We start from the raw sequence: 114213 nt of genomic DNA on the forward strand, positions 1-114213 counted from the left end.
TGTCCCTCCATCAGGTCCTAATGGCCTGGTACTCAGGGCTCTATTGTCCCTCCATCAGGTCCTAATGGTCTAGTACTCAAGGCTCTATTGTCCCTCCATCAGGTCTTAATGGTCTAGTACTCAGGGCTCTACTGTCCCTCTATCTGGTCCTAATGGCCTGGTACCGAGGGCTCTATTGTCCCTTCATCAGGTCCTAATGGCCTGGTACTCGTGGCTCTATTGTCCCTTCATCAGGTCCTAATGGCCTGGTACTCGTGGCTCTACTGTCCCTCCATCAGGTCCTAATGGCCTGGTACTCGTGGCTCTATTGTCCCTTCATCAGGTCCTAATGGCCTGGTACTCGTGGCTCTATTGTCCCTTCATCAGGTCCTAATGGCCTGGTACTCGTGGCTCTACTGTCCCTCCGTCAGGTCCTAATGGTCAGGTACTCAGGGCCCTCCTGTCCCTCCAAAAGGTCCTAATGGTCTAGTACTCAGGGCTCTACCCTGACCCACACACACACACACACACACACACACACACACACACACACACACACACACACACACACACACACACACACACACACACACACACACACACACACACACACACACACACACACACACACACACACACACACACACACCATGCTAACGAATCACAGGGCTTCCGTGGGATCGTCACCACTGAGTCACAGGCCAGGACGTCTCCTCTTATTTGTAGCGCTGCTACGTAATAATGGGTAAACTACCTTTTCTATTTTATTCAGCTCAGTTCAACTAATACTATTCTTACTATATAATCATATAAAACAAAATAATAATAAAATAATTCCACTGGGCTTAAATCTTGTTAGCAGCTAAATGAACAAACCGACAGACTATGGCATGCAGCATAGCCAGATAACATAGGCTAATAACATTATTGCTATTCTGTTCTTCTGAAATACATTTTCTTTGTATCACAATGTTTCTATAGACCTGACTAAAATAAATCATGTATGTATTGATATGGTGTAAATTAAATTGATTTTATTAGACTTTTTAAAAATGTAGATGTTCCAAAGGGGCTCATCAGCGGCTTGTATGATTGGAGGGTTGGAGATGATGAACATGTTGATGTTAGTTAACGGTCAATTACCGTGAGGCCGGGAATCTTTTGCGTGACAATAACTATCTGACAAAATGTTATGACCTCCACAGCCGTACCTGGGGCTCAAATATTTGACATCTTACCGATACTTTAGCAATGCTTGATTGGTACAATGACCCCCCCCCCACACACACACACACACCATGCTAACGAATCACAGGGCCTCCGTGGGATCGTCACCACTGAGCCACAGGCCAGGACGTCTCCTCTTATTTGTAGCTCAAATTCACAGGCTGAGTTGGAGGGGCAGAAATGAAAAGCGAAAGCCTCCTAATTGTACATTTCTCTCCCACTGACTCTGACCCCAATGAGGGGTTACAATACAAACAGGAATGCAGCATCAAGTTTTAGCTTAATTGAATTGGATCCAAGTATAAAGCTAGCTGGTCTTTATGTGATGGTACGGTGGATGTTTTTAGTGGATGGGGAATTTCAAGGCTGCAGTACAATTTGACAATGCTGATATTCCACACAGCTAATAGTCAACGTTGAGTTGACCTACAGTAATTGCTGGTCCAGAGTTAGGAATGGACTTGGCCGAGGTACCACTGCACTGAGTGAGCTCTTACTGTAGGAAGGACTTACAGGCCTGCGTCCCAAATGGCTCCCTATATTCCCTACACAGTGCACTAAATAGGGGAATAGGGTGCTATTTGGGGTGAAGCCACTAAAGGGATGAAGAAAACATTCCACGGATTGAATTCACAGCTGTGAGAGGAGCTTCTACTGTGGAAGGAGGAGGCAAGGGTCTGCACTAAGTTAAATGAGAGACTGCAGGTCTGAGGTTTTGGTTCAAAAATACAGTCCAGAAGGAGAAAACACAACTGCGTGGACTAAAACATTGATGACGATGCAAGGAGACGCCGGCCACAGACTTAACTCCAGTCCAGTTGGTGCACTGCAGCGGACAGGAGACTAATTATTATCTTGCTGACGAAGATGACAAGGAAATGTGATCCCAGAAACCACATCTATGGTTGACTACAAAATAACATTTTGCGAGGGTGGTCCTTGCAGGAGTGCAACCCTTAGCAACCCACAAGAGTACTAACACACAGCACAGTATTTTTGGTTTATATTTTGCTGAGGGTTCTAAATCTCACCAGACAGAGTTTTCACCAAGGCAACTCTTCTAACGTCTTATCTATTGTAGACCAACCAAGGCTCTCTGCACAGCATATCTCAATGGTTTCCATCTATGCTTGCAACCAGACCTGGGTTCAAATACCAATGTAAATCATTTAAAATACTTTATCTCTGCTTGATTGAGTTTGCGTGGGTTAATTAACTAATAGAATAGTCCCAAAATGGCAAACACCGCCCATCTGGCACTCCAGGCAGGCTAGAGAAAACGATCAAGTATTTTAAAGATTTGAAGGAGTACTTGAACCCTGGTCTGCTTGCAACAACATGTGCTAACTAAAATCTTGACTCAAGCCTTGATTGCTCCCAGAATGGGGCTGACTACAGATAAACGGTTGGGCATTTTCCTCTGAAAAGAGAGATATTTTCCCATTGCTGCCTGGCACAGTGAGCACACAGTGACCTCCAGGTCCAGGAAATAGCAAATAGCTTTGATTGCAACCGTAACAAAGAGAGTGGAGCCTGACCAGACCTCACCATTAACTAGCTAGGATCCAGATGATAGCAGTTGGCAAGACAGTAAAGCCAGATCTGTAACCAGGCTACACCACTACTACTCAATCACGGAACACATTACAAAGCATTCCTTACAGTTAATAACCATACCACACACAAGCAGATTAAAACGTTATTGGCCAATGTGATTGACCCACACTTCCTTAAATGGGGATATTGAAAGGAAGAATTTTGTGGCAATATTTATTACAAATGTTTAGGCTGCATAATTGTTGCCCATTATTTATGTGTTGTTGTTTGGTGTAAATCTGCATACTTTGCTTTTTAAGAGCATCTATGTTTAGATGACGCTACAAAACCTGCATTTTAGTAAAGTTACTATTGTATCATTCCATGTTGATGAAACCACCAGTCTGTTCCCAAAGGTGCCGTGGAGTGCCTCGAGTCTGGCAAGCGAGAGGATCTTTTCACTAAACCAGGCAATACTTCAGCTCAGAGGCTCTCACACAGTAATAAACATCCCGTGTGTTCCCTCTCTACATCACCATGTTGCCTGCCCTTCCCATCCTTCCTGTAGCCGGCTGGTCAGCTCCTCAAAGCCAGGAGGTTTACAGGGCTGGTACGCTGTTGCTGCTGGACGCTGTAGTCCGCATTCACAAAGCCTCTCAGGGTAGGAGTGCTGATCTAGGATCAGGCCCTTCCCCCTTTTAATTCATTATGATTTAAGAACCAAAACTGATTTTGCCATGGGGTTTAGAGCAAGTGTTGTAGTTTAAAAGCATGTTGACTCAATTCTTCTCATTTTGTCATGGGGTGGAGAGAAATGTTAGCTGTTTTTAATATATCTGAGTGAGACTGACTAACAAAATCAATAGGGGCCCTCCGGCTGGTAATTCGACCATGATAACAAGTTAATATAGAAGACCGCAAAACTATCTTAACAATCTAAAAATGTTAGCTGACATGGGCTAATTGACTGACTATCAGTGACTGACATGACAAGAGTAAAACTACTGATGCACAACCACATTCAAAAATTGCACCTTGTGTAGTCTACTATTCTAACGCTCAACAGAGTGAATGAGTTAAAAAAATATATATACACTACTGTTAAAAAGTTTGGAGTGACTGAGAAATGTCCTTGTTTTTGAAAGAAAAGCACATTTTTTTGTCCATTAAAATAACATCAAATTGAACATAGATACAGTGTAGACATTGTTAATGTTGTAAATGACTATTGTAGCTGGAAACGGCAGATTTGTAATGGAATATCTACATAGGCGTACAGAGGCCCATCATCAGCAACCATCACTCCTGTGTTCCAATGGCACGTTGTGTTAGCTAATCCAAGTTAATAATTTTAAAAGGCTAATTGATCATTAGAAAACCCTTTTGCAATTATGTTAGCACAGCTGAAAACTATTGTCCTGAATAAAGTAGCATTAAAACTGGCCTTCTTTAGACTAGTTGAGTATCTGGAGCATCAGCATTTGTGGGCTTGTTTACAGGAACAAATAACTTTCTTCTGAAACTCGTCAGTCTATTCTTGTTCTGAGAAATGAAGGCTATTCCATGCGAGAAATTACCAAGAAACTGAAGATTTCGTACAACGCTCTGTACTCTTCCCTTCACACAACAGGGCAAACAGGCCCTAACCGGAATAGAAAGATGATTGGGAGGCCCCGGTGCACAACTGAGCAAGAAGACAAGTACATTACAGTGTCTAGTTTGAGAAACAGACGCCTCACAAGTCCTCAACTGGCAGCTTCATTAAATAGTACCCGCGAAACACCAGTCTCAACGTCAAAAGTGAATAGGCGACTCCGGGATGCTGGTCTTCTGATTTATCTCTAGAGAAACTGTGGTAATGTGCTCATTGAGCTCAACGGGAAAAAATGAAAGAAAGGGAATTAAAATAATTGAACTGCCATCAGTTAATTAGTTGTTTAAAAACGCTAATCGCTCAGCACTAGCGATGGCTTGATGTGGTGTGCAGCATAGATTGCATAGTTCTATATTCTCTATGGGCCAGAAGGCTGGTTGGTGAGGGAGGAAGCTTTTCAGGTGACGGGAGGTTTTGCTTATGAGTGATCTGAACAGCCTGCCAGAGGGGAATTTTTGGAGGAAGGTGTGACCGGGGTGGGAGGGGTTGGCGATGATCTTTCCTTAACTCTTCCTTGTCCTGAAGTCGTGCAGGACCTTGATGCAGGGCAGGTGGCGGAAGCTGACCCTCTCGGCAGACCGGACACTGTGTTGCAGTTTTCTCTTGCAGTGGGCAGACGCAGAACCAGACCCGACACTGGTGGAGGAGGTGAGGAGGGACTCAACAATTTAAGGTGTAAAACCGGATCAGGAATGACATCTTTAGTACATTTTCTTTAGTACATCACTGGTGTGCTTTCTTGGTGACCGCTGTGATGTTGTCCTCCCACTAGAGGCTGTGATGTTGTCCTCCCACTAGAGGCTGTGATGTTGTCCTCCCACTAGAGGCTGTGATGTTGTCCTCCCACTTGAGGCTGTGATGTTGTCCTCCCACTAGAGGCTGTGATGTTGTCCTCCCACTAGAGGCTGTGATGTTGTCCTCCCACTAGAGGCTGTGTTGTTGTCCTCCCACTAGAGGCTGTGATGTTGTCCTCCCACTAGAGGCTGTGATGTTTTCCTCCCACTAGAGTCTGTGTTGTTGTCCTCCCACTAGAGGCTGTGATGTTGTCCTCCCACTAGAGGCTGTGATGTTGTCCTCCCACTAGAGTCTGTGTTGTTGTCCTCCCACTAGAGACTGTGATGTTGTCCTCCCACTAGAGTCTGTGATGTTGTCCTCCCACTAGAGTCTGTGTTGTTGTCCTCCCACTAGAGGCTGTGTTGTTGTCCTCCCACTAGAGACTGCGATGTTGTCCTCCCACTAGAGGCTGCGATGTTGTCTTCCCACTACACTAGAGGCTGTGATGTTGTCCTTCCACTAGAGGCTGTGAAGTTGTCCTCCCACTAGAGGCTGTGATGTTGTCCTCCCACTAGAGACTGTGATGTTGTCCTTCCACTAGAGACTGTGATGTTGTCCTCCCACTAGAGGCTGTGATGTTGTCCTCCCACTAGAGACTGTGATGTTGTCCTCCCACTAGAGGCTGTGATGTTGTCCTCCCACTAGAGGCTGTGATGTTGTCCTCCCACTAGAGGCTGTGATGTTGTCCTCCCACTAGAGGCTGTGATGTTGTCCTCCCACTAGAGTCTGTGTTGTTGTCCTCCCACTAGAGGCTGTGATGTTGTCCTCCCACTTGAGGCTGTGATGTTGTCCTCCCACTTGAGGCTGTGATGTTGTCCTCCCACTAGAGGCTGTGATGTTGTCCTCCCACTAGAGGCTGTGATGTTGTCCTCCCACTAGAGGCTGTGTTGTTGTCCTCCCACTAGAGGCTGTGATGTTGTCCTCCCACTTGAGGCTGTGATGTTGTCCTCCCACTTGAGGCTGTGATGTTGTCCTCCCACTAGAGGCTGTGATGTTGTCCTCCCACTAGAGGCTGTGATGTTGTCCTCCCACTAGAGGCTGTGATGTTGTCCTCCCACTAGAGGCTGTGATGTTGTCCTCCCACTAGAGACTGTGATGTTGTCCTCCCACTAGAGACTGTGATGTTGTCCTCCCACTAGAGGCTGTGATGTTGTCCTCCCACTTGAGGCTGTGATGTTGTCCTCCCACTTGAGGCTGTGATGTTGTCCTTCCTCCCACTAGAGGCTGTGATGTTGTCCTCCCACTAGAGGCTGTGATGTTGTCCTCCCACTAGAGGCTGGGATGTTGTCCTCCCACTTGAGGCTGTGATGTTGTCCTCCCACTTGAGGCTGTGATGTTGTCCTCCCACTAGAGGCTGTGATGTTGTCCTCCCACTAGAGGCTGTGTTTACCATTTACACGGTTTTGTCTGTTTTGAGTTCCAGGTTATTGCAACTGCACCAGGCCACTGGCTGGTCGATCTCTGCACGGTAATTGGACTCATCGCCGTTGGTGACAAGACCAACCAGTCTGGTGTCATCTGCAAACCTGAGTAGTTTGACAAACAGTAAAAGACAGGCTATATACAGTAGCGAGACTATAAAAGTAGCGAGGCTACATACATATGTACATACTTCCTCAATCAGCCTTACTAACCAGTGTCTGTATGTAGCCTCGCTACTTTTATAGCCTCGCTACTGTATATAGCCTGTCTTTGAACTTTTTACTGTTCATCTCATCCCTTTTTTGCACTGTTGGTTAGAGCCTGTAAGAAAGCATTTCACTGTAAGGTCTACTACACCTGTTGTATTCAGCATTTCACTGTAAGGTCTACTACACCTGTTGTATTCAGCATTTCACTGTAAGGTCTACTACACCTGTTGTATTCGACGCATGTGACAAATAAACTTTGATTTGATTTTAGATACGTTGTTGGAGGTGCAGTCATTGGTGTAGAGTGAGTAGTGTAGAGGTGAGAGCACGCATCCTTGTTGCGCTCCGGTGCTGAAAAGTATTTTCCCAGCTTCACATGTTGCGTCCTGTTGGTCAGGAAGTCAGTGATCATTTACATTTACATTGATCCACTGACAGATGGAGCTGGGCACATTCAGCTGGGAAAGTTTGTCTTGCAGCAGTTCTGGGATGATGGTATTGAACATAAAGCTACAGTCCACAAACATTATCCTTGCATATGTCTCTGTGTTGTCCAGGTGTTTGAGGATGCAGTATAGGCCCATGTTGACAGCATTGCCCACAGACCTGTTGGCTCTGTAGGCAAACTGCAGTGGGTCAAGGGAGGCATCAGGGATGGTTTTGAGATGGGACAGTACCTGTTAGCTATGTAGGTGAACTGCAGGGGAAGGGGAGGGCAGCCTGGGACAGGCTGGGGGAGGGGGGTTCCTGGGATTGCAGAAGGTTAGAGGAGAGAGTAGCCTGGAGAGGACTGGCAAAGGAAGGGGTGGATTCCTGCTGCAAAATCATCTACACTATGGACTGTGTTAACTGCTGTGCTTAGGGAGCGATCACTGTAGGTAACGTTTCAGTTCATCAATGAGAGGAAGCAGCAAATGTCACCAAACTTTCGGCCAGACTCTTCCTCTCTCTCTCTCTCTCTCTCTCTCTCTCTCTCTCTCTCTCTCTCTCTCTCTCTCTCTCTCTCTCTCTCTCTCTCTCTCTCTCTCTCTCGTCTCTCTCTCTCTCTCTCTCTCTCTCTCTCTCTCTCTCTCTCTTTCTCTCTCTCTCTCTCGCTTTCTCTCTCTCACGCTCTCTCTCTTTCTCTCTCTTTCTCTCTCTTTCTCTTTCTTTCTCTCTCTCGCTATCTCTCTCTCTCGGTCTCTCTCTTTCTCTCTCTCTCGCCCTCTCTCTCTTTCTCTCTCTCTCTGCTCTCTCTCTCTCTCTCTCTCTCTCTCTCTCTCTCTCTCTCTCTCTCTCTCTCTCTCTCTCTCTCTCTCAATTCAATTCAAGGGGCTTTATTGGCATGGGAAACATGTGTTAACATTGCCAAAGCAAGTGAGGTAGATAATATACAAAAGTGAAATAAACAATAAAAATGAACAGTAAACATTAAACATACAAAAGTTTCAAAACAATAAAGACATTACAAATGTCATATATATATATATATATATATATATATATATACAGTGATTTAACAATGTACAAATGGTTAAAGTACACAAGATAAAATATATAAGCATAAATTTGGTGTTTGTTCTTCATTGGTTGCTCTTTTCTCGTGGCAACAGGTCACAAATCTTGCTGCTGTGATTGTCACACTGTGGAATTTCACCCAGTAGATATGGGAGTTTATCAAAATTGGATTTGTTTTCGAATTCTTTGTGGATCTGTGTAATCTGAGGGAAATATGTCTCTCTAATATGGTCATACATTGGGCAGGAGGTTAGGAAGTGCAGCTCAGTTTCCACCTCATTTTGTGGGCAGTGAGCACATAGCCTGTCTTCTCTTGAGAGCCATGTCTGCCTACGGCAGCCTTTCTCATTAGCAAGGCTATGCTCACTGAGTCTGTACATAGTCAAAGCTTTCCTTAAGTTTGGGTCAGTCACAGTGGTCAGGTATTCTGCTGCTGTGTAGTCTCTGTTTAGGGCCAAATAGCATTCTAGTTTGCTCTGTTTTTTTGTTAATTCTTTCCAATGTGTCAAGTAATTATCTTTTTGTTTTCTCGTGATTTGGTTGGGTCTTATTGTGCTGCTGTCCTGGGGCTCTGTGGGGTGTGTTTGTGTTTGTGAACAGAGCCCCAGGACCAGCTTGCGTAGGGGACTCTTCTCCAGGTTCATCTCTCTGTAGGTGATGGCTTTGTTATTGAAGGTTTGGGAATCGCTTCCTTTTAGGTGGTTGTAGAATTTAACGGCACTTTTCTGGATTTTGATAATTAGTGGGTATCGGCCTAATTCTGCTCTTCATTATTTGGTGTTCTACGTTGTACATGGAGGATATTTTGCAGAATTCTGCATGCAGTGTCTCAATTTGGAGTTTGTCCCATTTTGTGAAGTCTTGGTTGGTGAGCAGACCTCGCAACCATAAAGGGCAATGGGCTCTATCTCTCTCTCTCTCTCTCTGCTCTCCCTCGCTCTCAATTCAATTCAAAGGGGCTTTATTGGCATGGGAAACATATGTTTGCATTGCCAAAGCGAATGGAATAGACAATAAACAAAAGGGAAATAAATAAGTGAAACTTTACTAAACATTACACTCTCAAAAGCTTTAAAAGAATATATACATATCAAATGTTATATTCTTGGCTATGTACAGGTGCTGCAACAATGTGCAAATAGTTGGAGTATGAAAGGGAAAATAAATAAACAGATAAATATAGGTTGCATTTACAATGTTGTTTGTTCTCCACTGGTTGCCCTTTTCTCATGGCAACGGGCCACACATCTTGCTGCTATTACTGCACACCGCAGTATTTTGCCTAACAGATATCTCTCTCTCTCTCTGTATCCCTCAATTTCTTTCTTTGCTTCTTTCTTTCTTTCTTTCTTTCTTTCTTTCTTTCTTTCTTTCTTTCTTTCTTTCTTTCTTTCTTTCTTTCTTTCTTTCTCTCTCTCTCTCTCTCTCTCTCTCTCTCTCTCTCTCTCTCTCTCTCTCTCTCTCTCTCTCTCTCTCTCTCTCTCTCTCTCTCTCTCTCTCTTATCTGCCTGTCTCCCCCCTCTCTTAGCATGCCATAGCCCTCCCCTTTGCCAAAGGTACACGCCTTTACCACAAGGCAGAGCAGAACCTGCTGTTGCAGCACAGTGAGAGGGCTATTTTAAAGTCACACCATATGATGTTTATAACATTGGTTTGGTGTAGAAGTCTTTAGAACAGGCCTTTGTTGGTCTTCTCTAGTTTTCTATGTTTGGTAAAACAGTTGCAGCTGTTCAGGGTTCAGGTACATTAATTATAAAACAGTTATAACATGGTTATAAGTTATCAAATGGTTTAAAGTGAGTAGGTAATCTAAGAGTCATGTAAGACATTATTTTCAATTGAAATTTTGGAGAGTTTATAATCAGTTATGATTCTGGAGAGTTTATAATCAGTTATGATTCTGGAGAGTTTATAATCAGTTATGATTCTGGAGAGTTTATAATCTGGCTGAGGTGGCTAACACTACTGTTAGGGGTTATGGTTCGGGGTTAAGGTTATGGTTAGGAGTTAGGTTAAAGGTTTAAGGTTTGGGTTAGCTAACATACTAAGTAGTTGCAAAGTTGCTAATTAACGTATCATACTAATTTGAGTTTCCCGAATTGACATTTACTATGTTACGTCTAGTCTATGAGACCAGGCTGTGAAAAGTGGTGCTTGGTCACCTATATTGTAGTCTACTGTCACGGATTCCCGCTCTAGGCGTCACTGAACTGTCTCGTTACCCACACCTGATTCCAATTCCTCTGATTAGTCATTTTCTATATGTGTCCACTGTTCATCACTGTCTTGTTGGTTGTTGTTCCCTTGTCCGTTGTAGGCAAGTCAGTTAAGAACTAATTCTTATTTACAAAGACGCCTAAATTGTATCATGGTATCTGTATCCTAGCATGATCAAAATACTGGACTCAATATTGATCCAAATTACTTTGAGTAATGCATGTCTTTAATACTGTCCGCAGTCTTCTTGTCAATACAGCCCTCCCACCTTTTCCCGTCAGTCTCTCTCTGGAAGGGAGGGGTGTGCCTTCAGCCATTAGTCCGAAATGGGAGACAGATGGATAGGCTACTTCATTACACATGTAGAGAAATGTGTCAAGAAAAATACTGAAACTTCTGCAAGAAGAACTTGGGGGTGAAGGAATAACGTTGCAGACTCGTTTTATTACTAAATGAAGAGGATTTATCACCACCACTTGAAGAAATGTATAACTATGAAATTATATAAAAGAAGCTTGGATGAAGTCGAGTAACTGTCGCGCGCCGCTGGAAAGGATCTCTGAAATCGGCTCTAGACTAGAGTATCTGACGGCGAGTCTTTACTATTTACATCTATAGCTGTACGGGATTCTAATTCGTTTCAAAAGGCTATATTAAAAACTATGATTAAAAATATATTTTGTTGGCTGTAGTCGCCAGTATAAACTATAGATAATCTTAAAATCACATTTTATTTTTATCTTTATTTGAGATGTAACGTAATTATGTGAAATTACATTAATTAGATTAATTGTATTTTTTCTGGTTGTAAGTTATTTTGTGGTTAAACACAGCTTTTGAATTGACACTAAGATTTAAATTACAGTATACTTCAATGATAGACGAAATCAAATATTTTTCTAGGGCAGCAACTCTGGATAATAAACGTCTCAATTCCGGATAGATGCTACCCAGATGCACTCATTAATTTTCGGTCAAGAGAGGGGGATAAAAAAACAACTAAAGTGTTAATAATCAACTTTTTTTTAAATCGAGCTGGTCCATCACTTTCAACTCAGCTGTAAAGGGTGGGATATTCGTCGATCTCACTCTAAACAGGACTTTTAATACGCCTCTTTACTGATCTCTGCTGGACATTTGTGGAATAACATCTTGACAAACAGAGACGATGAACAAGCAGATATATATCCACTATAACTACACAGGGAAGCTGGAAAACCGTCAGAATGGAAAGATCACAGGTGGTGGCGTTACCTTGGATGCTAAAACCATCGTGTTCCTCATCATCTGTTGCTTCATAATCCTGGAGAACCTGATTGTTCTCGTGGCAATATGGAAAAATCATAAGTTCCACAACCGCATGTACTTCTTCATAGCCAACCTGGCGTTGTGTGACCTTCTGGCTGGGGTGGCTTATATCGTCAACCTCCTCATGTCAGGGGAGAAGACCCTTCACCTGTCCCCAGTGTTGTGGTTTGTAAGGGAAGGGAGCATGTTTGTAGCTCTGGGGGCTTCCACATTCAGTCTCCTGGCTATAGCTATAGAGAGACATCTGACCATGATTAAAATGAGGCCCTACGACGCCAATAAGAATTACAGGGTGTTCTTGCTCATAGGGACCTGCTGGCTCATAGCGATATCCCTGGGAGCATTGCCCATCCTGGGGTGGAACTGCTTGGACAACCTCCCTGACTGCTCCACAGTCCTACCGCTCTATACCAAGAAGTACGTGGCCTTCTGCATCATCATCTTCATGGCCTTGCTGCTGGCCATGTCCGTCCTGTACATACGCATCTACATGTTGGTGAGGACCAGGTATGCATTGATGCTATCTTATGGTGATCGATCGAGTCTGGTCTGGTCTGGTCTGGTCTGGTCTGGTCTGTCTGTCTGTCTGTCTGTCTGTCTGTCTGTCTGTCTGTCTGTCTGTCTGTCTGTCTGTCTGTCTGTCTGTCTGTCTGTCTGTCTACGTATCTACAGTGGCTTGCGAAAGTATTCACCCCATTTCACAATCATTTGATTTACACAACATGCCTACCACTTTGAAGTTGCAAAATATTTTTTATTGTGAAACATACAAGACATAAGACAAAAAAAACTGAACTTGAGCGTGCATAACTATTCACCTCCCAAAAGTCAATACTTTGTAGAGCCACCCTTTGCAGTAATTACAGCTGCAAGTCTCTTGGGGTATGTCTCTATAAGCTTGGTAGATCTAGCCACTGGGATTTTTGCCCATTCTTCAAGGCAAAACTGCTCCAGCTCCTTCAAGTTGGATTGGTTCCGCTGGTGTACAGCAATCTATAAGTCATACCACAGATTCTCAATTGGATTGAGGTCTGGGCTTCGACTAGGCCATTCCAAGACATTTAAATGTTTCCCCTTAAACCACTCGTGTGTTGCTTTAGCAGTATGCTTAGGGTCATTGTCCTGCTGGAAGGTGAACCTCCGTCCCAGTCTCAAATCTCTGGAAGACTGAAACAGGTTTCCCGCAAGAATTTCCCTGTATTTAGCACCATTCATCATTCCTTCAATTCTGACCAGTTTCCCGGTCCCTGCCAGTGAAAACATCCCCACAGCATGATGCTGCCACCACCATGCTTCACTGTGGGGATTTTGTTCTCGGGTGATGAGAGCGTTTTCCTTGATGGCCAAAAAGCTCAATTTTAGTCTCATCTGACCAGAGTAGCTTCTACCATATGTTTGGGAAGTCTCCCACATGCCTTTTGGCAAACAACAAACATGTTTGGTTATTTTTCCCTTTAAGCAATGGCTTTTTTCTGGCCACTCTTCTGTAAAGCCCAGCTCTGTGGAGTGTACAGCTTAAAGTGGTCCTATGGACAGATACTCCAATCTCCGCTTTGCAGCTACTTCAGGGTTATCTTTGGTCTCTTTGTTGCCTCTCTGGTTAATGCCTTCCTTGCCTGGTCTGTGAATTTTGGTGGGTGGCCCTCTCTTGGCAGGATTGTTGTGGTGCCATATTCTTTCCATTTTTTAAATAATGGATTTAATTGTGCTCCGTGGGATGTTCAAAGTTTCTGATATTTTTTTATAACCCAACCCTGATCTATACTCCTCCACAGGTTGTCCCTGACCTGTTTGGTGGCTTGCATGGTGTTGTCCCTGACCTGTTTGGTGGCTTGCATGGTGGTGTCCCTTGCTTAGTGGTGTTGCAGGTTCAGAACAGGTGTATATATACTGAGATCATGTGACAGATCATGTGATTGCAAACAGCTGGACTTTATTTAACTAATTATGTGACTTCTGAAGGTAATTGGTTGCACCAGATCTTATTTTGGGGCTTCATAACAAAGGGGGTGAATACATAAGCACACACCACTTTTGAGGTTTTTTTTTCTTCCAATTTTTTTAAACAAGTTATTTTTAAAATTTCACTTCACCAATTTGGACTATTTTGTCTATGTCCATTACATGAAATCCAAATTAAAATCTATTTAAATTACAGGTTGTATTGCAACAAAATAGGAAAAATGCCAAAGGGGATGAATACTTTTGCAAGGCACTGTACATGTTGGTGAGGACCAGGTGTGTATTGATGCTATCTATATGTTGGTGAGGACCAGGTGTGTATTGATGCTATCTATATGTTGGTGAGGACCAGGTGTGTATTGATGCTATCTATATGTTGGTGAGGACCAGGTGTGTATTGATGCTATCTATATGTTGGTGAGGACCAGGTGTGTATTGATGCTATCTATATGTTGGTGAGGACCAGGTATGTATTGATGCTATCTATATGATGGTGAGGACCAGGTGTGTATTGATGCTATCTATATGTTGGTGAGGACCAGGTGTGTATTGATGCTGTCTATATGTTGGTGAGGACCAGGTGTGTATTGATGCTATCTATATGTTGGTGAGGACCAGGTGTGTATTGATGCTATCTACATGTTGGTGAGGACCAGGTGTGTATTGATGCTATCTATATGTTGGTGAGGACCAGGTGTGTATTGATGCTATCTATATGTTGGTGAGGACCAGGTGTGTATTGATGCTATCTATATGTTGGTGAGGACCAGGTGTGTATTGATGCTATCTATATGTTGGTGAGGACCAGGTGTGTATTGATGCTATCTATATGATGGTGAGGACCAGGTGTGTATTGATGCTATCTATATGTTGGTGAGGACCAGGTGTGTATTGATGCTATCTATATGTTGGTGAGGACCAGGTGTGTATTGATGCTATCTATATGTTGGTGAGGACCAGGTGTGTATTGATGCTATCTATATGTTGGTGAGGACCAGGTGTGTATTGATGCTATCTACATGTTGGTGAGGACCAGGTGTGTATTGATGCTATCTATATGTTGGTGAGGACCAGGTGTGTATTGATGCTATCTATATGTTGGTGAGGACCAGGTGTGTATTGATGCTGTCTATATGTTGGTGAGGACCAGGTGTGTATTGATGCTATCTATATGTTGGTGAGGACCAGGTGTGTATTGATGCTGTCTATATGTTGGTGAGGACCAGGTGTGTATTGATGCTATCTATATGTTGGTGAGGACCAGGTGTGTATTGATGCTATCTACATGTTGGTGAGGACCAGGTGTGTATTGATGCTATCTATATGTTGGTGAGGACCAGGTGTGTATTGATGCTATCTATATGATGGTGAGGACCAGGTGTGTATTGATGCTATCTACATGTTGGTGAGGACCAGGTGTGTATTGATGCTATCTACATGTTGGTGAGGACCAGGTGTGTATTGATGCTATCTACATGTTGGTGAGGACCAGGTGTGTATTGATGCTATCTATATGTTGGTGAGGACCAGGTGTGTATTGATGCTGTCTATATGTTGGTGAGGACCAGGTGTGTATTGATGCTATCTATATGATGGTGAGGACCAGGTGTGTATTGATGCTATCTATATGTTGGTGAGGACCAGGTGTGTATTGATGCTATCTATATGATGGTGAGGACCAGGTGTGTATTGATGCTATCTATATGTTGGTGAGGACCAGGTGTGTATTGATGCTATCTATATGTTGGTGAGGACCAGGTGTGTATTGATGCTATCTACATGTTGGTGAGGACCAGGTGTGTATTGATGCTATCTATATGTTGGTGAGGACCAGGTGTGTATTGATGCTATCTACATGTTGGTGAGGACCAGGTGTGTATTGATGCTATCTACATGTTGGTGAGGACCAGGTGTGTATTGATGCTGTCTATATGTTGGTGAGGACCAGGTGTGTATTGATGCTATCTATATGTTGGTGAGGACCAGGTGTGTATTGATGCTATCTACATGTTGGTGAGGACCAGGTGTGTATTGATGCTATCTATATGTTGGTGAGGTCCAGGTGTGTATTGATGCTATCTATATGTTGGTGAGGACCAGGTGTGTATTGATGCTATCTATATGTTGGTGAGGACCAGGTGTGTATTGATGCTATCTATATGTTGGTGAGGACCAGGTGTGTATTGATGCTATCTACATGTTGGTGAGGACCAGGTGTGTATTGATGCTATCTATATGATGGTGAGGACCAGGTGTGTATTGATGCTATCTATATGTTGGTGAGGACCAGGTGTGTATTGATGCTATCTATATGTTGGTGAGGACCAGGTGTGTATTGATGCTATCTATATGTTGGTGAGGACCAGGTGTGTATTGATGCTATCTACATGTTGGTGAGGACCAGGTGTGTATTGATGCTATCTACATGTTGGTGAGGACCAGGTGTGTATTGATGCTATCTACATGTTGGTGAGGACCAGGTGTGTATTGATGCTATCTACATGTTGGTGAGGACCAGGTGTGTATTGATGCTATCTACATGTTGGTGAGGACCAGATGTGTATTGATGCTATCTATATGTTGGTGAGGACCAGGTGTGTATTGATGCTATCTATATGTTGGTGAGGACCAGGTGTGTATTGATGCTATCTATATGTTGGTGAGGACCAGGTGTGTATTGATGCTATCTATATGATGGTGAGGACCAGGTGTGTATTGATGCTATCTATATGTTGGTGAGGACCAGGTGTGTATTGATGCTATCTACATGTTGGTGAGGACCAGGTGTGTATTGATGCTATCTATATGTTGGTGAGGACCAGGTGTGTATTGATGCTATCTACATGTTGGTGAGGACCAGGTGTGTATTGATGCTATCTATATGTTGGTGAGGACCAGGTGTGTATTGATGCTATCTATATGTTGGTGAGGACCAGGTGTGTATTGATGCTATCTATATGTTGGTGAGGACCAGGTGTGTATTGATGCTATCTATATGTTGGTGAGGACCAGGTGTGTATTGATGCTATCTATATGTTGGTGAGGACCAGGTGTGTATTGATGCTATCTACATGTTGGTGAGGACCAGGTGTGTATGGTGTGTATTGATGCTATCTACATGTTGGTGAGGACCAGGTGTGTATTGATGCTATCTCTATGTTGGTGAGGACCAGGTGTGTATTGATGCTATCTACATGTTGGTGAGGAACAGCTGTGTATTGATGCTATCTATATGTTGGTGAGGACCAGGTGTGTATTGATGCTATCTACATGTTGGTGAGGACCAGGTGTGTATTGATGCTATCTATATGTTGGTGAGGACCAGGTGTGTATTGATGCTATCTATATGTTGGTGAGGACCAGGTGTGTATTGATGCTATCTATATGTTGGTGAGGACCAGGTTTGTATTGATGCTATCTATATGTTGGTGAGGACCAGGTGTGTATTGATGCTATCTACATGTTGGTGAGGACCAGGTGTGTATTGATGCTATCTACATGTTGGTGAGGACCAGGTGTGTATTGATGCTATCTATATGTTGGTGAGGACCAGGTGTGTATTGATGCTATCTACATGTTGGTGAGGACCAGGTGTGTATGGTGTGTATTGATGCTATCTACATGTTGGTGAGGACCAGGTGTGTATTGATGCTATCTCTATGTCGGTGAGGACCAGGTGTGTATTGATGCTATCTACATGTTGGTGAGGAACAGCTGTGTATTGATGCTATCTATATGTTGGTGAGGACCAGGTGTGTATTGATGCTATCTACATGTTGGTGAGGACCAGGTGTGTATTGATGCTATCTATATGTTGGTGAGGACCAGGTGTGTATTGATGCTATCTATATGTTGGTGAGGACCAGGTGTGTATTGATGCTATCTATATGTTGGTGAGGACCAGGTGTGTATTGATGCTATCTATATGTTGGTGAGGACCAGGTGTGTATTGATGCTATCTATATGTTGGTGAGGACCAGGTGTGTATTGATGCTATCTACATGTTGGTGAGGACCAGGTGTGTATTGATGCTATCTACATGTTGGTGAGGACCAGGTGTGTATTGATGCTATCTACATGTTGGTGAGGACCAGGTGTGTATTGATGCTATCTACATGTTGGTGAGGACCAGGTGTGTATTGATGCTATCTATATGTTGGTGAGGACCAGGTGTGTATTGATGCTATCTATATGTTGGTGAGGACCAGGTGTGTATGGTGTGTATTGATGCTATCTACATGTTGGTGAGGACCAGGTGTGTATTGATGCTATCTATATGTTGGTGAGGACCAGGTGTGTATTGATGCTATCTATATGTTGGTGAGGACCAGGTGTGTATTGATGCTATCTATATGTTGGTGAGGACCAGGTGTGTATTGATGCTATCTATATGTTGGTGAGGACCAGGTTTGTATTGATGCTATCTATATGTTGGTGAGGACCAGGTGTGTATTGATGCTATCTACATGTTGGTGAGGACCAGGTGTGTATTGATGCTATCTACATGTTGGTGAGGACCAGGTGTGTATTGATGCTATCTATATGTTGGTGAGGACCAGGTGTGTATTGATGCTATCTACATGTTGGTGAGGACCAGGTGTGTATGGTGTGTATTGATGCTATCTATATGTTGGTGAGGACCAGGTGTGTATTGATGCTATCTATATGTTGGTGAGGACCAGGTGTGTATTGATGCTATCTATATGTTGGTGAGGACCAGGTGTGTATTGATGCTATCTATATGTTGGTGAGGACCAGGTGTGTATTGATGCTATCTACATGTTGGTGAGGACCAGGTGTGTATTGATGCTATCTACATGTTGGTGAGGACCAGGTGTGTATTGATGCTATCTACATGTTGGTGAGGACCAGGTGTGTATTGATGCTATCTACATGTTGGTGAGGACCAGGTGTGTATTGATGCTATCTATATGTTGGTGAGGACCAGGTGTGTATTGATGCTATCTATATGTTGGTGAGGACCAGGTGTGTATTGATGCTATCTATATGTTGGTGAGGACCAGGTGTGTATTGATGCTATCTATATGTTGGTGAGGACCAGGTGTGTATTGATGCTATCTATATGTTGGTGAGGACCAGGTGTGTATTGATGCTATCTACATGTTGGTGAGGACCAGGTGTGTATTGATGCTATCTACATGTTGGTGAGGACCAGGTGTGTATTGATGCTATCTACATGTTGGTGAGGACCAGGTGTGTATTGATGCTATCTATATGTTGGTGAGGACCAGGTGTGTATTTATATATATTTTTGTATTCTGTCTTGGATGGATGGGTGGCCGGTGTCTATGTGGTTCTATTTATCACTCTGTCGTTCTATCTATCCAGCAGTCGGAAGGTGACGAAACATTCCAACTCAGAGCACTCCATGACCCTCCTCCGTACTGTCATCATCGTGGTCGGCGTCTTCATTGCATGCTGGATGCCCATCTTCGTGCTCCTCCTCATCGATGTGGCCTGCGAGCACCGCTGCTGCCCCATTCTCTACAAGGCCGACTACTTCATAGCCCTGGCCGTGCTCAACTCTGCCATGAACCCTGTTATCTACACCTTGGCCAGCAGGGAGATGAGGAGAGCCTTCTTTAGCTTGGTCTGTGGCTGTCTGATAAAGGGGAATGTCTCCAGCAGTGGTGAGCCAAATAAGCCCAACAACCTGGAGCACAGCAGGAGCACAGCAGGAGCACAGCAGGAGCACAGCCCATAATAATCCTAACAACCACAGCGGGAGCACAGCAGGAGCACAGCAGGAGCACAGCAGGAGCACAGCCCATAATAATCCTAACAACCACAGCAGGAGCACAGCCCATAATAATCCTAACAACCACAGCAGGAGCACAGCCCATAACAATCCTAACAACCACAGCAGGAGCATAGCCCATAATAATCCTAACAACCACAGCAGGAGCACAGCCCATAATAATCCTAACAACCACAGCGGGAGCACAGCAGGAGCACAGCCCATAATAATCCTAACAACCACAGCAGGAGCACAGCCCATAATAATCCTAACAACCACAGCAGGAGCACAGCCCATAATAATCCTAACAACCACAGAGGGAGCACAGCAGGAGCACAGCCCATAATAATCCTAACAACCACAGCAGGAGCACAGCCCATAATAATCATAACAACCACAGCAGGAGCACAGCCCATAATAATCCTAACAACCACAGCAGGAGCACAGCCCATAATAATCCTAACAACCACAGCAGGAGCACAGCCCATAATAATCCTAACAACCACAGCAGGAGCACAGCCCATAATAATCCTAACAACCACAGCAGGAGCACAGCCCATAATAATCCTAACAACCACAGCAGGAGCACAGCCCATAATAATCCTAACAACCACAGCAGGGCAGATGAGCAGCTGAAGGACATGGACAGTAGTCTGAATATTATAGTGGCACAGACCTTGATAAAGAGTCCAACATCATTGTGCGCCAATGTGGCCAATGGGTTGAGGTTTTCTGCTGGGCCCTGAACCTCCATATCTAAATCCCTCTGAGTGAACACAAGAGACTATGAAGTGTGGCAACGCGGGACATTGTAGCCCTATGCTGTGCATAGGATGGAGAGACATTGAAGGCCTATAATGTAACTATACTGAAAAAATATATAAACGCAACATGTATAGTGTTGACCCCATGTTTCATGAGCTGAAATAAGAGGCCTAAAATTTTCCATGCGCACAAAAAGCTTATTTCTCTCAAATTTTGCACACCAATGTGTTTACATCCCTGTTAGTGAACATTTATCCTTTGCCAAGATAAACCATCCACTTGACAGGTGTGGCATATCAAGAAGCTGATTAAACAGCATGATCATTACACAGGTGCACCTTGTGCTGGGGACACTAAAAGGCCACTCTAAAATGTGCAGTTTTGTCACACAACACAATGCCACAGATGTCTCAACTTTTGAGGGTTGTGTGCAATTGGCATGCTGACTGCAGGAATGTCCACCAGAGTTGTTGCCAGACAATTTAATGTTAATTTCTCTACCATAAGCCGCCTCCAACGTCATCATAGAGAATATGGCAGTATGTATGATGCGTTTCTATTTTTGTTCAGTATATTTAGCCGAATTACTTCATAACCACAAACAAGCACTTGGCTCTCCCTCTCTGTGAGGGTAGAGGGTCCAGAAACTGTCCAGACCAGATAAAGACTGTGCCATCGAGATATAGGGCTAGATTAAATTTGGCACCTTTTAAAGGTAAAGTTTTCTGCATTCACATAGACTGCATTCATGGTAAACGCTGCATAGGTTTAATTACCTTTAAATGTCAAATCGCTCTATAACGCAGATATTACGCGGTCCGAATTGAATCTAGGCCATAAACTACAGTGGAGACGTAGACTGCCACTATACTGTAGGCCCTGTAAAGCACGCATGGTGGGCTGGGATGGTAAACAAATGGCTATATTTACATGAATTGTAAATGTAACTCTTGAAAAAATCTATTTATTATTTTTTAGTTTGTCCTACTTTGACATATGTGTACAGTTTTTCTAAATACTGTTACTCTACATTATAAACTGTGTGGTTCGAGCTCTGAATGCTGATTGGTCCGACAGCCGTGGTATATCAGACCGTATACCACGGGTATGACAAAACATTTATTTTTACTGCTCTAATTAAATTGGTAACCAGTTTATAATAGCAATAAGGCACCTTGGGAGTTTGTGGTATATGGTCAATATACCACGACTAAGGGCTGTGTCCAGGCACTCATCGTGCCTAAGATCAGCCCTTAGCCGTGGTATATTGACCATGTACCACACCCCCTCGGGCCTTATTGCTTAAGTATACAATGGTAGCATGCTATTTGTTTTATTTGGTAAAACGATTGTATTTAACCAGATGATTTGCTCAACATTATGCTACTACCTGTACTGTAGCATCATTTAACTGTTAATGTCTATGAGCTCATGGAAGCTTCCCTGTATCAGGGCTAAACCAGGTTGAAGTGAAGCTTCCCTGTAGCAGTGCTAAATCAAGTTGAAGTGAAGCTTCCCTGTAGCAGTGCTAAATCAAGTTGAAGTGAAGCTTCCCTGTAGCAGGGCTAAACCCGGTTGAAGTGAAGCTTCCCTGTAGCAGTGCTAAATCAAGTTGAAGTGAAGCTTCGCTGTAGCAGTGCTAAACCAGGTTGAAGTGAAGCTTCCCTGTAGCAGTGCTAAACCCTCTGCTGCTATGTACTAACGCAGTGGTCAAAAAGGAAAAGGAAACTGCTCAGATTTTTTATTTACATGACTTAAAAAATGTAAGCCTATGCAACATTAACCAATTAAAAACAGTCATGTAGTAATGAGGTTTGTGCAGTAAGCTATAGGCCCAATACACTATCACTGTATATTGGCTAGGCTTGAATTGCCCTGCCAATGTTGTTTTTCAACAGGACATTCTAAAATTACATTTAAACATTTTAGGTATTATGATCAGACTGGTAATAGATAATTTGATGTGTTACTTGTGAGGCACAGCTGAGTGACATAAGAATTATATATACTTTTTTTACTGTACTGATGTCCTGCATCTGATGGTCAGTCTGAGGGGAGGGAGCAGCAGTGAGGCTGGCTCTCACCTAACACACCATCCCTCTGCTAAGATAAGGGGACATAGTCTTCCATTTGATGGTCAGTCTGAGGGGAGGGAGGGAGCAGCAGTGAGGCTGGCTCTCACCTAACACACCATCCCTCTGCTAAGATAAGGGGACATAGTCTTCCATTTGATGGTCAGTCTGAGGGGAGGGAGGGAGCAGCAGTGAGGCTGGCTCTCACCTAACACATCATCCCTCTGCTAAGATAAGGGGACATAGTCTTCCATTTGATGGTCAGTCTGAAGGGAGGGAGCAGCAGTGAGGCTGGCTCTCACCTAACACATCATCCCTCCGCTAAGATAAGGGGACATAGTCTTCCATTTGATGGTCAGTCTGAGGGGAGGGAGCAGCAGTGAGGCTGGCTCTCACCTAACACACCATCCCTCTGCTAAGATAAGGGGATGTAGACATAGACATTTCTGCCTCATGCACCAATTCATGTTGTTACTCCCATGACCAGAGAAAGTGAAATATTCCTTGATATTGAAAAAGACACAAGCTGCTAAAAATAACAACTCAAGCTTATTAAAACACTTTGCTACTCATTCATTGCAACTGCAGTGCTGGTTGTAGCATGAGTGGAAGTAGGGAGAACGCGCATTTTATGCTTTATAAAAGTGTTGAACAAAGTGTTGACGTTGCTGAATAACAACTTAAACATGAACTTAGTAAAAACAGCAGCTCTTTGCTGTGTTCGTCGAGTCTCTCCAGTCATGGTTTTAAGTGTTTTGAATTCTCACAGTATCGACATTGCGTGTTCGAGGCTTCTTTTTACAGCCTATGGCTCGAAGGAACTGCAGACACGGTTAGCTGAGCCGTCTGATTGGCCAGCGGTAGGCCTATAGGGGCACTTGATTTGGTCTCTGGGGCTGCCGGGTACGTGGAGTTCCACCTTCAGATACATGAAACGGTTCAAAATTGAACCATTTTTCCTTTCCGGCGCTTCATGTGCACCTACCACCAACAGCGCTAAACAAACAGATGAAATAGGAACGAAGACTTTATCATTGTTTTTAACAGAAATGTTTGGTGAACGACTATGAATGCCTTGGAGATCGACCACTGAACTACAGAGACTTTCAGTTCATCTGTCTTCAACTGACAAACATAAACTTCTCAAATAAGACAAATACAGTCAATTTTACACATTAAGTGGTTCAGTTGGAATGCAATTAATCAGAATGTATGTATGTAGAAAACAGCATTTGATATAAAACAATCAATTGATGTTATCACTGATGTTATACCTGATGTTATCACTGATGTTATACCTGATGTTATACCTGATGTTATCACTGATGTTATCACTGATGTTATACCTGATGTTATCACTGATGTTATCACTGATGTTATCACTGATGTTATCACTGATGTTATACCTGATGTTATCACTGATGTTATCACTGATGTTATACCTGATGTTATCCCTGATGTTATCACTGATGTTATACCTGATGTTATCACTGATGTTATCACTGATGTTATACCTGATGTTATAACCTGATGTTATACCTGATGTTATCACTGATGTTATCCCTGATGTTATCACTGATGTTATATCACTGATGTTATCACTGATGTTATCCCTGATGTTATCCCTGATGTTATCACTGATGTTATACCTGATGTTATCCCTGATGTTATCACTGATGTTATCACTGATGTTATCACTGATGTTATCACTGATGTTATCACTGATGTTATACCTGATGTTATCCCTGATGTTATCCCTGATGTTATCACCTGATGTTATCACTGATGTTATCACTACATATGTTTGCTGTGCATTGAGGCACATATACAGCTGCTTAAAGGGAGTCAGTGGAACTGCATGGAGAATAGTATGACTGTTAATCAAACAAAAAAAAGGACATTCACGGTTTTATTGCCAACAGTCATACAGAATGATGATAACTCATACAACCAAAGACTAAATCTGTAAACATTGTTTGGACTCATTTCTTTGTTTTTATTATTTTTTTTACTTGTTCCAAAATGTGTTTTTGTGGTCCTTCTGACAAAAAGACTCATCATATTCAGAATTTGGAAACTAGAGAGAGAGAGAGAGAGAGAGAGGGAGGGAGACAGAGAGAGAGAGAGAAGAAAAAAAAACGTTGAATCTCAAGCAGCAACACTCAAGCAGTACTGCGAAACACAACTCTTAGAATGTGTCCCAAATGGCACCCTATTCTCTATAGTGCACTACTTTTAACTAGGGCCCCCTGGTCAAAAGTAGTGCTTTATATAAGGATTAGGGTGCCAATGGGACGCACACTAATGAACGGCAGGGCATGCCCATGAAGAAGTTCCAGCTATTGCACTTTGAAGAAGAAAAACACCATTGGTACAAAGAAAAGGCACATTTTCATCAACAGAAATGTGAAAAGGCCATGTTGTAGTGTGACTCCCTACTGTATACATGAGGCTGTTGAGTTGACTCACAGTTCTTTGTTGAGCTAACGGAACATTATTTATGCCAAGCTAGTACTGTAATGGTGTAAGATTGATTCATGTAAGATTATTTGATTATTTGATTAAACGTTTGAATAGCATGCGTGAACCTCCAGTCAGGATTTGTCCCTAGGAGTTTTGGGAATCTATTCTTCAATTTGGTCCTTTCCAAAAAAGTCACTGTACAGATCTGCCAAACCAAATGTATTACCGTTCTATTGTGTCTGTTCATAAACTGCCACAAAAGCAGTGGGCTGTCTGGAAATGTACACAATCTAGACTAAAATTACATGAAGCTGCTTTAGGCTAGACAGCAACTGTATCATATTTTGATGGGGAGGTTATCATAACATTGCTATGAACCCCTTTAAAAATCAGAGTAAGACTTATTTAAAAGACAGTTGTGGGAATAGATCCACATACACTTCCTCTTGCTGAAAAATACAGGTAGCCTACAGTATCGTAAATAACTGTCTTCCTGTCAAATAAATTAACTGGAAACACAGGTTCTGTTTTGGTTCAAAATACAGGTAGCCTACAGAATCGTAAATAACTTGCGAGTTCAAACCCCCGAGCTGACAAGGTACAAATCTGTCGTTCTGCCCCTGAACAGGCAGTTAACCCACTGTTCCCAGGCCGTCATTGAAAATAATAATATTTTCTTAACTGACTTGCCTGGTTAAATAAAGGTTTTAAAAAAAACTGTCTTCTTGTCAAACAAATGAACTGGAAACACAGGTTCTGTTTTGGTTCAATCCTAAATACACATCATTATCTAACAGTCAAATGCATCAGTGTCCTGTTTGTGTCACAGGTTTTTGTTAATGGTCATAATATTTCGTTTCTGTACTTATGCATGAACGTGAGGCTAAAACATGTTTTCAGCTTCTCCTCCCAATGGCTGTTTTACCTATGCAATTACTATTTAAAAAAAAATATTTTTAAAAGTTCTAAATATGAATTGTAAATGATTTAATGTATAGATTTCAAGTGGTTGAATTTAAACACGTTGTACCATACAACTCCAATATTCATTATTTAAATTTTATTACAATGTTATTTCAATAGTTATAACAAATATGTAACATATGCTATATAACATGATAAATATGATTGAACTATTCCTAGTTATGTAAATTCAGTCTAAATGCATATGTAAATGGCCAATTTAAATGTTCTATCAGTCAGTTCTTCTGACCATTCTGTGATGTCAATAGACCTATCGAAATCCATACATTGAGAAATGAGAATTAATTTATAATCAATGTTGTTACACAAGAGAAAGTGATGTAATATCCTTATTATCTAATTAGGAGTGCGCTCGGTGAAATCGAGAGGATTTTTCTAAACCTCCCGCCGGTATAGTGATTTACGTTAAAACACGTTGGTGAATTGTTCTCAATACAATTAACACAGATAATCTTTTAAACTTCTGATTGTGCTGTACATTTGTGATAATCATTTGTCAAATAATACACTTTTAAAAGTCCACTATAAAGCCATAAACGCTAGAAATGATGTGAAGAATATTCATTTGCATGATCGAAGCTCCAAACTAGTTGACTTACTACACACCCAGTTTAAAGAAGGATCCAGAAACCAATTATGAAATAATATTTTGAAAAGCAATAAATATATTTTTTTTCTTTTTTCTTTTTTAACAGTGTTAGCATTACACAAGTAACTCCCAAGGAGGTTCAAGGTCTATGAACAATGTCCACAGGAACAGTTAGATTTGTCAAGTCATGCGACTGCAGTGACACAAGAAGAGTACTTCATTATGAAAAACAGTGTCAGTGGGTCAATCTCAATAGTAATAACTTGATTCCTCATGCCCCTCCCTCCTTGTTTCCTTCTCAAAGCACATTGGAGGAGAAGATGTGAGGGTCCTCCCCTCGGATCTACATAGCCTCATGAAACCAGATTGACCGCTGAGCTTACATTTCCTGAAGTGAAACAGAATGTGACATTGTCACATTTTGACATTTACATTTGAGTCATTTAGCAGACGGTCTTATCCAGAGAGACTTTAAAAGTTAGATCAGTCTGGTTTCATGAGGCTATTGGAAGGTTTTTTGGGGGCAAGGAGAGAGGATGCAAGGAATCAAGGGAGTACAACTGAGATTCACCCTGTATCTTTAAAGCCATGTTGACAGCACTATGAGGGGCCAAAGGTTGCGACCCCTGACCCCAACACACTGTGACTACTGTAAAGCAAAACACATTCACGTCTTTAGTTCTTATAAAGCAGATTCATTTTAGCCTGGTCACAGACCCATTTGTGCTGTCTTACCAACTTCTATGGGCTATGGTCATTGTCCCACCCTCTGGTGTTGGCAAGACATCACAAACAGGTCGGGGACCAGGATAGATTCATTAGTAACCCCAAGGGAAGATGTCGTCGCGCTATAGCTGCGATAAAGGACAAATAATCCTACAATATAGTTTCAATATAAACAACAGCATTTTCAAATAGTTGTTCTCCTCTATGTAAATCCTACTTACCAATGACTGTGTAAATCTGGTTGTGCTTGATAGACAAAACTAAAATTCAGGGTTTTATTCGAAAATACTATTTTCTTTCCCCTCTGATGTCGATTTGCGCTTCGTCATCTAAACTACTAACAGTTGTTTTTCTTTGTTTTTAAAACACCAAATCAACATATATGTCCCAAATGCACCTATATGTCTTCTCAAAAATATAGCATTTCAATCATCACAAGAAAATAATAACAGTTCTATAAATATTTTTTATATCAGCAAACCTTCTTCTTTCTCATCCTCCTTTTTTGTGGCTCGGGAGTTTGCTCAGCCACAGACCGCTTCCAAGACACTGTCATCATCGTTAAGTAACCTTTTTTCAACAATAATATATTCTCTATTTTCATCTTCAAGTTTCAGGTTTTCAGGAGGGATTGGAGGTTTAAGTTTCAGAACTCCCATCTCCCACCTGGTTTAGTGAGTGGATCGTCACTATTTCCTGTTGCCCACAGGCTGCTTCAGACAAAGTTCACTTCCTGCAGACACTATGGGCAAGCTGTTGTCACGGTGATGGCCTATCAGGTGACTGATGCTGTCAAATATGTGATCTTTTGTCCGCACCTTTTCAAAAGATACAAAGATGTAAAAAATAATAGTAATAATGTTTTAAAGTGAGTGACATGGGAGATATATGAATATTATTATTATTACAGGTAAACATATTTCTCTCTAGTATACTGTATCTCTCTCTCTCTCTCTCTCTAGTATACTGTATCTCTCTCTCTCTCTAGCATACTATATCTCTCTCTCTCTCTAGCATACTGTATCTCTCTCTCTCTCTCTAGTATACTGTATCTCTCTCTCTCTCTCTAGCATACTGTATCTCTCTCTCTCTCTAGCATACTGTATCTCTCTCTCTCTAGCATACTGTATCTCTCTCTCTCTAGCATACTGTATCTCTCTCTCTCTAGCTCTGTATCTCTCTCTCTCTAGCATACTGTATCTCTCTCTCTCTAGTATACTGTATCTCTCTCTCTCTCTAGTATACTGTATCTCTCTCTCTAGTATACTGTATCTCTCTCTCTCTAGTATACTGTATATCTCTCTCTCTCTAGCATACTGTATCTCTCTCTCTCTCTAGTATACTGTATATCTCTCTCTCTCTCTCTTTCTCTCTCTCTAGCATACTGTATCTCTCTCTCTCTAGCATACTGTATCTCTCTCTCTCTAGCATACTGTATCTCTCTCTCTCTAGCATACTATATCTCTCTCTCTCTCTAGTATACTGTATCTCTCTCTCTCTAGTATACTGTATCTCTCTCTCTCTCTCTCTCTCTCTCTCTCTCTCTCTCTAGCATACTGTATCTATCTCTCTCTAGCATACTGTATCTCTCTCTCTCTCTCTAGTGTACTGTATCTCTCTCTCTAGTATACTGTATATCTCTCTCTCTCTAGCATACTGTATCTCTCTCTCTCTAGTATACTGTATATCTCTCTCTCTCTTTCTCTCTCTCTAGCATACTGTATCTCTCTCTCTAGCATAATGTATCTCTTTCTCTCCCTCTCTCTAGCATACTGTATCGCTCTCTCTCTCTCTCTCTCTCTCTCTCTCTAGCATACTGTATCTCTCTCTCTCTCTAGCATACGGTATCTCTCTCTCTCTCTAGTATACTGTATCTCTCTCTCTCTCTAGTATACTGTATCTCTCTCTCTCTAGTATACTGTATATAATATAATAATATAATAATAAGAGATTCTCTAGCATACTGTATCTCTCTCTCTCTCTAGTATACTGTATATCTCTCTCTCTCTCTTTCTCTCTCTCTAGCATACTGTATCTCTCTCTCTCTAGCATACTGTATCTCTCTCTCTCTAGTATACTGTATCTCTCTCTCTCTCTCTCTCTCTCTCTCTCTCTCTCTCTCTCTCTCTCTCTAGCATACTGTATCTATCTCTCTCTAGCATACTGTATCTCTCTCTCTCTCTCTCTAGTGTACTGTATCTCTCTCTCTAGTATACTGTATATCTCTCTCTCTCTAGCATACTGTCTCTCTCTCTCTCTCTAGTATACTGTATATCTCTCTCTCTCTTTCTCTCTCTCTAGCATACTGTATCTCTCTCTCTCTAGCATACTGTATCTCTCTCTCTAGCATACTGTATCTCTTTCTCTCCCTCTCTCTAGCATACTGTATCGCTCTCTCTCTCTCTCTCTCTCTCTCTCTCTAGCATACTGTATCTCTCTCTCGCTAGCATACGGTATCTCTCTCTCTAGCATACTGTATCTCTTTCTCTCACTCTCTCTCTCTCTAGCATACTGTATCTCTCTCTCTCTCTCTCTCTCTCTAGCATACTGTATCTCTCTCTCTCTAGCATAATGTATCTCTCTCTCTCTAGCATACTGTATCTCTCTCTCTCTAGCATACTATATATCTCTCTCTAGCATACTGTATCTCTCCCTCTCTCTAGCAGACTGTATCTCTCTCTCTCTAGCAGACTGTATCTCTCTCTCTCTCTCTAGCATACTGTATCTCTCTCTCTCTCTAGCATACTGTCTCTCTCTCTCTCTCTCTAGCATACTGTATCTATCTCTCTCTAGCATACTGTATCTCTCTCTCTCTCTAGTATACTGTATCTCTCTCTAGCATACTGTATCTCTCTCTCTCTAGCATACTGTATCTCTCTCTCTCTAGCATACTGTATCCTCTCGCTCTCTAGCAGACTGTATCTCTCTCTCTCTAGCATACTGTATCTCTCTCTCTCTAGCATACTGTATCTCTCTCTCTCTCTAGTATACTGTATCTCTCTCTCTCTAGCATACTGTATCTCTCTCTCTCTCTCTAGCATACTGTATATCTCTCTCTCTAGCATACTGTATCTCTCCCTCTCTCTAGCATACTGTATCGCTCTCTCTCTAGTATACTGTATCTCTCCCTCTCTCTAGCATACTGTATCTCTCTCTCTCTCTCTCTCTCTCTCTCTCTCTCTCTCTCTCTCTCTCTCTCTCTCTCTCTCTCTCTCTCTCTCTCTCTCTCTCTAGCATACTGTATCTCTCCCTCTCTCTAGCATACTGTATCGCTCTCTCTCTCTTTCTCTCTCTCTAGCATACTGTATCTCTCTCTCTAGCATACTGTATCTCTCTCTCTCTAGCATACTGTATCTATTTCTCTCCCTCTCTCTAGCATACTGTAACTCTCTCTCTCTCTAGCATACTGTATCTCTCTTTCTCTAGCATACGGTATCTCTCTCTCTAGCATACTGTATCTCTCTCTCTCTAGCATACTGTATCTCTCTCTCTCTAGCATACTGTATCTCTCTCTCTCTCTAGCATACTGTATCTCTCTCTCTCTAGCATACTGTATCGCTCTCTCTCTCTCTCTCTCTCTCTGTAGCATACTGTATCTCTCTCTCTAGCAAACTGTATCTCTCCCTCTCTCTAGCATACTTTATCGCTCTCTCTCTCTCTCTCTCTTTCTCTCTCTCTAGCATACTGTATCTCTCTCTCTCTAGCATACTGTATCTCTTTCTCTCCCTCTCTCTAGCATACTGTATCGCTCTCTCTCTCTCTCTCTCTCTCTCTCTAGCATACTGTATATCTCTCTCTCTAGCATACGGTATCTCTCTCTCTCTCTAGCATACTGTATCTCTCTCTCTCTCTAGCATACTGTATCTCTCTCTCTCTAGCATACTGTATCTCTCCCTCTCTCTAGCATACTGTATCGCTCTCTCTCTCTTTCTCTCTCTCTAGCATACTGTATCTCTCTCTCTAGCATACTGTATCTATTTCTCTCCCTCTCTCTAGCATACTGTAACTCTCTCTCTCTCTCTCTAGCATACTGTATCTCTCTTTCTCTAGCATACGGTATCTCTCTCTCTAGCATACTCTATCTCTCTCTCTCTAGCATACTCTATCTCTCTCTCTCTAGCATACTGTATCTCTCTCTCTCTCTAGCATACTGTATCTCTCTCTCTCTAGCATACTGTATCGCTCTCTCTCTCTCTCTAGCATACTGTATCTCTCTCTCTCTAGCAAACTGTATCTCTCCCTCTCTCTAGCATACTTTATCGCTCTCTCTCTCTCTCTCTCTCTTTCTCTCTCTCTAGCATACTGTATCTCTCTCTCTCTAGCATACTGTATCTCTTTCTCTCCCTCTCTCTAGCATACTGTATCGCTCTCTCTCTCTCTCTCTCTCTCTCTCTCTCTCTCTCTCTCTCTCTAGCATACTGTATATCTCTCTCTCTAGCATACGGTATCTCTCTCCCTAGCATACTGTATCTCTTTCTCTCTCTCTCTCTCTCTAGCATACTGTATCTCTCTCTCTCTCTCTAGCATACTGTATCTCTCTCTCTCTAGCATACTGTATCTCTCTCTCTCTAGCAAACTGTATCTCTCCCTCTCTCTAGCATACTTTATCGCTCTCTCTCTCTCTCTCTCTTTCTCTCTCTCTAGCATACTGTATCTCTCTCTCTCTAGCATACTGTATCTCTTTCTCTCCCTCTCTCTAGCATACTGTATCGCTCTCTCTCTCTCTCTCTCTCTCTCTCTCTCTCTCTCTCTCTCTAGCATACTGTATATCTCTCTCTCTAGCATACGGTATCTCTCTCCCTAGCATACTGTATCTCTTTCTCTCTCTCTTCTCTCTAGCATACTGTATCTCTCTCTCTCTCTCTAGCATACTGTATCTCTCTCTCTCTAGCATACTGTATCTCTCTCTCTAGCATACTGTATCTCTCTCTCTCTAGCATACTGTATCTCTCTCTCTCCCTCTCTCTAGCATACTGTATCTCTTTCTCTCCCTCTCTCAAGCATACTGTAATCTCTCTCCCCCTCTCTCTAGCATACTGTATCGCGCACTCTCTCAATTCAATTCAATTCAAGGGCTTTATTGGCATGGGAAACATGTGTTAACATTGCCAAAGCAAGTGAGGTAGATAATATATAAAGTGAAATAAACAATCAAAATTAACAGTAGACATCTCTCTCTCTCTCTCTCTCTCTCTCTCTCTCTCTCTCTCTCTCTCTCTCTCTCTCTCTCTCTCTCTCTCTCTCTCTCTCTCTCTCTCTCTCTCTCTCTCTCTCTCTCTCTCTCTCTCTCTCTCTCTCTCTCTCTCTCTCTCTCTCTCTCTCTCTCTCTCTCTCTCTCTCTCTCTCTCTCTCTCTCTCTCTCTCTCTCTCTCTCTCTCTCTCTCTCTCTCTCTCTCTCTCTCTCTCTCTCTCTCTCACCCACTGGGCACACACTAGTTGAATCAACATTGTTTCCACGTCATTTCAACTAAATTACATTGAGCCAATGAGGAATAGACGTTGAATTGACCTCTGTTCCCAGTGGGTATTCACTCAATCACTCACCCTTTCTCTTATTCGCCTTTTCACACTAGTGTAACTCACTCCCCCCTGCTTCTCCCTCCCTGCTCACCGTGCCCTCAGGATTCACCAGCAGTAGGTGTTTGGCCAGTCCACTGTGCATGCCCGTCAGAACGTACGACCCAGGGTTGGTGGTGCTCTTCCTAACCAGGAAGTCTCCGTCATCTACCAGTAGTTTCTCTGCGTCTCGTCGGCTCATCTCGCCGTGGTACCAGGCCTGGCCTTCCAGCTCCTCCTGGGCCTTGAAGGCAGCAGAGCGCACCAACAAGGGGCTGGAGTTATCCACAGATCCAGCCTTGTGAAGGGCAGGGACCGCTGACTGGGTCAGGATGGCATCCTCAAAAGGCTCTGTGGTGGTGGGATAAAGAATATATGTAAGCAGGGAACACAATGTGGTGAAAATAGGCCTATGCAGGTACAAAGGGGAGCATGGACAATGTAAGTTGTGTATTGTATGTTACACCATTGCATTGTTGAATACTAGTTTCTGATTGGCTTGAAAAGCATTCTATAGCATGCATTATTTAAGTGAAGAAGAAGCCCGGTGTTTGGAGGATATATTGGCATGGGTGTTGTTAGGCCCGAGACGAGGTTCAAGTAACAGACACATCTAAACATCAACTGTTCAGAGGAGTCTGCGTGAATCAGGCCTTCATGGTCGAATTGCTGCAAAGACAAATCGCTACTAAAGGACACCAACGCGTCGTGGAACCCACCTTCCACATCGTTTCTACATTTTGTTTTAGAACACATAGCCCCTGGTTGATTAAAACTTCCATAATGGATGTGTTACTATGCTATATGTCTGTGTAGTCATACATTAATGCTTCCCAAGTTTTATTCCTGGAAATAATTACACTATGTGTAGGCACTCGGTAGTAATTTAAATATTATTCAGTAAATTGTTCACATACTGTAAAGGAGGAGGAAGAACCTGTATGAAGGAACCTATTATAACCAAGATGTCACCTCATTCCCCGCCTCCATTAAGACACACGTGGTTCTTCATTCACCTCTACACTATATTCATAAGGAGCAACGTGGCATACATGTCATTTGTTTGACAGATATATCACCTATATCTGAATAACGTGCAGTTTACATGTTACCCTCAAGTTGTGGGGAGGTTGTGGGAAGCCACGACAATCATAGTGTCTACAGCACAGGAGGCTGCTGAGGGGAGGACGGCTCATAATTATGGCAAGAGCAGTTAATGGAATGGCATCAAATACATGGAAACCATGGAAACCATGGAAACCCTGTGTTTGTTAACACTCCACTTATTCCAGCCATTACCACGAGCCCATCCTCCCAAATCAAGGTTCCGCCAGCCTCCTGTGGTCTACAGTGATATCTCCCTTTTGTTTTGGACCTGACACAATGTGATTATAGCACAAAGCCAACCCCTTGGAAACAATAGCCAGATCACCTCTATAATTATAATCTTGTCTCGTGGTTGGACTAGTGTTATTACTGTTAACAATTAGCGATTAGTGGTAAGGTTATTATATCATATATATATAAGGTTATTCATATACAGGTTCAATAGGAATTATACTAGTGTTATTAGCATAAACATTTTAGCAGTGAGGTTCTTCTTTTTATAAGTATGTTCAGCCGGTCCTAAATCACTGCCTATCCATCCCCCTTGTTCCCCTACACCTCTATGTTAATATGTCTAAGGATAAGTATAAGCAGAGTAGTGGTAAAGCTACAGATCTGTAAACATTGAAGGGCCAAGGGGAGGGGTAGAAATCGTAATAGGACCGGATCATTGGATAGGATTATGCTAGTGTTAACAGCAATTAGCGTTTAGCAGTTAGTTTCTTCTTCTTGTCTATGTTGAATGGGAAAATTCTAGTGTAATTAGCGATCCGCGGTTAGTTCCTTCTTCTCATAGATGTTGAATAGGAATATGCTATTAGTTATTAGCATTGGCCATGTCAGCGTTGGGTTAGTTCTTCTTACTCATGTCAAACAGGTCTTTCCTGGGACTGTCTTTTGCTACGCCTGCTGCCCCCTCTGCCATGCTGTACAATAATGTGAACATTGCTTACAGGCAAACATATCTCTCTCTCTCTCTCTCTCTCTCTCTCTCTCTCTCTCTCTCTCTCTCTCTCTCTCTCTCTCTCGTTACTGTTAGCAATAAGCAGTTAGAGGTAGATATTCTTACTCATGTCGAACAGGTCTTTCCTTGGACTATCTTTGGCTGCTGTTCCCGCTGCCCCTTCTGCTGCCATGCTGTCCTGTTCAGCCTGCAGGGCTGCCAGCACCTGGGCGTCGATCTGCTGGGTGTTCACGTACGTAGGCACATCCCCTGTTTTTGGTACCGTACTCTTCCCCTCGGGCAGACTGTAGATGTCACATGATCCTAGACATCAAAGCAAGAGTTAAAAACAAGAAAGACTCATTTATATTTTCTGTCATCTGAAAGTAAAATAGACAATAAAGAGTCTCTCTCTTCTTACCTGGGGGGTGGGGGGAGGGGGGAGTTATGAGTTAATAGAAACGAGGGATGCATATCTTTCACTTTCAAGATACATATCTATGGGCTCTAATACAATACAGGAACTATACGTATCTAGATACATGGGCTCTAATACAATACAGGAACTATACATATCTAGATACATGGGCTCTAATACAATACAGGAACTATACATATCTAGACACATGGGCTCTAATACAATACAGGAACAATACGTATCTAGACACACAATACAATACAGGAACTATACGTATCTAGATACATGGGCTCTAATACAATACAGGAACGATACGTATCTAGACACACGGGCTCTAATACAATACAGGAACTATACGTATCTAGATACATGGGCTCTAATACAATACAGGAACAATACGTATCTGAACTCATCAAAAAAAAGAAACGTCCCTTTTCAGGACCCTGTCTTTTAAAAATCCAAATAACTTCACAGATCTTCATTGTAAAGGGTTTAAACACTGTTTCCCATGCTTGTTCAATGAAATAAAGAATGAATTAACATGCATCTGTGGAACGGTCATTAAGACATTAACAGCTTACAGATGGTAGGAAATTAAGGTCACAATTATGAAAACTTAGGACACTAAAGAGGCCTTTCTACTGACTCTGAAAAACACCAAATGAAAGATGCCCTGCTCATCTGCGTGAACGTGCCTTAGGCATGCTGCAAGGAGGCATGAGGACTGCAGATGTGGCCAGGGCAATAAATTGCAATGTCCGTACTGTGAGACGCCTAAGACAGCGCTACAGGGAGACAGGACGGACAGCTGATCGTCCTCGCAGTGGCAGACCGCATGTAACAACACCTGCACAGGAACGGTACATCCGAACATCACACCTGCGGGACAGGTACAGGATGGCAAAAACAACTGCCCGGGTTACACCAGGAATGCACAGTCCCTCAATCATGCTCAGACTGTCCGCAATAGAATGAGAGAGGCCGGACTGAAGGCTTGTAGGCCTGTTGTAAGGCGGGTCCTCACCAGACATCACCGGCAGCAACGTTGCCTATGGGCACAAACCCACCATCGCTGAACCAGACAGGACTGGCAGACAGGACTAGTCTTCACTGACGAGTCTTGGTTTTGTCTCACATGGGGAGATGGTCAGATTTGTGTTTATCATTCAAGGAATGAGCCTTACACCGAGGCCTGTACTCTGGAGTGGGATCGATTTGGAGGTTGAGGGTCTGTCATGGTCTGGGGCGGTGTGTCACAGCATCATCGGACTGAGCTTGTTGTCATTGCAGGCAATCACAACGCTGTGGGTTACAGGGAAGACATCCTCCTCCCCCATGTGGTACCCTTCCTGCAGGCTCATCCTGACATATGACCCTCCAGCATGACAATGCCACCAGCCATACTAGTCGTTTTGTGCGTGATTTCCTGCAAGACAGGAATGCAAGACAGTGTTCTGCCATGGCCAGCGAAGAGCCTGGATCTCAATCCCATTGAGCACATTTGGGACCTGTTGGATCGGAGGGTGAGGGCTAGGGCCAATCCCCCCAGAAATATCCGGGAACTTGCAGGTGCCTTGGTGGAAGAGTGGGGTAATATATCACAGCAAGAACTGGCAAATCTGGTGCAGTCCATGAGGAGGAGATGCACTGCAGTACTTAATGCAGCTGGTGGCCACATCAGATACTGCCTGTTCCTTTTGATTTTGTCCACCCTTTGTTCAGGGAAACATTATTCCCTTTCTGTTTGTCACATGTGTCACGTCCTGACCATAGAGAGCCCTCGGGTTCTCTATGGTGTTTTAGATCAGGGTGTGACTCTAGTGACTCTAGTTCTAGTCTGTATATTTCTATGTTGGTGTTTTATTATGGTTCCCAATTAGAGGCAGCTGATTATCGTTGTCTCTAATTGGGGATCATACTTAAGTTTTCCATTTTTCCCACCTGTTTTGTGGGATATTGTTTGTGTTAGTGTTTTGTGGGATATTGTTTGTGTTAGTGTTTTGTGGGATATTGTTTGTGTTAGTGTTTTGTGGGATATTGTTTGTGTTAGTGTTTTGTGGGATATTGTTTGTGTTAGTGTTTTGTGGGATATTGTTTGTGTTAGTGTTTTGTGGGATATTGTTTGTGTTAGTTTGTTTTGTTTTGGGATATTGTTTGTGTTAGTGTTTTGTGGGATATTGTTTGTGTTAGTGTTTTGTGGGATATTGTTTGTGTTAGTGTTTTGTGCATATTGTTTGTGTTAGTGTTTTGTGCACTACGGCTTTCACGTTCGTGTTGCTTATTGTTTTTGATAGTTACACTGTGTAATAAAGTATATGGAACTTGGTCCGTTCCTATTGACGAATGTGACAACATGTCTGTGGAACTTGTTCAGTTTATGTCTCAGTTGTTGAATATTGTTATGTTCATACAAATATTTACCCATGTTAAGTTTGCTGAAAATAAACGCAGTTGACAGTGAGAGGACGTTTCTTTTTTTTGCTGAGTTTAGACGCATGGGATCCGATACGATACATGAACGATTTGGTGCCGATTCTATTTGTTTAGAGTAACGAAACGATTTGGTTCGATGCGATACGATTCAATGCACACGTTTATTGAATAAACACATTCATTTTCCATTCTAAATGAAAATCTGCTGCTGATAGAGCTCATGAGCTGGGCCTCTGAGCTGGGCCTCTCTGAGCTGGGCCTCTCTGAGCTGGGCCCTCTCTGAGCTGGGCCCTCTCTGAGCTGGGCCCTCTCTGAGCTGGGCCCTCTCTGAGCTGGGCCCTCTCTAAGCTGGGCCTCTCTGAGCTGGGGCCTCTCTGAGCTGGGGCCTCTCTGAGCTGGGGCCTCTCTGAGCTTGGGCCTCTCTGAGCTGGGGCCTCTCTGAGCTGGGCCTCTCTGAGCTGGGCCTCTCTGAGCTGGGCCTCTCTGAGCTGGTCCGCTCGGAGCTGGATCTGTCTGAGCTGACGTGTGTGTGTGTCAACGTTTCCCTTAGCTGGTAATAGCCGGCTTTTGACCAATAAAAAAAATAGAAAAGCTAATAAATAAAATTGTCCGGGAAAAGAAGAAAAAACACCATTGTGAAGTAACGCTTTTTAGCCTCTTCATTGATGGAAATACATTTTACCGGTCATGCTTATCCGTCTATAGGTTCATTTGCATAATTTAGTGTACTTAATTCGGCACTCGTGTACAGTATATTCGTCATGGATTTGACCACATGCGTACAGCATACAGATACAGTCTTTGAGCGTAATATCTGTCAGACAGCGCGAGAGCTGCTGCTACAACATCTCAAACAGCAAATGCAAAATGCAAAGGCAACGGATGGCAAGTCACACACCACTTTGCAATAAGCTGGAGGCAGTATGCATTTTGAAAACAGATACTTAACTGTTTGAAAGCTGAAAGTTTTATTACATATTATGAGGCATGTCTTACCTTGCTTCAAAGTAGCCTAGCCAAAACCTGACCATATCTGTGGAGCACAATTATTTTTATATAACTTGTAATAAAAGCATGGATGAGTCTCTGTATCAGCCTGAGAGAGAAACGGCCGTACCTTGGCAATGTTCCTTAGGTGGTAAAAAGCTATTTTGGTCCTGAGATTATGTTTAGTTATATTTGACTGGGACCGATACGTAATGGTCAATCGTAATGGTGAGCGAGACGGTGAGACGGAGAGAGAGTAAGAGACAGAGAACGACAGACAGAGAGAGAAAGCTAGAGACAAACAGAAAACAAAGAGAGAGATTGTGACACGTCCAGAAAGATATCCAAAGAGAGAGAGAGAGTGAGAGAGAGAGAGAGAGAGAGAGAGAGAGAGAGAGAGACCAGAGACAGATAGATCCTATTTTACCCTGTTGGACGAGTATCCCAGTAGGCCTCCTGTCCGGCCCCCAGATCTCGCCACAGTGTCTACCCTGGTAGTAAGTCTGGTCCACCCCAGCCCCTGGGGCCTGCTGCTCGAGGGACAGACACAGGAAAAACAACAGAATGAGTCAGAGAAAAATAAAGATAAAAACAGCAACTCTTCTGCAAGGTCTGTATTCCTTCCTTCCTCTGTCAGCAGGATCCATCTCATTCATGATTGGGAAGCAAATCAAATCCCAGAGGCTAACAGGATGTATTTCTAGACTGTGGTGATGTATGTAGGCCCTGGGTGCCTTAGGAAGAGGTAGCATGGATGAGGTAGGATGGATGAGGTTGGTGTGGCTAAGGTATAATGGATGAGGTAGGTGTGGATGAGGTAGGATGGATGAGGTAGGTGTGGATGAGGTAGATGTCGATGAGGTAGGATGGATGGATGAGGTAGGATGGATGAGGTAGGTGTGGATGAGGTAGATGTCGATGAGGTATGATGGATGAGGTAGGATGGATGAGGTAGATGTGATGAGGTAGGTGTGGATGAGGTTGATGTAGATGAGGTAGGATGGAGGAGGTAGACTCTGGATGAGGTTAGTGTGGATGAGGTAGGATGGATTAGGTTGGTGTGGGTGAGGTTGGTATGGATGAGGTAGGTGTGGATGAGATTACCAAGTGAGGATGAGGTTGGTGTGGATACGGTAGGATTGATTAGGTAGGTGTGGATGAGGTAGGATAGACGAGGTGAGTGTGGATGATGTAGTTGTGGATGAGGTTGGATGGATGAGGTTGGTGTAGATGAGGTTGGATGGATGATGTAGGTGTGGATGATGTAGGTGTGGATGAGGTTGGATTAGATGAGGTTGGATGGATGAGGTAGGTGTGGATGAGGAAGGATGGACGAGGTTGGATGGATGAGGTTGGTGTAGATGAGATAAGTGTGGATGAGGAAGGATGGATGAGGTTGGATGGATGAGGTAGGTGTGGATGAGGAAGGATGGACGAGGTTGGATGGATGAGGTTGGATGGATGAGGTTGGATGGATTAGGTTGGTGTAGATGAGGTTGGATGGATGATGTAGGTGTGGATGAGGTTGGATTAGATGAGGTTGGATGGATGAGGTAGGCATGGATGAGGAAGGATGGATGAGGTTGGTGTGGATGAGGAAGGATGGACGAGGTTGGATGGATGAGGTTGGTGTAGATGAGGTAAGTGTGGATGAGGAAGGATGGATGAGGTTGGATGGATGAGGTTGGTGTAGATGAGGTTGGATGGATGAGGTTGGATTAGATGAGGTTGGATGGATGAGGTAGGCATGGATGAGGAAGGATGGATGAGGTTGGATGGATGAGGTAGGTGTGGATGAGGAAGGATGGATGAGGTTGGATGGATGAGGTTGGTGTAGATGAGGTAAGTGTGGATGAGGAAGGATGGATGAGGTTGGATGGATGAGGTAGGTGTGGATGAGGAAGGATGGACGAGGTTGTATGGATGAGGTTGGATGGATGAGGTTGGATGGATGAGGTTGGTGTAGATGAGGTAAGTGTGGAATGGACATCCTGGGAATTATATTTCTAACTGGTGATGACGTACCTACACATCATGTTGATTTGTGGTACTGTGTGGCTCAGTTAGTGCAACGCCAGCAAAGCCAAGATAGTGGGTTCATGTCCCGCAGTGATCACACAAAACATGTATGTAGTCACTGTTCAAAACTGTGTTGAACTCTTTGCAGAATTGTATATATGTATATTTATTTAACTCGGCAAGTCAGTTCAGAACTAATTCTTATTTACATTGATGGCCTACCCCGGCCAATCCTGGGACAATTGTGCAGCGCCCTATGGGACTCCCAATCACGGCTGGATGTGATACAGCCTGGATTCAAACCAGGGACTGTAGTGACACCTCTTGCACTAAGACGCAGTGCCTTAGACCGCTGTGCCACTCAGGAGCTCTGAAGTGTAGCACTCTGTACTGGCTGTTGCTGCTGCATATGGTGAGATGTGGCGAGGGAACTGTCCTGTACCTCAGCCTGGATGCTCTGGCCTAGCCGGGTGTCTATGAATCCTCCAGGTGGTGGCATCTTTCCGGGGATATTGTTGTAGTACGGATGTTCGGCAGGCTCCTCCTCCTCCTCCTCTGTCCAGACTGACTCCATATTCAGAACCCTGTCATCACACAGAGGGTCGATCAGCTGTGAATTGCTGCTCACTAGAAAGCAGGATTAATACGTGGATCGTGAAGCTCTTCCTGCAGACATTACAGCATATGTCTAGCAGGGTGGATGGGAAGGACGTACCAATATATGTCTAGCAGGGTGGATGGGAAGGATGTATCAATATATGTCTAGCAGGGTGGATGGGAAGGACGTACCAATATATGTCTAGCAGGGTGGATGGGAAGGACGTACCAATATATGTCTAGCAGGGTGGATGGGAAGGACGTACCAATATATGTCTAGCAGGGTGGATGGGAAGGACGTACCAATATATGTCTAGCAGGGTGGATGGGAAGGACGTACCAATATATGTCTAGCAGGGTGGATGGGAAGGACGTACCAATATATGTCTAGCAGGGTGGATGGGAAGGACGTACCAATATATGTCTAGCAGGGTGGATGGGAAGGATGTACCAATATATGTCTAGCAGGGTGGATGGGAAGGACGTACCAATATATGTCTAGCAGGGTGGATGGGAAGGATGTACAACATACAGTTGAAGTCAGGAGTTTACATACAGCTTAGCCAAATACATTTAAACTCAGTATTTCACAAATCCTGACATTTAATCCTAGTAAACATTCCCTGTCTTAGGTCAGTTAGGATCACCACTTTATTTTAAGAATGTGAAATGTCAGAATAACAGTAGAGAGAATTATTTATTTCAACTTGTATTTCTTTCATCACATTCCCAGTGGGTCAGAAGTTTACAAACACTCAATTAATATTTGGTAGCATTGTCTTTAAATTGCTTAACTTAGGTCAAACGTTACGGGTAGCCTTTCACAAGCGTCCCACAATAAGTTGGCTGAATTTTGGCCCATTCCTCCTGACAGAGCTGGTGTAACTGAGTCTGGTTTGTAGGCCTCCTTGCTCGCACATGCTTTTTCAGTTCTGCCCACAAATGTTCTATAGGATTGAGGTCAGGGGGTTGTGATGGCCGGTCCAATACCTTGACTTTGTTGTCCTTAAGCTATTTTACCACAACTTTTGAAGTACGCTTGGGGTCATTGTCATTTTGGAAGACCCATTTGCGACCAAGCTTTAACTTCCTGACTGATGTCTTGAGAAGTTGCTTCAATATATCCACATAATTTCCCTTCCTCATGATGCCATCTATTTTGTGAAGTGCACCAGTCCCTCCTGCAGCAAAGCTCTCCCACATGATGATGCTGCCACCCCATGCTTCTCGGTTGGGATGGTGTTCTTCGGCTTGCAAGTGTCATGACCTTGGCCTCTTTGGGTATAGCAAGCCCCATCCCCCTCTCCCTGCCCCCCCTTTCCTCCTTCAACTAGGTTGCTGTGGTCAGAGAGACGTTGTAAATTCCTGAGGATCTCCTCATGGACACACAGTATATAGAGAGGATACATTTTCATAGAGGACAAAGGAAATCCTTCCACCTCACAGAACTTGAGGTACAAACAAATTTCATGTTCCGGAGAAAGTATGAAAAATCGGTGAAGAATCCAGCTACAAACTGGTCCATTTGTCACAACTTCGGGAAGCTCATGGGAGACGGTGTGGCCACATTACCATAACGCTGTTTATATAATAGCCTCAGATATAAGGTTTACATCTAATTGTTGTTTAAGATGAATGAGTGAGTATGATACTGTTTGTATAATTGTGTAATATGATTTTGGACTGTTTAATGAAGAAAAATACAATTCCCTTTTGATTTGAACTAAATCTGAGGACCGCCCCTGAGCCCAGTTAGGGTCAGGCCTCCGGGGATTGCCCTTTTTCAGCCCTTCCGAATAAAACCCCCACTCGGTTTTTCGATCAGCAGATCAAGCTTACCTCACTTACGAGATGGCTAAAGGTTGCAGACCATGTTTTTCTCCATTAGGAGGACAAAGGTTGTAGACCATTGCTGAATCTTTTAACCATACGACGTGGTTAAACTCTTAGACTATCGATACCGACAGAATAAGAACAAGTCTTTGATATTAATTACTAGTCTGCAGCTAGGAATTCGGTATCATTGAACACGAAGAACGACAACCGCCGAAACATCCATTCTATAACAAATGTCACTCTGAACTATCCCCTCTAACCGCAACCGAGAGAGAGATTCTACAAAAGAAACAAACTTTTCACCAGCGATCAAGACGACACACTGAGCTTAAATATATTGATTGATTGCAATTGTTCCCGAATGAGTGAGCGTTCATGTGTAAAGGATTAGCATTCAAATTGTTATAATTATCACTCTTTAGTGACTTCTTAGTCGACCCCCACTTCCCCTTTTGTCTAACAAGCCGTCATGCCGGTTTAGCCCACTAGGGCACATCCGCTATCATTTAATGTACCCACATGTACCTTGTTTGTTTGTTTATACATTTCTGTGAATTACTTAGTTAGTAATAAATTAATGATTTAAGACAATTGATGTATGGATGACTCATAGTGAAGACTGGGTTCATGCAGATAACCAACAATTTACAATGTTTGGAATGAGACTAACACGAGGTAAAGTAAATAATTCAATACTTTGAATATTAATTGATCAGATAAAATATCTGAAAAGTTATTTTAGGAAATCATAACTTTGTAATCTGAATATTTGTCCTTGGTGCCCCGACTTCCTAGTAATTACGGTTACATGATTAATCGGTCTAATCGCGAATTAACTCATTACAGAAAATCTTTGATAAAAACTATCAGTCTTCAGTTAATGATAGTAAAAACACGACACAAGCCTCCCCCTTTTTCCTCCAAACATAACGATGGTCATTATGGCCAAACAGTTCTATTTTTGTTTCATCAGACCAGAGGACATTTCTCCAAAAAGTACAAAAATCTTTGTCCCCATGTGCAGTTGCAAACTGTAGTCTGGCTTTTTTATGGCTGGCTTTGGAGCAGTCGCTTCTTCCTTGCTGAGCGGCTTTCAGGTCATGTTGATATAGGACTAATTTTATTGTGGATATAGATACTTTTGTAAATGTTTCCTCCAGCATCTTCACAAGGTCCTTTGCTGATGTTCTGGGATTGATTTGCACTTTTCACACCAAAGTACATTCATCTCTAGGAAACAGAACGCGTCTCCTTCCTGAGCGGTATGACGGCTGCTTGGTGTTAATTATTGCGTGCTATTGTTTGTACAGATGAATGTGATACCTTCAGGCATTTAGAAATTGTTCCCAAGGATGAACCAGACTTGTGGAGGTCACAATTTTTGACTGATTTATTTTCATTTCCCCATGATGTCAAGCAAACAGGCAAGGTAGGCCTTGAAATACATCCACAGGTACACTTCCAATTGACTCAAATTATGCCAATTATCTTAACAGAAGCTTCTAAAGTCATGACATCATTTTCTGGAATTGTCCAAGCTGTGTAAAGTCAACTTAGTGTATGTAAACTTCTGACCCACTGGAATTGTGATACAGTGAATTATAGGTTAAATAATCTGTCAGCAAACAATTGTTGGAAAAATTACTTGTCACGCACATGATGTCCTAACCGACTTGCCAAAACTATAGTTTGTTAACAAGACATTTGTGGAGTGGTTGAAAAACAAGTTTTAATGACTCCAAGTATGTAAACTTCTGACTTCAACAGTATGTCTAGCAGGGAGGATGGGGAGGACATACAGCATATGTTTATCAGGGAGGATGGGGAGGACATACAGCATATGTCTAGCAGGGAGGATGGGGAGAACATACAGCATATGTCTATCAGGGAGGATGGGGAGAACATACAGCATATGTCTATCAGGGAGGATGGGGAGAACATACAGCATATGTCTATCAGGGAGAATGGGGTGGATATACAGCATATGTCTATCAGGGAGGATGGGGAGAACATACAGCATATGTCTATCAGGGAGGATGGGGAGAACATACAGCATATGTCTATCAGGGAGGATGGGGTGGATATACAGCATATGTCTATCAGGGAGGATGGGGAGAACATACAGCATATGTCTATCAGGGAGGATGGGGAGAACATACAGCATATGTCTATCAGGGAGGATGGGGTGGATATACAGCATATGTCTATCAGGGAGGATGGGGTGGATATACAGCATATGTCTATCAGGGAGGATGGGGAGGACATACAGCATGTCTATCAGGGCACACACACACACACAAAACATAGGAAATAATGTCACTGTCGCCTATGATGGCAGACGGGCTCACCTGTCGTGTACAGAGGTCATCTTGCTGGAGGGACACTGGAGGTACTGCTGGAAACGGAGGTCAAAGGCCTGGCCGATGGTGCTGATCACATCCTGGGCCAGACCATCACAACACTCCAGAATATGACACGCTAGAATAGGAGAAGAGGTGCAGAGGTCAACTACTAGCAGGAGAACGGTGAAGAAGAAGAAGAAGAAGAAGAAGAAGAAGAAGAAGAAGAAGAAGAAGAAGAAGAAGAAGAAGAAGAAGAAGAAGAAGACGAAGACGAAGACGAAGAAGTAGAAGAAGAAGAAGAAGAAGAAGAAGAAGAAGAAGAAGAAGAAGAAGAAGAGAAGTAGAAGAAGAAGAGAAATACAGGTAGGGCCTACCTCTTCGGTTGACAGGATCTTTTGCTACATAGGCAACATAATGAGTCGTGTCCTGGACCAAGGAAAGGAAAATTAGTCAATGGTGAACAGAGACTCCAAAGGGAAAGTCAACCAGGAAGGCATTCATACATCGACATCTACAGCAGTCCTTAGGAGAGTCTGCATATTAATGTATAGATGTGTTAATACACCGGACTGACATGAATGATAAACAAAATAAACCGATATGAGGCGGCAGGTAGCCTCGTGGTTAGAGTGTAGAGGCGGCAGGTAGCCTCGTGGTTAGAGTGTAGAGGCGGCAGGTAGCCTCGTGGTTAGAGTGTAGAGGCGGCAGGTAGCCTCGTGGTTAGAGTGTAGAGGCGGCAGGTAGCCTCGTGGTTAGAGTGTAGAGGCGGCAGGTAGCCTCGTGGTTAGAGTGGAGAGGCGGCCGGTAGCCTCGTGGTTAGAGTGGAGAGGCGGCAGGTAGCCTCGTGGTTAGAGTGTAGAGGCGGCAGGTAGCCTCGTGGTTAGAGTGTAGAGGCGGCAGGTAGCCTCGTGGTTAGAGCATTGGGTCAGTAACAGAAAGGTTACTGGATTGAATCCCTGAGCTGACAAGGTCAAAAAAATCTGTTGTTCTGCCCCCTGAACAAGGCAGTTAACACACTGTTCCCCGGTAGGCCCATCACTGTAAATAATAATTTGTTCTTATCTGACTTGCCTAGTTAAATATTTTTTTTAAATAAACATCTATCTGCCCATATTAGAGACTTGGATGAGTCTCATGATTGTCTCAGCCATAATCTACAGTCAGATTCATTCAACGGATAAAACATGGCTCCATAAATCTTTCTGTTTTTCAGCTTGTGTTTGTGACCCACATTTCCCATAAGCTCTCTCCCATTGTAAATAAGAATTTGTTCTTAACTGACTTGCCTAGTTAAATAAAGGTTCAAATCAAAGAAATGGTTCTTACTGGATCACTCACTGGATCTCCTCCTGATGCAAAGGAAATGGACTGCATATGATGATTGGCTATGATCTGGCAGAGGCACACACATTGATCAGGAAATCAAATAACACTGTAGCCTAACTGTTCTTGACATCTCTTACAGAAATATCTTTTCTTCACAAAAGGGAACTTTACATTGTTTGTAAAAACTGACCTGTTTGGAGTCTGGGGTCATCAGGTTGAGGCTGCTGGTGGAGATATTCAAATTGATGCTCATCCCAGCAAACTGGAGGTTACTCTTCCCCAATATGCTGGACAGGGCTTTAGATGGAGGCTGGAGGGAGAGAAGAGAGGCAGGTAGGAGATGAGTTGTACATCATACACAAATAGAGCAATAATAATATGAATAATACATTTTGTTTGGTCATTTTATTCAGAAACCCAACGTGCCAGGACACTGAAGCAGCTGCTATACTCTGATAGTCTACAGCAGTTGTCACCAACCTTTTCTGAGTCAAGATCACTTTCTGAGTCAAAATGCATGTTGAGATCTACCCGCTCTGATTTTTTATTACCATGACTTAGAAAATGTAAGCCCATGCAACATTAACCAATTAAAAACAGTACTGTAGCAATGAGGTTTGTTCAGTAAGCTATAGGCCAATACATTATCACCATACTGGCTTTCCCTGAATTCACCTGCCAATGCATTGTTGTTCGGGACATTTAAAAATATATATATTTCAAAATCTGAGGTAGGCTATATGATCGGTAATAGATTCATTGTTGTATTACTTGTGAGGCACAGCTGAGTGAGCATACGTTTAAATAATTAGCTTTTTTATTTTACTGGGCTGATGGTGCCTGTATCTGATGGTCAGTCTCAGCGGAGGGAGAGAGCAGCAGACTGAGGGTCAGTCTCAGTGGAGGGAGAGAGCAGCAGACTGATGGTCAGTCTCAGCAGAGGGAGAGAGCAGCAGACTGAGGGTCAGTCTCAGCAGAGGGAGAGAGCAGCAGACTGAGGGTCAGTCTCAGCTGAGGGAGAGAGCAGCAGACTGAGGGTCAGTCTCAGCAGAGGGAGAGAGCAGCAGACTGAGGGTCAGTCTCAATGGAGGGAGAGAGCAGCAGACTGAGGGTCAGTCTCAGCTGAGGGAGAGAGCAGCAGACTGAGGGTCAGTCTCAGCTGAGGGAGAGAGCAGCAGACTGAGGGTCAGTCTCAGTGGAGGGAGAGAGCAGCAGACTGAGGGTCAGTCTCAGCTGAGGGAGAGAGCAGCAGACTGAGGGTCAGTCTCAGCAGAGGGAGAGAGCAGCAGACTGAGGGTCAGTCTCAGCTGAGGGAGAGAGCAGCAGACTGAGGGTCAGTCTCAGTGGAGGGAGAGAGCAGCAGACTGAGGGTCAGTCTCAGCAGAGAGAGAGAGAAGCAAACTGAGGGTCAGTCTCAGCAGAGGGAGAGAGCAGCAGACTGAGGGTCAGTCTCAGCTGAGGGAGAGAGCAGCAGACTGAGGGTCAGTCTCAGCAGAGGGAGAAAGCAGCAGACTGAGGGTCAGTCTCAGCTGAGGGAGAGAGCAGCAGACTGAGGGTCAGTCTCAGCAGAGGGAGAGAGCAGCGGACTGAGGGTCAGTCTCAGTGGAGGGAGAGAACAGCAGACTGAGGGTCAGTCTCAGCAGAGGGAGAGAGCAGCAGACTGAGGGTCAGTCTCAGCAGAGGGAGAGAGCAGCAGACTGAGGGTCAGTCTCAGCAGAGGGAGAGAGCAGCAGACTGAGCGTCAGTCTCAGCAGAGGGAGAGAGCAGCAGACTGAGGGTCAGTCTCAGCTGAGGGAGAGAGCAGCAGACTGAGGGTCAGTCTCAGCAGAGGGAGAGAGCAGCAGACTGAGAGTCAATCTCAGTGGAGGGAGAGAGCAGCAGACTGAGGGTCAGTCTCAGCGGAGGGAGAGAGCAGCAGACTGAGGGTCAGTCTCAGCGGAGGGAGATAGCAGCAGACTGAGGGTCAGTCTCAGCGGAGGGAGAGAACAGCAGACTGAGGGTCAGTCTCAGCAGAGGGAGAGAACAGCAGACTGAGGGTCCGTCTCTCAACATCCCTCCGCTCTCCCTTTCCTCCACTGACACTGACCATAAAGGGACACGGTCATCCAGCTGATAGCGAAAGTTCATGTTATTACTCCATTACTCCTATGAACAGAGAGAGTGAAATATTCCTCGATATTAAAAAAGACCCAAGCCACTAATAACAACAACACAAGCCTATAGATACACTTTCCTACTCATTCATTACAGCTGCAGTGCTGGTTGTAGCGCTGAGTGGAAGTAGGGAGAATGTGCATTTTATGGGTTGAAAACTGTTGAAAACAAAGTGTTGACAGTGCTGAGTAAGAACTTAAACATGAACTCACTCATAAAAACAACAGCTATTTGCTGTATTTTTTGACAGTCTCTCTCTATTCATTGATTTAAACATTTTGAAATCTCACAGTATCAATTTTGCCGTAGCTTTCTTGTATGCCTGCTACATTACTTCAGACTCGGTCATCTGAGCAATCTGATGGGCCAGAGATGGCATAGTGCACTTGATTTCCTCTCCACACCCCCTGGGAAGGCAGGGTCTGTACCTTCAGACATAAGAAATGGCAACAGTTTGCCTACCCGGCGCGCAGGGCAGCTGAATTGGCTGCACCTACCACCAACAGCCCGAGACTAATAAAACTATAGGAACACAAGGCTTTGTCGTTGTTGTTTCTTTTTACAGAAATGTTTGGCGATCGACTAGAAATGTCTTGGAGATCGACAACCTGTTGGTGACCACTGGTCTACAGTTTAAGGGCATCAGATTGTTATAGTATTATATTCATTCAGGCAGAGCCAGTTGTGATATTGTGTTAGACACAGATATACATTGGAAAGGCTAGCATGGAATCCAACCTGAATATTGCTCTGATTAAATGTATTATAAGAGGACACGCTCCTCTCAGGCACATAGCTAGCTAGCATGGCTCCCCATATCCATCTCATTAATACCCCCCCCCCCCCCCCCACACACACACACACACACCACACCACAATGACACATACCCCATAGTATGAGGACAAGCTTCTCTAAGACAGAAACATGGATCCACACAGTAACACATAGGATGGCTCTCCATCTTCAGGTCAAACACATGGCATGGATCAACACCCCACACTACGAGGACACAGACACATTGCATGGCTCCCCATCTCCAGCTCAGCCTCCTGATTAGTGATATTCTGCTCTACATGAGTCACTGAGCAGAGCTGACCATAGCTGAACAGCTCACTGTGCATCGTGGGCTGGATCTATGCCCACACACACAGAGAACACAGTCCCACACCCCCATCCCTTCCCCTCTTCTCTCTCTCACACACACACACACACACACACACACACACACACACACACACACACACACACACACACACACACACACACACACACACACACACACACACACACACACACACACACACACACACACACACACACACACACACACACACACACACACACACACACACACACACACACACACACACTCTCCTTCTCAATCTCTTTCTCACTCTCTCGCTCTCTCCCTCCCTTCCCCAGATATGGGGAGGAAGTTAGGGGGTACCTTTCTCTTCCGCAGCGCTCCTTTGGCCCCCGGGACTGCCTCACACACCAAGCTGATGGCCTCTCTGGTGGTAGAGAGATAGAAGGGCACAAGGATAGGATGGTGACTCTTCCATGCCACAGAAAATAGTATTCAAACCCTTCGCCCCATAGGTGGCGTAGCTGTCTAGGGAAATACATCTCAGTGCTAGAGGCGTCACTACCCTGGTTCGATCCCGAGCTGTATCACAACCGGCTGTGATCGGGAGTCCCATAGGGAGGCACACAATTGACCCAGCGTCACCCGGGTTAGGGGAGGGTTTGGCCGGGGTAGGCCGTCATTGTAAAATAAGAATTTGTTCCTAACTGACTTGCCTAGTTAAATAAAGGTTAAATAAAATATATATATCATTTTTTATTACTCAGTACTTTGTAGAAGCACCTTTCGCAGCGACGACAGCCTCGAGTCTTCATAGCTATGATGCTACAAGCTTGGCACACCTGTATTTTGGGAGGTTTTCCCATTCTTCTCTGTAGATCTTCTGTCAGGTTGGATGAGGAACGTTGCTGCACAGCTATTTTCAGGTCTCTCCAGAGAGAGTGTGCTTAGGGTCATTGGGGTCGTTGTCCTGTTGGAGGATGAACCCTCGCCCCAGTCTGAGGTCCTGAGCAGGTTTTCATCAAGGATCTCGTTGTACTTTGCACTGTTCATCTTTCCCTCGATCCTGAATAGTCTCCCAGGCCCTGCTGCTGAAAAACATTTCCCTGCATGATGCTGCCACCATCATGCTTCACTGTAGGCATACTGCCAGGTTTCTTCCAGACGTGACGCTTGGCATTCAGGCCAAAGAGTTCAATCTTGGTTTCATCAGACCAAAGAATCTTATTTCTCATGGTCTGAAAGTCCTTTAGGTGCCTTTGGGCAAACTCCAAGTGGGCTGTCATGTACCTTTTACTGAGGAGTGGCTTCCGTCTGGCCACTCTACCATAAAGGCCTGATTGGTGGAGTGCTGCAGAGATGGTTGTCCTTCTGGAAGGTTCTCCCATCTCCACAGAGGAAATCTGGATGTCTGTCAGAGTGACCATCGCGTTCTTGGGCACCTCCCTGACCAAGGCCTTTCTTGCCCAACACTCCTAACCGCTAGACCACCTGCATTCTTCTACAACAGATAGAGGGAAATATGTATGTGAATCCTGGCACTCTGCTATGAGACAGCTTCCTCCTAGATTCTAGAGTGTTATCATGTCCCATCAATGAAATTTACCACAGGTGGACTCCAATCAAGTTGTAGAAACATCTCAAGGATGATCAATGGAAACAGGATGCACCTGAGCTCAATTTCGAGTTCCATAGCAAAGGGTCTGAATACTTATGTACATAAGGTATTTCTGTTTTATTTGTAATACATTTGCTAAAATTTCTAAAAACCTGTTTTCACTTTGTCATTAAGTGGTTTTGTGTGTAGACTGCTGAAGAATGTGTTTTATTTCATCAATTTCAGTACAGGGCTGTAACGTCACAAAATGTGGAAAAATTCAAGGGGTCTGAATACTTCCCGAAGGCACTGTATGTCTATGGATTCTGGAGGACCTAGAGCACAGCCGGTTAACAAATGGTAGCATTTCACATTTTAGTCATTTAGCAGACACTGACATACAGGAGCAATGAGGGTTAAGTGCCTTGCTCAACGGCACATGGACAGATTTAGGTTACTGGCCCAACACTCCTAACCGCTAGGCTACCTGCATTCTTCTACAACAGATAGAGACAAGGGAAATAGGTGTTTGAATCCTGGCCCTCTGTTTGAAGACAGCTTTCTTCTAGATTCTAGACTTGTATGATGATAATACACCTAATAATTCAATAAGAAACAGAAGAACAGGGTACATGCTACAGTACATTTATAGCAGTAGCTTTGGTGGTGATGAGAGACAAACGTGTTTATTTGTAATGTCTATTGAAATGTGTTTATTTTATTTTTATCACCGTCTTTAAATACATGCTCTCAATTATTTTAGAATAGGAAGTCTATTTATAGTATACCAAAAGTTGACTCTCTCTCTCTCTCTCTCTCTCTCTCTCTCTCTCTCTCTCTCTCTCTCTCTCTCTCTCTCTCTCTCTCTCTCTCTCTCTCTCTCTCTCTCTCTCTCTCTCTCTCTCTCTCTCTCTCTCTCTCTCTCTCTCTCTCTCTCTCTCTCTCTCTCTCTCTCTCTCTCTCTCTCTCTCTCTCTCTCTCTCTCTCTCTCTCTCTCTCTCTCTCTCTCTCTCTCTCTCTCATCAATGGATAGTGCAATATCATGTGGTCCTTAAACCAGACAGAATGCTAGGCACACAATGAAGAGTGGCTCTGGGGTTAGGGTTAACCCTAACCCTAACCCTAACCCTAACCCTAGCTGACTCCATGAACTCAAGCAGAAAAGTGAACGTGACACAGACATGCCATATTCCCAGTACAGGCCCCACATCTCTCACAGACACAGCTCTACTGGCAGCCATGGCCTTGTCATTTAATAAACAACCATAGAAAATACAGGCTTCTTCTAATGTTTCTATTTGTTGGGGACAGTGGAGATGAAATTAAATAAACGGGGGCAGATGGGTGAGTATAAGAGGTAAGTCTACAGTGCCTTCAGAAAGTATTCAGACCCCTTGACTTTTTCCACATTTTGTTAAGTTACAGCCTGATTCTAAAATGCATTAAATAAAACAAATGATTAATCTACACCCCATAATGACAAAGCAAAAAACAGATTTTTTGAAATGCTAGCAAATGTATTACAAATAAAACAGAAATAGCTTATTTACATAAGTATTCAGACCCTTTTCTATGAGACTCCAAATTGAGCTCAGGTGCATCCTGTTTCCATTGATCATCCTTGAGATGTTTCTACAACTTGATTAGAGTCCACCTGTGGTAAATTCAATTGATTGGACATGATTTGTAAAGGCAAACACCTGTCTATATAAGGTCCCACAGTTGACAGTGCATGTCAGAGAAAGAAACAGACCTTTATGGTAGAGTGGCTAGACGGAAGCTACTCCGGAAGCTACTCATGACAGCCCGCTTGGAGTTTGACAAAAGGCACATAAAGAACTCTCTGACCATGAGAAACAAGATTCTCTGATCTGATGAAACCAAAGATTTAATTCTTTGGCCTGAGTGCAAAGTGTCACATCTGGAGGAAACCTGGCACCATCCCTTTGGTAAAGCATGGTGGTGGCAGCAACATGCTGTGGGGATGTTTTTCAGGGGTGGCTTTGGGACAAGTCTCTGAATGTCCTTGAGTGGCCCAGCCAGAGTCCGGACTTGAACCTATTCAAACATCTCTGAGAGACCTGAAAATAGCTGTGCAGTGACGCTCCCTATCTAACCTGACAGAGCTTGAGAGGATCTGCAGATAATAATGTGTGAAGCTCCCCAAGTACAGGTGTGCCAAGCTTGTAGCGTCAAACCCAAGAAGACTCAAGGCTGTAATCTCTGCCAAAGGTGTTTCAACCAAGTACTGAATAAAGGGTCTGAATACTTATGTAAATGTGATATATCAGTTTTTATTTTTTATAAACCTGTTTTTGCTTTGTCATTATGGGGTATTATGTGTAGATTGATGAGGGGGGGGGAAACGATTGAATACATTTTAGAATAAGGCTGTAACGTACCAAAAAGTGGAAAAAGTCAGAGTCCGAATACAATCCGAATGCAATGGTGGTAAAACAGGTTAATATGGATAAAACATAGGGTCAAATGGGGTACATTTGGGTTAAAGTATGGGTAAGATATGGGTGAAATGGATCACACAACACATAATAAATTGCTCCTACATAGTATCCATTTCCTTCAACAAAATACATGAATCTCTTACCTTGTTATTTGCGATCTCGTGTTGAAATCCAGTGATTTCATGGACCGAAGCACTTCAATGCAACCCAAATACTAGAAGAGAGAGAGAAGAGATTCAATTAGTTCATGGATGAATGTTAAGATGTGAAGCATTTAATTATGTCAAAACAATGTGACTTTAACACCCAGGATATTTGCAATTCTACCTCTTATAATATAAGCAGCCATTGTAGTCTGAGAAAGAGGACCAGGGCACATATGACACAGTTATTTATTCCTGTGCCTCTTCAGTGCAGCAGGCCATTCGTGACCTTCAACATGATATTGACTCAATCCAAAAATCACTTACGGATGTTAAATTAGTGTTAAATGCAAATAAAACCAGGTTTATGCTGTTCTCTAGGTCTCGTAGCGCTGACCCTGAGAACTTGCCTATTTTGTATTCCAAAATGGAGCCCAAATTGAGCATGTTTCTCACTATTCTCCTTCGGTATCTGGATTTGATGACAAGTTTGCCTTTTGAAACACACGTTGAAAACTTGACAAAGAAGCTGAGATCTTTGATTGTTGTTTTATATAGAAATAAATCCTGCCTCAGTTCCCGAAAATAGAAGGAAGATTCTCCCTGTAATAGACTGTGTTGACATTGTTTATATTCACGCGGCAGCATCTGTTTTTGACTCAGTATTCCATTCAGTAATATGTTTTATCACTGCGATACATTGTATTCTTTACAAACATGTGGAACAGACTCTTCAGTGGCAACAAATGTAATATTAATAAAACAAATTTGGGCTTGCCTCTTTTGCATGTAATTTTGGCATTAATACGTGTCACATATAAGTTTGCAAACAACATTAAAAAATATATATGTCATTGAGTTTTATCATTGAATATATATCTTTTTTTGTTTTCTTGAGTAAGGCAGCTCCAAAATGCAGGTGTTTCAGCCTAGTTCAGTGCTTTCTGTGGTGGTGGTGGGGCAAGTCAGCAGAAAATACAGAGCGTTGAGCCGTGATTGGCTCAGTTTTCTGTCACTCATGGGGACACTCCTTCATGGCCAAGTCTAAGGGTAGACCTCGAAAATTCAAGCCCCTTGGGTGCTGCCATAGAGTTACATTAGAAGTGCCCATCCAAGAAGGCTCAAGCTCATTGGCCACAGATAAAATTATGTCAAATCACGTTCTATCGACAGTACCTTTGATTGGACTGTCCAACATCATACTTTCAAAATCTTAGCTAGCAGTCATCATCATGAATTAAGTCGACAATCTACTGGCAAATCCTTTTTAATCCTTGTCATATTAAGATAAATTATGAGGAGAAATTATAGATAAGAGGTATCGGTGCTCATCGGCCACTGGACATAAACATTATACAACAAGTTGGAAATTGCAAATTCAACAATGAGTGGTTTGGAAGGAATAAGTGGCTAACTGCAAGAATCGCAAAGCTATCATTAGCTTGCTATTCAGTGGAGTGGTTGTGAGGTACCAAGTCTAAGATTAAGGGTCTCTTTTCCTAGTTTGAAATTATAAACATTCAACATTGGCCCTGCTGTCAATGAAGCATGATTTGTGCCGTGCTCAAAACAACTTTTAACTCGGAACTGCAAAATCTGACTTTAGTGAGTTCAAGACAACTGGGAAAATCAAACTACGACTGTGAAAATACGTTTTTAACTTTCACCCAACTCGAGAGCTACGACCTGAAGATCCCTGATGTCATCATGATTCAACTTTTTGTCTTGAAAGTTGTCTGGAAAGCACCATAAAGCCAGAAAATGGCAGACTTTGATGACAAAATTAGCCCACGAAGGACCGCCGCGCTACCTTCCTTTTCAAGTGAGTCCAAAAATGTTTTGTATGCTGCTGAATAAATGATGTAATAGGCCAGGGAGATATGTAGACTGTAGCTAAGAGAGTAATACTAAGTGGATGTTGTGTAGTAAGCTGTTAATAGCCCATGTGCTTCACCCTAATTATTTGGTCTATTTTCACCTTTTCATTTTGCCTACTGCTCTGACTTGGTGGAGCCCCTGTATTAGAGAAATGTAATCATCAAATATTGTAAGAGCTATCATTGTCTGCTTATATGCCTCCTTTATTTATCCTACGGTTCTGACTTGGTGTACAGGGAGAACACTGGAAGAAAGGCCCATATTCTGAATTCTCTCGCTGTACATTTCAAAAGTGCTGCACAAATAGTTATATTCACTACGTCTGTCATACCTCGCTCATTAATCTCTTAATTGAAATTCCGGATTGCCTCTTATCCGCTTGTCGTCCCCTTATGCCATAATTTGTACATCTCAATTGTCATTAGAAACCACATTTGTTTAAGCAAGTCAGCCATATCAGCTATGTTTTTTTTAAATATCAGTAAATGAGGCTGAATTAACTCTTTCACTGCCAGACAAGGCTCCTCTGATAGCCATGTGGAGCAGTGGTAAGGTGTTGATACTGCTGTTGAGAGTCTGCAGTTGGAACAGCTTTATGTAGGCCCTAACAGTTTGTGGGCACCGTTTGTCACCGTTATAATGCAATTAATGTATTGTTTAGTGTTGTGTGGTGTCTTTGCTGGCATTACATCCCAATTTTGGGGGTTTTTCCCCACCAAGATTTACATGCTAAAATCACCACTGAACCTCTCTGTCTGTAAGAAGAGAGCTCTTATGTATTTACACAGTAGTCTTGCAGAAACGTCCTCTGTACATTACTTCATTGATTAATTTTAGATGTACTAATGACCAAACCCGTTCTAAGGGATGGATAACTGTGGAGATCCCTTTGGTCTCCACAGAATTGGGGAAATCTGGATAGGTTTTTTTGTGTGGAAAAATAACAGTATTCCTTGCAGTTCGATATTCTGGTGTGTATTATTACAGAGTGTGTTATTATGTAGGTCTATTGTGTTTTATTTATGTACAAGGTTTTATTTGTAAACGTATACAGGGCTCTCTTTAAAAAAAAAAATTTTATCTCAATGTGACTCAATTATTATTCACAAAAGCGTTTCAGAGAAGGAGTGCTGAATGATCTAGGATCAGTTTTGTCTTTTAGATCATAATGAATAAGATTATGTGGACAGGGTAGACCTGGGCCCAGATTCACAAAACCTTCTTATAAGAAGACATTTCTTCTTAACTGCCATGTTTTCCTTAACTATTGACTTATGAAGAAAGATAAGCAAAGTTTCTATTCCTCAAAAAGGTTCTTGAAAATGTTATTGCTATTTTTCTTATGTTTCACCTTTAAGCAAAGAGTTAAGAAGAAATTAGATTCTTGAAAATAAAGTTATTGGAAATGTTGTTAATTCCAAGGTGTAATTTTTGTCTTAAACTCAGGGCAGTGAGAAAAAGTTGAACATGTTGAATTTTCTTTTTTTGAACATGTTTTAATTCACTCAAACCTATTCTGAAAGTATCAGTATTGATTAATTGTAAACTCAATAACATGTTTTCGATCAGAAATATGCTAACATGATTTCCATTGCTAGCTAGAGAGGTAGCTAAAACGGTTGCCAAGCAACACACATCTTACAAAGATTTGTAAGAAGATATTTCAGAAGTTCATAAGAAAATCATTAAATCTTAAGATATTGTTGAGGAATTGCATAAGAACCATCTTATGTAGTCTTGATTTTTGTTCTTAAGAACCTTCTTAAGTTCTTGCGAGATAAGTGTTTGGGAATCTGGGCACTGAAACTAGATACGCACTATTACTGTGAGACACTTCATCATAAATTCATATATTATTCCATATGATCTAAAAGGAAAAAATAATCCTGGATCAGAATTCCAGTCTCAGACTCGTTGTGAATCAAGCAACAAGAACAACAGCAGAGCTACAGTATAGCAGCAGGACAGGGCAAGTTAAGGTCTGTCTGAGATAAAGCAGCAGGCCAGGTTAGTGTCTGTCTGAGCTATAGCATCAGGCCAGGTTAGTGTCTGTCTGAGCTATAGCAGCAGGCCAGGTTAGTGTATGTCTGAGCTATAGCATCAGGCCAGGTTAGTGTCTGTCTGAGCTATAGCATCAGGCCAGGTTAGTGTCTGTCTGAGCTATAGCAGCAGGCTGGGGCAGGTTTGTGTCTGTCTGAGCTATAGAAGCAGGCCAGGTTAATATCTGTCTGAGCTATAGCAGAACGCCAGGTTAGTGTCTGTCTGAGCTAAAGGAGCAGGACAGGGAATGTTAGTGTGTGTCTGAGATAAAGCAGCAGGCCAGGTTAGTGTCTGGTTGAGCAATAGCAGCAGGCCAGGTCAGGTTAGTGTCAGTTAGAGCTATAGCAGTAGGCCAGGGACAGGTTAGTGTCTGTCTGAGCAATAGCAGCAGGCCAGGGACAGGTTACTGTCTGTCTGAGCAATAGCAGCAGGCCAGGTTAGTGTCTGTCTGAGATGTAGCAGCAGGCCAGGTTTGTGTCTGTCTGAGATATAGCTGCAGGCAAGGTTTGTGTCTGTCTGAGCAATAGCAGCAGGCCATGTTTGTGTCTGTCTGATAAATAGCAGCAGGCCAGGTTTGTGTCTGTCTGAGATATAGCTGCAGGCCGGGTTTGTGTCTGTCTGAGCAATAGCAGCAGGCCAGGTTAGTGTCTGTCTGAGATGTAGCAGCAGGCCAGGTTTGTGTCTGTCTGAGATATAGCTGCAGGCAAGGTTTGTGTCTGTCTGAGCAATAGCAGCAGGCCATGTTTGTGTCTGTCTGATAAATAGCAGCAGGCCAGGTTAGTGTCTGTCTGATAAATAGCAGCAGGCCAGGCCAGGTTATTGAGTGTCCGAGGAAGAGCAGCAGGCCAGGCCAGGTTAGTGTCTGTCTAAGCTATAGCAGCAGGCCTGATTAGTGTCTGTCTGAGCAATAGCAGCAGACCAGGCCAGGTTAGTGTCAGTTAGAGCTATAGCAGCAGGGCAGGCAAGATTAGTGTCTGTCTGAACTATAGAATCAGGCCAGGTTAGTGTCTGTCTGAGCAATAGCAGCAGGTCAGGATAATGTCTGTCTGAGCTATATGAGCAGGCCAGGTAAGTGTCTGTCTCAGCTATAGCAGTAGGCCAAGTTAGCACCTGTCTGAGCTATAGCAGCAGGACAAGTGAGTATCTGTTTGAGCTATAGCAGTAGTACAGATTAGTGTTTGTCTGATCAACATGAGCAGACCAGGGCATGTTAGTATATGTCTGAGATATAGCAGCAGGTCAGGTTAGTGTCTGTCTGAGCTATAGCAGCAGGCCAGAATAGTGTCTGTCTGAGATAAAGCAGCAGGCCAAGTCAGTGTCTGTCTGAACTATAGCAGCAGGTCAGGTTAGTGTCTGTCTGAGCTATAGCAGCAGGCATAGCAGCAGGCCAGGTTAGTGTCTGTCTGAACTATAGCAGCAGGCCAGGTTAGTGTCCGTCTGAGCTATAGCAGCAGGCCAGGTTAGTGTCTGTCTGAGCTATAGCAGCACGCCAGGTTTGTGTCTGTCTGAGGAATAGCAGCAGGCCAGGCCAGGTTAGTGTCTGTCTGAGCTATATTAGCAAGCCTAATTAGTGTCTGTCTGAGCTATAGCAGCAGGGCAGGCAAGGTTAGTGTCTGTCTGAGCTATAGAATCAGGCCAGGTTAGTGTCTATCTGAGCAATAGCAGCAGGTCAGGTTAATGTCAGTCTGAGCTGTATCAGCAGGCCAGGTTAGTGTCTGTCTTAGCTATAGCAGTAGGCCAAGTTAGCGCCTGTCTGAGATATAGCAGCAGGTCAGTTTAGTGTCTGTCTGAGCTATAGCAGCAGGCCAGGTTAGCGTGTTTCTGAACTATATCAGCAGTGCAGGTTAGTGTCTATCTCAGCTATAGCAGCAGGCCAGGTTAGCGTGTTTCTGAACTATATCAGCAGGCCAGGTTAGTGTCTGTCTCAGCTATAGCAGCAGGCCAGGTTAGCGTGTTTCTGAACTATATCAGCAGGCCAGGTTAGTGTCTGTCTCAGCTATAGCAGCAGGCCAGGTTAGTGTCTGTCTCAGCTATAGCAGCAGGCCAGGTTAGTGTCTGTCTCAGCTATAGCAGCAGGCCAGGTTAGCGTGTTTCTGAACTATATCAGCAGGCCAGGTTAGTGTCTGTCTCAGCTATAGCAGTAGGCCAAGTTAGCGCCTGTCTGAGCTATAGCAGCAGGCCAAGTGAGTATCTGTTTGAGCTATTGCAGCAGGACAGTTTAGTGTCTGTCCGAGCAACAACAGCAGACCAGGGCATGTTAGTATATGTCTGAGCTATAGCAGTAGGCCAAGTTAGAGTCTGTCTAAGCTATAGCAGCAGGCCTGGTTAATATCTGTCTGAGCTATAGCAGCAGGCCAGGTTAATATCTGTCTGAGCTATAGCAGCAGGCCAAGTTAGTGTCTGTCTGAGATATAGCAGCAGGCCAGGTTTGTGTCTGTCTGAGATATAGCAGCAGGCCAGGTTAGTGTCTGGTTGAGCAATAGCAGCAGGCCAGGTTACTGTCTGTCTGAGATATAGCAGCAGGCCAGGTTTGTGTCTGTCTGAGCAATAGCAGCAGGCCAAGGAAGGTTAGTGTCCAGCTGAACTATAGCAGCAGGCAAAGGCAGGTTCCTGTCTGCCTGAGCTATAGCAGCAGGCCAGGTTAGTGTCTGTCTGAGCTATAGCAGCAGGCCAGGTTAGTGTCTGTCTGAGCAATAGCAGCAGGCCAGGTTAGTGTCTGTCTGAGAAAAAGCAGCAGGACAGGTTAGTGTCTGTCGAAGATAAAGCAGCAGGCCAGGTTAGTGTCTGGTTGAGCAATAGCAGCAGGCCAGGTTAGTGTCAGTCTGAGCTATAGCAGCAGGCCAGGGACAGGTTAGTGTCTGTCTGAGCAATAGCAGCAGGCCAGGTTACTGTCTGTCTGAGATATAGCAGCAGGCCAGGTTTGTGTCTGTCTGAGATATAGCAGCAGGCCAGGTTAGTGTCTGTCTGAGATATAGCAGCAGGCCAGGTTAGTGTCTGTCTGAGTTATAGCAGCAGGCCAGGTTTGTGTTTGTCTGGGATATAGCAGCAGGCCAGGTTTGTGTCTGTCTGAGATATAGCAGCAGGCCAGGTTTGTGTCTGTCTGAGCAATAGCAGCACGCCAGGTTTGTGTCTGTCTGAGAAATAGCAGCAGGCCAGGCCAAGTTAGTGTCTGTCTGAGCTATAGTAGCAGGCCTAGTTAGTGTCTGACTGAGCAATAGCAGCAGGCCAGGCCAGGTTAATGTCCGTCTGAGCTATAGCAGCAGGCCAGTCCAGGTTAGCGTCTGTCTGAGCTGTAGTAGCAGGCCAGTTTAGTGTCTGTCTGAGCTATAACAGCAGGCCAGTCCAGGTTAGTGTCTGTCTGAGCTATAACAGCAGGCCAGGCCAGGTTAGCGTCTGTCTGAGCTATAGCAGCAGGCCATGTTAATGTCTGTCTGAGCTATAACAGCAGGCCAGGCCAGGTTAGTGTCCGTCTGAGCTATAACAGCAGGCCAGGCCAGGTTAGCGTCTGTCTGAGCTATAGCAGCAGGCCAGGTTAGTGTCTGTCTGAGCTATAACAGCAGGCCAGGCCAGGTTAGCGTCTGTCTGAGCTATAGCAGCAGGCCAGGTTCATGTCTGCCTGAGCTATAGTAGCAGGCCAGTTAAGTGTCCGTCTGAGCTATAGCAGCAGGCCAGGCCAGGTTAGCGTCTGTCTGAGCTGTAGTAGCAGGCCAGTTTAGTGTCCGTCTGAGCTATAACAGCAGGCCAGTCCAGGTTAGCGTCTGTCTGAGCTATAGTAGCAGGCCAGTTTAGTGTCTGTCTGAGCTATAACAGCAGGCCAGTCCAGGTTAGTGTCTGTCTGAGGCAGGCAGGCCAGGTTAGCGTCTGTCTGAGCTATAGCAGCAGGCCATGTTAATGTCTGTCTGAGCTATAGCAGCAGGCCAGGTTCATGTCTGCCTGAGCTATAACAGCAGGCCAGGCCAGGTTAGCGTCTGTCTGAGCTATAGCAGCAGGCCATGTTAATGTCTGTCTGAGCTATAGCAGCAGGCCAGGTTAATGTCTGTCTGAGCTATAGCAGCAGGCCAGGTTAATATCTGTCTGAGATATAGCAGCAGGCCAAGTTAGCACCTGTCTGAGATATAGCAGCAGGCCAGGTTAGTGTCTGTCTGAGATATAGCAGCAGGCCAAGTTAGCGCCTGTCTGAGATATAGCTGCAGGCCAGGTTAGTGTCTGTCTGAGATAAAGCAGCAGGCCAGGTTAGTGTCTGTCTGAGATATAGCAGCAGGCCAGGTTAGTGTCTGTCTGAGCTATAGCATCAAGGAAGGTTTGTGTCTGTCTGAGCGATATCAGCAGGCCAGGTTAGTGTCTGTCTGAGCTATAGCATCAAGGAAGGTTTGTGTCTGTCTGAGCTATATCAGAAGGCCAGATTAGTGTCTGTCTGAGCAATAGCAGCAGGCCATGTTAATGTCTGTCTGAGCTATAGCAGCAGGCCATGTTAATGTCTGTCTGAGCTATAGCAGCGGGCCAGGTTAATGTCTGCCTGAGCTAGAGCAGCAGGCCAGGTTAATGTCTGTCTGAGCTATAACAGCAGGCCAGTCCAGGTTAGTGTCTGTCTGAGATATAGCAGCAGGCCAGGTTAGTGTCTGTCTGAACTATAGCAGCAGGCCAGGGAAGGTTGGTGTCGTTCTGAGCTATAGCAACAGGCCAGGTTAGCGTATGTCTCAGTTATAGCAGCAGGCCAGGTTAGTGTCTGTCTGAACTATAGCAGCATTCCAGGGAACGTAGGTGTCTGTCTGAGCTATAGCAGCAGGCCAGGATAGTGTCTGTCTGAGCTAGAGCAGCAGGCCAGGATAGTGTCTGTCTGAGCTATAGCAGCAGGCCAGGTTAGTGTCTGTCTGAGCTATAGCAGCAGGCCAGGATAGTGTCTGTCTGAGCTAGAGCAGCAGGCCAGGTTAGTGTCTGTCTGAGATATAGCAGCAGGCCAGGTTAGTGTCTGTCTGAGCTATAGCAGCAGGCCAGGTTAGTGTCTGTCTGAGCTATAACAGCAGGCCAGTCCAGGTTAGTGTCTGTCTGAGCTATAGCAGCAGGCCAGGTTAGTGTCTGTCTGAGCTATAGCAGCAGGCCAGGTTAGTGTCTGTCTGAGCTATAGCAGCAGGCCAGGTTAGTGTCTGTCTGAGCTGATAACAGCAGGCCAGGCCAGGTTAGCGTCTGTCTGAGCTATAGCAGCAGGCCAGGTTAGTATCTGTCTGAGCTATAGCAGCAGGCCAGGTTATGTCTGTCTGAGCTATAACAGCAGGCCAGGCCAGGTTAGCGTCTGTCTGAGCTATAGCAGCAGGCCAGGTTAGCGTCTGTCTGAGCTATAGCAGCAGGCCAGGTTAATGTCTGTCTGAGCTATAGCAGCAGGCCAGGTTAATGTCTGTCTGAGCTATAGCAGCAGGCCAGGTTAGTGTCTGTCTGAGCTATAGCAGCAGGCCAGGTTAGTGTCTGTCTGAGATATAGCAGCAGGCCAGGATAGTGTCTGTCTGAGCTATAGCAGCATGGCCAGGTTAGTATCTGTCTGAAGTAAAGCAGCAGGCCAGAGGAGGTTATTGTCTGCCTGAGCTACAGCAGCAGGCCAGAGGAGGTTAGTGTCTGTATGAGCTATAGCAGCAGGCCAGAGGAGGTTAGTGTCTATCTGAACAATTGTAGCTGGCCAGGAAAGGTTAGTATCTAGGTGAAGTAAAGCTGCAGGCCAGGATAGTGGCTGTCTGAGAAATAGCAGCAGGCCAGGTTAGTGTATGTCTGAGCTACAGCAACAGGACAGGTTAGTGTCTGCCTGAGCTATACCAGCAGGGCAGGCCAGGTTAGCATCTGTCTGAGATATAGCAGCAGGCCAGGTTAGTGTCTGTCTGAGATATAGCAGCAGACCAGAAAAGGGTCATGTCTGTCTGAGCTATAGCAGCAGGCCAGGTTAGTGTCTGTCTGAGATATAGCAGCAGGCCAGGTTAGTGTCTGTCTGAGCTAGAGCAGCAGGCCAGGTTAGTGTCTGTCTGAGATATAGCAGCAGGCCGGGTTAGTGTCTGTCTGAGCTATAGCAGCAGGCCAGGCCAGGTTAGTGTCTGTCTGAGCTAGAGCAGCAGGCCAGGTTAGTGTCTGTCTGAGCTATAGCAGCAGGCCAGGTTAGTGTCCATCTGAGCTATAGCAGCAGGCCAGGTTAGTGTCCGTCTGAGCTATAGCAGCAGGCCAGGCCAGGTTAGTGTCCGTCTGAGCTATAACAGCAGGCCAGTCCAGATTAGTGTCTGTCTGAGCTATAACAGCAGGCCAGTCCAGGTTAGTGTCTGTCTGAGCTATAGTAGCAGGCCAGTTTAGTGTCCGTCTGAGCTATAACAGCAGGCCAGTCCAGGTTAGTGTCTGTCTGAGCTATAGCAGGCCAGGCCAGGTTAGTCTGTCTGAGCTATAGCAGCAGGCCATGGTTAATGTCTGTCTGAGCTATAACAGCAGGCCAGGCCAGGTTAGTGTCTGTCTGAGCTATAGCAGCAGGCCAGTCCAGGTTAGCGTCTGTCTGAGCTGTAGTAGCAGGCCAGTTTAGTGTCCGTCTGAGCTATAGCAGCAGGCCAGTCCAGGTTAGTGTCTGTCTGAGCTGTAGTAGCAGGCCAGTTTAGTGTCCGTCTGAGCTGTAGTAGCAGGCCAGTTTAGTGTCCGTCTGAGCTGTAGTAGCAGGCCAGTTTAGTGTCCGTCTGAGCTGTAGTAGCAGGCCAGTCCAGGTTAGTGTCTGTCTGAGCTATAGCAGCAGGCCAGTCCAGGTTAGTGTCTGTCTGAGCTATAACAGCAGGCCAGGCCAGGTTAGCGTCTTTCTGAGCTATAGCAGCAGGCCATGTTAATGTCTGTCTGAGCTATAGCAGCAGGCCAGGTTAATGTCTGTCTGAGCTATAGCAGCAGGCCAGGGCAGGTTAATGTCTGTCTGAGCTATAGCAGCAGGCCAGGTTAGTGTCTGTCTGAACTATAGCAGCAGGCCAGGTTAGTGTCTGTCTGAGCTATAGCAGCAGGCCAGGGCAGGTTAGTGTCTGTCTGAGCTATAACAGCAGGCCAGGCCAGGTTAGTGTCTGTCTGAGCTATAACAGCAGGCCAGTCCAGGTTAGTGTCTGTCTGAGCTATAGTAGCAGGCCAGTTTAGTGTCTGTCTGAGCTATAACAGCAGGCCAGTCCAGGTTAGTGTCTGTCTGAGCTATAACAGCAGGCCAGTCCAGGTTAGCGTCTGTCTGAGCTATAGTAGCAGGCCAGTTTAGTGTCCGTCTGAGCTATAACAGCATGCCAGGCCAGGTTAATGTCTGTCTGAGCTATAGCAGCAGGCCATGTTAATGTCTGTCTGAGCTATAGCAGCAGGCCAGGTTAATGTCTGTCTGAGCTATAGCAGCAGGCCAGATTAGTGTCTGTCTGAACTATAGCAGCAGGCCAGGTTAGTGTCTGTCTGAGCTATAGCAGCAGGCCAGAGAAGGTTAGTGTCTGTCTGAGCTATAGCAGCAGGCCAGGGCAGGTATGTTTTTTTCTGAGCTATAGCAGCAGGCCAGGGCAGGTTAGTGTCTGTCTGAGCTATAGCAGCAGGCCAGGGCAGGTGTGTTTCTGTCTGAGCTATAGCAGCATGCCAGGGCAGGTTAGTGTCTGTCTGAGCTATAGCAGCAGGCCAGGCAGGTGTGTTTTTGTCTGAGCTATAGCAGCAGGCCAGGGCAGGTTAGTGTCTGTCTGAGCTATAGCAGCAGGCCAGGGCAGGTGTGTTTCTGTCTGAGCTATAGCAGCAGGCCAGGGCAGGTTAGTGTCTGTCTGAGCTATAGCAGCAGGCCAGGGCAGGTGTGTTTCTGTCTGAGCTATAGCAGCAGGCCAGTTTAGTGTCTGTCTGAGCTATAGGAGCAGGCCAGGGCAGGTTAGTGTCTGTCTGAGCTATAGCAGCAGGCCAGGTTAGGTTAGTGTCTGTCTGAGCTATAGCAGCAGGCCAGGTTAGTGTCTGTCTGAGCTATAGCAGCAGGCCAGGTTAGGTTAGTGTCTGTCTGAGCTATAGCAGCAGGCCAGGTTAGTGTCTGTCTGAGCTGTAGGATCAGTCCAGGGCAGGTTAGTGTCTGTCTGAGCTATAACAGCATGCCAGGCCAGGTTAGCGTCTGTCTGAGCTACAGCAGCAGGACAGGTTAGTGTCTGTCTGAGCTATACCAGCAGGCAGGCAGGTTAGTGTCTGTCTGAGCTATAGCAGCAGGCCAGAAAAGGTTCATGTCTGTCTGAGCTATAGCAGCAGGCCAGGTTAGTGTCTGTCTGAGCTATAGTAGCAGGCCAGTTTAGTGTCCGTCTGAGCTATAACAGCATGCCAGGCCAGGTTAGCGTCTGTCTGAGCTATAGCAGCAGGCCATGTTAATGTCTGTCTGAGCTATAGCAGCAGGCCAGGTTAATGTCTGTCTGAGCTATAGCAGCAGGCCAGATTAGTGTCTGTCTGAACTATAGCAGCAGGCCAGGTTAGTGTCTGTCTGAGCTATAGCAGCAGGCCAGAGAAGGCAAGGTTAGTGTCTGTCTGAGCTATAGCAGCAGGCCAGGGCAGGTATGTTTTTGTCTGAGCTATAGCAGCAGGCCAGGGCAGGTTAGTGTCTGTCTGAGCTATAGCAGCAGGCCAGGGCAGGTGTGTTTCTGTCTGAGCTATAGCAGCAGGCCAGGGCAGGTTAGTGTCTGTCTGAGCTATAGCAGCAGGCCAGGTTAGTGTCTGTCTGAGCTATAGCAGCAGGCCAGGGCAGGTGTCTGTCTGAGCTATAGCAGCAGGCCAGGTTAGTGTCTGTCTGAGCTGTAGCAGCAGGCCAGGGCAGGTTAGTGTCTGTCTGAGCTATAGCAGCAGGCCAGGGCAGGTGTGTTTCTGTCTGAGCTATAGGATCAAAACAGGGAAGTTTAGTGTCTGTCTGAGCTATAGCAGGCAGGCCAGGTTAGTGTCTGTCTGAGCTATAGCAGCAGGCCAGGTTGGTTAGTTAGTGTCTGTCTGAGATATAGCAGCAGGCCAGGTTAGTGTCTGTCTGAGCTATGAGAGCAGGCCAGGTTAGGTTAGTGTCTCTCTGAGCTATAGCAGCAGGGCAGGTTAGTGTCTGTCTGAGCTGTAGGATCAGGCCAGGGCAGGTTAGTGTCTGTCTGAGCTATAGCAGCAGGCCAGGTTAGTGTATGTCTGAGCTACAGCAACAGGACAGGTTAGTGTCTGCCTGAGCTATACCAGCAGGGCAGGCCAGGTTAGCATCTGTCTGAGATATAGCAGCAGACCAGAAAAGGGTCATGTCTGTCTGAGCTATAGCAGCAGGCCAGGTTAGTGTCTGTCTGAGATATAGCAGCAGGCCAGGTTAGTGTCTGTCTGAGCTAGAGCAGCAGGCCAGGTTAGTGTCTGTCTGAGATATAGCAGCAGGCCGGGTTAGTGTCTGTCTGAGCTATAGCAGCAGGCCAGGCCAGGTTAGTGTCTGTCTGAGATATAGCAGCAGGCCAGGTTAGTGTCTGTCTGAGCTAGAGCAGCAGGCCAGGTTAGTGTCCGTCTGAGCTATAGCAGCAGGCCAGGTTAGTGTCCGTCTGAGCTATAGCAGCAGGCCAGGCCAGGTTAGTGTCCGTCTGAGCTATAACAGCAGGCCAGTCCAGGTTAGTGTCTGTCTGAGCTATAACAGCAGGCCAGTCCAGGTTAGCGTCTGTCTGAGCTATAGTAGCAGGCCAGTTTAGTGTCCGTCTGAGCTATAACAGCAGGCCAGTCCAGGTTAATGTCTGTCTGAGCTATAACAGCAGGCTAGTCCAGGTTAGTGTCCGTCTGAGCTATAGCAGCAGGCCAGTCCAGGTTAGTGTCTGTCTGAGCTATAACAGCAGGCCAGGCCAGGTTAGCGTCTGTCTGAGCTATAGCAGCAGGCCATGTTAATGTCTGTCTGAGCTATAGCAGCAGGCCAGGTTAATGTCTGTCTGAGCTATAGCAGCAGGCCAGGGCAGGTTAATGTCTGTCTGAGCTATAGCAGCAGGCCAGGTTAGTGTCTGTCTGAACTATAGCAGCAGGCCAGGTTAGTGTCTGTCTGAGCTATAGCAGCAGGCCAGGCCAGGTTAGTGTCTGTCTGAGCTATAACAGCAGGCCAGGCCAGGTTAGTGTCTGTCTGAGCTATAGCAGCAGGCCAGGGCAGGTTAATGTCTGTCTGAGCTATAGCAGCAGGCCAGGTTAGTGTCTGTCTGAACTATAGCAGCAGGCCAGGTTAGTGTCTGTCTGAGCTATAGCAGCAGGCCAGGGCAGGTTAGTGTCTGTCTGAGCTATAACAGCAGGCCAGTCCAGGTTAGTGTCTGTCTGAGCTATAACAGCAGGCCAGTCCAGGTTAGCGTCTGTCTGAGCTATAGTAGCAGGCCAGTTTAGTGTCCGTCTGAGCTATAACAGCAGGCCAGTCCAGGTTAGTGTCTGTCTGAGCTATAACAGCAGGCCAGTCCAGGTTAGCGTCTGTCTGAGCTATAGTAGCAGGCCAGTTTAGTGTCCGTCTGAGCTATAACAGCATGCCAGGCCAGGTTAGCGTCTGTCTGAGCTATAGCAGCAGGCCATGTTAATGTCTGTCTGAGCTATAGCAGCAGGCCAGGTTAATGTCTGTCTGAGCTATAGCAGCAGGCCAGAGGTTAGTGTCTGTCTGAGCTATAGCAGCAGGCCAGGTTAGTGTCTGTCTGAGCTATAGCAGCAGGCCAGGAAGGTTAGTGTCTTTCTGAGCTATAGCAGGCCAGGCCAGGTAGTTTTTCTGAGCTATAGCAGCAGGCCAGGTTAGTGTCTGTCTGAGCTATAGCAGCAGGCCAGGGCAGGTTAATGTCTGTCTGAGCTATAGCAGCAGGCCAGGGCAGGTTAGTGTCTGTCTGAGCTATAGCAGCAGGCCAGGTTAGTGTCTGTCTGAGCTATAGCAGCAGGCCAGGGCAGGTGTAGTGTCTGTCTGAGCTATAGCAGCAGGCCAGGTTAGTGTCTGTCTGAGCTATAGCAGCAGGCCAGGGCAGGTTAGTGTCTGTCTGAGCTATAGCAGCAGGCCAGGGCAGGTTAGTGTCTGTCTGAGCTATAGCAAAACAGGCCAGGTTAGTGTCTGTCTGAGCTATAGGAGCAGGCCAGGGCAGGTTAGTGTCTGTCTGAGCTATAGCAGCAGGTTAGGTTAGTGTCTGTCTGAGCTATAGCAGCAGGCCAGGTTAGTGTCTGTCTGAGCTATAGCAGCAGGCCAGGTTAGGTTAGTGTCTGTCTGAGCTATAGCAGCAGGGCAGGTTAGTGTCTGTCTGAGCTGTAGGATCAGGCCAGGGCAGGTTAGTGTCTGTCTGAGCTATAGCAGCAGGCCAGGTTAGTGTATGTCTGAGCTACAGCAACAGGACAGGTTAGTGTCTGCCTGAGCTATACCAGCAGGGCAGGCCAGGTTAGCATCTGTCTGAGATATAGCAGCAGGCCAGGTTAGTGTCTGTCTGAGATATAGCAGCAGACCAGAAAAGGTCATGTCTGTCTGAGCTATAGCAGCAGGCCAGGTTAGTGTCTGTCTGAGATATAGCAGCAGGCCAGGTTAGTGTCTGTCTGAGCTAGAGCAGCAGGCCAGGTTAGTGTCTGTCTGAGATATAGCAGCAGGCCGGGTTAGTGTCTGTCTGAGCTATAGCAGCAGGCCAGGCCAGGTTAGTGTCTGTCTGAGCTTATGTCTGTCTGAGCTAGAGCAGCAGGCCAGGTTAGTGTCTGTCTGAGCTATAGCAGCAGGCCAGGTTAGTGTCCGTCTGAGCTATAACAGCAGGCCAGGCCAGGTTAGTGTCTGTCTGAGCTATAACAGCAGGCCAGTCCAGATTAGTGTCTGTCTGAGCTATAACAGCAGGCCAGTCCAGGTTAGCGTCTGTCTGAGCTATAGTAGCAGGCCAGTTTAGTGTCCGTCTGAGCTATAACAGCAGGCCAGTCCAGGTTAGTGTCTGTCTGAGCTATAACAGCAGGCCAGTCCAGGTTAGTGTCTGTCTGAGCTATAGCAGCAGGCCAGTCCAGGTTAGTGTCTGTCTGAGCTATAACAGCAGGCCAGGCCAGGTTAGTGTCTGTCTGAGCTATAGCAGCAGGCCATGTTAATGTCTGTCTGAGCTATAGCAGCAGGCCAGGTTAATGTCTGTCTGAGCTATAGCAGCAGGCCAGGGCAGGTTAGTGTCTGTCTGAGCTATAGCAGCAGGCCAGGTTAGTGTCTGTCTGAGCTATAGCAGCAGGCCAGGTTAGTGTCTGTCTGAGCTATAACAGCAGGCCAGGGCAGGTTAGTGTCTGTCTGAGCTATAACAGCAGGCCAGGCCAGGTTAGTGTCTGTCTGAGCTATAGCAGCAGGCCAGGGCAGGTTAATGTCTGTCTGAGCTATAGCAGCAGGCCAGGTTAGTGTCTGTCTGAACTATAGCAGCAGGCCAGGTTAGTGTCTGTCTGAGCTATTGCAGCAGGCCAGGGCAGGTTAGTGTCTGTCTGAGCTATAACAGCAGGCCAGGCCAGGTTAGTGTCTGTCTGAGCTATAACAGCAGGCCAGTCCAGGTTAGCGTCTGTCTGAGCTATAGTAGCAGGCCAGTTTAGTGTCCGTCTGAGCTATAACAGCAGGCCAGTCCAGGTTAGTGTCTGTCTGAGCTATAACAGCAGGCCAGTCCAGGTTAGCGTCTGTCTGAGCTATAGTAGCAGGCCAGTTTAGTGTCCGTCTGAGCTATAACAGCAGCCAGGCCAGGTTAGCGTCTGTCTGAGCTATAGCAGCAGGCCATGTTAATGTCTGTCTGAGCTATAGCAGCAGGCCAGGTTAATGTCTGTCTGAGCTATAGCAGCAGGCCAGATTAGTGTCTGTCTGAACTATAGCAGCAGGCCAGGTTAGTGTCTGTCTGAGCTATTGCAGCAGGCCAGAGAAGGCAAGTGTTTTTCTGAGCTATCGCAGCAGGCCAGGGCAGGTATGTTTTTTTCTGAGCTATAGCAGCAGGCCAGGGCAGGTTAGTGTCTGTCTGAGCTATAGCAGCAGGCCAGGGCAGGTGTGTTTCTGTCTGAGCTATAGCAGCATGCCAGGGCAGGTTAGTGTCTGTCTGAGCTATAGCAGCAGGCCAGGTGTTTTTTTGTCTGAGCTATAGCAGCAGGCCAGGGCAGGTGTGTTTTTGTCTGAGCTATAGCAGCAGGCCAGGGCAGGTGTGTTTCTGTCTGAGCTGTAGCAGCAGGCCAGGGCAGGTTAGTGTCTGTCTGAGCTATAGCAGCAGGCCAGGGCAGGTGTGTTTCTGTCTGAGCTATAGGATCAAAACAGGGAAGTTTAGTGTCTGTCTGAGCTGTAGGATCAGGCCAGGGCAGGTTAGTGTCTGTCTGAGCTATAGCAGCAGGCCAGGTTAGGTTAGTGTCTCTCTGAGCTATAGCAGCAGGCCAGGTTAGTGTCTGTCTGAGCTATGAGAGCAGGCCAGGTTAGGTTAGTGTCTCTCTGAGCTATAGCAGCAGGGCAGGTTAGTGTCTGTCTGAGCTGTAGGATCAGGCCAGGGCAGGTTAGTGTCTGTCTGAGCTATAGCAGCAGGCCAGGTTAGTGTCTCTCTGAGCTATAGCAGCAGGCCAGGTTAGTGTCTGTCTGAGCTATGAGAGCAGGCCAGGGAAGGTTAGTGTCTGTAAGCACGGTGACCTACACTATCCAGGGGACTAATTTCCTCTCACGGAGAGACACCTGTTAGTGCAGTATGATCCAATGAATGTAATTGTCTCCCAATCCCATTCAGTATAACATCCACCCACATACCCTCCTCTCTTCTAGCTGGCTAATGCCACTGGCAAGGAACATTTTGTCCCTAGAATAAAAAAAGAGCGAGATGGAGTTTCTCTCCTCATCTTCACTCAGACAGACTCATGAAGAAGTGGCTCTAAACAAAACAGTGCAAAAAGGAGGAAATGAATTAAAAACACTTGATAATAATCATGCACAGTGCCGTGTGCTTCCTGGTTGGTTGGTTAACCTCTGTGTGCTTCCTGGTTGGTTGGTTGGTTGGTTGGTTGGTTGGTTAACCTCTGTGTGCTTCCTGGTTGGTTGGTTAACCTCTGCCTTTTGGTCACGGGTGATACAGAATGCTATGGATATATTACGTGCACAGAAACTATGATATTTAGAGCTGGAATATAATAGAAACAGATCTTTATTGATCGATTTGCATTGACAGTACATGTTTTTGCTTTCAGAGTACCTTAAAGTGAGTACCCACAGTTGATCAAGTGAGGTGTCTGTCAATGTATGAGGTTTTGTAACCACAATGCAGGACCATATAAAGGTGGTGGAAGGTAAATCAACAGTAGAGGGTCGTGAAGGGGTGGATACAGGCTACGGGACCTGCAGTGTTGCTATACTGTTTAAATGCCATGTTTGGTTGGTAAATAACAATACCTGTAAATAACAAACCATGTTTTTTGAATCATGGAGAGAGTCAAAGGAAACAAAGTCCAACTTACTTCAGGCAGTGGAGAGAGAGATGAGTAGAGAGAGAGAGATGAGTGGAGAGAGATGAGTGGAGAGAGAGATGAGTAGAGAGAGAGAGATTAGTGGAGAGATAGATGAGTGGAGAGAGAGATGAGTGGAGAGAGAGATGAGTGGAGAGAGAGAGATGAGTAGAGAGAGAGAGATTAGTGGAGAGATAGATGAGTGGAGAGAGAGATGAGTGGAGAGAGAGATGAGTGGAGAGAGAGAGATGAGAGGAGAGATAGATGAGTGGAGAGAGAGATGAGTGGAGAGAGAGATGAGTGGAGAGAGAGATGAGTGGAGAGAGAGATGAGTGGAGAGAAAGATGTGTGGAGAGAGAGATGAGTGGAGAGAGAGATGTGTGGAGAGAGATGAGTGGAGAGAGAGATGAGTGGAGAGAGAGATGTGTGGAGAGAGATGAGTGGAGAGAGATGAGTGGAGAGAGATGAGTGGAGAGAGAAAGAGATGAGTGGAGAGAGATAGATGAGTGGAGAGAGATGAGTGTGAGAGAGAGATGAGTGGAGAGAGATGAGTGGAGAGAGAGATGAGTGGAGAGAGAGATGAGTGGAGAGAGATAGATGAGTGGAGAGAGATGATGAGTGGAGAGAGAGATGAGTGGAGAGAGATAGATGAGTGGAGAGAGAGATGAGTGGAGAGAGATGAGTGGAGAGAGATAGATGAGTGGAGAGAGATAGATGAGTGGAGAGAGATGAGTGGAGAGAGATGAGTGGAGAGAGATAGATGAGTGGAGAGAGAGAGATGAGTGGAGAGAGAGATGAGTGGAGAGAGATAGATGAGTGGAGAGAGATGAGTGGAGAGAGAGAGAGATGAGTGGAGAGAGAGAGATGAGTGGAGAGAGAGAGATGAGTGGAGAGAGATAGATGAGTGGAGAGAGAGATGAGTGGAGAGAGATAGATGAGTGGAGAGATAGATGAGTGGAGAGAGAGATGAGTGGAGAGAGAGATGAGTGGAGAGGAGAGAGATGAGTGGAGAGAGAGAGAGAGATGAGTGGAGAGAGAGAGTGGAGAGGAGAGAGATGAGTGGAGAGAGAGAGAGATGAGTGGAGAGAGAGATGAGTGGAGAGAGAGAGATGAGTGGAGAGAGAGAGATGAGTGGAGAGAGAGATGAGTGGAGAGAGAGATGAGTGGAGAGAGAGATGAGTGGAGAGAGATGAGTGGAGAGAGATAGATGAGTGGAGAGAGAGATGAGTGGAGAGAGATGAGTGGAGAGAGATAGATGAGTGGAGGAGAGAGAGATGAGTGGAGAGAGAGAGATGAGTGGAGAGGAGAGAGAGATGATGAGTGGAGAGAGATGAGATGAGTGGAGAGAGAGATGAGTGGAGAGAGAGATGAGTGGAGAGAGAGATGAGTGGAGAGAGAGATGAGTGGAGAGAGAGATGAGTGGAGAGAGATGAGTGGAGAGAGATAGATGAGTGGAGAGAGATAGATGAGTGGAGAGAGAGATGAGTGGAGAGAGAGATGAGTGGAGAGAGATAGATGAGTGGAGAGAGATGAGTGGAGAGAGAGAGAGATGAGTGGAGAGAGAGAGATGAGTGGAGAGAGAGATGAGTGGAGAGAGAGATGAGTGGAGAGAGATAGATGAGTGGAGAGAGATAGATGAGTGGAGAGAGATAGATGAGTGGAGAGAGATAGAGATGAGTGGAGAGAGATAGAGATGAGTGGAGAGAGATAGATGAGTGGAGAGAGAGAGAGATGAGTGGAGAGAGAGATGAGTGGAGAGAGATAGATGAGTGGAGAGAGATGAGTGGAGAGAGATAGATGAGTGGAGAGAGAGATGAGTGGAGAGAGATGAGTGGAGAGAGAGATGAGTGGAGAGAGAGATGAGTGGAGAGAGATGAGTGGAGAGAGAGATGAGTGGAGAGAGATAGATGAGTGGAGAGAGAGATGAGTGGAGAGAGAGATGAGTGGAGAGAGATAGATGAGTGGAGAGAGAGATGAGTGGAGAGAGAGATGAGTGGAGAGAGATAGATGAGTGGAGAGAGATGAGTGGAGAGAGAGATGAGTGGAGAGAGAGATGAGTGGAGAGAGAGATGAGTGGAGAGAGATAGATGAGTGGAGAGAGAGATGAGTGGAGAGAGAGATGAGTGGAGAGAGAGAGATGAGTGGAGAGAGAGAGAGATGAGTGGAGAGAGATAGAGATGAGTGGAGAGAGAGAGAGATGTGGAGAGAGAGAGAGATGAGTGGAGAGAGAGAGAGATGAGTGGAGAGGGAGAGATGAGTGGAGAGAGAGAGATGAGTGGAGAGAGATAGAGATGAGTGGAGAGAGAGATGAGTGGAGAGAGATGAGTGAGAGTGGAGAGAGAGAGATGAGTGGAGAGGGAGAGATGAGTGGAGAGAGATGAGAGAGAGTGGAGAGAGAGATGAGTGGAGAGAGATAGAGATGAGTGGAGAGAGAGAGAGATGAGTGGAGAGAGAGAGATGAGTGGAGAGAGATGAGTGGAGAGAGAGATGAGTGGAGAGAGAGATGAGTGGAGAGAGATGAGTGGAGAGAGAGATGAGTGGAGAGAGATGAGTGGAGAGAGAGATGAGTGGAGAGAGATGAGTGGAGAGAGATGAGTGGAGAGAGAGATGAGTGGAGAGAGAGAGATGAGTGGAGAGAGAGAGAGATGAGTGGAGAGAGATGAGTGGAGAGAGATGAGTGGAGAGAGAGATGAGTGGAGAGAGAGAGATGAGTGGAGAGAGAGATGAGTGGAGAGAGAGATGAGTGGAGAGAGAGAGAGATGAGTGGAGAGAGAGAGATGAGTGGAGAGAGAGAGAGATGAGTGGAGAGAGAGATGAGTGGAGTGGAGAGATGAGTGGAGAGAGATGAGTGGAGAGAGAGAGATGAGTGGAGAGAGAGAGATGAGTGGAGAGAGAGAGAGATGAGTGGAGAGAGAGAGATGAGTGGAGAGAGAGAGATGAGTGGAGAGAGAGATGAGTGGAGAGAGAGATGAGTGGAGAGAGAGAGATGAGTGGAGAGAGATGAGTGGAGAGAGAGATGAGTGGAGAGAGATGAGTGGAGAGAGAGATGAGTGGAGAGAGAGATGAGTGGAGAGAGAGAGATGAGTGGAGAGAAAGATGAGTGGAGAGAGAGATGAGTGGAGAGAGAGATGAGTGGAGAGAGAGATGAGTGGAGAGAGAGATGAGTGGAGAGAGAGAGATGAGTGGAGAGAGAGATGAGTGGAGAGAGAGAGATGAGTGGAGAGAGAGATGAGTGGAGAGAGATGAGTGGAGAGAGATGAGTGGAGAGAGAGATGAGTGGAGAGAGAGAGATGAGTGGAGAGAGAGATGAGTGGAGAGAGATGAGTGGAGAGAGATAGATGAGTGGAGAGAGATGAGTGGAGAGAGAATGTGTGGAGAGAGAGATGAGTGGAGAGAGAGATGAGTGGAGAGAGAGATGAGTGGAGAGAGAGCGATGAGTGGAGAGAGAGATGAGTGGAGAGAGATGAGTGGAGAGAGATGAGTGGAGAGAGAGATGAGTGGAGAGAGAGATGAGTGGAGAGAGAGATGAGTGGAGAGAGAGATGAGTGGAGAGAGAGAGATGAGTGGAGAGAGATGAGTGGAGAGAGAGATGAGTGGAGAGAGAGAGATGAGTGGAGAGAGAGAGATGAGTGGAGAGAGAGATGAGTGGAGAGAGAGAGAGATGAGTGGAGAGAGAGAGAGATGAGTGGAGAGAGAGATGATGTGGAGAGAGAGATGAGTGGAGAGAGAGATGAGTGGAGAGAGATGAGTGGAGGAGAGAGAGATGAGTGGAGAGAGTGGAGAGAGATGAGTGGAGAGAGAGAGAGAGAGAGAGAGTGGAGAGAGAGAGATGAGTGGAGAGAGAGATGAGTGGAGAGAGAGATGAGTGGAGAGAGATGAGTGGAGAGAGATGAGTGGAGAGAGAGAGATGAGTGGAGAGAGAGAGATGAGTGGAGAGAGAGAGATGAGTGGAGAGAGAGAGAGATGAGTGGAGAGAGAGAGATGAGTGGAGAGAGAGAGAGATGAGTGGAGAGAGAGAGAGATGAGTGGAGAGAGAGATGAGTGGAGAGAGAGATGAGTGGAGAGAGATGAGTGGAGAGAGATGAGTGGAGAGAGATGAGTGGAGAGAGAGATGAGTGGAGAGAGATGAGTGGAGAGAGAGAGAGATGAGTGGAGAGAAAGATGTGTGGAGAGAGAGAGAGAGATAGATGAGTGGAGAGAGAGAGATGAGTGGAGAGAGAGATGAGTGGAGAGAGAGATGAGTGGAGAGAGAGAGATGAGTGGAGAGAGAGAGATGAGTGGAGAGAGAGAGAGATGAGTGGAGAGAGAGAGAGATGAGTGGAGAGAGATGAGTGGAGAGAGAGATGAGTGGAGAGAGATGAGTGGAGAGAGAGATGAGTGGAGAGAGAGATGAGTGGAGAGATAGATGAGTGGAGAGAGATAGATGAGTGGAGAGAGAGATGTGTGGAGAGAGAGAGATGAGTGGAGAGAGATGAGTGGAGAGAGAGATGAGTGGAGAGAGAGCGATGAGTGGAGAGAGAGAGATGAGTGGAGAGAGAGATGAGTGGAGAGAGATGAGTGGAGAGAGAGATGAGTGGAGAGAGAGATGAGTGGAGAGAGATGAGTGGAGAGAGAGATGAGTGGAGAGAGAGATGAGTGGAGAGAGAGATGAGTGGAGAGAGAGATGAGTGGAGAGAGAGATGAGTGGAGAGAGATGAGTGGAGAGAGATGAGTGGAGAGAGAGATGAGTGGAGAGAGAGAGATGAGTGGAGAGAGAGAGATGAGTGGAGAGAGAGAGATGAGTGGAGAGAGAGATGAGTGGAGAGAGATGAGTGGAGAGAGAGATGAGTGGAGAGAGAGATGAGTGGAGAGAGAGATGAGTGGAGAGAGATGAGTGGAGAGAGAGAGATGAGTGGAGAGAGAGAGAGCTGTGTGGAGAGAGATGATGTGGGAGAGAGATGAGTGGAGAGAGAGATGAGTGGAGAGGAGAGAACTCTAAAATATAATCTAAATAATATATAGCTAGCCAGGACATATACATAGCTATAAATATAGCTCACAATGCAATGGGCCTACAATATTTCAACCAGAGGCCCCATTTTTTACAGTGCATTTCCAATGTACGCATCACTGTTTATCAAATGACTGCATTTATTATACATAACAGAAACAAAGGCAGGTGCAGAGAGCTAATCCTATTTCAATCTAATCTGACACTGAATCATCATTGTATGTTGCAGGCAAAGTATCAACAGAAAGAGAAAGACTGTAATACCAAGCAACTATTGAACTCACCAGAGACACACAGTAGCAAATGTAATCAGAACATTTTAGCAAGAATAACAAAAATGCAACATCCTACACTCTTTATCAATCAAGGCATATCTGGTATATTATAGTCCAAACTACATGTGCCCACAGGCTATCCTCACTAGACCACACCTGAAGCTTTATATGAATATCCTATTCACTGTGTTGTAAGCTACGGAAATTGCATTTAATATGTAGCTACACCTTTAGTCAAGAATCAAACACTAACTTGGCCAGGGAGAGACACGAGGAGGATTGCTATGGTTACCGAGAAGTATGGAGAACAGCGTGTTAAAGGATTACTGGGTTCAGTTGCTCGTAAACTGAATTCAAAGTGCAATTTCTAATAAATATATATTTTTCATTGTTATTACACGTTATCAATCAAACTAAACTGGTCATACCAGAATATAACAATAAATATTTCTGTGTTGCGTCCAGAACACGGTTAGCATAGCCTATGTGTCAGTAACAATACACATGAAAGACACCATATTGCATCATAATACAATACACTATCAACAGACATGAGAAAATGATCTACTAGTGTAGCGTTAAAATAGACTTCTGTGTCTAGAATGTTCACCACGGCAACAAGAATAAGTGTCAGTCAAAACCCCGGCTGTGTGTCAATGCCAACCACTGCTCTGTTAACCTAATGGAGCATGGTGTGTAACCACGACCACATGACATTAATTAAAAAGGCCCAAGAGCAGAATAGCACCAATAACTCAATAAACAGGCACAGCAGATAGGGGTTTGCATCCCAAATTGCACCCTATCCCCTACATAATGCTAGGGCTCTGGTCAAAAATAGTGCACTATATAGGGATTAGGGTTCCATTTGGAATGCATTAAGACCGGGGGGAAAGTGCATGGGGGAGATGAGAGAGACCTATTTCCCCTTTCCCCTCTGTGGACACTTTCAATGTATTGATTCAACTGGCTGTGTGTGTCGGTCAAACTAACTCACTCTAACCCCAATGCTGCCTATTTGTTAATGGACTAACACCAGACAGGAAATGTGTCATTGGACATGAACATGCCTGGTTCAGATATTGGACATGAACATGCCTGGTTCAGATATTGGACATGAACATGCCTGGTTCAGATATTGGACATGAATATGCCTGGTTCAGATATTGGACATGAATATGCCTGGTTCAGATATTGGACATGAACATGCCTGGTTCAGATATTGGACATGAACATGCCTGGTTCAGATATTGGACATGAATATGCCTGGTTCAGATATTGGACATGAATATGCCTGGTTCAGATATTGGACATGAATATGCCTGGTTCAGATATTGGACATGAACATGCCTGGTTCATGAACATGCCTGGTTCAGAACATGCCTGGTTCAGATATTGGACATGAATATGCCTGGTTCAGATATTGGACATGAATATGCCTGGTTCAGATATTGGACATGAACATGCCTGGTTCAGATATTGGACATGAACATGCCTGGTTCAGATATTGGACATGAATATGCCTGGTTCAGACATTGGACATGAACATGCCTGGTTCAGATATTGGACATGAATATGCCTGGTTCAGACATTGGACATGAACATGCCTGGTTCAGATATTGGACATGAATATGCCTGGTTCAGATATTGGACATGAACATGCCTGGTTCAGATATTGGACATGAACATGCCTGGTTCAGATATGTCAGACTCTATGAAATTCTGATCACACATTATGTGTTTTCTTTCTTGTTCTTTCACCTGACAAACTGTTACGCTGCATTTCTCAAAATCAATTCAAACATAGAAATGAGCAGATATGTATTCATTTAATGTACAGGAGAAAGTGCTATAGTTGGTAGAGCATGGCGCTTGTAACGCCAGGGTAGTGGGTTCGATTCCCGGGACCACCCATACGTAGAATGTATGCACACATGACTGTAAGTCGCTTTGGATAAAAGCGTCTGCTAAATGGCATATATTATATTGTATTATATAGGTTCCCAGGGATCAGCATGGCTAATTATTGTATTGGAAAGAATCTGCAGATTCTGTTGTGGGTTTTAGTTGTTCCAACCACATCTTGTACAGGTCCTCTTCATTCATATTTCCTCCATTTGTTTTCATAATATGTTACTTACAACAACGATAGCCTACATTTGGTTAAACTTTGTGTAAATCTGTACTGCCTAAACGGTGTAAATTCTTGGTGACTGAATACACTTGTGCGGGTACATTGATATGATCTGAGAACAGTAGGTGAGGACAAGCATTTTGCTGCCTGTCTGATTCTCTTCCTTGTATCACTAGCTAGAGCCACAGCAGTATTCAGTCTCCAAATATACAATACAGTACATATACAGTACATATACAATACAGTACATATACAATACAGTACATATACAGTACATATACAATACAGTACATATCCAGTACAGTACACATACAATACAGTACATATACAGGACAGTACACATACAATACAGTACATATACAATACAGTACATATACAGTACAGTACATATACAATACAGTACATATCCAGTACAGTACACATACAATACAGTACATATACAGTACAGTACATATACATATACAGTTGAAGTCGGATGTTTACATACACCTTAGCCAAATACATTTAAACTCAGTTTTTCACAATTCCTGACATTTAATCCCAGTAAAAATTCCATTTTAGGTCAGTTAGGATCACCACTTTATTTTAAGAATGTGAAATGTCAGAATAATAGTAGAGAGCTTTTATTTCTTTAATCACATTGCCAGTGGGTCAGAAGTTTACATACACTCAATTAGTATTTGGTAGCATTGCCTTTAAATTGATTAACTTGGGTCAAACGTTTTGGGTAGCCTTCCACAAGCTTCCTACAATAAGTTGGGTGAACTTTGACCCATTCCTCCTGACAGAGCTAGTGTATCTGAATCAGGTTTGTAGGCCTCCTTGCTCGCACACACTTTTCCAGTTCTGCCCACAAATGTTCTATAGGATTGAGGTCAGGGCTTTGTGATGGCCACTCCAATACCTTGACTTTGTTGTCCTTAAGCCATTTTGCCACAACTTTTGAAGTACGCTTGGGGTCATTATCCATTTGTGACCAAGCTTTAACTTCCTGACTGATGTCTTGAGATGTTGCTTCAATATATCCACATAATTGTCCTGCCTCATGATGCCATCTATTTTGTGAAGTGCACAAGTCACTCCTGCAGCAAAGCACACCTACAACATGATGCTGCCATCCACGTGTTTCATGGTTAGGATGGTGTTCTTCGGCTTGCAAGCCTCCCCCTTTTTCCTCCAAACATAACGATGGTCATTATTACCAAACAGTTCTATTTTTGTTTCATCAGACCAGAGAACATTTCTCAAAAAAGTATGTCCCCATGTGCAGTTGCAAACCGTAGTCTGGCTTTTTTATGGCGGTTTTGGAGCAGTGGCTTCTTCCTTACTGAGCGGCCTTTCAGGTTATGTTGATATCGGACTCGTTTAACTGTGGATGTAGATACTTTTGTACCTGTTTCCTCCAGCATCTTCACAAGGTCCTTTGCTGTTGTTCTGGGATTGATTTGTACTTTTTGCACCAAAGTTCATCTCTAGGAGACAGAATGTGTCTCCTTCCTGAGCGGTATGACGGCTGCGTGGTCCCATGGTGTTTATACTTGAGTACTAGTGTTTGTACAGATGAACGTGGTACCTTCAGGCACTTGGAAATTACTCCCAAGGATGAACCAGACATGTGGAGGTCTACAAAAATAATTCTGAGGTCTTGGCTGATTTCATTTTTTCCCCATGATGTCAAGCAAAAAGGCGATGAGTTTGAAGGTAGGCCTTGAAATACATCCACAGGTACACCTCCAATTGACTCAAATTACGTCAATTAGCCTAACAGAAGCTTCTAAAGCCATGACATCATTTTCTGGAATTTTCCAAGCTGTTTAAAGGCACAGTCAACTTAGTGTATGTTCTGACTCACTGGAATTGTGAAACAGTGAATTATAAGTGAAATAATCTGTCTGTAAACAATTGTTGGAAAAATTACTTGTGTCATACAGTAGATGTCCTAACCAACTTGCCAAAACTATAGGTTGTTATCAAGAAATTTGTGGAATGGTTGAAAAACAAGTTTAAATGACTCCAACCTAAGTGTATGTAAACTTCCAACTTCAACTGTACAATACATATACAGTACATATACATATACAGTACAGTACATATACAGTACATATACAGTACATATACAGTACATATACAGTACAGTACATATACATATACAGTACATATACAGTACAGTACATATACAGTACATATACAGTACATATACATATACATATACAGTACATATACAGTACAAGACATATACAGTACATATACATATACAGTACAGTACATATACAGTACATATACATATACAGTACATATACAGTACATATACATATATAGTACAGTACATATACAGTACATATACAGTACATATACATATACAGTACATATACATATACAGTACATATACAGTACAGTACATATACAGTACATATACATATACAGTACATATACATATACAGTACATATACAGTACAGTACATATACAGTACATATACAGTACATATACATATACAGTACATATACATATACAGTACATATACATATACAGTACATATACAGTACATATACATATACAGTACATATACATATACAGTACATATACATATACAGTACATATACAGTACATATACAGTACAGATACATATACAGTACATATACATATACAGTACATATACATATACAGTACAGTACATATACATATACAGTACATATACATATACAGTACATATACATATACAGTACATATACATATACAGTACATATACATATACAGTACATATACATATACATATACATATACAGTACATATACATATACAGTACATATACATATACATATACAGTACATATACAGTACATATACATATACAGTACATATACATATACAGTACATATACATATACAGTACAGTACATATACAATACATATACAGTACAGTGCATATACAGTACATATACAGTACAGTACATATACAGTACAGTACATATACAGTACATATACATATACAATACATATACAGTACATATACAGTACAATACATATACATATACAATACATATACAGTACATATACAGTACAGTACATATACAATACATATACAGTACATTAACAGTACTGAACTTATACAGTACATATACAGTACAGTACATATACAGTACATATACAGTACATATACATATTCAATACGGTACATATTCAATACAGTACATATACAGTACATATACATATACAATACATATACAGTACATATACAGTACATATTCAATACAGTACATATACAGTACATATACAGTACAGTACATATACAGTACATATACAGTACAGTACATATACAGTACATATTCAATACAGTACATATACAGTACAGTACATATACAGTACAGTACATATACAGTACATATTCAATACAATACATATTCAATACAGTACATATACAGTACAGTACATATACAGTACAGTACATATACAGTACATATTAAATACAGTACATACACAGTACAGTACATATACATTACAGTACATATACAGTACGGGCAAACATGTTTTAACCTAACCTGCGCCAAAACATATAAAGGCATAAAAGGAGGAAAGGAAAAGAAAATACAAAAATGAAAGGATGAAGATGATGATAAACATAATAGCATCTGGACGGTGGAGGCATGCTACATGGCCTTTTGTTACGGCATCTCTGGTTTTATCAATGATGACCTCTGTTTCTCTGAATTATTCAATGATTATTTGCTGGTCTTTCTCTTCACAATAATCCCTGCTGTTTCTATCTACGCCCACACTAGGGCAAGATGATGATCACGATCTAGCGGTTAGGCTACCGTACATTTTCTCCTTTTCAGTCATTGAGGGAAAAGAGAGAATGGGGGGAGAGGAGAGAGAAAAAGGAGAAAAAAATGTACGGATGAAGGGAGAGAGAGAGAGAGAGAGAGAGAGAGAGAGAGAGAGAGAGAGAGAGAGAGAGAGAGAGAGAGAGGAAACCAAGAATCAACACCAACCTTTACAATGTACGTCACTCCGGGTCCAGAGATCTTCTCACTGGAATGCAGCCATCCTCTGGAACAGGGTTTATTCACCAGTCCACTGTTACCTCCTCCTCCACTAGGTCCCCAGTCCTCCCCTCCATGTCCCTGTCTCTGCCCAGCCTCCCTCTCTTCCAGCCCCAACCTGCTGCCCTTCTTTCCCCCTGCGTTGCTCATGGTGCCTGGCTCTTGCTGGGAGGAGTGGGAGTGGGAGCAGGGAGGGTGGTGGTGGTGGGAGATGCTGGAGGCTGAGCCACAGGAGGAGCTGTTACCACCACCACCGTTACAGCCACCGGAGGCTGCCAACGACACACTGGGGCCAGAGCCGCTACCAATGCAGCTGGATCCACCACCGGAGCCTCCAGCACCTTGCAGCTTGGAGAGGGTCAGGTCCTTGACGTGGGAGGGGAGGCTCTTGATACCCAGCAGGCTGGAGCCTGAGTTGGTAAACTTCAGGTTGGACACCTTGTTGATGAGGGTGCACAGGGTGGTGGCTCCATCGTCTGAGGGGTCGGCAGCGGGGTGGTGGTGGTTCACGCCACCCTCGGATGGCGCTGCAGGAGGGGTGTACGGGGGCTCGGCGGAGGACGCAGGGGCTGCCGAGACCTTGGGGTTCATGGTGAGGCCGTGTAGATCATCGACGGACGTCACCGACTCATTCCTGAATCTGTTGTATTTGGTACGATGAAGCATTCCCCCCTCCTCTGCCTCTGCCCCCTCCTCTGCCTTACAAACGCACCGGCAGATGTAACGCCGCCAAGTAAATTATCCTTCTCTCCTTAAACATAGCAAATGCCTTATAGTAACCCCAGCAGGCCCTGTATGATGGTTGACTAGAATTGTCTCTGCTGCTGAGGAAGTTAGAGAGCTGGGTTAGTGCTGCTGCTACTGCTGTTATTGATGCTGAGGCTGAGGTTGCTGTTAGGAAAATCCAACGCCGCGATGATCCAATCCGTTGGTAGAAAATAAACAGAAAAGAAGAACACAATCCATGGAAATAGAACATGGAGGAAAGGTGAAAAAAAGGTTCCAGAAGCTTCCAGAATGCAGAGAGAGAGAGAGATGGACGTGGTAGAGGAGGATATAGTTATATTGCGCTGCTGCTCTCCTCTCACTGTTGCCTACTGGCTCAAAGCAGAAGCATGACTCACAGATCTGAACAGAGACCTTCTCAACAAAAGGCTCACTGAACACTGAAAATCACTTCCTGTTACAAAAAAAAAAATCCTCCCACTTACAGCACACTAGAACCAATCAATTCTCAAATTTCCCAGACGGATATTTCCTCTTCACCGCAGGAATGCTTTTCCATTTTATTCTGTGGTACGGTCGGTTGTGGGAAAAAGGGAAAGAGAATCGCAAAGACAAAAAGATATCCTGATGATAAAAGATAATGAATGATTATCAGCTTGTCTCCCTTCATACTCCCATCACACATTATCTGGTTGGAACATACTCCTCTACAGACTGGGATTATGTTCCTGTGAAGGGGAAAATCTAAGTAATTGATGCTGATTATAGCCTACTGATGACAGGTGATGAAAACTAAATAAGAAACAAGGAGAAATAACATTGATGTGAGTGATGGGCATGCAGCTGCCAATTAATCTATTCCATGTCCACAGTACTTCAGAAGAAGAGGACAATCTTCCTAGTATCTGTATTTGCAACAAAATGTACAAGTTGACTGTTACATTAACATACTGTTCTCATTGCAGCGTGCATTTTTTTTTTGCAATGACACGGACAAGGACATCAATACATATCTTCTATAACATCATAAAGGTAAATATTATATTATACCATGATGATGAAACATGCATGAGATTAACACAAATATTTTAAACAAATGCAAAAATAGACCCTAATATTATATTAAAATACATCTAGATAACACATCTATGTATTTAAACGCATCAGTACACTTCATGATAATCTATCATTCAAAAAATATTGAACAACGTAGAATAGATATTTTCCTTCCTCTGGTGAATTTGCATTATCACTATTCTATTTACATTCTGAGACAAAGGATCAGTAGAATGATACTTCACCTCTCTGATAACAACCTGCCTGTCCTGAATTATCCCAGTGAATAATTCATAAACAGAATAAAAACATGTTTTCAAGTGAAACAGATAACACTGACTCAGCGTAGAACAGAAACACAAGAAGACAGGCTCATCCAAACAGCAAGGCAAGGCATCAGTAAAACAGCAGTCTAGATCAGCAGTCTTTCTACATGAAGCCAAAAACCATTCATGTAAAATGTCCACAGGAGCGACACAACTAAGAAGACTGACAGTCATTCATAAGCTTCCGCTCTCTCTTATCCTGCTGCTGCAGATTTCGCACTGCACTGCAGTCCCTCCCAACATCTCTCTGTCCCTCCCAACATCTCTCTGTCTCTCTCTCTCTCTCTCTCTCTCTCTCTCTCTCTCTCTCTCTCTCTCTCTCTCTCTCTCTCTCTCTCTCTCTCTCTCTCTCTCTCTCTCTCTCTCTCTCTCTCTCTCTCTCTCTCTCTCTCTCTCTCTCTCTCTCTCTCTCTCTCTCTCTCTCTCTCTCTCTCTCTCTCTCTCTCTCTCTCTCTCTCTCTCTCTCTCTCTCTCTCTCTCTCTCTCTCTCTCTCTCTCTCTCTCTCTCTCTCTCTCTCTCTCTCTCTCTCTCTATCTATCTATCTATCTATCTCTCTCTCTCTCTCTCTCTCTCTCTCTCTGTCTATCTATCTCTCTCTCTCTCTCTCTCTCTGTCTCTCTCTCTGTCTATATCTCGCTCTCTCTCTATCTATCTCTCTGTCTCTCTCTCGCTCTCTCTCTCTGTCTCTCTCTCTCTCTCTCTCGCTCTCTCTCTCTCGCCTTCCTGCCTGGCAAATCCAGAAAAAAAGGAAAGCACGTTTGCTTTCTCCTCAGAAACAAAAGCAAACAAAAAAGGAAGGAGAGATAAAAGAAGCTTCTCTTAAATCAGACAAGAGAAAGAAGACGATAGAAGAATCAGAACGATGAAGGCAAATATTATTTAGTCTTTATGTGAATGAAACAGCTAGGCTCACATACCAATGTTTCTGTGAATGGAGCAAGGCCTTTCTATCTCTCTCTCTGCAAGGAAGGCAGTCCCTCGGGATGGAATGGTCTTATCCAATAAGAGACGAGCTGGATGACTCATTCAGGGTAGGCTTGCAGAATAGTGGAAGAATCCATTCTGAACGCAGGTGCCGATTCTTCCGGTTATAATAACACTATAAAAAAAATGAACAGTGAGGTATGTTATCATTTATATGTAAATATTGATATACATGGTGCAATGCTAATTTTGCAATGCTAATTTTGAATAACATAAAAGGAATTTGAAATATACATTTTTACAAAAGAAAATGTACCCCCCTTCTCTTTTGAGATGATTTGTCACCGAGGGCTATTTTTTCTACATGCATATGAATGGTGGTCAGCTGCACATTCAGTTAATATGTCAAACGGCAACTACTGCAAAATGAACATGTATTATTGTGTTTCTGTCTAAATGTAATAATGTAGACATGTATTCTATTATAATAAATTGTTATAATAGTCCTCTGTAGCTCAGTTGAAAGGCCTTGCAACGCCATGGTTGTGGGTTCGATTCCCACGGGGGACCAGTGCAAAAAGAAGTATGAAAAAAAATGTATGCGCTTATTACTTTAAGTCGCTCTGAATAAGAGTGTCTGCTAAATGACTAGAATATAAATGTAATGTAATGGCTGGTGGTAGATTATCACGTTTAAGGTAAGACCCAGACTGTGTCGAAGTAACAATGTTTATTACAACAACAGGGGCAAAGGTACAGGACGGCAGGCAGGTTGAGGGTCAGGTCAGGCAGAGGTCGGTAATCCAGATTGGGGCAAAGGTACAGGATGGCAGGCAGGCTCAGGGTCAGGGCAGGCAGAAGGGTAAAAAGCCGGGAAAAACTAGAAAACAGGAACTTTGACAAGACAGGAGCAATGGGAAAAATACTGGTAGGTTCAACGAACAAAACTAACTGGCAACAGACAAACAGAGAACACAGGTATAAATACACCGGGGATAATGGGGACGATGGGCGACACCTGGAGAGGGGTGGAGACAATCACAGAGACAGGTGAAACAGATCAGGGTGTGACAGTACCCCCCCCCCCCCCTCTAGGGACGCCACCTGGCGTCCTACCTGGGCGCATACCTGGTTAACAGGGGTGTCGGCATTGGAAATCCACGATGAGGCATGGGTCTAGGATGTCCCTGGCGGGGACCCCGCACCTCTCCTCCTCGTCGGTTGGCAGTCGATGAGATGGGGGAGAGGGGTGGGCCTGGAAACAGGAGACAAAGGGCTTTGAGACATGGATTTAACTCTGGACACATGAAAACTAGGAAGTATTCTGAGGGTACGGGGCAACAGTGGATGAATAGCAGAGGGTATAATGATCTTGGAGCAGGGGAGAATGGTCTCTACTTCCAGAGGTGTAGCCATGGGGAAATAGCAGCGTGCCAGAGCATCAGGCTTGACATTCTAGGGTACCGGTCGGTGCTGCGGAAGCGAAGTGGCCTGGGCCTTACTGTACCCCTCCCAGAGGTCCTGGTACTCCACGGGAATGGCGGAGAGGTCCGAAGCAATTTCCAAGCCCCCAGGAAGACGCCCCGGGGCAGACAGAGCAGACTTCAGGCAATGAGTGTGGCCAAATGGGCTCCAGCCCACAAGGGCAGCAGTAAACCAGTCAATAGAGGAATTGTGTTGCTGGAGCCAAGAGAATCCCAATACCACGTGAACCTGCGGAGACTCAATTAGCAGGAATTGGATCGTCTCGCTGTGGTTCCCCGACACTCATGGGTTGTCTTGCTGTGGTTCCCCGACACTCATAGGTTGTCTCGCTGTGGTTCCCCGACACTCGTAGGTTGTCTCGCTGTGGTTCCCCGACACTCGTAGGTTGATGGTGGGTGACCCGGCCTATAAAGCGCCCATCCAGCGCTCTCTAAAATCCATAGGAATGAAGAGGGGTTGAGTGTGGATGCCCAGCTCACGTCCATAAGACTCATATCGGCTCCTGAGTTGATGAGTATCTGGAGAGACTTGGACTGGTTGCCCCATAGCAGGATGGCATGGAGAGGGGGGCGAGTAAGGGGAGAAGCAAAATTATCCTTAAGACCCACCAGAATACTCACTCCTACAAATGAGCTGGTTCTCTTGAAAGGACAGGTAGACACATAATGACCGACAGTACTGCAATACAGACAACTCTGGGTGTTCAGTCTGCATGCCCATTTGGCTGAAGGCAGCCTAGCCCTGCTGAGCTGCATCAGCTCGGGAAGAGGTGAATCGGCAGTCTTTGGGGGCTCTTGGAGGAACTCGGGTAAGCTCGGATCTTCTCGGGGACGTAGACGTCAGAGACATCCGGAGTTCATCAGATGCAAGGTGGGATACTTGAGTGAGCGATTGGGACCGCAACCAGACCTCTTCTCCCTCCTACGTTCCCGGAGCCGTCCATTGATCCGGATGGTTAAGGCGATGAGTGAGTCGAGATCCATCGGTAGTTCCCGGACTGCAAGCTCGTCCTTTACTTCCTCTGATAATCCGTGCAGGAACGTGTCGAACAGCTCTTCCGTGCTCCTCTGCTAGCATGCGGACATCCACAGCATATTCTGCCACACTGGGGGAGTTCTGCGAAAGCTGGTAACTTCCGGGCAGCCTCTCTTCTGGACAACAGCGTGATGAGGTACGCTATCTTCGAGCGATCTGAGGGGAAGGAGGAAGGCTGAAGCTTGATGATGAGAGAACACTGAGTGAGGAACGCCCGATAGGTTAAGGACTCTCCATCAAAACGTTCAGGGGGAGGTAAGTGATGTTCCCGGGAAACCGGGGTGACGGCGCTGCTAACAGCCAGGTTATTGAGGGGCTGGGACGTTACCTTAGTAGTATGCTGCATAGTAGACAACCCAAGGAATTGGTCCAGCAACGTGTTCAATGCTTGGTCGTGGCTTTCGGCCAAGGTCTGGAGCCCTTCCATAAGACCACAAAGCAACTCCTCGTGCCTACAAATGGTGGCTCCTTGGGAGGAGAGGGCGTTGCGGAGCTGGTCCGAGTCTGCTGGGTCAGTCATGGACAGTTTGTGCTATCACGTTTAAGGTAAAACCCAGATGCAGACTGTGTCGAAGTAACAATGTTTATTACAACAACACGGGCAAAGGTACAGGACGGCAGGCAGGCTGAGGGTCAGGCAGAGGTCGGTAATCCAGAGTAGTGGGGCAGGATACAGGATGACAGGCAGGCTCAGGTTCAGGGCAGGTAGAAGAGTCAAAGCCGGGAAAAACTAGAAAACAGGAACTTAGACAAGACAGGAGCAAAGGGGGAAAATGCTGGTTGTTTCGACGAGCAAAACAAACTGGCAACAGACAAACAGAGAACACAGGTATAAATACACAGGGGATAATGGGGAAGATGGGCGACAACTGGAGGGGGGTGGAGACAATCAGGGTGTGACAGTAGATGATGACTCATATGTTCACATGCGTTGGCATTCATCAAAATACCATATGTGGACTGCAAGTTTATTTGATTTTTAACAGTAATTGTATTAATACAGGGACGTCTGTGCCTTATTATAGTGTCTGTACTGTGTATAGTACAATGTGTTTTTGTTGGTGTTTTGATTCTGGAGTAAAACTCATCAACTCACAGGCCCTGAGTAAATTTGTCCATGATGGATTAGCTACAGAAACAAGACAATAAAGTAATATAGAAGTTACATATAATATAATGATACCTAATGTTGGTTGAAATGGGGAAAAAACTGTTAAGCTTGTGTTTAGTTTGTGTGCCATGAGATTTCACACAGAACCTAGTAATCTAAACGACTGCGGTCCCAGTGGGGTATCAGTCAATCCATACAGAATAATTAAACTGTATGTTGTTTTGTTATGTTGTTACAAAACTGGACTGGAAAATGGCAAACACAGAGACCATTCAATGGCCACTACTCAGAGAGAGAGAGGGTGAAAGAGAGAGCGTGAGAGAGAAAGAGAGAGTAAGAGAGTGAGAGAAACAGAGAGAGAGAGTGAAAGAGGAAGAGTGAGAGAGGGAGAGAGAGAGAAAGAGAGAGAGAGAAAGAGAGAGAGAAGAGAGAGAGAGAGAGAGAGAGAAATAGAGAGAGAGAGGGAGAGAGAGGGAGAGAGAGAGAAAGAGAGAGTGTGAGAGAGAAAGAGAGAGTAAGAGTGAGAGAAACAGAGAGAGAGAGTGAGAGGAAGAGTGAGAGAGGGAGAGAGAGAGAAAGAGAGAGAAAGAGAGAGAAATAGAGAGAGAGAGGGAGAGAGAGAGAAAGAGAATAATTTCCTGTTGACTGTAATAATCCACACAACCCTGACAGATCATCTCCATAATCATGACTCGAGTGTGTCAAGCCCTCTCTCAGACTGGTTCATTAAGACAGGAGCAACAGGAAGTGGAGGAGAGGAAATCGAGGCTGTCCGTGTGTGTGTGTGTGTGTGTGTGTGTGTGTGTGTGTGTGTGTGTGTGTGTGTGTGTGTGTGTGTGTGTGTGTGTGTGTGTGTGTGTGTGTGTGTGTGTGTGTGTGTGTGTGTGTGTGTGTGTGTGTGTGTGTGTGTGTGTGTGTAAGACAGGGTGGGGAATTGTCCTCTAAACCAGGAGCGCATGCAGAGTTCAAATATCCATATCAACGATGGAGAAACAGACAATACAATTGTGGTTGATTTCATCCATGTGAAATACTGTGTATGTTACAGTTGTAATGACATTCAATTAATTCAAGATGGAACATGGTATTTAGAAAAGCTTTTTCATTTGTTATTTTAACAAATTCATTTTATAGGAATCATAATAACACACATTTTAAAAACACAATAATGATTTATTTCTCAGGTACTGTATATGTTCTCTGCTTTTGTCAACACGGTGTTATCCAGACACAGTTACAAGGTCATCATCTATTTGCTAGTCAAAGAAGAAGAATTAGATTTGGATCCCATCATTTTCCTAGCCCCATACCTAACAGTCATAAAATAACTGTTTATTTGTTTCCGTATTGAAACAGCCAGTCAGTCAGATAGTCAGTCAACCATGATTGGCCATATAAACGAGGTAAGTCAGCACAGGATGATCACTCCCTAAAGGCACCTTTGCCGTAACCATAGTTTCAAAGACAGCATAGCAACAAGAATGGGGTGAGGGGGCTGGCTAAAGAGACTGACAGCTCTAATCCAGCAAATGCCACGGCTGCCTGCCTGGCGGTGAGTTGTATGTGTGAGGGGAAAGATGCTCCACTGTATACTGGCAGGGATGGGGAGACCATGCCTGTGCACACATGAGTTGTAGTAGGGTAGGGGGAATTTGGTGGATGGATAATGTTACTACATGGTTATTTTAATATTGTCATATGACGATTTAGTATTAATGAAAACATTTACTGAAGCAAAGTGTGCACGTTATTTTCAATTGTGTTTAAACTTTACAGTATTTCTTCTTGACTGTATTTTCTCTTGACATTAACTTGAACTTTTTGTACAAAATATTTTATTCACTGAAAATTAGTTGCAAAACGTACATTTGTGCAAAAATGAATCAAGCATAGTGTTAATTACTCATTCAATGTCCTTGTAGTTTTATTTAGATTTCGGAGTCAAAATAGAGAGTGGAAAAAAGATAAAATGGCTTGTTTTTCGTTTCTGAATTTGAAAAATTAAAATCAGAAATCAACTTGTTTTCTAATGTATTGTGTCAAAATTGGACTTGGAACAACAGAAAATAAATAACAACAAATAAATAATAGTTTTTAAAGTTTTTAGTTTTGTTCATACCCAGAAGTACAAGGACCCTCATAGAATATTCACAGGGCCTAGGGGGGGTTACAGTCTAGGTTGGCAGCACAAAAAAGAGGATTAGACTGTGTGAATGTGACAGAAAGATAAAAATACTCATCAAATGAAATATCAAGTTCAAGAAACATTGGGAAACGGCGGCACACCCAAAAAGTTTTTAAAAATACATTTAATTTCACCTTTTAATTTTCGGTCCGGCAGTGCATTTCGTAATGCATTTCGGCATGATAATTACAATTGCCTACACCTGTGTGAGGGTGGTACATAGTGGTAATAAAAACATTAGTGATCCAACAATTGTTGCAACAAACTGTTCATTCAGAAATGATTCAGACCCCTTGACATTTCCCACATTTTGTTACATTACAAACCTTATTCTAAAATTGATTAAATCTTTTTTTCTCATCAATCTACACACAATACCCCATAATGACAAAGCAAAAACAGGTTTTTAGACATTTTTACAAATTAATTAAAAATAAAAAATAAATTAGTTTGTTTACAGAAGTATTCAGACCCTTTGCTATGGGACTCGAAATGTAGCTAAAATCTCTTTGCTTTGTCATTATGGGGTATTGTGTGTAGATTGATCAGGGGGGAACAATATTTTATCTAAACCATTCTAAACCATTTTAGAATAAGCCTGTAACATAACAACATGTAGAAAACGTTAATAGGGTTTGAATACCCTCCCAAATGCACTGTATGTGTCATGTCCTTTGCCTGAGCATCAAACTCTTTGAGTGTAGTGTAGATGCGTCTCAGGCGTAGAAACTGGCCAGTCGGGATACTGGTTTTGAGATGTGGCCGATGATTACTGTTGAAGTGGAGGACAGTAATTCCTCTCTTTTGGGTTCCGATTGATAGTAGTTTTGAATATTTTGAGATCTAGGAAGTTGATACTTTTGGAGTCACTTTCAACAGTGAATTGAAGGAAAGTCATTGAGTTGTTCAGGTCACAGACAAAGTCATCAAGATTGTCTTTAGATGAACCCCAAAATAAAATTAGGTCATCAATGTAGTGCTTCCAAAACCAGGAGAGGCAGACAGAGCATGGGGCCCACCAAGGCGGTCACCAAGGACGTGCAAGTTCCTGTCCTGAACCTCTCCAAAATATCCCTGACACTGACGCAGGAGTCTATGCTAAGTAAGGAACTATTTTTCTCTACCACTTAAAATGTTTTCAAATTGAAAGTGGATACCTACAAATTCATGCGACAACTTCACCTGAAATGTTTATTTTCCTCTCTAAATAGATCCAGCCCAAACTACATATTGAAGACCCTACAAAGAACGAGGAACACCAATCCAGCGTCCCCCTCCGCGGTCCCCCGCACTTTTTCCAAAACCCTCATTGTTCATCACCCCATACCTTTCAAGCCCAGTTGTCACCACGTTTGGCAGACTGGTTGAAAAGGAATTGGAAACTATATTTTAAAAAATGACCATGGACCCCAATATCACACTCTTCCTCCAGCCGAAAGACGAGCACTAAGGAGAATAAGGTCATAAAACCTGCGGATAAAGTTAGAGCAATAGTTGTCATGGACATGAACGATTACAATTCTGATATTGAAAAACATATTCTGTCACGATCGTCGTTGGAAGCATACTCGGACCAAAGCGTGATCTGGGTTTCACATATTTATTGAAGCGAAACTTTGAACAAGAGAAAATAAAGAAACAACGAAACGTGATGTCAATGAAGTGCTCAAAGGCAACAACACAAAAACAAGATCCCACAAAACACAGTGGGGAAATGGCTGCCTAAATATCATACCCAATCAGAGACAACGATAAACAACTGCCCCCTGATTGGGAACCATACCAGGCCAGCATAGAAACAAACAACCTAAAAAGGCTTTCTATGGTCAGGGTGTGTGACACTGAACCTATCGACTTTTGCAAAGTGACCAATTTGCCTATATAACTATATAAAATCAGAAATTGATAGCTTGTTACAACATGCCTCACGTCAGTCATTTTTTTCCCTTCCGAAAGTGCATAAGAACCCTACTCAGCCTCCACCCAGACCTATTATCGGTGTCATACGATCAGTCATAGAGCCCCTTTAGAAATTAATAGATTTTTTGTGAAAGATTTCCTTTTTTAAGTCACCGTCCATTTTAAAAGACACAAAAGATGTACTCAACTGCTTAAATGACTGTCAACTTGAATCAGATGTACTGCTCATTACACTAGATGTGGCCAGTCTGTACACCTGCATGGGGCGGCAGAGTAGCCTAGTGGTTAGAGTGTGGAACTAGTAACCGGAAGGGTGCAAGCTCAAATCCCCGAGCTGACAGGGTACGAATCTGTCGTTCTGCCCCTGAACAGGCAGTTAACCCACTGTTCCTAGGCTGTCATTGAAAATAAGAATTTGGTAAAATAAAGGTAAAAAAAAGAAAAAAGAATTCCCCATGCTGAAGGTCTACAATCGATTGCCAAAGTCATGTGATGACTCAGTGAATCTGCCTAATGACTTTCTGTTGGAGCTGTTGAACTTGGTACTTACAAATTACAATTTCAAGTTTGATGAGAAATTCTACCTACAAACCAAAGACACAGCAGTAGGCTCAAATTACGCAAACCTTGTCATGAGAGATTGGGAGACAGTTTATGTTCATTAAGGTGTTCTGAATGTTTTGTGTATGTTAACATTGCCAAAATAATAAAAAATAAAATATTAAAAGATGGGCAAAAGAACACAAACACTGGACAGAGGAACTCTGCCTAGAAGGCAAACATCCCGGAGGCACCTCTTCACTTTAGACGTTAAGACATTGAGACACTACATAAAGAGAGACCTAAGACAACAACATAGCCTGGCAGCAACACATGAAAACACAGCATGGTAGCAACACAACATAAAAAACAACATGGTTGCAACACAACATGGCAGCAGCACAACAAGGTAGCAGCACAAAACATGGTACAAACATTATTGGGCACAGACAACAGCACAAAGGGGAAGAAGGTAGAGACCATAATACATCATGCGAAGCAGCCACAACTGTCAGTAAGAGTGTCCATGATTGAGTCTTTGAATGAAGAGATGGAGATAAAACGGCCCAGTTTGAGTGTTTTTTTCCCCAGCTCGTTCCAGTCGCTAGCTACAGCGAATTGAAAACAGGAGCGACCCAGGGATGTGCGTGCTTTGGGGACTTTTAACAGAATGTGACTGGCAGAATGGGTGTTGAATGTGGAGGATGAGGGCTGCAGTAGGTGTCTCAGATAGGGGGGAGCGAGGCCTAAGAGGGTTTTATAAATAAGCATCAAGTGTGTTTTTTTACTGAGAGTTGACAGATGGCACTTGTCTGGAAGGATGTGGGTGGAGAGTGTGGATAGATGGGTGTAGATGGGTTTGGTTGAAGAAATTCCCTCTTCCCCTACCCCTTCCCCCTAAAATGTAATGTAATTGCCACATTTTACCCTGTCATCCAAAATCAAATAAAATTGAATATTTTATAAGTGAGAAGCTAAGTCAAAATAAGATTGCATGATATTAATTTGTCTTTAAACATCTTTTCACTACTGCCCAAACGTAGTCATCGTCCACTTAAGCCAGCATTCCCTGTTTTTAGTTTTAAGATTTTAAGGTAAAGCACTTTGGATGAAGTGTCATAAATGTGACACAGGATGTATTATTGTGGTTATTTATGTGTTTGTACTGTAAGTACAATAAGCTATCCAATATTCTTAAATCTGATATGGGTTGAAGTTACTATTATTAATCCTGAGTCAAGTCTTCGAGCTCCCGAGTGGCACAGCGGTCTAAGGCACTGCATTTCAGTGCTAAAGGCGTCACTACAGACTCTGGTTTGATTCCCAGCTGTGTCACAACCAGCTGTGATTGGGAGTCCCATAGGGCAGCGCACAATTGGCCCAGCGTCGTTCCCATTTGTTCTCTCTGGTATAAAATAAAGATGAATTTTACTCATAAAATAAAGATTGTCCACAGACATATGTTAAATACTCAGGCCCTGGCTCATTGGAAGAGAGGGCAGGAGTCAGAGAATTAAGGCCTGAGGCTACAGCCCACTAGTCAGATCTTCTGTTGTTGTTCTATTGGCATGTTAACTACATAATGCATCTTAGCATGAGTACTTTTATTTTCCAGTCACATTCACAGTCTAATCCTTTCTTTGTGCTGCCAACCTAAGTTGTAAACACCCCTCCCCCCTAATCTCGTGAATATTATATAAGGGGAATAGTACATCCGGGTATGAACAAAAGGAAAAACACAAATCGAACAAATGATAAATGTTGTTGTTGTTATTTTTCCGTTATACCATGTCCAATTTGGACAGAATAAATGGAAAAACAATACTGCAGATTTCAGAAATGAAAAAAAGAGCCGTTTTCTGTTTTTCCACTCTCTGTTTTGCCTCGGGAATTCAAAATATCATAAGATATACAGACCATGGGCCTACCTGGATTTCCTTTTTGTTTTGGCCTTGCAGTACCACTGACATGTATTTCACCTTTATTAAACCAGGTAGGCTAGTTGAGAACACCTTGATTTAACCAGGTAGGCTAGTTGAGAACAAGTTCTCATTTACAACTGCGACCTGGCCAAGATAAAGTAAAGCAGTTCGACACATTCAACAACACAGAGTTACGCATGAAATAAACAAACATACAGTCAATAATACAGTAGAAAAAATCTATATACAGTATGTGCAAATGAGGTAAGATAATGGAGGTAAGGTAATAAATAGGCCATGGTGGCGAAATATTTACAATATACCAATTAAACACTGGAATGATAGATGTGCAGAAGATGAATGTGCAAGTGGAGATACTGGGGTGCAAAGGAGCAAGATAAATAAATAAATACAGTATGGGGATGAGGATGAGGTAGTTAGATGGGCTATTTACAGATGGGCTATGTACTGCTGCAGTGATATGTGAGCTGCTCTGACAGCTGGTGCTTAAAGCTAGTGAGGGAGATATGAGTCTCCAGCTTCAGTGAGTTTTACAGTTCGTACCAGTCATTGGCAGCAGACAACTGTAAGGAAAAGTGGCCAAAGGAGGAATTGGCTTTGGGGATGACCAGTGAGATATACTGTACCTGCTGGAGTGTGTGCTATGGGTGGGTGCTGCTATGGTGACCAGTGAGCTGAGATAAGGCGGGGCTATACCTAGCAGAGACTTGTAGATGACCTGGAGCCAGTGGGTTTGGCGACGAGTATGAAGCGAGGGCCAGCCAACGAGAGCATACAGGTCGCAGTGGTGGGTAGTATATGGGGCTTTGGTGACAAAACGAATGGCACTGAGAAAGACTGCATCCAATTTGTTGAGTAGAGTGTTGGAGGCTATTTTGTAAATGACATCGCTGAAGTCGAGGATCGGTAGGATGGTCAGTTTTACGAGGGTATGTTTGGCAGCATGAGTGAAGGATGCTTTGTTGCGATTCTAGACTTAATTTTGGTTTGGAGATGCTTAATGTGAGTCTGGAAGGAGTTTACAGTCTAGCCAGAAACCTAGGTATTTGTAGTTGTCCACATATTCTAAGTCAGAACCGTCCAGAGTAGTGATGCTGGATGGGCGGGCAGTTGCGGGCAACGATCGTTTGAAGAGCATGCATTTAGTTTTACTTGCATTTAAGAGCAGTTGGAGGCCACGGAAGGAGAGTTGTATGTCATTGAAGCTCATCTGGAGGTTAGTTAACACAGTGTCCAAAGGGGCCAAAAGTATACCGAATGGTGTCATCTGCGTAGAGGTGGATCAGAGAATCACCAGCAGCAAGAGTGACATCATTGATGTATACATCTGGAAATGATCTGGTACATGGCGATAGGCAAGCAAACAACTACTGATAATGTTGTTAATGACAATGAATATGATCAAAGATTTTCTATTTTATGGACAAAATAGTAGAGTGACCGCACTAACAATGGAAAGTGTCAGGCGGGACCATTCTAGCTAATGAGAGGGCAGCTACACGTGTGAGCAAGAGGCACCACTCAAGTATTTGATACAGTGCCGATTTTGCAGGTTTCCCTACTTACAAAGCATGTAGAGGTCTGTAATTTTTTATCAAAGGTACACTTCAACTTGCGAGAGACAGAATCTAAAACAAAAATCCAGAAAATCACCATTGTATGATTTTTAAGTAATTAATTTGCATTTTATTGCATGACATAAGTATTTGATACATCAGAAAAGCAGAACTTAATATTTGGTACAGAAACCTTTGTTTGAAATTACAGAGATAATTCGTTTCCTGTAGTTCTTGACCATGTTTGCACACACTGCAGCAGAGATTTTGGCCCACTCCTCCATACAGACCTTCTACAGATCCTTCAGGTTTCGGGGCTGTCGCTGGGCAATACGGAATTTCAGCTCCCACCAAAAATGTTCTATTGGGTTCAGGTCTGGAGACTGGCTAGGCCACTCCAGGACCTTGAGATACTTCTTACGGAGCCACTCCTTAGTTGCCCTGGCTGTGTGTTTCGGGTCGTTGTCATGCTGGAAGACCCAGCCATGACCCATCTTCAATGCTCTTACTGAGGGAAGGAGGTTGTTGACCAAGATCTCGCGATACATGGCCCCATCCATCCTCCCCTCAATACGGTGCAGTCGTCCTGTCCCCTTTGCAGAAAAGCATCCCCAAAGAATGATGTTTCCACCTTCATGCTTCACGGTTGGGATGGTGTCCAATTTGTAATTCGCTCTGGATAAGAGCGTCTGCTAAATTACTTAAATGTAAATGTAAATGTGTTCTTGGGGTTGTACTCATCCTTCGTCTTCCTCCAAACACAGCGAGTGGAGTTTAGACCAAAAAACTATATTTTTGTCTCATCAGACCACATGACCTTCTCCCATTCCTCCTCTGGATCATCCAGATGGTCATTGGCTTCAGACGGGCCTGGACATGCGCTGGCTTGAGCAGGGGGATCTTGCATGCGCTGCAGGATTTTAATCCATGACGGCGTAGTGTGTTACTAATGGTTTTCTTTGAGGCTGTGGTCCCAGCTCTCTTCAGGTCATTGACCAGGTCCTGCCGTGTAGTTCTGGGCTGATCCCTCACCTTCCTCATGATTATTGATGCCCCACGAGGTGAGATTTTGCATGGAGCCCCAGACAGAGGGTGATTGACCGTCATATTGAACTTCTTCCATTTTCTAATAATTGCGCCAACAGTTGTTGCCTTCTCACCAAGCTGCTTGCCTATTGTCCTGTAGCCCATCCCAGCCTTGTGCAGGTCAACAATTTTAACCCTGATGTCCTTACACAGCTCTCTGGTCTTGGCCATTGTGGAGAGGTTGGAGTCTGTTTGATTGAGTGTGTGGACTGGTGTCTTTTATACAGGTAACCCGTTCAAACAGGTGCAGTTAATACAGGTAATGAGTGGAGAACAGGAGGGATTCTTAAAGAAAAACTAACAGGTCTGTGAGAGACGGAATTCTTACTGGTTGGTAGGTGATCAAATACTTATATCATGCAATAAAATGCTAATTAATTACTTTAAAATCATACAATGTGATTTTCTGGATTTTTGTTTTAGATTCTGTCTCTCACAGTTGAAGTGTACCTATGATTTTAAAAAGTACATACCTCTACATGCTTTGTTAAATCGGTAGTGTATCAAATACTTGTTCTCCCCAATACAGTGCCTTGCGAAAGTATTCGGCCCCCTTGAACTTTGCGACCTTTTGCCACATTTCAGGCTTCAAACATAAAGATATAAAACTGTATTTTTTGTGAAGAATCAACAACAAGTGGGACACAATCATGAAGTGGAACGACATTTATTGGATATTTCAAACTTTTTTAACAAATCAAAAACTGAAAAATTAGGCGTATAAATGCACCTGCACTGTGATAGTCTCAGAGGTCCGTTAAAAGCGCAGAGAGCATCACGAAGAACAAGGAACACACCAGGCAGGTCCGAGATACTGTTGTGAAGAAGTTTAAAGCCGGATTTGGATACAAAAAGATTTCCCAAGCTTTAAACATCCCAAGGAGCACTGTGCAAGCGATAATATTGAAATGGAAGGAGTATCAGACCACTGCAAATCTACCAAGAACTGGCCGTCCCTCTAAACTTTCAGCTCATACAAGGAGAAGACTGATCAGAGATGCAGCCAAGAAGCCCATGATCACTCTGGATGAACTGCAGAGATCTACAGCTGAGGTGGGAGACTCTGTCCATAGGACAACAATCAGTCGTATATTGCACAAATCTGGCCTTTATGGAAGAGTGGCAAAAAAGCCATTTCTTAAAGATATCCATAAAAAGTGTCATTTAAAGTTTGCCACAAGCCACCTGGGAGACACACCAAACATGTGGAAGAAGGTGCTCTGGTCAGATGAAACCAAAATTGAACTTTTTGGCAACAATGCAAAACGTTATGTTTGGCGTAAAAGCAACACAGCGCATCACCCTGAACACACCATCCCCACTGTCAAACATGGTGGTGGCAGCATCATGGTTTGGGCCTGCTTTTCTTCAGCAGGGACAGGGAAGATGGTTAAAATTGATGGGAAGATGGATGGAGCCAAATACAGGACCATTCTGGAAGAAAACCTGATGGAGTCTGCAAAAGACCTGAGACTGGGACGGAGATTTGTCTTCCAACAAGACAATGATCTAAAACATAAAGCAAAATCTACAATGGAATGGTTCAAAAATAAACATATCCAGGTGTTAGAATGGCCAAGTCAAAGTCCAGACCTGAATCCAATCGAGAATCTGTGGAAAGAACTGAAAACTGCTGTTCACAAATGCTCTCCATCCAACCTCACTGAGCTCGAGCTGTTTTGCAAGGAGGAATGGGAAAAGATTTCAGTCTCTTGATGTGCAAAACTGATAGAGACATACCCCAAGCGACTTACAGCTGTAATCGCAGCATAAGGTGGCACTACAAAGTATTAACTTAAGGGGGCTGAATAATTTTGCACACCCAATTTTTCCGTTTTTGATTTGTTAAAAAAGTTTGAAATATCCAATAAATGTCGTTCCACTTCATGATTGTGTCCCACTGGTTGTTGATTCTTCACAAAAAAATACAGTTTTATATCTTTATGTTTGAAGCCTGAAATGTGGCAAAAGGTCGCAAAGTTCAAGGGGACCGAATACTTTCGCAAGGCACTGTATATATCGGTGCATTTTCAACAACCCATCCACAACTATGGACAGAACAGCTGGCAAGCATATTCACTGTCATCTTCAACCTCTCCTTGTCCCAGTCTGTAATCTCACGTCTAAAACTGATCACCATCATTCCTTCGCAAGAACTCTAAGTCTTCATGCCACAATGACTAGCGCCCCAACAGATCCATAGACGATGCAATCTCAATTGCACTCCACACTGCCCTGATCCGCCTACAGAATACCTACAGTAGCTAGATTTCCATCCAATTGGAGACAGATTTTCATGCAAATATTCTAAAATCTGCATATAAATAATATGCGCATTTTATCACCAGAGATGTGTTTGCATCAAATTGACTTGTTGCAGATAAAAGGAGGTGCGTGATGATGTAGTGCACATAAAAATACATCGAGGTAAAATTAGCATGTAGCGAATAAAATATTTTTAAAAAGTTAAATGGGTTTCCATCGCATTTTACACTCTACTGGTGGTTCTCACAACTCAATATTGTGTTATTTAACAAGTGTGCCCACTCTGGTATTTGCAAGTGCGCTCTAGCCAACAGCACTATCTGCGCTCTGTTGGCTAACGCACGTATAGCCTATGTAACCTGTGTGAAATGGCTAGCTAGTTAGCGGGTGTGAGCTAATAGCATTTCATTCAGTGACGTCACTCGCTCTGAGGCCTTGAAGTAGTCATTTTCCTTGTTCTCCAAGGGCCTCGGTTTTTGTGGAGCGATAGGTAAGGATGCTTCAAGGGTGTCAGTAGTTGATGTGCGCAGAGGGTCCCTGGTTTGAGCCAATGTAGGGGGAGGAGAGGGATGGAAGCAAAACTGTTACACTTACATCAGTGATTCCCAAACTTTGTATAGTCCCGTAACCCTTCAAATATTCAACCTCCAGCTGCATACTCCTAGCATCAGGGTCAGCACACTCTCAATGTTGTTTTTTGCCATCATTGTAAGCCTGCCACACACTCACTATACAATACATTTATTAAACATAAGAATGAGTGTGAGTTTTTGTCACAACCCGACTCGTGGGAAGTGACAAAGACCTCGTACAGGACCAGGGCACAAATAATAATAATCAATAATTTAACCATCTTATATTTAATACCTTATTTTTTCATTGAAATATGTGAATAACTCACCACAGGTTAAGGGTGTGCTTGAAAGCATGCACATAACTCTGCAGTGTCGGGTTGTCTTAAATCATTTCCCACACACAGTCTGTGCCTGTATTTAGTTTTCATGTTAGTGGGGGGCCGAGAATCCACTCTCACTTAGGTACGTGGTTGCAAAGGGCATCAGTGTCTTACAGCGATAACGCATAATGAAAGGAAACGTTATTAATATCACACCTTTTTCTGAAGTGAATGGTTTTACCAACTACACCACCCGCGAACAGCGGTGTTCTTTGATATCTACATTATGTGCAGCGTGAGTGAGGTTGATAGAAACTATACATTTTCACTTTGTCAGACATATTAAAAATGAATTACAATAATGAGACGTTTCCACCAATCGAAAGAAAGGATAGGCGGGAGCTTAACAGCCCACCGTGCCGCTTTGTGGACAACGACTCCCATTGTTAGGGCGGAGAGATATGTGTATTGTCACCATATCTATGTCTTTGGCGGAGTAAACCCTCTACCTTTGTCTGTTCCTCTCTGATGATAGAATATATCTATCACTGCTAGGTGCTATCAGAGTCGTACGTTCCATCATTTTCGTTACAATGTTGCAGGACGCAGCTGCAAAGTGTATGAAAACATAGCGAAAAAATCACAATCACAATTATTTGATGAAACGTAAATATATTGTTGTGAATGGTGTAATTTAGACACTTGATTTGCCTAGAGTGGACATTTTCCCCTCATTGGACGTGCACATACTTACTTATTGTCATGTGATCCCTTTTTATCCAATCAGTGGCTTGGTAAAAGGCTTCTTTTTTTTCCTCCCGTAGGTTTGAATCGGTTAGCCAAACGTGCTGCAACGAAGCTAGCAGTGGGGACGTCCGTGGAATACTTTCTGACAAAGTGCAGTGGAATTGCATGTGTATACTGTCAAAGTTGTTTATTGGCAATATGTCACACAAACAAATCTACTACTCAGACAAATATAACGACGAACACTATGAATACAGGTATGTTCGCTTCCTGATCCTGTTATTAACTTGGTTCGCTAGCTAACGTTAGCTGGTAGCTACTATTAGCGTGTGTGGTTTAACTAACTAGCCAGGATCTGTAAGGACCAAAGTAGTGGGACGGGTGATATATCTACAGTTAGATGGTGATGCAATTTCTCACCCCCATTAAAAAAATAAAATAGTGGACAAAATGTAGCTAATTCACTTCCCGAACTGTGAAAAGCAGCAATACGCAAACCACACGAATAACTATCTAGCCAACTTTATATTCTCTGCCGAAAATGTCGTAGCTACCAACGACTATCGTTCGTCCTTTTTTATATTTAAAATTACTCCAGTGAACTGTCAATATCTAGCTAGGTAGTTAACTACTTCCATCTTTGCTGCTACTAGTAATACTACCATATATAGTATTAATCATAGTGGGCAGAGTCAAGTACGAGCTAGCGAGAGCCTATTGGCCCGTTCTAATATTTATTAGCATATTTCCGTTAGGTAACGCCTACTCTGAAGTGCGCGTGTGCAACATCTCAATTTTCTCTTGCACTCCCTCTAAACGCTTTTTGTCCCCTTATTTTCCCCTTTGGCAAAGGGTAGAGTCTACAAAAATTTGACCACTCTGTAACATATTCTAGTTTTAGAAACAGAAAACTGTTGAGAGTAAATGTTTTATTGATGAGAGAATTAGCAGAATATCGGCCAAAATCCATCTTCTCCCACTGCTGGCCAAAGAGCTTCCTCTCACCACCATATTTGGTGAGTGGAAACCCCAACCGGATGCTTCACACTTATACATCCGGTGAAATATCTGTCTCATTGTTCTGTGCTACTACTTTGTTAGCTCTGGTCCAGGACGTTGTTCAGATGTATACTCACTATTCTCCCATTGAGGGAAATGTGTTTAATGACTAACTTCAATATACTTTCGTAAGTAGCCAATGTTAAGATGTCGCTAGAGTAGAGACAAACATTTATCTATATTCCTGCTGTCAATTCTTCAAAATACAAAATGAGATGTATGAGCAATTTGCGCATGCGTCAGATCTCCACGACAAGCATGCGGGTGGATTGGCGCGCTGCAGAACGACGCCCTGCACCAGAGCTACGGCTTCTATGATATGGCGGTAGCAACAATCGTTTAAGTGCATTCCGCCACCTACTGTGCTGGAATGTACGACCACTCATGCATGATCTGTCCAATTCTGTACTACCATGAAAATACAAATACAAAATCCCTACTAACTTCTACCACACCCCCCTACCCTATTAAACTTAATCTATATCATGCTGAAACACTCCACCCTTATGGATTGTTCAGCATGTCAACAACTATTTCAACAGTTACATCTGTTACCCCAATATCTGCATTTATATTTAAGTCATTTAGCAGACGCTCTTATCCAGAGCGACTTACAAATTGGTGCATTCACCTTATGACATCTACTGGAACAGCCACTTTACAATAGTGCATCTAAATCTTTTAAGGGGGGGGGGGGGTGAGAAGGATTACTTTATCCTATCTCTTTTGCCATCTCCACCATAACCTTCAACCTGCCATTTCTGCTTTGCACAACCCAAGTCATTTTGATAACCTTACCAATAACAGCTATTAGTTCAACTTTATTCATTATGAAAGTGTCATTTGACACTGCACATTCATGAGCGCAAGATTTCTGAATATGCCTTGAAACCATGCCAGGATCAGCAGAAACACCAGCCTCGACATTAGGTAGTGCAGGAGTAGCCATGGAAGAGCCATCATTCCACACTAGTTCCACCAAAGCCCCTGCATATGATATAACATGACTGATCCTACATCTCTGAGCCTCTCTCTGTACTTGGCATCTACCAAATTGCTGCACTATGTCCCCCCCCCCCCACACACACACACACACAATTACAACAAATAACCTTCACATTGCTCCCACATTCACCATAATCATGTTCCCTTCCACACTTGGCACATCTTTTCTTTATTTACATTCAACAGCAAAATGTCCCATTCTTTGGCATTTAAAACACCACAATGGGGATGGGAGGAATCCTATGTGTACTTTTCCAGGCAAAACCTTCTCAACCCTCAGCAACACGGATTGGCTTTCACTTATTTGACCCTTTTTCCTACTGATCAACAACCTTTTGGCCTCAATCACTCTGCCTTCCTTCACATTCTCTTTAATATCATTTTTGGACCTAGATATTGGGACCCTAGTGATAGAGCTTACCCTTGGTGTAAGTTAGGGGTAAATGACTGCCCCCTCTCGTTGAAGTCACAAAGTTCAAGGCCGACTGCGGTCATGCGGGCATTGCAGAAAACGGGATCCCCCCATTCTAGTGAAGGGAAATCTTTGGTCAGTCTTGGGTGTAAATAACTATTTAGAAGACAATCACAAAACCAGTAATTGCTTCTATTACACCAGATGTATGTCCTGATTATTTTAAAATCACAGAAAAAAAGTGAAGGATAATTTAGTAGCTAACGGCAGCACCCCAGTCAGCCTTTAACTTGAGACACTCGATGAGAGGGGGCAGCACTGAGCTGCAACATTTCCTGGAGTATTTAACCCTTTAACTAGGCAAGTCAGTTAAGAACACATTCTTATTTACAATGATGGCCTACGCCGGCCAAATCCAGGCGGAGCTTGGCCAATTGTGCGCCACCCTATGGGAATCACGGCCGGTTGTGATACCGCCTGGATTCGAACCAGGGTGTCTAGTGATGCAGCGGTCTAAGGCACTGCATCGTTTAGACTGCTGCGCTATTCGAGTAGCTCAAACTAATAATTTTATGTCTACATAAATCTCCCACCTGAGATGCTTAAAATGAGCTTTTGAGTCTTCACATAATGAAAGAATGGTGTCACGTGATCGATGGCCTTGTCAATTCATACTGTCTTTGATGAAAGTTGAAGTTTCAGCTTACAATTGATAATTCCATTGATAACCAGTTCATGATGATTGGAATTGGTGGTCTAGCTAGCTGCTTTAACTGTTACCGATATGTAACGTCGAATCTTAGCCTCTATTGTTCCGTTCAGTTGGATAGGCCTAGCTAGCGACAGTGTAAAGATGAACTCGCACTGGTTTTCGGTTATAAAGTACATAACCAGTACTTTTAGAAAATATTCAACCTATATGGACTTTGAATACATTATTTACTACAGTAAAAATGTGTTTATTGTTGCTCAACTTGCTCTTCCAACAGACATGTTGTTTTGCCGCGGGAGATGGTGAAACAAGTCCCCAAATCCCACCTGATGTCTGAGGATGAGTGGAGGCGAATGGGAGTGCAGCAGTCTCTTGGATGGGTGCACTATATGATCCATGAACCTGGTTTGTACCCTATATTCTTTATCTACACCACATCAATCATGTCTCAAGGCAAATAGCCTGGTCCCAGGGCTTGTGTTTTTTGTTGTTGCCAATTTTCTGTTGTCATACTTGGCATGACAGTGAGTGACCCAAATGAGTTGGCAAGACTGCACAAACAGACCAGGACCAGGCTAAGTGTAGACTATATGTGAAGGGTTTGTAATTTGTAAGTCGATTCTTCTTTTTTATATGTATATATATACTGCTAAAAAAATAATAAAGGGAACACTTAAACAACACAATGTAACTCCAAGTCAATCACACTTCTGTGAAATCAAACTGTCCACTTAGGAAGCAACACTGATTGACAATATATTTCACATGTGTAGTGGCCAATAGATTCAAACATGACACGACCAATAACTTTTTGAATTCAATGATAGACTTTTAATACACCCCCGTATCAGAAGCCGGAGAGCCCCGCAGGACCCACGGGACCCACGAGATCCACATCTTTTTCCAGAGCCCTGGCTCCAGTATTTATCCACATATTACATATGAGCCCATCCCACATGCAAAATGAGTTTACATTCCAATCCGTGCATCCTGCTTGTTCATCTCAATAACGCCCATACCTGCTTTCCGTCAGATTATAAATGATGACAAGACCCTTGCTGTTCCTGCACTTAGCTAAATGCATTCTTTTGTTTGTGTATTATCTAAGATCAGCAGACTGTGTCTCCTCAGTTTCTAGCGTGTCCAGCTATACTAAAAATAGTGTACATTCCTCTATTTTACAGCCCTATGCTTTGGCTCTGCACTTAGCTCAATATGTTACTATGTATGTGTGTCTTTATCTCAGAGCAACAGACTGTGTCTTCTCTGTCATTCCTTCTGCATCTCTACGTCCTAAAAATATGCGAACTATGTCTATTGGTCATCAGTTAGTCATTTGACTGACCCCCTCCTTTGTTATATCTCTCTGACCTTGGTATGTCCAGCTATCCTGGCAGCTATGTCACCTTTCCTTCATGTAGTCTGTTTTTAGTGTTCAGCTATTTTATACATGTTATGCATTTATCTGTTATATTTGCAACCACACATGCTGTTGTGCAAATGGAATAGACAACAGGTGGAAATTATAGGCATTTAGCAAGACACCCCCAATAAAGGAGTGGTTCTGCAGGTGGTGACTACAGACCACTTCTCAGTTCCTATGCTTCCTGGCTGATGTTTTGATCACTTTTGAATGCTGGCGGTGCTTTCACTCTAGTGGTAGCATGAGACGGAGTCTACAACCCACACAAGTGGCTCAGGTAGTGCAGCTCATCCATTGATGTGCCATCCTGCGAGATGTGGCACGAAGGTTTGCTGTGTCTGTCAGCGTAGTGTCCTTTGCATGGATGCGCTACCAGGAGACAGGCCAGTACATCAGGAGACGTGGAGGAGGCCGTAGGAGGGCAACAACCCAGCAGCAGGACCGCAATCTCCGCCTTTGTGCAAGGAGGAGCACTGCCAGAGCCCTGCAAAATGACCTCCAGCAGGCCACAAATGTGCATGTGTCTGCTCAAACGGTCAGAAACAGACTCCATGAGGGTGGTATGAGGGCCCGACGTCCACAGATGGGGGTTGTGCTCAACACCGTGCAGGACGTTTGGCATTTGACAGAGAACACCAAGATTGGCAAATTCGCCACTGGCGCCCTGTGCTCTTCACAGATGAAAGCAGGTTCACACTGAGCACATGTGACAGTCTGGAGACGCAGTGGAGAACGTTCTGCTGCCTGCAACATCCTCCAGAATGACCGGTTTGGCGGTGGGTCAGTCATGTTGTGGGGTGGCATTTCTTTGGGGGGCCGCACAGCCCTCCATGTGCTCGCCAGAGGTAGCCTGACTGCCATTAGGTACCGAGTTGAGATCCTCAGACCCCTTGTGAGACCATATGCTGGTGCGGTTGGCCCTGGGTTCCTCCTAATGCAAGACAATGCTCGACCTCATGTGGCTGGAGTGTGTCAGCAGTTCCTGCAAGAGGAAGGCGTTGATGCTATGGACTGGCCCGCCCGTTCCCCAGACCTGAATCCGATTGAGCACATCTGGGACATCATGTCTCGCTCCATCCACCAATGCCACGTTGCACCACAGACTGTCCAGGAGTTGGCGGATGCATTAGTCCAGGTCTGGGAGGAGATCCCTCAGGAGACCATCCGCCACCTCATCAGGTGCATGCCCAGGCGTTGTAGGGAGGTCATACAGGCACGTGGAGGCCACACACACTACTGAGCCTCATTTTGACTTGTTTTAAGGACATTACATCAAAGTTGGATCAGCCTGTAGTGTGGTTTTTCACTTTAATTTTGAGTGTGACTCCAAATCCAGACCTCCATGGGTTGATAAATTTGATTTCCATTGATCATTTTTGTGATTTTGTTGTCAGCACATTCCACTATGTAAAGAAAAAAGTATTTAATAAGAATATTTAATTCAGATCTAGGATGTTATTTTAGTGTTCCCTTTATTTTTTGAGCAGTGTTTATTATATATATTATATTTATTATATATTTATTTATTTATTTGGTTATTTTCTTTCAGAGCCTCACATTCTCCTGTTTAGACGACCATTACCGAAGAACTGATCTGGAACGTTCCTTCCTGTCAACATTCCGTGGTATTCATTGAATACTCGCTCCCCTACAAGTTATATTGTCTGCTGTGCATGAAGCTGTATTTGTCTCAGCAACCAAGCTCCAGTCGGATTGTACGGAGGATGTGAATGTTCTGTCACTGTGGCATTTAATGAATATCATACCAATATGTTGCTACTAGTACTACACTAATACCAAAGTGCCTACGATGAATATCCACCCTTTGATCAAGTGTTGAAATAAAGTATTGAGTAACATGTTATTGACTAACATGTTGCTTTTCCTATCGCTTTAATATAATTGTTGTATAACCTTCCCAAAACGGCTGCATGTGCTCACTTTTCTATGACTAATGATATGTACTGTGTTTTCTATTTTGTAATTGAATGGATTTATAAGTAGGTGCACCAGATGGTATTGACTAGCTTTTTGTACATAAAAGTCAACTCTTGATTGAAAGCTCAGTAAAGATGGTGTTTGCTTGTATACTTTACTTGTTCCCGGTTCTCCAAAGTACCTGTTTTCTATCTACTGTCCACTGACATGCAGGCAGCACGTGCTGCATGACATGTAGCCAGCCAGGCTACTTTTGGTGGCCAGTCAAATATGTTTGATTTTTCAGCTCATGTATTTGTGATCATAACTGTTGATAGAGCCGTACAGCCTCTAATCTACACCGCTACTGAACCACTGAGGATATCATCAGTCTGTAATACAAACGTATCATTTGTGATTGTCTACACCACATACACAATGGTATGAAAGAAGTTTTGTCACTCTTGAGCCTAAATCAATCTATGGTTGTTTGGCTGTTGGCTCTTTTTTTTGAATGTCATTACCTTTGATGAGAATAAATATATTTTTGAAATGGGTTACTTGGTCCTTCAGAAATTGTGTTGTAAGCTTTTGGCCATGAGATGGTGCTATAGGACATGTTAAAATAGGGCATCGGCCAAGATGGAAATGTATTGGTACAAACCTGTCCCATATTGAGGTGTAGGCTTACATAAAAATAAACAAACTGAGTGTTGGGGGGGGGGTAATTGTAATACAGTCTAAAATGTAATCGATGAAGCAAACTGCTTTCACTTGCCTTACCAAAATAATGTATGTAGGCAATGCTTTCTGGTTTGAGGTCAACTGCTGATTGCGCAATACCCTTATGTGCCTGAGTAGGTCAAATATTGACTGGATTGATCATTTACTCTCTACCAAGGCCATTCTGGTTGTCTTGCTTTTTCTGACTGTTGTGACTGTTCTGTGGGTGCAGTGCTCGTGTTATTGAGAGCGATGGCAGGCCGTGGCTGCAGGCAACATAGATTTAGCATGGTGTCTAGTTCATATCTAGAATACCCCAGATGGCTGTGGCAGAATAACTATTTATATTAAATATATAATATGATCCGTCTTTTAAACAGTGGAAAATATTTTAAAGAACATTTCAAGTTTTTCAGAGGGACCCTGTCATTACAGTATGAATAATCATATCGTTCTCGCACACACACACGCACACTACATTTAACCTCATTTTCTGCACCAGACAATTTTGAGGTTGAATTCCATTAATGGAGCACGTCACCCACAGTGACCTCTTGGTCTGCCCTAAGGTGCCCCTAACATAGTCAACACTTCCACAAACATCTACATGCCCTGATACAAACGCCTTTCTGACATTTTTTGTCTTTCACACCACTTTACTTTGAACCCACTTGACTTGAACGTTGTCTCTCTAAAAAGTGGAAGCAAAATAAAAACACTGAAGGACAGTAACGTGTGTCTGTCGTCAGCACATAATGATGCAGACACATTTTGTTTCCTGCATAACAACTTCTTCCAGTAGGGTTTATTACAGTGGTGTATCTGTCTGCTCTGCAGCATGGACACACCAACCAGATTATATATTGCCTCGTTCACTGGCATATCTGAAGAGTGTGGCTCTGGAGTGGAGATCACACCCCCACCCACCACCCACACTTGCTATCTGAGTAATTCCAAAGGTTAACAGAGAAAATGAATGGTGACATTACTTTATCACTCATACACAGTATATTCAAAGTATTCACTAAATTATTTTTTGCCCACTTTTTTATATTATGACCTTATTCTAAAATGTATTCAATTGTTTATTTTCCTCATCAATCTACACACAATACCCTATTATGACAAAGAAAAAACAGGTTTTTAGAAATGTTAGCCAATTTAAAAAACTTAAACTAAATATTACATTTACAGAAGTGTTCAGGCCCTTTACTCAGTACTTTGTTGAAGCATCTTTGGCAGCGATTACAGCCTCGAGTCTTATTGGGTATGACGCTACAACCTTGGTACACCTGTATTTGGGGAGTTTCTCCCATTCTTCTGTAGATCCTCTCAAGCTCTGTCAGGTTGGATGGGGAGCGTTGCTACACAGCTATTTTCAGGTCTCTCCAGAGATGTTTAATCGGGTTCAAGTCCAGGCTCTGGCTGGGCCACTGTGCTTAGGGTTGTTGTCCTGTTGGAAGGTGAACCTTCGCCCCACTGAGGTCCTGAGCGCTCTGGAGCAGGTTTTCATCAAGGATCCCTCTGTATTCTTCCCCGTTCATCTTTGCCTCGATCCTGACGAGTCTCCCAGTCCCTGGTGCTGAAAAACATCCCCACAGCATGATGCTGCCACCATCATGCTTCACCATAGGGATGGTGCCAGGTTTCCTCCAGACGTGATGCTTGGCATTCAGGCCAAATAGTTCAATCTTGGTTTCATCAAGCCAGAGAATCTTATTTCTCATTGTCTGAGAGTCTTTCGTTGCCTTTTGGCAAACTCCAAGCGGGCTGTCATGTGCCTTTGACTGAGGAGTGGCTTCTGTCTGGCCACTCTACTATAAAGGCCTGATTGGTGGAGTGCTGCAGAGATGGTTATCCTTCTGGAAGCTTCTCCCATCTCCACAGAGGAACTCTAGAGATCTGTTAAAGTGACCATCGCGTTCTTGGTCAATTTCGAGTCTCATAGTAAAGGGTCTGAATACTTTTTTATTTTTTATACATACATTTTTTAAATCTTAAAACCTGTTTTCACTTTGTATTGTGGTATTGTGTGTAGACAGCTGAGGAAAAACATGTAATTCATTAAAGAATAAGGCTGTAACTTAACAAAATGTGGAAAAATTCAAGGGGTCTGAATACATTCCGAAGGCACTGTATGTATCAATTGCACCCAGTCACTAAAAAGATAGAGGCGTCCTTCCTAACTCAGTTGCCGATGAGGAAGGAAACCGCTCAGGGATTTCACCATGAGGCCAATGGTGACTTAAAAGAGTTACAGAGTTTAAATTAATGGCTGTGATAGGAGAAAACTGAGGATGGATCAACAACATTGTAGTTAATCCACAATACTAACCTAATAGACAGAGAGAGAGAAAAGAAAGCCTGTTCAGAATGAAAAATATTCCCATAAAAGCATCCTATCCAAGCAGATGATACATTTCCTTTAATTATTGAAATGTGGTGTGCTTTCTGGCCACGTGACTGCCATATCTTCACCCGTGGGTGCTTCATTTTGGTAGTAGTGAAGGACCAGCTAGCTGGCTACACCTACTAGGGAGTCCATGAACTGCAGTGGCTGAGCTCAAACTTAATCAAAGTCCTACTATGGAGAAGCCACACAGATGGCAAGGACACCTTGATGACACGTGCTGCCTGCCATTCTGGACTTGCTCCAGACACCACCTTGATGACACCGTGCTGCCTGCCTTCCCCTGGACTTGCTCCAGACACCACCTTGATGACACCGTGCTGCCTGCCTTCCCCTGGACTTGCTCCAGACACCACCTTGATGACACCGTGCTGCCTGCCATTCTGGACTTGCTCCAGACACCACCTTGATGACACCGTGCTGCCTGCCTTCCCCTGGACTTGCTCCAGACACCACCTTGATGACACCGTGCTGCCTGCCTTCCACTGGACTTGCTCCAGAAACCATCTTTGCTTGCTCTCCCATTTGATCCCCTCCCTCCGATGGTTACTCAAAGCCGTGGACTTTCCAACCATTATTTTGTTGTTTTAAAGCTCTTTGAGGTTCTTTATGTAATGAATAACGCTATGAAAGTTGAATAAATTATATTATTATATGTGGAGGATAGATCTAGAATCTACAGGGAGAGATCTAGAATGCACAGGGAGGGATCTAGAATGCACAGGGGGGAATCTAGAAGGCAATGGGAGGGATCTAGAATGCACAAGGAGGAATCTAGAATGCACACGGAGAGATCTAGAATGCACAGGGAGGGATCT

At 44.0% G+C, this 114213-nt stretch overlaps 3 protein-coding genes and 1 long non-coding RNA gene across 4 annotated transcripts; 2 read left to right on the forward strand and 2 right to left on the reverse strand.

The window, feature by feature from the left end:
• Window positions 1–10877: 10877 nt before the first annotated feature.
• LOC124000180 (sphingosine 1-phosphate receptor 3) lies at window positions 10878–20595 on the forward strand. Its single transcript, XM_046306381.1, has 2 exons — window positions 10878–12390; window positions 19195–20595. Exons 1-2 carry the CDS (start codon window positions 11744–11746, stop codon window positions 19568–19570), a joined length of 1023 nt encoding a protein of 340 aa, XP_046162337.1. The 5' UTR covers window positions 10878–11743; the 3' UTR covers window positions 19571–20595.
• Window positions 20596–24335: 3740 nt separating this feature from the next.
• shc3 (SHC (Src homology 2 domain containing) transforming protein 3) lies at window positions 24336–86275 on the reverse strand. Its single transcript, XM_046306109.1, has 12 exons — window positions 83883–86275; window positions 54208–54278; window positions 50369–50432; window positions 46957–47076; window positions 46767–46832; window positions 45815–45866; window positions 45447–45576; window positions 41108–41249; window positions 39074–39176; window positions 34935–35132; window positions 32814–33109; window positions 24336–28020 (listed from the first exon to the last, which is right to left on the reverse strand). Exons 1-12 carry the CDS (start codon window positions 84597–84599, stop codon window positions 27892–27894), a joined length of 2088 nt encoding a protein of 695 aa, XP_046162065.1. The 5' UTR covers window positions 84600–86275; the 3' UTR covers window positions 24336–27891.
• Window positions 86276–86730: 455 nt separating this feature from the next.
• LOC123999908 lies at window positions 86731–104358 on the reverse strand. The gene is made up of 3 exons (XR_006832511.1): window positions 103742–104358; window positions 88095–88221; window positions 86731–87141 (listed from the first exon to the last, which is right to left on the reverse strand). It is a non-coding gene; the product is annotated as an uncharacterized LOC123999908 (long non-coding RNA).
• zgc:86839 (Cyclin-dependent kinases regulatory subunit 2-like) lies at window positions 103798–110819 on the forward strand. Its single transcript, XM_046305938.1, has 3 exons — window positions 103798–103991; window positions 107200–107327; window positions 109895–110819. Exons 1-3 carry the CDS (start codon window positions 103900–103902, stop codon window positions 109936–109938), a joined length of 264 nt encoding a protein of 87 aa, XP_046161894.1. The 5' UTR covers window positions 103798–103899; the 3' UTR covers window positions 109939–110819.
• The last annotated feature ends 3394 nt before the right edge of the window (window positions 110820–114213 follow it).

The sequence above is a fragment of the Oncorhynchus gorbuscha genome, linkage group LG16, assembly GCF_021184085.1.
Source record: "Oncorhynchus gorbuscha isolate QuinsamMale2020 ecotype Even-year linkage group LG16, OgorEven_v1.0, whole genome shotgun sequence".
In the NCBI taxonomy this organism is placed as follows: Eukaryota; Metazoa; Chordata; class Actinopteri; order Salmoniformes; family Salmonidae; genus Oncorhynchus; species Oncorhynchus gorbuscha.

What these genes read in the sequence shown, in the direction of transcription:
- shc3 (XM_046306109.1), bottom strand. Translation starts at nt 84,599, where the DNA reads ATGCTTCATCGTACCAAATACAACAGATTCAGGAATGAGTCGGTGACG. An exon ending in ACGAGATCGCAAATAACAAG is followed by an intron (nt 50,433 to 54,207) that starts GTAAGAGATTCA and finishes CTCTACCACCAG; the next exon opens with AGAGGCCATCAGCTTGGTGT. An exon ending in TGGGATACTCGTCCAACAGG is followed by an intron (nt 35,133 to 39,073) that starts GTAAAATAGGAT and finishes TTTGATGTCTAG; the next exon opens with GATCATGTGACATCTACAGT.
- LOC124000180 (XM_046306381.1), top strand. Translation starts at nt 11,744, where the DNA reads ATGAACAAGCAGATATATATCCACTATAACTACACAGGGAAGCTGGAA. An exon ending in TACATGTTGGTGAGGACCAG is followed by an intron (nt 12,391 to 19,194) that starts GTATGCATTGAT and finishes CTATCTATCCAG; the next exon opens with CAGTCGGAAGGTGACGAAAC.
- zgc:86839 (XM_046305938.1), top strand. Translation starts at nt 103,900, where the DNA reads ATGTGTATACTGTCAAAGTTGTTTATTGGCAATATGTCACACAAACAA. An exon ending in GACGAACACTATGAATACAG is followed by an intron (nt 103,992 to 107,199) that starts GTATGTTCGCTT and finishes CTCTTCCAACAG; the next exon opens with ACATGTTGTTTTGCCGCGGG. An exon ending in CTATATGATCCATGAACCTG is followed by an intron (nt 107,328 to 109,894) that starts GTTTGTACCCTA and finishes ATTTTCTTTCAG; the next exon opens with AGCCTCACATTCTCCTGTTT.